The following is a 144,179-nucleotide window of genomic DNA, read 5'->3' as shown; positions in this document are numbered from 1 at the left end:
GGAACGAACCGGCACTGGAATAACTTTTACGAAATCGGGTGCTCCGCTAAATCTTACGTAACATATCTGCGAGCATCCAAACATAACAAAATATTCTTCCAAACCTCACCGCCGCAGAGGCAAAGGTCTATGTTCACGGCATTGCAATCGTAGCACGGGGTTCGAATGCGGAAAATAGCCGACAACATCTTCACACACACTGGCTAAGCAAAGATCAGAGCAATCAATGATACATTAGATGAAATATTCGATGTTTCCGTGCGCTGATGGCAATGAGCGAACACTGACCAAAAAATCTAAACCCAAAACGCACGGCGGGTTGAACGCAGCATATTCCGAAGCTGTTCAACTATTATGAAAAACAAATGATTAGCCAATCGAACTGCCACACTTACTACCACAGCATAAGCATCTATGCATAAGCTTCTAGAAACACAGAGACAGTGAGATGACCAATCCTTCAGACACCCATATCCAAGCACCGGACATACCGTACGTATGCCATAGACTGCTAGAAACACAGAGACAGTGAGATGACCAATCCTTCAGACACCCATATCCAAGCACCGGACATACCGTATGTATGCCACAGACTGCTAGGAACACCGGCCGCTAAGCCCGAAAGGCCCCGCTGACCCGCACCGGGCACGAGGCTGGAAACCACGGTACCAAGGACATCAATGCTATCATTCAAGCTGCCACATTCCAACCCTGGTTACAGTGCTGTGCTGAGGGCTGTCTGCAACACAAACGGATAAGTTCGAGTGTGGGGCTGCAAACTAACTTACCGACGGCTGGCTGGCATTAGGGCTTTCCGACGCGTCGGCTGCGCAGTCATCTCGTGCCTTTCGCTTTCTAAAGGACATCGGGCGTTCAAATTACCAACAGCAAGTTTGCTCCGCGCTTATGTTGTCGTGCAGGCTGCTAGAATCACGACCAAGACGACGTTGGAAGTATTAAGCCCCGGACTAAGACTGAGAACCTACCATGACCTCGGAACATATCATCCGGCGGAGGGAGGGGGGGGGGCTCACCGCAGGTCATGCACCATGTACGTTCGGAACCTTTCGGCTTAGCCGTCTGCCATGAACACCGCTGGAAGCACTAGTACTTATAGATCACGCGATGATTGCTTGATATCTCGTCTTGAAAATGCCTTCTGGTGTCCTGAAGGTCGGCTATTTCCACCATACAAATTACGTTATATTTTAAGCCAGGGGTTGATAACGCCAGACGGCGTTGATCAAGCCAAAACCATGCGATAGCATAGGTAATGACCAATGTACCACAGGAAAGATGCCCGTGGTCACGGTGTGCGTCAGGGAAACAAGACGTACGGGGTTCGATTTCTCGTGGTGCCTGCCCTTCCTGCCAGGCTGAGAAACAGGCCACGCCATGCCTCAGTTGCTGGTTGCGTCGTTAAGACGATTATGATATTTGGGCTTTCGGCCACTTCTACTAGCGGTAATTTTATGGCCCCTTAAGTGTCACATATTCTCTATGTACTCGGTGCTTACGAGTGTTACGCGCGAAGCGTGCTGTTCACCCGCTTCTCGAGTTAGATAAGAGCTCGCGTCGTACTCTGAACGGCTGAGTACATGAAGTAAGTCCGGCTATTTTATAAGATCTAGGACTACTTAAAGCAAGTAAAGAACTCCGTAAGGCCAAGTCGTAAAGCCCTCCCCCCCCCCCCCCCGCCCAACAACGCAAATACCACGCGACTACAAAAGCGACATGTTTACCCTGTTTACATGGGCAGCTGTGATTCGAATTAAGCCGGGACCCGTCCTCGATCCGAATTATCCGGCCCATGTATACAACTCACGCGCCGTTCCGCTGATTCGAATCGTGCGCCGGAGGAAATCCCTTCCCGTGAGAGATCATCCGTTCAGGAAGGGATTTCGTCCGAATTATCGGCCGTCAGCTGTCTAAACAAAAAAAAGAAAAATGCCTGGCGCACGCAGTTCTGTTCATAGCCATTTCAGCTTTGTGCGGTGTTGCCGCTTTTCCATCCACGGGTTTTTAGCTATTGCTCGAGACGGTTCAAGTCCAAGATGGTAGGGGAAAAGAGAGGAAGGTGAAGTTGACATCATGCTGCTAAAACTACTCTTATTATTGAGGGCCTTGAGTGGCTAGCAGCACAGAAATGCTCACGTAATTTAGCCTTGCTAGGCGCTTGATCTATGCAGACAGCAGGCGTCGACGGTGTTTGGTGCTATCTTTCCGCCTAAAGGTTAGATTAGTTTACATCTGGGGCAGGCTCCATGCGTCCAAAAGCCAGATGGAGGTAATATGGTTATTATATAGCTTTGACTTGTTCTCATTTTAATTTTTGGATTGCTCAAAATTCTTGCAGAGAATGCCTCCAAGTTTTGTTCATTAAGTTAATACCTTAAGTCCCCAGGAGTTTTGTGCAGATGTTCCTTAAATTAGGATGCTGGTTGCTTGTCGGTTTAATTTGTGTGAGAAAGGTAGCTTAAAAATTGCTGCATGATATGACGGATGAACAAATATAGATCATTGCAGTCAGCTCGGAAGGAACTTTTTTAATGGTAGGACCGAAATTGCCCAATGATGGGGTCAAAACAGCAAGAAAGCAAATGTGAACACTGGATGAAAATGGTTGTCATCATTACTCTGCTAAATCCAAGTTTGTGCGTTCCATGTGCAGGAAAACAGTGCATAAACTAACACCTAACACGATGGCACATGCTGCATGGAGAACACGTCTGTGTTGCATATCATCACCTGTTTTTGTGCTGGTGATTAAATATGTCACCTTGGTGCTTTTTTGTGATGGGTGTCTTTGCAGGCCACTAGGTAGGTAATTCAACTGTTCAACAATTCTTGCAGGGAGTACCAATAGTTTCTTTCATTAGGTGAATACATAAATGCCCCAGGATTGATTTTGCAGACATTCCTCCTGTGACTTGAACATTTGGTTGACCACCTATTGGCAGGAGGGATGTGCTGGATATTGGTGACTGGCTTGTCAAGGAAATATGAAGTTGCGTCACACTGGTAGACCAACTGGCAAGGAAGCGGGGGCTGGAATATTTGTTTTTGATGCAATTAGGCTGTTTGTTGCTTGGTTTAATGTGTGTGAGATAGGTAACTCAATAATTTGTGCATGATGCAAAGGATCAACAAATATAGGCAATAGATCATTGCAGTCAGTGCAGAATGTGAACTATTTTTAATGATGGGACCAAAATTGCCCAGTGATGGTTCCAAAATGTCAAGAAGCAAACGTGAGCACTGGATGAAATTAGCTGTCATCAGTACTCTGTCAAATCCAGGGTTGTGCATTTCATGTGGAAGAAAACAGTGCATAAACTAAGTAAACCTAACCTAATGCCACATGATGTGCAGAGAACATCTGCAGTGCACATCATTACCTGTTTTTGTACTGGTGAGTAATATGTTGCCTCGGTGCTTTTTTGTGACACGTATCTTTGCAAACCATGAGGTGGGTAATTGAGCTGTTGCTATAATTAATCATTTGTTATGAATTTTGAGCCCAGATTGCTTTTGTCATGACAGCTTTGGGGCTGGTTCACGTTATGATCTTTGGACTGTGCGAACACGGCTGTTTGTGCCACCTAGCCATCAGTCCATATCAGCCAATGCTGTTGACTGCAAGGATATCAAAGCAGTATTTCAACCCTAGTATGTCAAGAAAGCAATAGCTGCATTCTGACTTGCCAGTCCATGCCAAGTCCTAAATGGCAATGCTGCCCTCAGGTACGGATGATGCATTGGATGGGGAAAGACAACATAGTTCACACAATTTTGCCACTATGTAGCATTCACAGTCATTTCTGGTAGCTTAGCTCACTGTTGCAGGCTGCTCATAAATGCATTGGTGGCGGGATTTAGGTAAGTTGTTCTTGGGCTGCGCAAAGTAGATGACGTGATGCTGGGTGGCATACTGATGAGTGTGGTAAGTTTGTGAGTGTCATTGGCCAATACAAGAAAATACTGATGTTCGTGCTAGCCATTTTCCTGCTAGTAAAAATTTGCATATAACACTGCTTATGTGACAGATTTGGCAGGGCTGACTGCGCAACTCCTGTGTTTTCAAGTGCTATGGCTGTGTGCTGTAGCTACAAAGCCTATGAGTCCCGCACAGATCATTTTTCCAACGGAGTCCCATCTTCCTCCTCGCCCTCAAAGCTGTCTCGCGCCCACCAGGGCTCGTGACATTCGCCATCCATACGCAGAGTCCCCGGGCTTTTTCTTCCTGTTTGGTTCAGTTCGGCCTCAAAGCGCAGTTGTCGCCCATAACCCGTTCTTGTTCGAACTAAGCGGGATCGAACTATCGACCGTTATCCGACGTAAAGCCGTTTCGCCCATGTAAACGCCCTCGGCCGAGAGGGTTAGTTATCTTGACGGGGCAAAAGCGTCCACCCCTTTGTGTAGAACGGGTTCGCCAATTGTCCTGCAGCGGCGGTCGCTGCCTGAGCTTTCGTCTTGGCGCCTGACGCCTTATCAATCGGCCGCCTAACGTGCTAACCTCGCACCTGCGTCAAATCCAAGCACAATGATCCTTCACGCTTGGCTCACAGTCCGCACAACGCATGCCACGCGCCGCATGGCCTTAACGCGTGGCAGCGCGGTCAAGAATACCGTTGCTTGATTGCGGGCCTTGCCGGCGTTAGCTTAAAGCCGTTTCCCCTGGAAGGATTGGGCGGCGGGCTTGTTGAAAAACGGTTACGGTAATGGGACGCACCGGATTGACACAATATCGTCGGATCACAATTTCCTAGTTTCTTTGCGCGGTAAGGCTGTTGGTTGGGTGGTGAACTTTCTTGCCCGCTTGGGTACGCTGTTGCTATGAGGCCACCTGGCTGTAGCCAGCCTATCGTATGGTATGGCGGCGGGTCTGTTGCCGACCTATCCTTTATGGTATGGCGGCTGGCAGCTGACCCATCCTCGCGTATGGTATGGCGGCCTACTGTGGACCGGTCGTGCGCACTGGTGGCCGAGGTAAGCACGTCCGTCTCCGTATGGAGACATGGGTTTCGCGCCGCCATCAGCCACCTTTCGCACGCCGGGCTTCGGCCAGGGTCTGGCAACCGGCGTCCACCAACGACTTCAGTGTGCCCCTCATGACGTGGCTGAGACCGCGTTCCGCGTGACATGCCCATTCGAGACGCGGGAAAACTGGTCCACGTAGCCATGTTTACACAACGATTACTATGCAATCGCTGTGTACGCGTCGACCGCCACGCCATCATCTCGGGCGGCCAAACAAATGTTGTGAACATGACACACTGTCTGCTCTTTTCTTCTTAACTATAGTTGGAACCGGCATCACCGCGCTTAAGATCTATTTTGGTATCATAGAAATGCCAATGTCAGGACAGTTTGGTGCCCGTTATCTGAACTCATTACCTGTGTTAGCAAAAGAGCAGGTGTCCCACCTTTTGCGGCATGCTTCAAAAACATACATTGGTGAAAACCTAAGGACTCATTACGTGTAATAAACACACTGGGTAGTGTCCCCGCAGCACCATCAATATGTAATGGGGACATTGAAAGAGGCGAACGGAAAGCCCTGCCCTTCTGAATCCCTAGGCCTTTCAGCCGAAGAGTCATTCAACTTCTATCATTCATGAGCCGAGGCGGCGACCAAGGCCGAGGCAAATACAATTGTCCAGTCATTCATATCTGGCGTTCGAGAGCACGACTTCCAGATATAATGGCCAACACTTGGCTGTCGGTCAATAGTGTGCACGGTATGACGACGTAAAACAATGACGCACTGAAGAGCATATTTACTCAAAATAGAAATTGTCGTCTGGAGCAGCCCTTTTCATTAATAAGTTTACCGATAGTGAGCTTATATCATATAAAATAATTGCTTCAATACATCAAGTGTGGAACACTCCAGTTAAGGAACGCCGCTTATTTTTGTTTTGTCTTTTCGAAGGTGGCGGCTACAAACGCCACTTCATCACGCCCGGACTGTATTCAGTCCATTTGGTAGCCCCAAGCGCCGCCTCATTCTGCGGACAATCGCAGTTGTCGTGCCTGCCGTCGTCATGACGACGATATCTGACGAGGGGCCGTTGCAGGTCATAAGTACTGGGGGAACCGCTGAGCTATTTAACTCGCACGTTGCGAGCCTGCGGACTTTAAGTGGGGTCCAGACAGTCTAATGGAAAACGTCGGATGAAAAAGTCGAACAGCATAAGTCGGCTGCAGAAGTCGAATCAGAAAAAGCTGAGATAAAAGACGAATCGTAAAACGTCGAAAGATAAAGCCAAAATTGATAAAGTGAACAGGGATACCAACTAAACACTTCAAAGTCGATCGCAAAAGTCGAATCGAAAAAGGCCAAGGGACAACATAAGGACAGAGATAAAAGTCGAATCGTCAATAAAATCGAATACAAAAACTCGGGACTACAAGTCGACAGGGAGATGAAATAAGTGTAAAGCTAACTTAAGAACACACACGTTGGAAAAAGTCAGGCAAATGAAAAACAATCACTTCCTTAGTGGTGAGCGGGCCGTGCAATGAGATCCCCCCTTTAAGAACTGACAAAATAACATTACGGTCGTAAAGGTTGTGCCTCTAGTACCAAGATATTGTCGATTTCAGCAAACCAGGTTTACAAACAGCACGCGAATTACAAAGCCAAGCTTACAGTACCTTGGAGCACATGAGACCTCCGCCGCCTCCAACCGCGCTAGGTTATTTGACCTATATTTTAAACAGATGTGCTGGTAGTCGTCAGGTTTCAGAGCTCTTCAAACGGCACAAACACACTCCGAAGCCTGAGGTACAATCCGGACCTTAGCACAAAGCGGCTATGCGAGAATACCACCCATGCCCAGTCCCTTTCCTAGGCATGCCAGTGCCACAGGCAAAAGGAATATGGCGGTTGGTCTTCCGAGAACATTTCCAGCTCCGTGGTTTCTAAAACGAGAAACACTGTGGCGTTCCAGCAATATATACACACAGGTACTCGTTACAAACGGGCCAACTAAAAACAAAACTTCCAGCACCATGACAGCAATGTTTCCCCTTCCCATCGCAAAACCGAAAATGCGTGCTCCCTTTCCCGATTGGTGTGCGACATCACACGAAAAGACAAGTAAGCCAGAAAAAAAATCCAGCGACGCAATAATATCCTAATCGCGATTTAAACTCTGGCCCTTCCAAAGCTTCGGTGAAATGCCTGTTCGCCAGCTCAAGACCCAGAAATCCAGTCGTCGCAGAACCGGTGTGGCACACAACACCCGGAACTGACGCGCCCTCAACACTGGGAATCGCTTGCATGACTGGTACCGCTTTCACAATGGTCCGGTCTGCAGTTTTCCCACGGTCGGACATCTATTCGCGGGAAAAGGCGTCAAATTAAGCTCTGGCCAAAAAAAAGGCCGCGCCTGCCCCCCCCCCCTCCCCCCCCCCCCATCGGTAACCGGACCGGCGGGGGGCCGGACACGGCGGCGTCCACTGCGGGCCCCCCGACCGGCCGCACCACAACCGTTTTCCAGCGTTCTCATTAATCAGGGCCGTGTATCTAGTCGCGTGAGGGTCCCAGAGCTGTCCCAGTCGTCGCGGGCTGCTGTCCAGGTGCCGCATTCCTCACCCACGGCTATGTTAATTGGCCAGGCATGGATGCGGCGTCCCCTGATCTCATGAGTGGATGCGCGACATCGCCAGGACTCCGTAGCTCCCAGAGCAGTGGTCCGTGACGAAGTAGGGTCTTACTCTGCAAATATCTGCCGTTCAGAGGCCAAAAAGCATCGCATAAAGCAAAGCAAGCATAAAATACCGCCTTCGGCCATGCGCCTTCGGACGGCGAATATAGCTGGGGTGATTTTGCATCCATGACAGCATGAATTCGCGAGGTTAAAGGGAGAGTCCCGAAACGGAGGAAGCTTTCTTTGGCAGAGAGGATGACTGATTTCGAAACCTCGGGAACGAGGGCTGTAAACCTGGACCACCTATGCCACCATCGCGACGTAGGCGATACCGCGAGTCTCAAGAGGATATTCATCACGACACACACGCCAGTACTCCAACTGGCATTACTTCTGCGCTTCTCATGTGGGACCTACCCGCTTACTCTGATCCGAGCAGCGAGCTGAAAACGAAGATGGGGTCGCCTTCTCCCCGCTGCATAACGTTACAAGTACACAACAAGTACGGGTACGTTATAAGTACGCAGACCAGTCCAAAACAAAGCACCTATGATGATGAGCCTTCCCAGTCAATTTATACGTGGAAATGTAAAACAAGTCCGACGTCACTTTCTGCCCGCCGTGATTAAGGACGGAAGCTTCCGAGTCCATAAATTAGTTCAAACCGCAACTGCGCTGAAGACCAAGTATGGCGTCCGGGACAATCAAGTAACTGATACACGAGTATGGCGTCCGGACAATCTGGTAACTGATACACGAGTATGGCGTCCGGGACAATCTGGTAACTGATACACGAGTATGGCGTCCGGGACAATCAAGTTAGCTGATACGAGTACGGCGTCCGCGAATATCAGGCTGATACGAGTATGGTGGTCCGGGGCAATCAGGCTAACTGATACGAGTACGGTGTCCGCGACAATCAGGTTGATACGAGTGTGGCGTCCGGGGCAATCGGGCCATCTGATACGTGTGTAGCGTCCGGGGCAATCAGGTTGATACGAGTGTGGCGTCCGGTACGATCAGGCCATCTCATACGTGTATAGCGTCCGGGGCAATCATGCTAACTGATACGAGTATGGTGTCTGGGACAGTCAGGTCAGCTGAAACGAGTATGGCGTCCGGGGCAACCAGGCAATCTGATACGTGTGTAGCGTCCGGGGCAATCGGGGCCATCTGATACGTGTGCAGCGTCCGGGGCGATCATGTTGATACGAGTATGCCGTCCGGGACAGTCAGGTCAGCTGATACGTGTATGGCGTCCGGGGCAATCAAGTTGATACGGGTATGGCTTCCGGGACAGTCAGGTCAACTGATACGAGTATGGCAGTATGGCGTCCGGGACAGTCAGATCAACTGATACGCTTGGGACAGTCTGAAATGACGATGACAACGAAGAACTGTAGGCGGATGCCATCTCCAGCTCGGACCCGACTGGACCCGACTGGACATATGTACCGATGTGTACCCGCGGCCTGCGACACCACGGTAAACCACAGCGGGCCCGAGCCCCCTCTCCCTCCAGCTCCGCGCGGGAAAGCCACGGCGCGACACGCAACGGAAGGAAGTAACGCAAGGTGGAAGTACTTTGAACAATGCACCCCTTTAGATAAGCACAATTACAAGATGGCCATGACTGCATTATTCCTCGCAACATGAAACAGTAAAGGAAGCATTCAGAGCCATGCATCATTCGCTCATCCATTACAGCCATCGTTCATTCATTCGATAACTGCTTTTGAAAAAATCACTTAAATGGACTTTGGCACACCTTTCAAAACGACCACGTCATTTTACCACAAAGTTTATCACAACTTATCACAGCGTACGGCATGACCTTCACAGGCACTCGTAAAATTGGTGTTATTTGGGCCCTCAAACGAGTGAGGTAATGGCAGTTTTGAACAAAACTACTCTGTACTAGCTCTGATGGTCAACGATTTTCGGTATCTCCTTAGAGGGCCTTGGCCACTTTCCCGACGTCATTCTAGGCCCCTTTGCTGCAACGTCCAAATCAACCCCAAAGTCCGCAAAGGACGATGGAAGATGGCAATAAATAGCTTATGCTGGAAAAATATCACGAAGCATTTGCTCTTTCCCCTTCCCCCGTTTTGCTCTCGGGCGGCCCTCGCATTCAACATCCAGTCAGTTTACTCTGGCATACATATCGCCGCTTCCTACTTTCCTCGTTCATATGGCCAAATGCTTCGTGTGAAAAGGGAAAAAAACAGAAGTGAGGATACCGGAAGATACCGAGGATGAGACATCGCACTGTGCGTCAAAATATGCAAATAGGAGCGCTCGAGATCCTTCGGCGCGCTCGGGGTGAGGCACGCGGTGGCACTCCCGCTTGACGATTCCCTGGCCAAACGTGACTCGCTTGTCTTCGGGCGGCCGGTTTTCCCAAACGGCGGCACCACTAGCTCTGACATATCTACTTAACGATGGCACAACGCCTAGAAAAGGCTGCGGTCAGGGTGGCGACCGCATTAGATTGTATCATCGCCGGGCCTCCCACACAAGCTAACCTTCCCCAACCCAGTTTACAGAGTTCCGCGATGACACGGCAGCTGTCCGTGGAACCGCTCAACAGACGCTACGTTTATCTAATCATCTCGCCGCTTCTTTAGCTCTAGTTCTGCTTACAATCGGCTTACTTTCGCCAGTAGTGCATGTTATGGGTAGCCCCATGTGTTCCGCTTACGTTTGTGTCCGTTACTGAACCACTTCCATTACAGGAGCGGCGGCATTGCACTTTCAGTTCCAACCCCGGGAACTTTGCTTGAAAACGCGAAGTCATATGATCAGGGGCGCGGTCAGTCTTGGTGAAGGGGCCGCAGCCGGGGGAGGGAGGGGAGGCGTACAGGGTTGACAAAAGGCCCTGCTGGTGAAAGACATTCTCGATCCGCCTTCGCCCCCACCCCCCACCCCCCGCCACGAACACAAGAACACTGGATAACGCACTGGATTTCAAGAGGGCATGACTCGATTTTTTAAAACTAATTTTCGCTCACTGAAACAGAAGCAAAAGGACGCCGGAAGATGTTAATCTTTTTCAGTTTGCAATCATTAACTGACGGAACCAGGCCGACAGCAACCCGGAGGTGCTTTTCACTTCACAACGGTTCGGCCGACTCATCTCAGCAGGGGACATGTCACTCAGGGGCTTCGACGGCACTTTTCTGGAACATGCAGCGATATTTGTGTTGTTTATTGGCGTATTCCCGCGCTCCGACCGCCGGGGTCATTTGGCGCCCAATACAGCGGTATTGAGAAAGCCGTAAAGGCACCGAATGTAGATGGAGTTGTAGTCACACATTTTTATTAACATGGCCTATTCATTATCGTCCAGGAATGATCAACCTGCCTTCAGAATGGGTAGGGAAAAATTGTGCAATATAGGTCTGACGACGCGCGCTCGTATACATGAGCAAAACCTTGACGTCCCGTGCTGCAGCCATCGGCCGCGCAGCGTCGGCCCGGCCACTATCATCAAGTAAAGGCGGAGTCTCTATTTTCGTGCTGCTGAAACTGTCGATCTGTTGAGAGGAAAACCCCAAAATCGTATAGGGTGAAATACACGTCCTAGCCTTATCTTTGGATGATAATGATGATTCGGGCTTTGAGGCGCGCTGACTGCAATGATCGAAATGGCGCCCAGCTTATCCAGCTTATCTTTGAATGGTGGCGAATTGATGCTTAACGACTTTCGGAATCATTATTCCACGACGGGCCGTCCTCGCGCGCTCGGCGCCAACCGCAGTCCAATGCAGCGGCCAACGCCGCTCGGTTTGTTGGAAACCACAGCCCCGGTCACCGGTGTCCTTAACCCCCCCCCCCCCCCCTCTGATTGCGAGTGCGCTGGCACAAAACGTGATTTGTTTCTCATCTTGATTCTGAAAAAAGGCTAGACGTACCCCTGCAATATGAGTTGACCCTTTTCATTTGACCTCATTTTGATCTCACTGAACACTATGGAAACCCCATACATTTTGCGGGCAAGCGGCGCCCTGAAAAGCACTAGGGAACACATAAGCTTTCGCAGCCAGGGGCTGAAGGACCGTTCTGTCCCCACGCAGGACGCTAACTGGCTGCCATGCTGGCGATGCGGGGTCACCTGGTCGATCTAGAAGCCCTTAGAGGAATCAGCCGCGCATCGGGCAACTCCCTGGCTCGGGAGGCCCTCTGATCCGAGCCACTGGCTCCGGATGAACGTAAGGGTTTTCTTGAGGCAAAAATATTATTTGTTCGAAGCTGTGCAGTCCAGTGATAAGCAAAAAGACTCCAGTTCGGCTTTCCGAGCCGCTGGCTGAGATTGGATGAAGAGTACTGCACTTCGGTACTGGAGACCTTGATACCAGGCAATTCCATCGTCTCATTGTGGACTCTCGCTGTACGTTCTTTAAGTCCTCTCGCATTGTCCGAGGGTGCCGACCAACGCGACAGGCCCTCTAGCATTTGGGGTCCCGTCCCCGACCCTGTTCAGCAAATATTCCCCTGGCCGACTCGGGGCCGCTGTTAGGAACTGTGAACACCAACCGAAACGGGGCCCGTTCAGTGCCCGTTCGAAACAGGGCCCTCAGGCTCGGACCGATACGGAGCCGACTGTTCGGTGCTAGAGATACGTTACCGTTAAAGCAGCCCTCTTCGACTCAAAGGGCCCCGGATCGGCGCAAAGAGCCTTCTCATTGACATTTGAAAGCCCCGCTCAGCTAAAAAAAAAAACCGGAACACGGCTCCTGCGTGGCCCTTGGTCTCCCGGGCCCCGGGCTCTCAAATCGGGCACTTCCTCGCTGGTCGCGAGCGGCCTTTCGGGCACCTCAGGATCTAAGGAATTAGGGGGGGGGGGGGGCTCCTGTGCCCATGCCTACTCCACTGCCTGTGATGCCCAGAAATCACCCTGTTTCGAAACAAGAAACCCCAACATCCTGCCATTCGAAGCAAACTGTCCGTCGAGGGCGTAGAAAGAGGAATCCAAAATTTGACACGGACGGATGCCGCCACCTGGCAACATCGCAGAGCGCGTCACTAGATGGCAGCACACGCACGTCCAGCCCCATGCGGCAGCACACAGCACGCCGCATGTTCATATGGAAAGACCGTGCATACGTAAAATGCAATTGTTGGCACGCGAATGTTTTAAATAGTTCGTTACGTGTCGAAACAGACGCAAAATCTCATCCTAAACGTTGTACGGGCAAATGTTCGCATCGGTTTACGGAGCGCATGGAGAAGTCGTTTAAGCAAAGGGTTTTAAAAATTATATTGACACCCACGGCTGAATTCACAATGAACGTAACTTCGTGAGCAAATCTTTGCACATGATATTTGGTACATACGTGAAAGGAACCGTATTCGCCAAAAATCCTTTGAGAGTCAAATTCGGGCGCATGGCCCGATTCGCAAACGACCACGGATGAACAGCCACAGGAGGAAGATCGCAGCCAGAGGAAGGTCGCACGCCCCTCCCCCCCCCCATACCCCCGCCCTCCGGTATCGCGGGCCCGCAGTGACACTTCATCCGAGGCCCCATGCAAAGGACGATCTATATGCGAACTTACATTGTGCATCTGCATACAACTTTTGCGCACGTACATGCTTTTATCACACATTACCTCTGCCGAGCATTTGTGCGAGAACTTAGGGTACTTGTTATTATATCGGCCAACAAACCTTTTCGTACGGGCTCCCGTCATACGAAACTTTTGTGACTTTCCCCATTTAGAACTTTTGCGCACGCACACATTTTCATTATTGAGTATTTCCCGACGAACATTTCACCATGCCGCCTTCAACCCATGCATCCTTTACCTTAGTAATTAAGACCTTCGTTCATTCAACCCGACGAACTTGAGACATGCTAAATCTATACCACAAACTCATACCAACATGGTCTACATAGTTTTGTCAGGAACCCCGCCGCCCGTGAGACCACATGACCCGCCATATTGGTGCAGCACTGGCGGCCATATAGGTGGCAGCACTTACTATTCCACCTGGGAGCCGAACTCCTGGATGGGTACACAGACGTGCAGCACGCCGGCGGGGTCCTTCACATAGAGCACGCATATCGGGCCTGGGAAGGCGGGCTCCACCGTATAGGACTCGTGCCGCACGTGCACAGCCACCAAGCCGTTGTCTGAAAGGGACGAATCAAGGTCACAGGCACGCCGGCCACAATAAGGGGTAGTGTAATGAACGTTCGTTGCTTCGGCGACTCGATTGGAAAATGTATTGCCTGCAAGAGGCACTGCGTGTACTGCGAAAGGTCGGAAGGTGCGTGGACGGAATCGGGCCGAGGCGAAATGGTCTATTGTGGAAACGTTATCTACGAGCATACACCGATTCCAAGAAACGTCAAAAGCCAACCACTATTCGTTCCACCGCAGAAACATTTCAGCATCACCACAGCAAGTGCAAAAGCTATACTTCATGTTTTTGAAGCATAAGACTAGACACCAGTGTTGAAGGAAAACCCACGACGCACAGTAGAGACAAAATAGCAAACGCTTTTTAAGCGGCGTGTAATTGATCGGCCCAATATTGTCATCGTTGTTACGCACAAAGAAAGCTTGATTATCACAATTGACGTTCGTTTGCTAGTAGTTAGGTGACATCATGGCTGGTCCAAAGATGGTCACCTACTTAAAGCAACCACACCACCTTGGACAGGTAGCACATCACCCTTGGGCAGCACCCTCCATTTACCAAGATCGTGGCGAACTGAGCACGTGTTGACGTGCTGTCCTTCGGAGAACATATGCATGTTATTTAGGTGCGAGTACACCTGCCGCACATATCAGGCACAACAGGTTTGGCTGCTCTCTGACCCTGTACTCTGATCCTCGCCAACACCAACGTCAACAGAGCACGGCACTGAGACAATGCCACCGCCAGCGTCTTCCTCAAATTTAACATAAGTTGCCCTGGCGGTGCTGCCTTCGCATGCTGCGTTTCAAGGGCTTGTCCAGGTCGAAACGAAAGGCGGTCATTACTTTTACGCTCGCTTCTCTATCTCGCTTCCCAATCAATTTTAATTTACCTATGTCTGTACGTCAGGAGGCCGAGCGAGTGAAAGTCCCAGTTAGAATTTAAGCAGAAGCAATGAATAGCTCTGATTATAAACAGAACCAAAATTAATTTGACAACCAGGACGGTCAATTCCATTACACACCCTGATCACACCCTGATCATCAACTGAAGAAGCCAGCCGGAAAGGGCAGTTCATCACCAAAAGGCTGAGTCGTCACCATTGGTGCCAGTTAAAATCTGCTATAGTAAACCGACCAGACATGGGGGGCTACAACCACCGATACGGGCGGAAGGGCAATGACAAGGACAAGGACAAGGGCACGGACAAGGGGTGCAAGGGCAAGGGCAACGGCAACGGCAAGGGTAAGGGCAGTGGCGAGGGCAACGGCAACGGCAACGGCAACGGAGCAACGGCAACGGCAAGGGCAATGGCGAGGGCAAAGGCAGGGACATGGGCAAGGCAACAATCACCACAATTGACTAAATTCAGAGGCCCTGAAGGGGCAGCCCCCGTCCGGTCGTAAAGTTCATGACTGGCCAGACCCTTCTTTTGTCTCATTGTGGACCATTTCACCGAGAACATTTCCATTCCATGCCAGGCAACGAGGAACTCGACCAACGCAAATGGCTATCTCACTTCCCCGTTCCCGTCCTGTTCTTTTTCAGTAAATGTGTCTCTGGTCGACTAGGAGCCCCTTGCCGACACAGGCTCCCCTGTAAATCACTTTGAGCCTTGATACAGCGAGTCACCTTGTTCCAGGGGTCCCGGTCAACGCAGGAGGCCTTCAGTAACAAATGCGGACACTGGCCACGTCACTGCTCCGTAAATGGAACTCCAGTGTTCAAGCCGACTAAGAGCCAACCGCTCAGCATCGGTGGTCTCGGATTTAGAAGACACCTTTGTCGTTAGGGGGACCCTCTCACATGCGCGACGAGTCCCTTTGGCTGACCTTTGAGGGCACGGCCTCCGCCCCGGGTCGTTCCTCGGCCAGCCCTCAAGGTCCTCCAATCGGGCCCGTGATAATCCCGAAGGTCGCTCAAGGCCTAGCGGAAGATGTGCCCTGCGCCCCCCCCCCCCCCCGCCCCGCCCCCGACCCACCAGCTGGTTACGCCCCTGGATGTGTAGGTAAGTACGAAACTCAATGCTAGTCAGCGAGTCGCTCTTACATCGCAACTCCAAGGTGAATAATGACGTCTGTGTCCCAAACCATTCCTAATGTGATGCCTGTTTGGTTTAACATGCGGTTGTTTTTTAACTGGTGGGCTGAATTTCCTATACTCTGGTGCAAATTCTTGATTTCCCACTATATCTTGGTGGTTTGCTTCACCCATTTGGTGGAGGCTCAGCCACTCTGGTGAGCTTTTCTTTCTAGGCATTTCCTTGGTGTATTTGGTGACGTAAGTAGGTATTGTAGTGAGCGACTTCGTAAAATCGGTGGTGAGAACCACTGTATTGACTAATCCGATCGGTGATGAAGTGTTTATTTTGCTTGTGATTCATCAAATCTGGTAGAAGTGGCCATTTTGGTCACTTCCACATCTCCAGGGCGGGGGTACACAGGATGGCGTGTACCGGGCGTAGTAGTATCGGGGTTTTCGGGGGTGTCGAATGCGGCGGTCACTTAATATCCACACCTTTGTCTCCGAAATTCATTCAATCCATCTTCCCCCATCATGTAACATTCCGGAGCTGACATCGTCTCCACGCCAACTCCAGCGCAGCTCTCCTCCAGACCACATTTCGTGTCACGGCGCAGCACCGCGGCCGGCAGGCATCGGGTTCCCACGCGGAGTCGACAGCCGCCGCCCGTCCTCGCCAACTGAGAGCCCAATAGCCATACGAGAGGACCGCTTACAGGACAGCGTCATGTTCCGCCGGCGTGACCCGACGCCGAACGCTCGCTCCAGACAGACCTCCCTACCCCCACCCCACCCCCGCCGAATGGGAGCATTCGCTTACAACTGGCTTGTCTGCCGTAAACCCAACGAAGTGGGCTGAACCAGCCGTTCTAGTCGCGCAACAGGTCAGAAAACAGGCCAGGTTTCACGCCGCGTGTCGTCGGACTGTATCCCACTCGGACCGCATCGCTTTGCATGTCGCAATGGGAACGAAGTGACGGGCGACAGCGCCGATCGCAATTCGCGGCGCCCGTTCCACGCGCGGTCGGGTCCCGGCTGGCACCGCCCCTGCTCTAGAGTGGGGTCGTCCGCGCGTCTGATCGCCGCCCGGCGCCTCACGGCCACCGGCCGCTTGGTGCTGGGATACAGCCACGTGGCACGTCCCGGACCGGACCGGGCCGAGCCGGGCCGCAGACCATCTGCGCAGCACCTGGGCCTGGCAGAGGCGGCAGACGGGGCGGCGCCACGAGCCGCCGCCGGCCACCGGTCACCGGTCAGCTCGCTGCCGGTCAGCACGCCGCTGCCGGCCGCGGCCACCTCCTGAGCGCTACAAGGCCCATCCCGCCCCGAGGCTGGCTCCCAAGTTAAGCCGAATCACAACCGCCCATGTAAAGAAAGCAAATATCACGGCACATTACGATATGCGACCTGGTTTCCGCCCACAACGCAGCTGCGCAGCAACGCACAACGCAGCAACGCAGCTCTGCAGCGGCCGATCACTGTCACCCGACTGAGGACTCCAGTCCGCAGGCTGCCTACCGTGCGAGCTGTGGCAGTGTACGCCTCAGGATAGACCGTGATCTGTTGACTGACGAGCCTATTCGACTATCCAATGGGTATATAAGGTAAGGTAGGTATATAAGGTAACGACAAAATTCGCCGTTGCTCGAAACGGTACGTTCCCAGGGGGCAGGAATTTATTGTGCAGTGTTTGATTACGTTAGCAAGTCGTAATGTGCCGTGATATTTGCTTTCTTTACAACGGCGATTGAGACTCGGCTAACTTGGGAAGCAGCCTCGGGGCAAGGTGCCCGACCCCGGGGCGGTGTCGGCACCGGACTCTCCCCCGGACAGTCTCGGCGTCGACAAGATCGGGCTGAGACCAGCCGCAGGATCCGAGCGGCTCCGCCCGCCGCCTGCCGCTCACGCGCTCGAATCACACAGGCGGTGCCGACTTCTGAGGGCGTGTTCTGTTTCCAGGCGCCCGCAGAGGCGCGTGGAAGCCCCAAAAACTCGTCCCGCCCTACGAACGCTGGAACCAGGTATGGGATAAAGAGGATCATTTCAGTACGTGGATGGGAGTTGTGTGGTCTACGATTTTTTACTCGACTCACCCTCACCGGTGTTCGCCTGAGCGAGGCCGGGTCCCAGCTGGCCCCGGGCGCGCTGCCCTGACCGCGCGAACCCCTGGAGTTCTGCTCTCATATTCGGCCGACAAAGCATTCCGGAGCCTGATACCGCTACGCCGCAAGGAGCTGACCGTTGTTGATTGATATTGTTGATTGGGATTTCAGGGCGAGCCGACTACTTAGCTCATTTTACGCCCATGACAGCTAAATCACTACATAAGTGCGTAAGCACAAGACTGGTAGCTATGCTCGACGCGCGTTGGCAAGCTCCTCGATATATATGGCTTGTGTGCGCCCTAGTCATCGCAGGGGCACCGATTCCCATACTAGGAACTTGATTGCAGGCTCTGGGAATTCAATTAACACCAGAAATCAACCGCTAGCGATCAGCGCTTGATTCAAGGAGCAATCGTTACAACATGAGCCTCATAACCATCAGGGCCTCTGATCCTGTTATCCAACGCTGGCTGGACGTGCGTTACAGTCCCTGACACCGCCTGTTACAAATGGCGCAGCTGAAACATGGGGGAGGGTGTAAAGTTTCCCGGTCATCCGCTCACAGCGTTCCTTTCCACTCTTAAACACTGCAGGACCCACCCCACTGAGGGACCCCGACCAGGCGTCCAGTACTCGGCCGCGGCGACACGGCAGGAATGGCGGGACATTAGGGGAGACCAGGCGCGCCCGGCCGGCCAGGGCGTCCCCTTCGCGCGCAATTAGTCGCCGATAATTTATGGCCTGCGCCGTCCTCCGGGGTGCCCGACACGAGAGCGCACTGTCAACACGAGCCGAAGGCAGACGGCCGTCCGGTCCGCCACGGTTACCATGCACCGGGCGCTGCCACACCGGCCTCGGGAGGCGAGGGTGCTCCTGTTAGCGAGCGGCCCGCCTCGATTACCGTGCACCGGGCGCTGCCACACCGGCTTCGGGAGGCGAGGGCGCTCCTGTTAGCGAGCGGCCCGCCTCGATTACCGTGCACCGGGCGCTGCCACAACCGGCTTCGGGAGGCGAGGGCGCTCCTGTTAGCAAGCGGCCCGCCTCGATTACCGTGCACCGGGCGCTGCCACAACCGGCCTCGGGAGGCGAGGGCGCTCCTGTTAGCCAGCGGACAGCGCGGGGCGGCAGCCAGCCGGCCGCCACAGGGGTCGGCGGCCCCTGGCGAAAACAACTATTTTCGATGAACAAACGGGTGCAATGTGGACTGGCGGGTACAGGAAGCATCCAGTGAGGGATAACAGACCACAGATATATAAACGCGCGTCCGGGTGGATGGGAGGGTCAATTTGACCCTACGAAGGTTATCCGGAATGGTTTACGAACGGCGCAGCGTAACCGCGCCAAATTTGTCATGGCCATGGACATCTGGATAGCGGATCGTTTGGTGTCCAAAATTTGGAAGCATCTTGTCAGGTCGCTGACCTATGGCAGGTCAGTCAGGCCATGGATTCAGCAAAGACAATTTCTAGGGAATCGTTCCATCTGATGCAACAACAGAATGTTAGACGAAGCCGCACATCTCTGAGATCGCTTCTAAGGCAATACAACAATTGAACGGAGAAATCCCAGTGACCAGCGTCCGGGTATGAAGGTCAGACCAAGGTTAAAACCAACCTGCTTTGCTACCATAGGGTTTAGCCATGCGGCGTAGTTTTTTATACTCATTTTGAATTTATCAACAGGAACCGAACAATGAATTTTTCATGAACTTCTGAAACGTCGTAATAGGCCACTGACTTAAAATGACCCGGAGCAGCCTTTTGTTTTTAAGGAACATGCTGTCCAGCGTAATCCTGAACGCCTATTCAACGCAAGAATCAGAACACTCTTGCATGATTTTGATCATTACCTGAAAAGGCCAAACAAGGTCACCGACCTCAAATGAGCGCGTGGCCTTTTGCTCAGAACAGGTGACTAGGTTCTGGGGGACCTTTGGACACCAACCTGAAGATGGGCCATGCTTGACCTGATTTAACCAGAATGTCATGATCTAGAGACCTCGAATTCTGACAAAAGTGAGTTTGCATACAGGTCAACACACCCAGTGAATTTGGTGTCTCCAGCTCTCTTATTTTCTGAAATCTCAGGAGAGGGTCAAATTGACTTCCGCCCACCCGAGCGGCGGGTATTTAACTGGTCACCCGAGCGCGTGGCAAATTACCCCGAATGTGCAGTCCTCATACGGCCCCCTTCTCGGCGTATACGTACAACATAGCGGCGTACCTGCAACCTGCTACCCTCGTCACCGCCCAATTATCCTCACTCTTCCTTCATTCTGAACCCTCGCGACACTCCCGTTAATCCGACCAGGCTCCGCAACGAGCGAGCTGGTCCACTGAGGCGTGCACCAGTTACGAGTGGGCGTAAGTGCCCGCCATGGTGAGAGCCCCGTTCGAGCGCCCAGCACATATTCTGCACAGGGGTCCCTGTGAAGGCTTACGTTTGGCGGAGGGGACCCTAGGTGCATATAGCTTTGCCCCAACGGCATCCACTATCCTTCACCCCATATCCCTGAAATGGCTATGGCTGGCCGAAGGGGGCCCTAATCCTAACAGCCTACTACCCTCGTACATCTGTTCCAACTGCCCTTGCCAAAGATGGGGCGGCACGCCTGAGGCGAACAGCACCCTGACAAGACGATTGCGTATAGGGCGACGCAGTTACGACCGGAAGACGTAGCGGAGAAACGGGGGCGATGCTGAGGACTGGGACAACCCGCGCCGCACCACCGGAGACATGGTGCATCCTGCACCGCGAACCCCCGCTCGCTTAGGGTGGAACAGCCTCCACGTCACGACCCCCGAGACGCGACAACGACACTGAACATGACGCGCTGGTGACACGGACACGACCCCGAAGACGCAGCACGACACTGAAAAAATGACGCGCTGTGTGACACGACCACCCCGGAGGAGCGCAGCACGATACTGAAAATGACGCGCCTGGTGACACTGACAACGACCCCCCGAGACGCAGCACGACACTGGAACAGTACGCGCTGGTGACACGACCCCCGAGACGCAGCACGACACTGACATGACGCGCTGGTGACACGACCCACCGAGACGCAACACTATACTGGGAAAATGACGCCGCTGGTGACGACGAACCCCCGAGACGCAGCACGACACCTGAAAATGACGCGCTGGTGACAGTGCCAGGTTCCACGGTGCCGACAAATGGATCTTGTTGCCTGAATTCGACCGGTTGGCAGCGGCCTGACGAACGGAAAGCATTGCCTATGAAACGCCAATGGAATGCTCTAATACACCATACCCCAGCGGGCTCAGCGAAAACAAACTACGCTTTGCTGACGAGCTGTTATGCTGGGTACTAGGGCTCGTCAACCCTCGTTCAGGCGTCTAGTTATGCCAAATAGGTTAAGGTGGGGCTGAGAAACGAAAAATGGCGACAACTACCTTCAAGACATGCGACAAACGTGTTCAAGCCCACATTTGACGTAACTTTCCTCTTAAACTCGGGGACTGGACCTTCTCCCCCCCCCCCTCACCCTCATCCAAACAACTGAATCGGTAGCTACATCTCTGCCCTTGCGATTTGTGTCATTGAAGTTTCACGACGCACACAGCTGCTGGGGCTATATGGCGTCGCCCGCCTCTCACACTGGCAGAAACGGTGGGCACCACGGGGAGGCGCCTCGCCATTTTCACCGCGTCCAACGGAACGGCAAGGGATCCCACCCGTATCTTCCCCAACTCGTGTTTGATGACCTGACCTGAAGCGCTTGACTCCCCGCCCGCGACAACCCAGGAGCAAGCGTGTGAGCCGATTAACTGTCTTCCTTCTATGCAAGCGCAGACTGCATAAGCGCAAGAGCACCGTCCATGCGCGAGTGCCTGCTGGACTATCTGGACCGACCAAAGCGGGTCCCCTCGATCGCAGGGCGAGGGGAGCGAAACTACGCCGGCCGCTGACAGACACCACACACAGAGTGAGCGGCAACCCGTGCGTAGAACCGGAGACAAACGCTAGTATCAACCACTGGGACCAGTGTCCGGCCCGAGGGCGGCCTGGAGCTCCGGCACCGGCCGTCACGCTACGCTCCGTCGCGTCGTTGCTAGCGGGCCCCGGGGAGAGGGCAGGCTGACGGTGGGCGATGGCAGAGGGGCTCCGGAGGCCACACGAGCCGCGACCGGCCTCTCGTTCGGCGGTGACACCGGAGCGCGCCGTTGTGCCGTATCAGCGGCCGCCCGTCGTGAATCACGGCCGCCTGTCAGAGCGGCGCTAGCGACGCCCCGGGGCCCGGCCGGCTCGTTGACGAGCGTGCGTGCCGGTGGTACCGCCACGCCACTCCCAAGCCTCCGCTGGCACGCTCAAGCTCCATAACATCGGTATCCCCCCCGTCTCAATTTCTCAAAGAAACAGAAAGAAACAAATGGCAAGAACTTCGCACGCATTTATTTCTTTGAGTCGTTAAGGAGCGGACACCTTCAACTGTTGTCATAATGAATACTTTGTTATGGGTTTTGAGCTAAGATTGCTTTCGTCATGACACAGCTCTCGGGCTGGTTCACATATTATTATCTTTGGACTGTGCAAGCACAGCTGTTTGTGTGACCTACCATCAGTCCATGTCAGCCCAATGCTGTTGACTGCAAGGATATCAAAGCACCATTTCAACCCTGGTATGTCAAAAAGGCAAATAGCTGCATTGTTGTTCATTGGTTTTCGGTTGCGTCGACTGTGGTGGTCATTTTGCGCCCATAACTATAAGTAGCTGCATTCTGACTTGCCAGTCCATGCCAAGTTTGAATGGCAATGCGGCCCTCAGGTATGCCCTGCTTTGCCACTAACTGTGTAGCATTCATGAGTTATTTCCGTAGCTTAGCTCACTGTTGCAAGCTGCTCATAAATGGATTAGTGTGGAGGGGGAGTAGGCAATATGTTTCTTGGGCTGCACAAAGTAGATGACATGATGCTGGGTGGCCCACCTGATCAGGCTGTGGCTAGTTTGTGAGTGCAACTGGCCAATACAAGACAATGCTGATTTCCTGCTAGCCATTGCATGGCAGCAAATATTTCGGTGTCACAGGCTCCAGGTGTATCTTAAATGTCATCCTGAATAATGTTCGACAGAACAGCAAGCCATGGTGCACATTGCAGAATGGGAAGCAGTAGCCTTGCTAGCACTTTTTGCAGCTACTGTCATGAATGGATGGCCTAACATATGTTAATTGAACATCATCTCTGTCCTTGCCATGAAGCAGCTTATAGTTTCATTTACCAGTTCAATTTCTTGTCATTCTTGATTGAATACCTGTGATCAAAGAAACCGTCTCTAGCAGAAATATACACTGGAATATGTGTTTATCAGTTTTCCTGTTTTGTGCAAATTTCGGTGATCGTGCTCCTTGCAATGCAAAATGTTAACATGTCTCATGTCCCCTAGTAACATTTTCATATAGCACTAACTACGGGACATATTTGGCAGTGCTGAACACGCAACTCTTGTGTTTTAAGTGGTGACTTGTGCTGTAGCTATAAAGCCTGAGACCCGCACAGACCGTTTTTCCAGAAGAGTCCATCTTCCCCATCGCCCTCAAAGCCGTCTCCCGCCCACCATGGCTCTTGTCATTCGCCATCCATACGCAGAGTACCGGCTTTTTTATTCAGTTTGCCTCAAAAGCACAGTTTTCGCCCATTCGCCAAACACATTCACCAAACATCCGTGAAACGAACTAAGCGAGATCGAAATATCGACCGTTAATTAGACGTAAATCCGGTCTCGCCCATGTAAACGCACCCCGGCGACAGGTCTAACGTCGCATGATCCGTTCCGATCTTAATTCGAATTACCCTCGGCTACCCATGTCAGCAGGGTACATACTTCAAGAATATGACAGAATAACACGTTACCAACTGACACACTACAACGTAAACGGCTTTCCTTCGACTCACAGACGTACTTTCCGATTTAGTTAGAGCAATGTTAGACTTTTTAGTTAGAGCAATCATGAGCAATGCATTCATATCTGCCAGAGCACAAATCTTGCACCTACCAGACTAAGATGCCCAATAGCAAGCAGCCCGTGTTGCCACCTACGTATACGATAAATAATGTATGGAAATGCGAAAAACTCGAACAAACTTAACCTTCCATTGACGACGAACCGCATTAATTGCCAAGGATGCAACGAACGGTCATAGAAAACCACACAACGAAGCACCTACCACAAACGGCCGCTTACTCACGCGCCACCACTGAGTCGTGGCAATGCAAATAAGAGAACCATTCGCACTTCGGCGTCGGAAACGTATCAACTATTCAGCGGTTTGCGCTCCGCCTCCCACCTCAGCTTGGAGGTTGAACATGGCAAAACTCTCCAATTGGTTTTAATGATTCCGCCTCCCCGTGACCTCCTCGTGACGTGACTGAAATTCGCCTCATCGCCTCCTCGTGCCTGTCGTCAATTTTGATGTTGTGAAGAGCATATTCTGCTCGCGCTCATGCCCTTCAACAGATTTGTTAACAGTTGGAGGAAGCTGTATAGAGATGGGCATCACGATCATCACGAAGGGCTTATTAGAATTCATGCAGAACCGTCCTGTGGTTGGATTTTGGCCAGCTTCCTGGTATTCGGAGTACACAAAATCTAATGTCAGCTGGGGATTTAAGTCAAGTTAAATTTGTCACTTTCAGGATGTCAATTAAACGCCGGTATTTCAGGCTTTAAAAAATATACTTTTAAGTCGAAAACCGTTGCTGTAAATGGTCAAAAAAACGTTCGGAGACAGCCATCTCACTCCATCAAAAACACCAGGACACCAGAATGACATGCATCCATATCTTTGGCCCGGCAAATTAAGAAGGGTTTATTAGGACAGAACCATCAATGAATTGCAACATAGATTATCATATTTCGCAGTGATATGGGTTGCAGCACATCAAAATCCATGAATACATTGTTTTATTCGCCGGGTCAGTGGAGTGACTGACTCCGATCCCTTTTGGTCGACCTGGACGGGTCTGTCAGGCGTTGCACTAGCCCTGGCTCGGTAAATCGGTTAAGAGTGCTTGCTGCCTGTTTTCTATTATTCGGCTGTGACGTGCTGGCCTCATGTGTTAGGAAGGTGGAGGACATGAATGTTTAGCCGCTTTTAAAACCAGTTAGCTGGTGGAGCGTGAGTAGCGTGACCGTGGTGGAGCGTGAGTAGCGTGATCGTGGTTGAGTGTAAGTAGATGGCCGTCTGGGGCACGTTCAGTCGCATTTTTTGTGTACCATTGCTCTCTGGCTGTGCGTATCGTAGTCACCCTCCATGTTGAAGGGTGTTGAAGCCCGGTGTGTAACCACCCACCGTTTTAGAGGGCGGTTACCACACACAGCCTGTCATAAATTGCAAACCCATATATATTATATTATATATATATATATATATATATATATATATATATATATATATATATATATGCACCTGTGTTTCCTAGTACAGAGCATGAGACCATGTTGTTTCAGTGTACCATGTTTAGCACTGATGTTTCCTTTCATCTTAAGTGCTTTTACATGAATTGCTGTATATGAAAAGCTGTGCTTTTGGTGAGCACCACCCATTGTAGTGCTATTTCTCAAATATAATATAAATAAAATTGTAATGACCGACGGCAATCGGATATTTTTGTACTCCACTTCAGAAAATTTGCACTCTGCTACCAGTTTTTTTTTATTGTTTTTTGATTTCCAACACTATTACCGAGCCTATGACCAGCCAGACCGATTTTCGCGCTCGCTGGCAGACGGTCGGCGAAGAGTCTACACATAACGCTCATTCTGTGCCGAAGGCGCAGACCATTTAACGTGTTTAGTCACTCCCACAATTGTAACGGGACGTTTAAAACGCTGGCAGACATACATGCGCCTGGAGTCCCAAACCATTCGTCCAATACTTTTACGTGCCACCCAGATCATTCCTCCGACAGGAATTAAAATCAACGTTATTTCGCATTGGTTAAATGTACTCGTAACACAGCGGGTTCGTTCCACCACCTCACCGCAGAACGCAACAGCGATTAACAGGACCCCTCTCTCTTTCTCCATCCCGTACTCGGTACTCACCAAGAGAGAGGGCCTCGGTCCAGGGCTGCACCGTGCCGTATGCGTGCACCTCAGCCAACTTGCGCGGGTCGGCCACGTGGACCCGGCCCAGTCGAGGCTTGACCCAGGTCACCGGCTCCGGGGTCAGTGGCGGCGTCAACAGATACCACGGCGGCGAAGGTGACGCCGGCAGCGGCAGCAGCGGCAGCGTCTGCTGCTGCGGGCGGCGGCACAGACGGCAGCGACGTCTGCGGCGGCGGGTGCGCCAGCAGCAACGGCATCGACGTCGGCAGCAGCGGCGCGGACGGCAGCATCGGCGGCAGCAGCGGGCGCTGGCGGTGGGGCGCCGTCCGGGTACACGCTGCGCGGTGGCGCCAAATCAGCATGCCGAACGCCTCGGCACCAGTCACCGCCATCCGACAAGTCCAAATGCCTGGTTGCTTTTCCAGATTTTGTGATGCTGGGAGACTTTCTCTAAAAGTCAACCCGACAGCACGGATAGTTTTGCTCTCAAACGTACTCCACCGCAAGTTCTGATGAACTTCACCGTTTGTTTGAGGTCATTACCAGCGAGCAGTAACAGCTGAACCCATCCATTCACAGCTACTGGACGCCAGCGTGACATCGCGCCCACGCTGAATCGAATCTACGCACATCAAGAAGTGTCATGTGAGCTGTGCGCACGTGGAAGATGCTGGCGTATATCATCTCGTCGCATTGAGTTGGTGCCCAGGTATTTTCTGGGGATGCGTTGATGATGATGATGCTGCTGATGATGATAATGCTAACGATGATGATGATTTGGGTTTTGGGGCGCACAGACTACGTTGGTCATATGGCGCCTCTGGGAATACGTTGAGTTGAGGTCGTTTACGTAATAAATTTGAGTGTTTTAAAGCAGCATGCATATTTTGTAATTTAACGTATCTATTGAAAGCTTCTCTGGAAATGCACGCATACGCAGACATGCACCTCCTATACGTCTGGTGAATTGGTGAATAATCCTACACCCTGTTCTAGCAGTCTGCGGTCCAGGAACTAAAGCTCTGACCTTGAGACGTAGCCATGCGGCCCCGCCATGTACACGGTGCTGTAGTACTGCGGCAGACGGACGTGTCCATGTGAGATCGAGACCATGCCCGGTCCTACGGTGACAACGAAAGCGGCGTTCGTCATCTGAAAGAGCGCGCCGTCAGAGGCGCGAGCCAGTACAGGACGCGGGCCGGACACCGCCCGCAGCATCGGTACCACGGGCGAGGACCGACGTTACCTACAGTTTAACACAGACATAGCAAGACAGACGAATGCGACGGCGCTCAGTCAATATAAAGGGATGCGTCACAAATCACAATCAAATCACAATTAAAGACGGCCGAAGCTGACGCCAGGTCTCCGACGGTTCCCTCAACTAGCGTCAGCACGCACATCAACACGTTAGAGCGGGGATCAGGCGATCCATATCTCGGTCTTGAGTCGCGGGGAGCAGGCATCCGGTGCCGTGAACACCGGCCCCGGACTGAGCCGCTACACAGGCGCTGTATGGCCGCGCTGGCCACGGCGGCCGGAACACCAATTACAACTGCTGTAACACAGACGCAGCCGGCACCAGTCCGCGGTTACTGCAACGATCCGACTCAGAAGTGACTACTAGCCCCCGTCAAGCTGCCAAGCCTTAGAACTCTTAACATATCAAGTGGCTACCCTGTAACCCTTGAGAATTCACTCGCCCTCGCCCGTCTCCGCCTCCAAAAGTCGGTGAACGAACAGCGAATGGTTGCCAAGCCAAGTGGCGGAAGCGAGGAAAGCCCACGTGGCGCGCTCGCGCAACAATGCCTGAATGACTTGTCTTCCTTGCCTGTCCTCCGTTTACGGCGATGCCGTAGGCGTGCAAATCACGCAATCTACTCAACGAGCCCGGGGAAGCCATCGGCTTGTGCAGCTCGTCACGCTATTCACATACTCATTTAACACATTTTCAATTTTTTCAATGATGTAACTAGCACGAGGTTTTCAGAGTGGCTTACCTTAAATTACGAGCATGATCTCACAATACCCCGAGCAGAGCTGTCAATAACTTGGCATATCAGGCACAAGAACACGTGGTCACAGCTCACGCTGCCAGCGTTGGGCCCTTTCCCGAGCCAACGTCGATCGCAAATTCAGATGCCATTTGCGGTTCAGGTGGCCAGCCCACGCCCAAAGTGGCGGCCTAATCCCTCCCCTCCTCTCCCTATGGCCGTGTGTACGCACACTACAAAACGGACGGCGGTTACGCCACTCCATTTTGGGGAGGGGCTACGCACTGAGCTTCCAAAATGAGGCTGGAAACGTAGAAGACCAACACACCCTCGAAAAATTAAAAATCCTGGATATCCTATAGGCCCCGACTCATTAGCGATGAAGCCAGGTCTCCAAATGGTCTTCTGTGATCGCCAGAACGCCGCCAGTGATGCCCACCCAGCCACGCAGAGCAAGCGTCTAGTTTCGCCGTTGCGGTGCCTTACTGCGCGTCTTCCTTGCCTGTCCTCTTGCTTGCCTGTGCCTTTGTGCCTTGCCTTGCTCACGGACAACACGAAGACAGACAACACGATCGAAACATTGGCAGGGCATATGCTGCAATCTACGATGCGTTCCGTCTGATCAGATTCGCTGGCCATAATAAAAAAAATGATCGCCAAGCTTTAGATGAAATATGTAAGCATCAATTATCTCAAAGTTTTTCTAATTTTTCGGGAAAATATTTTGGCTGAAATCCTTGGTGTCCTACGAACCACGATGTTAGAAAGCCAACTGCGCACGGCAGTGCAATTCACAAGTGTATTTGTTTAATGTGCTTTCTGTCGTGTGGTGGATTCGACCTTGCAGATGTCGGCTCCGGGTGGTGCGCTGGTGAGCCCGAGTTTCAGATCTAAGCCCAGAGATGGCGCTGCTGTCTGTGTTTAGTCTCGGCAGCGCGGGCGCCGATGCCCGGGGAGCTCGAGTGCCAGGCTCGCGGGGCTCACGGGAGCGGGGGCGGAGATGCTCACTGACCGGTCGGCCGCTACCGTGCTATTGACTATGAGTGCTCCACTGTCTCTGTGGGCCCGCCTCTCCTCCTCCTCCCCCCCCCCCCCCCACGTCCTGGAGAGGCGGCCGTGCCTGCCGTCGGACATCGCTCTGAGCCACCTCTCCTCCCCTTGTCCTCCCCCCCCCCCTACGTCCTGGAGACAATCGGGCGTCGTTTTGATCCGTGCTCGTCTGTCGTCCAGGCGGCGCTGGAGCACCTGAAGCTGTGGCCGCTCACCATCCACAAGGGCGGTCTTGAGTCGGTGACGGCCGGCCTCCACTTCCGGGCGCGGCCACACCACTTCCAGTGCGGCACCATGAAGCTCAAGTGCACGGCACAGATCGACCTGGCGCAGCCGCCGTACTGGCAGAGTCGCGAGGCCAGCGCCGTCGGCGACCGGCCGCCAGAGGTGTCGCATGTGCTCGACAGCACCACCAACAACCGGAAAAGTAAGACTTCCGGCCGCCTCCACGCCCACCGCCGCCGGTGTTCTGTGGCGCCCGGCGCCTTCCGCTGTTTGTGGCCGGCAGGCAAAATTGGATCCTGCTGGTGATCCCAGACATTGATGATCAATGAAGTGCGGTAATGGTAGTCCCTCGTCGAGACTGTTACCATGCCCGTGCAGTCCGGTTTGTCCAATAGCGTCACACCAGCCCCACCAAACAGTCGCACGCCGCAAAAACCGTGCTGTGCCCCATCCACGCCAGGGGTGCCTCCTCGCTGACGGCAGGCATGGGTCAGGGGAAGGACCTTGTCGTCGGCAGGTGGCCGGCAACGCTCGGTGTACCGCACAGGCTCCACGGCGTCTCCCCCGCTCCGAGCATCTGGTCACCGGGACGTCTCCCTCCCGCCCATCTCCCGCCAGATCGACAGCCAGGGGCCGCGGCGAAACCGCTGAATTATGAGTTATCCTCACAATTCGGCTTTAATGGCTTCTCAGAGGAGGTCGTTTTTCTCACGGCACGGCTGCGTATCGCCAATGAAGCGGCCGTCCCATTCGAAGGTTGACACAAGGTCGTGTGCCGCCTGTCAACAGCTGTGCCCCTCGCCGACGAGACGTGGCCGGCGCTTTTGCCGCCGTGAAAACAGCGACAAAAACAATAGTCCACAGAGGGCGCCGGCGACGCACGCCAGGCGCTCGTAGCCGCCACACATTTCAATCTGCCGGAGTCACCGCCCGGCGCTCTGTATTCATACTCGCTGATGGTGTTGCGGAGGCAGTGCGTCGAGGACGGCTCATCCAGCGCTGACCGAAAAACTGTCTCAAGAGACGCGGTGCACTGCGTGGAACCGTGTACCGGGCGCCCGGCTCGGCCGCCGTCATTGTGGCGCGAGCAGGGCTTCAGCGTCGAAAATGGCCGCAGCGGGTCGCGAGCCGGCTTAGGCAGACGAGCGTTCCACTTATGTGCAGAGGAGCTGGGGATGCTTCGGTGGTCACAGACACGGCGTGCCGTCTTTGTCGAGCGCGCTACTCGCACCAGCCGGCGTAGGCGGGCATCGGCCACAGCGTACAGGTTATACTTCACAGGTCACCGTCGCACGTGAATGAATGAGCCTAATGCGTGTGTATGACGCTGAGGAGGGTTTTGCTTGCCTCAGTTGTAGCCAGGACGCTGAATTGATCCTCCGCGCGTGCGGGTCAGCTTCGGTTGGCCCGGATCTGCAGCGGCTGATGGCAGCTGGCGATGTCGTGGTCGCATGACTGCCAAGGTTTCGCCCTGGTTTTCGGCGGACGTCGACAGATACAGAACCATTGCACTCTGTCCACGATATGTGTTCTGCAGACTGACTATGTTGGGAGGCATCCAGGATGAATATCACTTGCCCGCATGACAGGAAATCAGGCATCGGTCCGCGTTTCTTCGCCTAGCGAGCTTGCATAATTCTAGTGCTCGCATTTATTTGTCTAAGATTCTTAATTACAGCAAACGCACCACGCCAACCGTTCAGCGAAATATTTTCACGTGTGGTTCGAACTGTTGCATTATAGCGAAGGCCGTTTGTGGAGTGATTTTGTCGGCGTCTCTTCTTTCTCTTCGATCGTGCGGCTCACACCACTGTCGGATGTGTGCGAACGGCTCGTGTCACCATATTAGCGCCAGATAATCGCCATCATCTGTCGGCATTGTCGGCGCATATTGCCATCGTTCGTGCCACGCGCCCTGTCGTCGGCGCTATTGCCGCCAGTAAGCGCGTGCTCCGTCGCCGCTAGACCCGTGTGCCCCCGGAAGGAGCCGCCGCCGGCCGGCCTGCCCGCTGCCACCTGCCACTGCATGCGGCGCGCCCTTCATAGCTGCGTTGATTGCCGGAACTCTGAGCGAATTTTCGGCGTGGTTTTTAGATGGCGAGACGCAAACGCTTCTCGGTTCAATTTCGGCTTAGCTGGGCCGCATTTTGCTGGGAACGGCGTCTCTAGGGGGACATTTAGCTGAAGTGCGTGTCGCTGCCGGGTATCACCTGTCACTTGTCTTCGAGTCCCAGTGCGCATTGGTGTCATTAGACACATCGAGGGCGTTCGAGCTGATGTGGTCTGAGAAATTGTGTTGCAGAAAGCCATCGGAACAGCCAAAGCTCGGGTCTATGGGGAATAGTGCGTGCTGGGTCATTGAGATACTATACCATTGATTTCGATGCACGTTGGTGAAGCGGTGTGATTGTTACGAGCTATGTTGTGATCACAAACGTAACAGCAATGACGCCCAGCACCTTCGGCATTTGGATGTTATCATCACAACAATGAAAACATGTTTTATGTTAATTCTGTCCCCCGAACGTCCTGGGCGTGCTGGACGCCACCCGTCACGGCTGCCGGGCCGATCACGGCCTCCCCGTCACAGGCTCGGACTGCCCGCTTTGCCACAAGATCGCCAACTGGGTGATCCTGGTGGTGAGCGTGATCCTGTCCCGATGAGGCGCCGCTGCCAATGCAGTCCGACGGACGGGCGACGGGCAGCGCGCCGCCGCCGCCGAACGCGGACGTGGGCGAGCCGGGCAGGAGCCAGGCGGGACGGGCCGACCGCAGTCACGCCGCCCCACGTCCGAAGCAGTCGCCGCGCCCCGTCCACTGTCCGCAGACGCTGGTTGATGTTCGAGCCTGTGCTGAAGCCTCGGCGCCGGCTGGCTCGTTGTTGGTGGCCCGTGCGGCGCTGGCGCTGGTGGAGATGCTGCTGCAGCTGGTTGGCACGCGTCCGGTGTCCCGAGGCCACGCACATCGGCGCCGCAGAGAGGCCGTGTCCCTCCCCCGTATCAATGTGATAAGACTAGTCTATGGTCAGAGAGCAAAGGCAGCCGTCGGCCAGGCCGGAACGATGGCTGATATAGCTGTTTGATAACTCTGTCATTTATTTGGTAGGCACTGTTTCTGGATGCTGCGCATGAGAATGTTGAGCGTAGCCAGCTTAATCCAACATCGCATTTTGTTTATCATTCAGGAGGTCTGTATGAGTTAGCACAAGTTGGCTGAGAACATTTTCTCGCCGGAAAGTTCACTTGTTTTTTTCAGAATCACGCTGTTTGTGTGCTTCAGATGCAGAGCTCGTTCGGAGTGGCGCTTCACGCATCCCGTACTCGTGTAGAAGGTCTACATGGCACTGGCTTAATCGGCACAATGAGTTAACGTGTTCATCTTTTATTTCGCAAGATGTTGAATGCAGCTCAGTCACTCTGTGGTTCGATCCGTATGCTCCTCGAATGGCTCACTTTGTTCCTTTGCGTGCGCCAAATGCCTTCCTGCACAAAACTCCAAGTTCAAGAACAAGATGTGAAAATTTCCAGGCGCCACCGTGCTTCGTTAGCATCCCCACATCTGTGCGACCGGACTAACTCGCGCAGATCACCATAGTCGAGAGTCGGTTAGAGCACACCGACAGCGCGCGCAGTCGGTGTGCTCTAACCGAGAGAGAAACACCGCCAGCAAACTCGTGCCGCTCCGTTCGTGTTGTTGCAGTGTGTCTTGCACTGCCTGCTGGATCACGCCAATCAGTCAGAAATACATTCCTGAATTCCAAGCAACGCGTTCTCAGAAGACGACGCCTTCTTCAAAAATACAATGTAGGTCTGTGTAGAAACATGCTATTACAAAACTGATCGGGTGTGGGCGGCCGACGGGCCGGGGAGCGGGGGCAGGGCGGCCGGCGCCGGCGCTGGCGCGGGCGTCCGCTCGCAGCCGGACGCGCGGCGCCCGACCACACGGGCCGCACGAGCGGCCCCCGGCACGCAGGGCCTGGCGGCGCCGCCACCGTCGCCGTGACGCCAGCCGCCGACACGTCACGAGGAGACGAACACCATGTGCAAATAAAATCCCTTCGAACCGTCTCGCCGACAAAATGCAGCGCACAGATAATCTAAAACGCAGAAGAAAGATCAGGACCGTGCTCCGGCTGTCGACTCGGCAGCGGAGCCCGGGACGCGGTTAGCGAACATGCATCAGGCGGGCGTCACTGGTATGTGCAGCGTGCACGCCGCCACAACATCCTACACATGTTTGGCGCACCGCACCGCGGCGCGGCACGTTACCTCTCGTTATGCCAACGGGCGTATGTACAGCGGCCTTGTGTACAGCACCTTGTGCGCATGGCTGAGCCCGGCCGCCCGCCGTATCACGTCACGTATGGCGGTCGCGGGCAGGGGAAATGTGGGCCTTGGCGGCGGTGCTGCTGCAGTCGGCCGCGCCGCCCTGATATGTCGGCACCGTCGCAGGCGCCCGGCCGGCAGGCTCGCTCGCTCAATCGTCGCGGCGGCCCACGCTCGACGTGGTCGAGCGCGATGAGGTACTCGGACACCGCTCGGTACGCGAACGCCGTCGGTACATGCTGGTCCTGCGGGGCGGGGCCAGTTCAGTGCTGATCCTGCGGGGCGGGGACCAGTCCAGTGCTGATCCTGCGGGGCGGGACCAGTCCAGTGCTCATCCTGCGAAGCGGGACCAGTCCAGTGCTGATCCTGCGGGGCGGGGCGCGCCGTTGCACCTGCTATGGAACCACACGACGGGCAACAAGTGACAATGCGTCCAAGTGACAGCGCGTCCACGCATGTGATTCACCGAGAAGTTAGAACTCCTCTCAGCCGCCAAGGCCCAGTCCGTTCTCCGGACGCACCGAGGGACCGGTATCCACGGCTCCAGCGTGCTGATTGCGGTTTAGCTTCAGGTGCAGTAGAAAGAGCATACGTCTGTTGCCTCTCTGTTCTACCGCCACGGTCAGCGCGTTTTATGTTCACTGTTTTGCCCGGCTCAGGTGTATCGGGTCATTCTGCTATGGACCTACTGGTGCATCTATATATACTTATACTCGCACTATTGTGATGACGTGATAAACACGGCTTTAGGGAACCAGGTGTGATCAGCACCGGAACCAGTGTCAAAGACACGCTCAGAAATATACGGACGCAAGGCACGGGGCGCTCACTGCGCGTGACGTATGAAAGCAAGTTTGGAGCCGGTACCATGCCTGACCGGAGCCAGGACGGCCCGGCCGGCCGGAGACGGAGCCGCCGCCGCTCGGCGCGCGCCGCACGCACCTGGAACTCGAGCTCCATGCCGGTGATGTTGTCGCCGGGTCCGGTCGGCGGAAGCAGCTGCGATGTGAAGGCCTGCGGGTTGCGTGCCGGTACCCTCCGTGTTGCCGGCCACCAGCGACTCCAGCAGCGCGTCGTGGATGAAAATGTACTGGCGGCAGGGCCGTGGCTGACGTCAGCGGGGGGCCGGCCGAGCCGGCGCCCAGCACAGCACGTGACAGCCTGCACCAGCATCAGCATCAGGACAGACCTGGGTTGGCGAGCAGACCAGCCGGGGAAGATGCTGGTGACGCAGTTCGAACGGAACTTTCACTGGGCAGCCAACCGCTGGCATGACCCACCACCACATCGGAACACGGCCAACACATTCCAGACGAAGAGTTCCGCGTTAACCTAGGAGTTCTGCCACACCCGCAGTGTCCGTCTCAGAGCGCCGCGCTCTGAGACGGAGCGCGGCCGTGTCCTCAGCCGGCGCGCACCTGGTCCTCGGTCTGCACCATGTAGTTGCGCTGGGCTCGCAGGCAAGTCACGTGACCGTAGACGTCAACCGTGGCCTCGGAGCGGATGCGCTCCAGCATGCTGTCGATGGCGATGAAGCACCTGCCGTCCGGAGGCGGCCGTCAGCGCCGTGACTCCTGCGTGGACGCGCGCGTCGCCGCACACCTGCCGCCCGACAAGCGGCGGCGGCGCGTCACTGAACCCCAGACTTGCGAGCGCCGCCACTCCCCGCCAACGACTTGTGAATAAGATGTCACGGCTAACATAAGGACAGCCCTACAAGCAACACGGCCCGCAACGCGACCCGAGCCTCTGCCGGAGCGATGAGGCCCACCGTGGCCGGCTTGGCGCCGTCGCGGGGCTGCCGGTGGCTCAGCGGGCCGCCCACTGACCCGGTGCGGCCCACACCGGCCGAGCAGTGCGTCACCATCGGCCCGGCGTCGGCCGGGTTCAGCGCCTTGACGTGGTGCAGGAACAGCAGGAACGGCGTCGGGTGGTCGGGCACGCCGTGGTCGGGCCATACCGTGAACTGGAACTGGCGCACCTCGCGCCGCTCCAGCGAGTCGGCCTGCCGATCACGCCAGTTACACGCGGGCTCACGCGGCGCCAGTCACACGCGGGTTACACCAGCAGCAGGGACAGCGTAAACAGGGTCCGCGTGACGGGCCTGGATGCGGCACACGGTCCATGCCACTTCACACGATGACTGGCCACCCACACAAGCAACCAAGCCACACGCCTTTTGCGGTGCGGAACGAGCGAGGTGACAAAGAGACATGATTGCTATCACGACGGGGGGATACCAAGACCAGCAGAGTCCAGGGGCGGGTCGCGAGGACTGGGGAGGAGCGGGACGGGACGGCACGTACCCGCTGCAGCTGAAAGGTGCGGACCACGTAGCTGGCCAGCTCCTGACTGTCTGTGAGCGTCACGTGGATGGGCCAGTACGACTTCGTGCCCTTGGTGGGCCAGTACTGATCGCACTTGATGCGCGCCCCGCTCCTCCAGGCGCGTTATCATGACGATAGTGAAGCTGCGCTGCTCCCACACCATGCGCCAGAAGTCGGAGAACGTTTCGGGCAGCGGGCCCTGCGGCACCGGCCGTGGTGCGGTCAAACACCGCGGGGTTCATACACAACCAGGTCAAACACGGCAGGGCTCATACATGGCGGGGTTCAAACATGGTGGGGTTCAGACACAGAGGGGTCAGACACGGTGGGGTGTAGACACGACCGGGTTCAGGTACGGCGGGGTTCAAACAAAGCAGCCCTCAGCCACTGGTGGTCTCGAAAGCACCCAGATCCCAGCCCAGCAGTGGCTGACGGCGCCAGTACATAAAAGCCTCATCTCAAAAACACACAGACCCCAGCCCAGCAGCGGCTGACGGCGACAGGACGTACAAGCCTCACCTAGAAAACATCCAGACCCCATCCCAGCAGTGGCTGACGGCAACAGTGCATACCAGCCTCACAAGGGACGACACAAATGCGTTTGAACGACTCAGCACTCACTACAGTTCCCATCATGGGTCCCATCATGTTCCCTACAGTTCCATACAGTACATCTACAGTTCCCATCATAAACAGAACGCCCAGAGCGGTGAAATGCTGCCATACAACCTCGCTGAAGCCGATGTCCCCTCTCCTCCGGCGGCCGAGACGCACCTGGGTGGCGATGTAGGCGTTTGTGCTTGAGGTAGCCGTCGGAGAAGTTGGCATTGATGTAGTCGCTGCCCGCCAGCCCCTCCTCCGACTGCAGCACCACGCGCGAGTGGTCGTACGCTAAGATGTGGGCATATCGGTTCTTGGGCTGATCCACGTCCAGGTTGGAGTTGAACCAGGTGAACTGCTGGCCCGGCTCGATCGACTGCCGACAGAGCGATGGGAGTGGCGCAGTCAGTGGGACTCCGGACAGAATGCGACGTTCGCCCACGCGGCGGGAGGCGACGTGTCAAAGGTCGGTGACGTTCGCCCACGCGGCGGGAGGCGGCGTGTCACAGGTCGGTGACGTTCGGACGGGCAGCTAGACTGTCCGTCGCTGAGCGGCAGCGACATCTGCAGGTGACCTGGGGACGCACTCTCGGACGGAGTCCAGGAGCTGCGCCGGCGGAGGGACCACATACCGCACTTCTGTCAGACAACAGCGTGCCGCCCTCAGCATGACCCCCATACCGACATGAGCCGCTCAGATCACCCCAACGCGTCCACCCGCCCCAACTCCCTCGCCGTGCGAGCCGTGCAAACCGTGCAACCCGAGTCCCCCGGGGGTGCACCTCGTACTCCTGCGAGAACTTGCTGTTGTCGTTGGCCTTGAGCGCTTCCCACGTGGTCGGCCAGCTGGCTAACGTGTACGGGTGGGTGCGATATCATGCCGGCGTCTGGAGGTTCTGGCGCCGGACCTCGGCCGGGTCGGTCTGCGCGTGGCTGGCCGGCGCCGCCATGTCGCACATCGGCGGCTTCATCACGGTGGCTGGCTCTGGCGACCTCTGCAACTGGCGCCGCCTGCCGCACCTGGCGCGGAAGGGGACGTCAGACCACGCCAGCTCAGGCACGGTCAGTCAGAGCGGGCGTGGTCAAGTGGGCTGAGACTACGTCAGTCCCGCGCTCGGTGCCAGATGCAGCTGATCTTGGCCGCGCAGGCCGGTCTGACCCGAAGCAGAGGCCGGAACGGCCACGGTGCGATCTGGTCCGGTGAAGAGAACGTCAGAGAGCTCATCAATGGACAGGTCACCATCTGGTCCGGTGAAGAGAACGTCAGAGAGCTCATCAATGGACAGGTCACCCATCTGGTCCGGTGGAGAGATCGTCAGAGAGCTCGTCATTGGACAGGTCACCATTCTGGTCCGGTGAAGAGAACGTTAGAGAGCTCGACATTGGACAGGTCACGATCATGTTAACCAGACAACCAGGGCAGACCTAAGCCAAGGCTGAGCACAGCTGCTGTGCTCTGGTCATACCGGGAAGCACGACCAGAGGCCAGTACAAAACGTAGGTCACTGAATGGTCAAGGCTACTTCCGTTGCCCCTGCTTCAGGTTAGTATGATCTATATCTAGTCGCAGATCGCCAATACCGCTGGCAGCAGGCCGTGCCACCAACTCAAGCCGCTCATCACGACCCCGCCTGCGCCTCAGCCTGCAGTCGTCACGCCGCGCCCCCTTGGGCTCCGGGGCGTCCGGCCTTCCCGTCCCACCGAATCACGCGCGGCAGCGGAGCGGCGACGCTCGGCCCGCTCACCTCCCAGCGGCGATGACGATGTACGGCACCAGGATGATGAGCAGCAACAGACCGACGGCCGTCGGACCCACCACCCAGACCAGGCTGGACGAGGAGTACGACGCGCCCGCCCGCGGCCGCTTCATGTCCAGACTGAGCAGTTCTGAGTACGGACTGGACGTGAACAGGTCCTGCACGAGGTGACGGCTCCGGTCAGGTCACGTGAAGTGTGGACAGGGCAGTACGGACTGGACGTGAACAGCTCCTGCACGAGGCGACGGCTCCGGTCAGGTCACATGGAGTGTGGACAGGGCAGTTCTGAGTACGGACTGGACGCGGACGGCTACCAAAGGCCGGAGGAAGTCACGTCAGATTGACAACAGCACAGTGGGCAGGATGAGATGCCCGGCCGCTACAGAGGCCGACAGACGGAACCCAGCCGCACAGTCCCCCACAGACCTGACACAGACGGCACCGCTGCATATGCCGGCTCAACAGCCGTGTAAAACCGGCGCTCAAGACCACGCAACAAACCGTCGGTTACCTCTTCCGGCCAAAGCCAGAGACGTATCCGAGCCGGACAGTGTCTTGGCCACGGCGCCGTAGTCGCCAATGAGGAGTGGCACCCGCCGCCGCCTGCTTCAGCTGCCTCAGCCACGCGAGCCGCCCCCCCCCCCCCCCCCCACTGACCTGCGCCGGCATGTCCACGACGGCATGCACGAAGATGCGGTACTTCTTGCCCTTCTCCAGCGGCTTGTTGACGAAGCCGTCGTACTTGCGACCGTCCCCGAGCGCGAAGGTGTACGGGATGTTGCGCTGGTGGAACATGGCGGTGATGTACGGCCGGTAGTTGGGCATCAGCTCGGAGCGCTTCCCCTCCACCATCTGGCGGCAGGGAGAGGCCGAGTGACCGACCGGCGTCGACGGCAGGGTGCCGACCGCGCGGCGCCTGCCACATGCGCGCTTCCGGTCGGCCGCTGCGCTCGGCCTGTGGCTGCTAGCGAGAGCAGCGCGAGGGCGGACGTCGGCCCGGTTCGACCCTTCAGCCGCGAGCTGGGCCTGCTCGAGCCGCGCTGCCGGCTGTGAGCTCTGCGCGGCGGGCGCTGCAGCGAGGCAGCGCCCGCCGCGCCGCCGCCGCTCACCTTCTTGTGCTGTGCGAGTCCGGATGCTCCCTGACGTCGTGTTCGGGCACCACCACGACAAAGTAGTGCGAGATGGGGCCGTACTCTTCCGAGACGCACGGCAGGGTCACCGTCACCTTCTGGTTGCGCACGCCCAACGGGTCGGGCTTCGCCATCGGCTGCGGCGCTGCAGAGACGCGCAGACGGCACTCAGGCCGGCCGTACAACAGACCAATCACGGCAAGGACAGCGGAAGGCGTGCGCGTCAGACACAGTCCACGCTGACAGCGATACAGTCGTCTGGCTGTGCAGGGAGGCCGGTCACCGAACGGCGGTCACATGTGCAGGTCACGTCCCTCTGACCATCGGGCTGACCTAGCGACGTACCGATTCCACGTGAGCACGATTGAGCGGTTGTTGGTCGTCTATCGCCAACGACAGTGACATGAACAAGCCTCCCGATCACGCCAGCGCCACAACACAGTCAGAAAAGGCTAGTGAAAATAGCTGACTAGGCTTCCCATCTCACAATGAGGGCCATAACGTACAAGCGCCTCAGCCCCGGACGATCTGTCACCTGGGGCCGATTCTCGCGCTCTAGAACACCTCCCGTCCGTCCGTCTGCCGCGCAGAGTCCCCTCACTCCTCCCACTCAGTCAGACGCGCAGCGTCGCCGCCGCCGCCGCTGCTGGCGCCTGACCTACCGGCCATCTGAGTTGTGACGCGGATCTTGGCCGGCGCGCGGTAGCCGTTGTCGTCGGGCACGGCCGTCACGTTCACCGTGTACGTGGTGAACGGCTCCAGGTCCTCGATCTGCTTGCGGCAGATGCTCCTCTTTTCGCACCACTTGGCGTCCAGGATCAGCGAGCGCGGCTCGATGCGATGCGACTGTGTTACGCCCTCGGCGTCGAGGAACTCCTTGACAGCGTCGTAGCGGATGCGGTAGTTGCGCGGGTCAAGGTGCGCCGGCCGGCGCCACGTCAGCGATATGCCGTGCGCGTGCACGCTGAGCGCGTGCAGGTTCAGCGGTACGTCGATTGGCTTCACGCGCACGCGGATCAGGTCCGAGAGACGGCCCAGACCCTGGCGGCAGACACCGCGGGTCAGGTCCGAGAGACGGCCCAGACCCTGGGGGCAGACGCCGCGGACCAGGTCCAAGACGAGTGAGGTCCAAGGACCGGGTCAGGTCTGAGTCGCTAGCCAGGTCTAGGAGCGGGTCATGTCCAGGGAGAGGGTCAGGTTCGAGGAACAGCCAAGGCTTTTTATTTCAAAAGTGGTGTAATTTTCAATACAGTCCAACAGCAATCGTGTCGACACGGCCACATCAGACATTGGTGAGACTGCTGCTCACGGACATTCTGGCGCGCATGTAATATTCGGTTTCGTACAAACGGAACGAAGACAGCATGCCTTCCTGGCAAAACACGCCCCACACACTATGGGTTCTGTGTTAACACCCGAAACAAAATGAAGTGGCACCACATAGACCACCAGCGCATCCCTGACCGGAACACGGAGCCGGTGGCCGGCCAGAGCTACCTGGCCGGCAGCCCCGGACGCCTCCAAGTCGCGCCCGACCCGTCGCTTACCGACTTGCTGCGCGCGGCCACCCCGATGGCGTACTGGGCGTGCTTGTCCAGGTTCTTCAGCTCAGCAGACGTGGTGATCGGCACCTTCTTGAACGACCAGGCGTCTAGGTCCGTCCCGGGCGCCATGGCGTAGAACACCTGGCGGCCGCCCGGCTGTGTCACGGTCCACAGGGCGACCACGGCGGCCGACCGCCGCCGCCCGAGGACCCGACCGCCCCCGCCCGAGGACCCGACCGGCCCCCGGCCCGAGGACCCGACCGCCGCCGCCCGAGGACCCGACCGCCCCGCCCGAGGACCCGACCGCCCGGCCGCCCGAGGACCCGACCGCCGCCCGCCCGAGGACCCGACGCCGCCGCCCGACCGACCGAGGACCCGACCCGCCCCGCCCGAGGACCCGACCGCCCCGCCCGAGGACCCGACCGCCCCGCCGGACCGACGCCGCCGCCGAGGACCCGACCGCCCCCACCGAGGACCCGAAACGCCCCCGCCCGAGGACCCGACCGCCCCCGCCCGAGGACCCGACCGCACTGCAGCATTCTGAGGCGCCGGCTAGTGTAACAACGGGCGTGCCTCCTCACCGACATACAGATGCGGATGCTTAGAGGGATTGTTCCACTTCTGTATGGAGTTTTGAAAACGAAATACTTGGAGAGCATTCGGTGTAGTTCACAGCCCTGTTCTTCTCACGACATAAACCCCGCCAGTTTCTGATCTACACGCCCGCCCGCGAAAATGTACATTACGGTGCGTTATCGAGGAGTGAGTCTCTTGGAACCAACTGGAACAAGAGTTTTTCCTTGACACACGAGATTAATGATACGCTTCAGCTCTGTTGCACCGCACCAATGTTAATATCTGTGATGCGAGAGCAGTTTTTCTTTGATAGGCCAAGAAAGTCGTATTCGATACTAGCGCCACCTGTTTTACGCACTGGGATCTTGCTCCAACAAGCCTGAAACTTGCTACCTTCTACACGACTAGTACCTATTGGATTAAGCATGAAACAAATATCATGAAGAGCACCAGCAAAGAATTGCCAAACATCTTAAGCTGACTTTTCATTAAAGAACATTAATTTTCGGTGAAACCAAAAATTCATCGCCAGCAGACCGAGGTATGTTCCAGTTTGCGGTTGCTAACGCATCACTGTGATGTTGATTTGCAATTCATTTGCTTGTTGTGTGTGCGATATGAGTTCATTCGTTTAGTTTTGCCGGTACAGAAACATTTTTTTTCCAACAATTACTTGCGTAAACATGCCGAAGGCTGCATGGTCGAGCACAAAACATCTTGTGGTAGGCCACCCGGCTCCTCTGTCCCACCACCAGCTGCCGGCTACGGTAAAGCCTTGAGCTACACCAGGTGACTGGGAGAATCGAAGGGGAATCTCACTAATACCATCTTCAAGACCGCGACGGTAGAAAGCAGGTAACTGTGGACCAACGAAGCGATCACTGTTCATGATCTAAAATACGTGACAAAATTGATCGAGAGCGATTGATATCAACGCAACAGAGCTACCAGCAAGAAATCAACGAAAGAAAGAGAGTGACACAGCAACGCCGCCACCGCGAAATTCAACAAGCTTCTTGATGTCGCAAAATGCAAGTGCAGGCCGACGTGCAGCTTTCCATGCCCAGTTGCCTGCACAGTGTATCAGGAGGAGGTTGCCATGGAGGACCAGTGCAGGTACCGGAAGCTTACCCTGGAGTCATATGACCGGGATACGATTGTGACTAGGGAGGCTTGCGAGGCGCGGAGGATGGCCAGACAACTCCAGGGGCGTTGTGGCTCGGCCGCCATTGAGGCAGTGTCTGCTGCTGAACCTGAGTCGCCTTCCCCGTCGACTGCTGAGCCCATGCCGCCCGCTGACCTAAGCGCTGGCTGCTAGTGCTGACCCCAAGCCTGCTACGGGACCAAGTGGTCTCAGCGCTGGCGTGTCAGCTGAGAGCACGGATTCTTACACGGTTCCGTACATGGTAGGAGGTGGCGACGACACCGATTGTTCGTTCCTGTTGAGACCGCTGCCACTGTAGATAATGACGTTAACGATCTAACACCGCTCTGGCGGTTGACAGCTATGGTGGCTCGCAACGGGTCGTCGCTGCTATCATCGCCTTTCAACGAGACAGCAGAGACGGACTGGGTACTTGAAATATAATATCGTAGATCGTAAGATCTGCTGCGCAAGATGCAGGGCGAGATAGGAGACGGCTCGTTAAAATGCCTGCCTGAGCCTGGCAGCCGCTGCTACACTCATTTTACGTCCGAGTTCGGCCGCACCCTGCACCTGCTCAACGAGCTACGCTCCGTGAGCCCGCAGCGCGACGGTCACATCAATGTGCTCAGCTGCGAAGGCACGGTTGTCAACACCGAGACGATAGGCATCGTGTTCCGGTTGCTTGAGATGACCACCGAGTCACCCGTAAACCGGTTCATCTGCCAGCTACACGGCAACGAGCTGAACCTCCTCCACCCACTGCTGACCTAGACGGCACGACCGCGGGATCGATTCTTTTCTGAACCCATCGGCAAGACCTGTGCCGGAGAGGTCTGGGAGAGGGACGTTGTGGCATTCAAGCCTATGCCGGGCACGTGCCAAACCTGCCGGTCGACCTGATCCAGCAGCTCCGGCACCAACTAGCAGCTGCTGTACCTTCTAGCCTCCTGCGTTCAAAACGGCTCTGTCCGAAGCGTGGCAGCCCAGCGGCGAATCGGACCATGGAACCACGTCAGGTAAATATGAAAAAGCATTATCCCCGAATTAGGAGCACGAACTGCCGAAGACGTCCGCCGGCCGGAGCTGGAGCTTCAGCAATATGTGGGGCCCAACTGCAAAGGTATTTCTGCTACCGCGCGATCTCTGCCAACAGGCGTTTTGGGTTTCCAATCTGTGAGCAGTTGCTGTTTGGGCCGGTGCATCGAACAGGCAGGCTCGGCCGCGAGCAAGCTGTGCATGGGGGCACCCTACCCCTCCCCCTCTCTACGCACGTGGTACAAGCTGCTATATGCATTAAGTTGTGCACCAGACAATTTATTCTGAGTCATATGCTATGCATGGTATTGTTTGCATCACGGGAGTCGTTTCAGAGAAGTGAAAATCTAAAGCAGCACTAACCAAGATACCCGTGCGAGCTCATTCTCAACAGCACGTAGAGGTTCCGCCATACGTGAACCAATCAGCCAATGTCGGATCCGCATATTAGACCTTAGACCGGGACAATCTCGTACGACGGCCTAAGGAGCGCTCGGTAGCATCGTTTCCATACGCAATGGTATTTTGTATCGCTTGCCGCCACGGCTTAGTGTTACCTGCGGTGACGAACGCCGCCCAGCACTGGTGAATGCAACGCCAGGCATCGGTTACGGCGATATCTTTATCGTCTCGCGCGTCACGAAATTAAGTTTTTGGGAATAACTTTTGCTACGTCGTGTACTTTTGGACCCCTGCGCGAAAACTTCTTTGTCTCACTTGGTTTCGTTACTGATGACACCACCCCAATGTACATACTACTTCGTGCCAACTATTTCAAGATTGCCAAGCCATCCTTCGCGGCACAATGCCATTCAAATCCTGCCATTCAACTGGCCACGCGGCGTTCAAGGTCAAGCAAATATAATTGTCAAGCCATTCACATGTAACGCTCGTGAGTGCGCTTGCCAGAAAAAACGGCCGTCAACTGGCTCTCACTGATGTTGTGTAAGGGAGAGCCAGGTCGAGGACCCTGCAGGGACCACTCGGCCAACACGCGACTGATGTATGCCACCCTGCCCCGGACAAGCGGGGCATTGCGAGCATTCAAGATGACGCCAAGAAATACGATAAGACGATAAAATGGTCGGTCGGATATTCTTCACGAATCACGTTTTGTGCTGAGAAATACAAGAAGTCATGCATCCTGCCTATTTAGCGCGGAAAAAAGGCCTGTAATCGACAAACATGAGAAAAGCGCTATAGCCGAGAGGTCAATAAAGTACACAGCTTAGAATCACGGAAAACAATATGCCAGAACACCAGCAAGGGCCAAACACGAGCACGCTATTTGTCATGTCGCGAGTCCCGTCGTAACGATATTTGGTTCAGCACACAGCCATCATCACCACCCGGGAGGCTAACTGCCGGGGGATTGAAGAACTAGTGAGTGCCGTCACACAAGCGTTTCATGACGTAATCAAAAGGTGATCTATTGATGAGCATATTTACAAAAAAAGAAGCTTTTGTTGCCTAGAGCAATCTTTTCCAATTAAAAACATAACGAGAGTAATACATGAGCTTATTTCATCAAATCTGATGCTTGATTCCATATCTTCCAATGTGGAATATTCCCTTTACGGACAGAAAACAGGAGATGGACAGAACGTACGGCATCGGGGACGAAGCCAACGCTTGCGATGAGCCGCGGCCCCACCCCACCAACAGACATACCCGCCCGCCACATGACGTTCGCGCAGGTTGGCGGCCGCGGCGTGGCGCCGTCTCGGCCCCGGGTCTCGCCCACTGACCTGGTATCCGACGATCTGTGTGGCGGTGTGCACGTGCTCCCACCACACCTCGACGCTTGAGAAGCTGGTGGCCATGGCGCGCAGGTTGATGGGCGGCCGCACCAGGTCACTCTCGGTGCTGACCAGAGAAGGGCGCACTCCACGGCCCGGCGCCCACCGACGTGTTGGCGCGCGCCCGGAACACGTACGCCGTGCTCTCCTCCAGCTTGGTGAACACCACCTGCACGGCACACGGCGGCCTGACGGGCAGCACGACTGGCGCGCCGAGGAGAGCGCGCCGCCATCGCTCGCAACGCTACCGTACGTCACGGTACACCGAACACCTGACGATTAAAACAAAGGCGTTCTTTGATCACCCGCGGCCGCCAACGAGGCCCCCGCACGAAAAGGGTCCATACTTATCTGACAGTGTGAGAGCAGTGCTGGACTAGCTCTCAAGCACTGAAGTTCAGTTTGTTATACCAGCCGGAGTCGGCCTAATGCGTCGGCCTCTGCCAGCTATGTCAGGACAGGGAAGAGATGGGAGGCACGTGCGGGACCGGATGTCGCAAACCTTGGTGTCGTTGGGGTGCATCCGCTCCACGTGGTCAAGGTTGCCCTCCTTGTGGAGCTGCACACTGTAGCCGGTGATCTTGCCGTTTCGCTGGTCTGATCGTGGCGGATCCCAGGTGAACGCCACCCGATCGGTCGCCTGGAATCTGGCGACACACCGCCGGGGGGCGCGGTCAGTCCGACATCACCCGCCGGAGGGCACAGTCAGTCCGACATCGCGCGTCGGAGGGCCCGACATCACCCGTCGGAAAGCACAGTCAGTCCGACATCGCCCGTCGGAGGGCACAGCCAGTCCGACATCGCCCGTCGGAGGGCCCGACATCACCCGTCGGAGGGCACGGTCAGTCCGACATCGCCCGCCGGAGGGCCCGACATCATCCGTCGGAGGGCACGGTCAGTCCGACACCACCCGCCGGAGGGCACAGCCAGTCCGACATCACCCGCCGGAGGGCACAGTCAGTCCGACATCGCCCGTCGGAGGGCCCGACATCACCCGCCGGAGGGCACATCACCCGCCGGAGGGCCCGACATCGCCCGCCCAAGGGCCCGACATCATCCGCCGGAGGGCACATCGCCCGTCGGAGGGCACGGTCAGTTCGACATCACCCGCCGGAGGGCCCGATATCACCCGCCGGAGGGCCCGATATCACCCGCCGGAGGGCACGGTCAGTCCGACATCGCCCGCCGGAGGGCACGACATCACCCGCAGGAGGGCACGGTCAGTCCGACATCACCCGCCGAAAAACTAGCACCAGCAGCACCTGTGGCAAACGCGTCGTTATCCGCAAACCCGTGTCCCGGTTTTACTTATGGCCGACAGCCGCGTGCTCCCCCGTGCGTGACAACGGATCAGGCACGTCGAGAGGTCCGAGTGGAGGCCGCCAGGATAAGCTTTTAATTACGTGGACACGTCACAGCAAAGCCCGCTCCCATTCTAGCCGCAATACCTGCAGCGATCTGTTCGCCCAATGCAAATGTGGCCTAAACCTGTTTTGTCTGTTTGTAAACCTGTGAACCTGTGAGCCTGCTTTACCCTTTTATGTGATGTTTTATTATGCTTTTATCTCATTTTTTCATTTGATCGGAGCATTTAGGTGGCATGGGTTTCCGGTGTCGGTAAGTTCACGCTAAACAGCCCATGTTCTGTGAACCTCAATCCCACCAGGCGATCGTACAGTTTCAGATTCAAAGGCAGAATTCTGTGCGGAAGTTTGGCGTGTCGTAATCCTCGGCACAGTCCACTGCGCCCTATAGCCTCATGTGACCTTGGGCGGCCCGCTACCCACCGACCGCAAGTCATCCCAGCCAAGGGTCAATAGCGAGAGCGGAAGCGACTCGAGTATATCATTACTGCGCGGAAGATCACACGAGACAAGATACCAAGATCGCACTACATTCCTCACGAAGCGCAAAATCCGCTGGCGCCAACAACGCTGGTACGCTGGCAAATTAGGCGCGTTTTGAAGTCAAAAGCACACAATCGTCCGAAATGCCCCCAAACCGAGTAATGCCGCGGAATAAAAAAATGATTTATGTAGGAATGGATTGTATCATCTCTGAACAATTATCGCTGACATCCTGTAGTTTTGTAGCAAAAGCATGCAATACATGGCTAAAAAGGCATCCAGAATGTTAAGGAGTACGATTCTTCGCAAAGGCCCGAGAAAACAATCGTAAGACATTAATAGGTTGATTGATTACAATATATCAAATGTATGAAACGAGAGAAAATTACAGGGTGCTACTGTTGTGTCTTGGTGTTTTAGGGCGCGCCGACTGCAATGGTCATTTTGTGCCCATTTCAGAAATGTATTGGTCATTTGGTCAAATTTGGTCATTTAAAAGGGCAAATTTGTTTATTTCCTGCCCTTCCTCCCCCACAGCCCACATACCATGTTTCCTGGCGGCTAAGCTGGCCAGGTCCTGAGTCGCCACTGCTGGCGCGTCGGCAGCGGCGCCCCGCCCGGCCGCCACCCACCTGAACGTGACGTTGGTGACGGGGCCGGACGGCGCGCCCTCGCTCGCGTTGTACGTGATGATCTGCTCCTGGCCGTGGCCGACGTCGTTCCGGCCGCTCACGCGAAACTCGTACTCGACGCCACGTTCTGCCGGCCGGCCGCGACGGCTCAGCCCGGGCCAGCCAGCCGACTCAGGTCTGACTCACGGCAGGAATTACGGCCGGACTCATGACAGGACTCACTGCAGGAGCCACGGCGGTGTTTACGGCGGGACTCATGACAGGACTCACTGTAAGAGCCACGACGGTGCTTACGGCGGGATTCATGACAGGACTCACTACAGGAACCACGACAGTACTTACGGCGGGACTCATGACAGGACTCACTACAGGAACCACGACAGTACTTACGGCGGGATTCATGACAGGACTCACTACAGGAACCACGACAGTACTTACGGCGGGACTCAGGACTCGGCGGGCACGTGTCCGGTACACGGGGGTGGGAGTGGGGCGCACGACAGCGCGTTGCCAGCCACGCCACCGGAAGCGCGCGCGTGCACGCGTGTGTGCGTGCGTACGCGGACACACGCACCCACCAACACCCACACCAACACTCACACTCACACTCACACTCACACCCACACTCACACACCCACCCACGAGGGGATTGGCGGGTCGGGGCGGAGAGGAGACACGCGAATTGGCCTCTCGGGGGCCGACTAACCCAGGTCGCTGAGCCGTTTGTACTGGGTCGTGTTTCCGGCGATGGTGACCTCCCTGAGCCTGGCGGCGTCGCCCGTCCGGCCGTAGCGCAGCCGGTAGCCGAGTAACACACCGTGCGTCTCGGTCGGGCGAGACCACTCCACGTCCAGCGTCACCCGCTCCTCCTCCTTGATCACTCTGCCGGACACGTGCGCATCGGTCAGTCCCTGATGAGCTGGCGCCCACTGTCGGTCCACACTCTTCCCGCTTTCAGCATTTCCCTGAAGCACCACGACCACAGTAATCATCAACACAGTGCTCATTACAGTACTCATCAACACAGCACTAATTACAGTACTCACCAACACAGTACTCATTACAGTACTCACCAACACAGTACTCAATACAGTACTCACCAACACAGTGCTCATTACAGTACTCACCAACACATCATTCATTACAGTTCTCATCAACACAGTACTCATTACAGTACTCATCACCACAGTACTCATTGCAGTACTCACCAACACAGTACTCATTACAATACCCATCAAGACAGCACTCATTGCAGTACTCATCAACCTTGGTCAGGCGCACGATTTCAGCCAGGGACGTCTCGCCGCCGCCAAGAGCCGGTCCAGTGCAGCGCACACTGCGGGCGCCGCTCGCACCGCAGCCACTCACTTGATGAGCACGTCGGGCCGGCTGGGCACGCTGCCCTGTGTGGTGGCGCGCGCCGCGCCGCTGCGCGAGCCGTCCCCCTTGCGAGTGAGTGCCGACACCTGGCGGCGGCGCATCGACACAGCTCAGGCTCGCCGACACGGCCGCAGGCGTCAGACGACGGTCGGCCGCGCCCAAGGAGAGCACCGCACGGAGCGACCAGAGCACGCCACAGGCACCGGTCGGCCATCACCCCAACTGGTGGCCAGCTTACAGAGTAGACTGCGACGACCCAGGCAGCGCATGTAGCTTGCTTTCGTTGCAAGGCCAGCAGCACTGTCTGCGCACCACGTCGACACCGACACCGACAACCCCGCGTGCGCTCGCATGACACCGCACGACCACGCCACCCCACCCAACAGCCCACCCAACACCACGCCCACCCAACAGCCGCCGGAGCATCCACCCCTTCTCCCGGCGATATCTCATGTCTCTCGCCGCTACCTCTCCCACCAGCCGACCAAGGCCCGGGGCGAACAGAGGCGTGGGACAGAGCCCAGCGGCCGGCGCGTCCACCCACCCGGAACAGGTAGGAGGTGCTGGGCTGCAGGTCGGCCGCCGTGTAGTCGGCCGCCTCGCCGTCGCGGATCTCGTAGCGTCGCGGCCGGGACGAGCGGCCGTTGCCCTGCCGAGCGGCGCGGCACAGGCGTCAGGCGGGCGCCAGGCGGACGGCCGCCCAGCAGGACCAGGCTGGCACACGGTGACGTGATCGGTGACGTCATCCCTGCCACATCCTCAGATCACGCAAACGCTCCGAATTCTTTTTCATTCCATAAGTTCTTCAGTGCATCACAGAGGATCATTAGCCACATAGACAATACAGCAGCATTAGCCTTGCTCTTCCGAAAAAAGCAGGAAAAACGTTGGTTAAAAATCAAAACTGGGCGTGCGCATAGCTTGGAAAAAACGACAACCAGCTTAAAAAGTCTGCGGTGAAACCTTCCATCTCGAAACCAAAGTGGCCGGGTGGCAACAGATATCATTTAGGCAGTTCTGGGTTCCGAGGGGTATTGCACGCAAAAAACGTGGTTTACGAAATCAAGTGTGCACTTTGTGAAAAAAAACATGGGAGGGACATACTGTATGCCGGGGAGTCCATGCGCCCTATTCGTTTAAGATATAATGAACACCTGCGAGGCGCTAAAAACAAAACAGGGAATACCCGTTTCGATGACTACTTTCTGGCAAAACACGCTTAGGCTGAAATCGAGGGAAGTATGGATCCTATCCCTCTTCTAAAGCTCAAAGTCATCCACAGAACACAGGACCACCCATACATGAAAATAAGTGAATTTATTCTTATAAAAAGTCGGCGACCAAATCTTAGCATACAGGGCCCACCATGGCCGATTATGCGAGTGTGATACGTGCCTTTATGTGTGATGTGTGCTAGCTTAAAATCGTTTACATGTGTAAGTGATGCCTGTCGCGCGATGCGCGCTGCCTGTTCAATTGAAATCGTTCGCACGCATAACTGTTGCGCGATGTTTGATACCTGTTTGCTTCAACTTGCTTATATGTTCGAATGAAACGTGATGCGTGATGTCTATTTGCTTGAAGTCGCTTGCATGTACACGTATGTTCGGGCTTTCTAATTCTCAGGTAGGCACGGTATCTTGGTAATAGCTGCCAATCCCTCTTTGTTTAATCCTCTGAATGTTGGTGTCAAGTAAAAACTGCGGCTTGCTCTTTCAAAAAAAAACCCTGAAAAATCGCGTAGGAGCATCGGCAGGCAATTCTAAATTAATGTCTGGTATTGTTTCAATAAAGACATGTTGCCGAAATATCAGCCTAACTATATCTCTGTTCTCCTGTTTTTTTCCGAGGAATAAGGCTAATGCTAGTCTAATTTTTCATTCCTGTGTATGTGTAACTAGTTCTGGCAAAGTGTTGTTTTACGTGACACGCAGAGAGAAAAACCCATGTCTAGGATATGTAATTTTTAAGGCGAGCTTGCCGATGTTCACTCGCTCTCCGGGCACATTTCTTGAGTCGTGAAGGTGTTTGCTGCTGGAGATAACACCGCGCCCATCTTCGTTCAATGTCGTTGACCACGTATTTGTTAGTCTGGTGTCTTTGTTCTGAACCTCTAATTTTGTCACAGTATATAACTTGAACTACCATATAAACGTGCGCATTTTACAGAGTGAAGCGCGTGAAGCATAATCTTAAGTCCAATATCCAAGCACTCGGCCGCACTTGGGTGCGGCCCCACTTCCGCCGCTGGCCCGGGCCTGGGCCCTAGCCGGCCGGTGACTGGCGCCGGTGCTAGACCGGGCCGGCTGCACGAGGCCGGCGTCGGTCGGATCGCCTCACCTCCGCGCCTAGCTCTTGCACGAGGACCTGGTACCCGAGGATCAGGCCGTTGCGCTCGCGGTCCGTGGGTAGTGACCAGGTGAGCCGGACGGCCGTCGAGTTCAGCACGCGGGCGGTCAGGTTGCGCGGCTTGCCCGGCACTGTAGGAGCGGCGCTCAGCTCAGTCCGGCCGCCAGCCCCGCACACACACAGCACGCCCAACACCGGCCACGCGGCCACTGCCGCTAACCAAGCGCTGCCACAGCGCCGCCGCACACGGCGCCTGCCTAATCACTCACAAGCAGAGGAGATGGGAGCCGACGTTACGTTAGCAAGGGACAGTGTCTGTACAGCGCGGCTCACTGGCCGAGGACTAGCCCGCCTGGGTTATGAGAAGAACGCCATGGCAAACGCGAACACGACACCCAGCTATCTATATGGCGACAGACGCGCTCGAGTCATTGTTTGAACAGAGACAAATAGAGAGACATAGAGCATGCCAAGTGGGTATTGAGAATTGACAGCCGGCGCGGCGACCTGTTGACGTGGGCTAACCGCGACTCCGCTGACTTGTGTGCTCGCCCCATTCTCCACCGCTCCTCCCCCAGGCCCCGACCCCTCCCCGGAGGCGGTAGAGGGAAACTACGTCCGTCAAGTTGGCACCACATTCACATTCAGATTCAGGTCCATATTCGCGATTCAGCTGACTCTTCAAATTACCCTGAAACTTTGCACACAGATGCAGTTTAACCTCCTGAACACAATGAGCACAAAATCTCGGACCGGTACGCCCTGTTACCGGAGATATATCAATATCAAAGATTGAGTCAAGGATGAAGAGAATGGGATCCATGTCTCATATACGTCATACCTAGGCAGCTTCGGCATTTGAAAAGCTATAACTTTTTTGATACAGCGTACCGGTCCCAAATTTTGTGTTTATCGTAATCAGAGGGCTAATATGTATCCACACACGGATTTCGGAAAGGATTGAAGGGTCCGCATTTTTTATTGTGATCTTTCATATTGTGATATCTCCGGTAATAGGGCGTTCCGGTCCGAGATTTTGTGCTCATTGTGTTCAGGAGATCCAACTGCATCTGTGTGCAAAGTTTCAGGCCAATTTAAGGAGCCCGCTGAAGTTCGAATATGAAACTGAGTTAAGCATGATAAAGTGCAATACGTGCCACATTCACGACCTTGACATCATAACAGCTATAACTTTTTTGATACAGCGTACCGGTCCAAGATTTTGTATTTATCGTAATCAGTAGGTCAATATCTAGTAGCACGCGGAGTTTAGAAAGAATTGAAGGGGTCCGCCTTTTTATCGTGATCTTTGATATTGATATATCTCCGGTAATAGGGCGTAGCGGTCCGATATTTTGTGCTCATTGTGTTCAGGAGATCCAACTGCATCTGTGTGCAAAGTTTCGGGGCAATTTGAGGAGTCCGCTGAATCCAGAATATGGACCTGAATCTGAATGTGAACGTGGTGCCAACTTGACGAACGTAGGGAAACTGTTACCAGCGCCAAGGGTCTGCTTCACGGCATCCATGGACACCGCATCGAATCACTACCACCTACGCAAGGTAATGAGGGAAAACGTCCAGGGCCGAACCCGGCCATGCAAACGGCTAACGACAACGGTTGGCGGCCGAATCTGGCGGCATTCATGTCCGGACTGGCCGAGCTGGCGGCCACAGAGTCTTCAGTACTCACTGCCGGCCTTTCAGAGATGGAGGACCACGCACAGTCACGGGAGGAGGGGAGAGAGAAACAGAGAAAGAGAGGCCAGATATCAAATCACCGCACACCATGTTGACCAAAAACAAACGACAAGCAAAAGTTACCCGGCCCTCGATGCGCGCACAATGGGTCGGGGGGCGCATCGGTGCCCTAAAATAGTGGCGGGATGTCAAAATTGGTGACGACTGAGAGCTACAGACCAGAAGGCCCTGTGAAAGAAGACCATGCACAAGGAGTGTCAAGTGATGCCTACGACAGGCCTACTGAAGAAACAGAGCAAACCCCTCCAGATACGTCAACCAGAGCGCAAGCGCGCTGCTGATGCACAGATCAATTGATGTCGTTAGAACGGCCGTTTCGGCCCCTATCGCATGCTTCATGAGGCTTCCTTCACGTCTCTATGATCTAAGTGACCCCCGCCTGAACATTCTACACCTTTGCTACGGCCCATAACCCTTCTTGAAGACGGCTAATGCTTGGTAACACTTCTGACAGCGCCCAGATCACACACCGCACACCTTTGGGCACTGTCTCAATTCCGGGGCTCTTCTGCGTGACGAGGCATGGGAGGCGTCCGCCACACAGAACGCACAGCCAGTTATCCCGGCCGCCTCGTGTTCAGCAGGCCCCCAAGCACCATGGCACGGCCCATGGCTAATTTTTCTCGGCAAACAGCAGCGGTAGCAAACCCTGTCTGCCATGGCTTGGACTGGCCACAGCGCCCGACGGCGCCGCGTCAGAAATGATAGTTGGCAGCACGGAAGTTGGCATTCTAGCCGGTCGGGTCGACCAAGCGCAGACGGCCACGGCCGCCTGGAATCAAGCGGTGGTGATTCTGGGGTGTGAACACATCCGCATCGGCCAGCCCAAAGCAATGTATCGCTAGGTGACAAGCCGAGTGTTCCCGGCACACACACCATGAAGTGTTATGAATGAGGAATCTCTAGCCCCCGCAAAACGGGTGCCACGTTTTCATCTCAGTTTTTAAGGGGGTCTGCTGTTTCGAGCAGTACCTTTTGATTCACCTTCACCTGACCGGAGCCGGCTTTTTTGGCGTGTCTGAAGCTAAAAAACGACCCCGACCGTCCTTATGAGTTAATTTGACGTCTTGCCCAGTGCGCGTGCTCTAACCCCTCCCAGCCCACTCCTCGGCTGGAAAGGGCACCTATTTACGATTGCGTGCTGGAAATGTGCAATACAACTGTGCGCTAGGTCACAATGAATTGCTAGTGACAGATAAAGAGACAAAACACCAAAAAGAGCGAGAAAGAAAGGCATCTCAGTCCGCACTCGGATTCGTGATGCTACATAGAAAGGTTCATGACGACATACTGTCTTAAACGCAGTTTGACCAAATGCCAGCGGTTCATTCCCAACACAGTACATATCATATTTCCTTTAAAGCCGCCTGGATATATATTAGAGCTCCAGACCTTCCCCTGCGTAGCACTGGGTGAGTTTGGTGCTTTTAGCCATGGGCAACGTTTCCTGGCACAATAACCGAAGGAACGATCCGCTCGTAGTCCAATGACTCGGGACGATGGCCGCCAGTGGTGCCCGTCCTCTGGCCACGCCGGCCACGGGGGCCTGATCACACATTACTGGCCCATTGCTCTACTACAGGGGGCTGATGCAATACGAATTGTCAAGTCTGCGTCGGAGCGTTTTAGAATGAAACGAAGCCTGATATGCTGAGACCGGCGGGGCTATCGCGGGCACCTGCAAGGCCTTAAGCAGTTCGGTTCGACAACTAACCAATTTCGTCATTCGCTCGCAGAATTATGCTCCTGGCCTTTGCCTGGATATTTATCATGGTAACGTCCAATAGCGTCCGATTCTGGTTGAAACGGAAATCAATAAACTCTGTATTTTAACTGTCCCACGAAGAGTAAAAAGTTTATCTCTTCAAAAGTAGAACGCCTGAAATACTGCAACTTATGCACTTTGCCTTCAACAGTGCAGCTATAACCGAAAATGTTGTCGCAATGAAATCATTATTGTGTGTTATTCCCCACCATGGGTGCACGCCAACAACACAAATTTGCCGAAAAGTAGCGTAAAGACAACTCACGAACAAGAAAAAGTTCAAGATACATTTGGTGTTCAAGATCCCAAGATGAACCAAAACAGTATTCCGCAGCTTTCTAAGTGTTGAACCAAAGCACGTTTTCCAAGAAGCGCAGCCTCTTTCGCAGCAAATGCATATGTTCCATCTGAGGTTGAAACACAGCGACAATCGTTTAACAACCCATCAGTATGGCTATTGGTTACACAATACATGTATCGAAGGCCATAAAAACTCGACAATACACGCCGATAATGTCACCTATACTCAACCCTGTTAAAGATCCAGCTTCTTGAAACACCTTTCGCATGGGAAAACCAGTGCCTAGGCTGCAAACCGATCACTCTCCCTTGATCCCCGCAGAGTCCTCGCCTCTAGGGAACACAGCCCGAGCCATAGCCAACCAACTCTCCTCAGAACTCCGACGACACAACGGCTGCTCATCACCGGGCGCCTAACAGTCCCTACACAGCCGGCCCCGGCCGAAGCACCCCCCACGCAGCTCGGCGTCCCCCTCCAGCAAGCCCCCGCCGTCTAGCCGCCCCCTCCGGCTGGCCCCCACCCCCTCCCCTCCCCCGGCTGCGCGTCACTCCCACGTACCGTCGTCTTCGGTGCGTGCAAGGACCATCAGGACCGGGTGGCTCTGCGGCCCGTCACCCACCAGCGTGCCGGCCAGCACACTGATGGAATACTCGGTGTACTTGCGCCGCTCGTCCACCGTGAAGTTGCGATGCGACGGGTCTTTCAGCTTGATCTCGACCGCGTCCGAGTCGTCCTGGCCAGAGCGCTTCAAGAAGATCTTGTAGTAGCGGATGGCACCGTTCCGCAGGTCCGCCGACGGCGGCAGCCAGGAGACCAGCAGCGAGCGCGAGTCCAGCGCGCGCACGCGCACCGCCCGCGGCGCCCCGCCCGGCACTGCGGCACCACAGCACAATGCGCATGCGCACCAGCCATCGCCCGCCGGCGACTCCGAGCGGCGCGTCCAGCTCAACAACCAAAAGGCAGCGAACTCGCGTGTGTCGAAATCAAACGGCACGCCATGTTGAACGGAACGGCAGACGGAGCAGTCGGGCGGCCGCGCGGCGCTGGTTCGGCCATCGTCCGAGAGATGGCACCAGCGCGGCGGCATGAGCTGAGCCAACAAGCAGCACCTACGAAACTCTACCAGAATTCTACGGACGGGCAAAGTGTCGCCTTACTTGCGCAAATTTCTGTTTGGGAATTTCTAGTCCCCGCATCTCTGTCCACCGCCTGTCGGGGACGAACATGTTCTGATTCTCTCGCCGCCTCGGGCGATGGTGGGTCTCCTGGCCGACGAGCGACGCGGGGTGACCAGGCACAATGACAGGAAAAGCGGGATCGCTTAGCGCTCTTTTAAAAACTGAAAGGCCAGCCAATGGTGCTGGGACGGTGCTCACAGACGCCAAGACCGAAGACGGTGGTCAGTGAGCGTGGCGTCTGACAGTGGGGGGACCGGTACGGACAGGGACGCAGACATCCTTTTCGCAACATCCTGAGGTACGGCTGCACGTTTCCCGAAATGCTCCAAAGCGCCCGCAAAAACAGGAATGTCATCCTAGTGGCTAGTGTTAGTAGCTAGTTCTAGTGGTTTCAGACGGTTTTCAGTGGTTGCCCCCCCCCCCCCCCACACGAAACCGGGCTCCAAAAGCGCAAGATACTTTGGCCCAACGAAGCTTTAGTTCAGGAAATTTCTTAAGATGGGATATAAATAAAGGAACGAAGCGATGCCGGGCGATATCAAGACGCTTTCGGAAAATCTCCCCGATCAATTTTGAGTCGACGCCACGACCACCCGACCAGCTCCCAGCTCATCAATGAAGCGGATGTGATTCAGGCTGCAGCGGCCTGCGCCCCCCCCCCCCCCCCCCCCCCCCCCCACCCGAACCCCGTACCAGCCGGCCCGGCCGGCGGAGACCGCGAGCCGGCGCAGCCGGAGCACGCCAGCCAAACATCCGTACGGAAAGCAGCCAGAACTGTACGTGAGACGGCGATCGGACGCCCGTCAGTGCCAGGCACGATGTGAGGTCCGATGTATATATATATAAAAGTGGAGTATAAAGTGAGAGTACTGTGCACGCAAAACAACAACATGGTGTGAGTGCACGGTGCTGATCATTCCGCGGAGCTCGAATACAAAGCCAAAGTACCGGCCCAGACAATTACCATACTCCTCGGTGCGGAACGGGACGACCGGCGTGGCAGCACCCTCGCCTCTGCCAGAGACGGCCGCCACCCACACGTAGTACAGCGTGTTCGGGTGCAGGTCCTTCATCTCATAGCGCTCGTGCAGTGGCACCACCATGCGCCGCTCCACCTGCGGAGGTCGGGTCAAACGAGGTGAGGCTCGGTGGCCGGCCGCCGGCCGTCGCGGCCGGGCGGCGCCACCAGACCCCATGCGGCTGCCACCACTGGTAGCGCGAGTGGCTGCGCCGAGCCCAGCCAGCCGCGAGCGGAGGGTGGCGCCGCGTCACCCCGGTCCTCTCCCTGGCGCCGCCGGCTACCGGCCCGGCCGCCGCCGCCGCCGCCGTAGCCGCGGGGCTTCGCGGGGTTCGGGCTAATTACGGGCGCCATTGCGCCAACAGCGCCAATCGGCTCAGGAATGCGGCCGGGCGTCGGCGGCAGTTTGCCTGCAGGGACCCCCAGGCGGCGGTCCGGCACCGTGTCGATCGCGAGCAGTACGGAGCCAGGCTTTGATCGGTGCAGAGCGGCGGGCACGGCGGCGTCCAAAGCCCGAACACTGAGTCACCCGCGCCACGCGCACAAGACGCGCCGCCGTCGGGACCCGCCGCCAGTCAGCTGTTTAGCGTCGGGACCCGCCGCCAGTCAGTCAGCTGATGATGTGGGGATCGCTCGCTGCCAGAGCCAGTCCGCTTAGAATCCACACCCGACTCATTTGTCGTCTGGGAAAAGCCGCCGTGACCGAGCGTCTACAGGAGCTACTCAGTGATGCGCACAAACCACATACGCACGCACACAAACAAGCCTGTCGCAAAGACGGACCGCTAGCATCGCCATTCGGACTGAAACAGAGAGGTGCGCTATAGCCTCAGCAGGCTGCACGCTTCAGCCCCCCGGCGACCATGGCCGTAGCGGGGAGCTTGTGGCCGCCCGGATAACCCTCGACGCTACCCTCCAGTCCCAGAGCAGGAGCTCCAGTCCGCATCAAAACTGGTCACAGAGAACGATACTGTGCAATATCTCAACATAAAACAAAGACAATAAAACAATGACCCTAACTTATGTCAATCGATCGCCTCCGCTGAATGACGACGAATGACGAGAAACCACGCGTGAAGTTGCCCAGCAACTGATGCGGAGCTACAGCTACAGCATCAGCTCACTGACGTGAGCTGATGCGGACATAGCACCGGCTCCAGCTGAGCACTGCTGGTAATGTGAGCTGATGCGAACATAGCACCGGCTCCAGCTGAGCACTGCTGGTAATGTGAACTGATGCGGACATAGCACCGGCTCCAGCTGATCACTGCTGGCGTCCGGCGGCCTAGGATTTAAATGTGACGACACCATATGGCGGTGACGTGATTCAAATAAACACACAGATCTGTGCAGCTCACAGGTGCTGCCCTGTCCGGGCAGCAGCAGCACGGAGGGACCGATTACACGCCCTGATGTCGCTCACGGCGAATCTAGTGGAAGGGACGACCGCAAGATCGCAGCAACTCCCTCCCAGTTTGGCTTCCGGGAAAATCGGAAACCGGAGCTACGTCCGCCTCGATACATGTGATGAGGCGGGTCTGGGCTCCCCGTCCACCTGGGCTATCCCGCCTGGCCGTGCTGTCACATCCCTCGCCAGTCATCTCCAGCTCCCGCTGTGTCAGCCGGCACTGGGCTCGGCCCAGCCCACCAGAGCAATGGACACAAGTGCAACAACGCGCAGCACGGCTGCATTGATGCGCAATGCGCGCCAAAGAAACGGGAGAGAATCCCCCCCCCCCCCCCCTAACGGCTGATCGCAAGACTTCCATGACAAATAAATTGGCGTTTGTGATATTTTCGCTGCCTTCATATGTGAGCTTAGAGTGAATACACACGATGACGTCACGAATAAGCTTTGCCGCAACTTATTTGATTTAGAATGAACTGACCTATGCTCACCAAAAGACTGGCGTATGTGATTTCTTCTCCTGCCTTCATATGTGATGTTCACCAATCGTTTGAGAAACATTTCGCATCTCTGACCAGAGCATGTTCGGAACTTTCCACAGATCTTGTCGTGTACAAATGAAGGACGTATGGACGCGACGGCCGTGCGGCACCCAGCTCCGCGCTATCACCGGAGCGTGCCATCATCGGAGCGTACCATCACAGGAGCATGCCATCATCGGAGCTACCATCACAGGAGCATGCCATCACCGGAGCGTACCATCACAGGAGCGCGCCATCACCGGAGTTACCATCACGGCAGCATGCCATCACCGGAGCGTGCCATCACAGGAGTATGCCATCACCGAAGCGTACCATCACCGGAGCGTACTATCACTGGAGCGTACCATCACAGGAGCATGACATCACCAAAACGTACCATCGCAGGAGCGTGCCACCATCGGAGCTACCATCACAGGAGCGTTCCATCATCGGAGAGTACCATCACCGGAGCATGCCATCATCGGAGCGCGCCATCACAGGAGCGTGCCATCACTGGAGTGTACCATCACAGCAGCATGCCATCATCGGAACTTACCATCACAGGAGCGTGCCATCATCGGAGCGTACCATCACAGGAGCGTGCCATCACCGGAGCGTACCATCACAGGAGCATGCCATCACCAGAGCGTGCCAGCGACGACGGCGTCGAGCGACAGCTGCCCGGCCGGGCCGGCGACGGGCGGCGGTGGCCGTCGCCGGCGCGCCGGCGCGTGCGTCACTGCCGCCCGTCCTGCCGTCCGTGTCACCGCCTCTCGAGAGCCGTCCTGTCGCGCCCAGCTGACCCAGAGGGTGCTCGTCCTCGCCGGCGTGTCGTCGTCGCCGCACTCCACCGCTAGGCGGCCGGTCGACAGCGCCAAGTGCCCGGGACCACGCCCGGGAGAAAACGTGGCGCGCGCCATCCAGCACCGCGCTTCCAACACACGGCGAGCAGAGCGTGCGATGAGGACGTTACGATGCCAGCCGAAAGCCTGCACAACTCCAAGCTCCGCGGAGGCGCCGAAAGGACGGGCCGAAGAGCTCGGTCCACCGCGCCTCCGATCACAGAGTGACAGCATTCGCCAAAAAGCGCACATGCGCTGGGTCTGTGCATCTCAGCGTTCCACGATGGAAAAATAACTCGCCAAGTACGTAACACAACGCTAAAATTTCAAATATGCTTGAAAGAAGCTTTTGAACGCATGGCCACCGGTGGAGTGAAGGCATTCCATGCCATTTCCAGAAATAACAAAAAAACTGTTCCAGATGGGTCCACCAACTTTTCAACGCACGCCAAACATCAGCTGGATACGCTTCAGCAGAATGTTGATGCTGCTGCTATGTCGGGCCAGTGAGACATGACAAAAGCGAAGGTTTACATGGCTGGCTGCGCTTCTACAAGCAGCCAAGCAGCTAATTTATCCCACACAACTAACGGATCATGCGCTAATGCTCCAATGCGCACCTCCAGACGGTCGTGGGTTATCATCTATCCCCAGACAGTACCTGAATATCTCTTACGCGGGTCACACACGGGTTTCGTCGTATGATAGAGCGGAGGCGGGCAAACACCTCCGTGGCTTTTGACAAACACGCCACGTCTCTGGCATCACGAGGAAAAACCGCCTTAAAACAGGTTGATTCTTTCCCAACTGTTTCCTCGTGCTAGATCCCCTAAAGTATTTCTGGTCACATGTTGACGCCTGCAATGGAATGTTTATGAGGCAAAACGGATTAATCAGAATTTGTGCTATCAGCGGCATGGAAGAGTGAGGAGTGGCTATGACTGATTGTCAGGCCGTTGTCGGCCGACCCCGTCAACAAATGAGCAGCTGCCTCCGCCGGACTTCTGCCAAAGTTGGTCGGCCGAGCGGCGGGCCCAGTGGCCAAGAACGCGAGTCGTCGAGCCCAGTTGCTCAGCTGAGGGAGCAGCCTGCCTCCGGCGCTCCCGGCGTCGCTCCGCCCCTCCCGGCAGTTTCCGGCGCTCCGGAAAACACTGCCGTCAGGCCGAACTCGACCGCCTCTTCAACCGGCCCACCCGGGCGGTCGGCTCCCGTCGGCACCGGCGCGACGCAGCCGGAGGCAAAACACGCCTATCGCCTTCAATCAGACCGATCACGGCACGCCATCGGCCGCAAACCTAGGACCCGGACAGCCGAGCCGCGCTCGCAAAACTGACACAGGAACGCCGACCAACTGGCACCAACTCAAACGGCGTCCGTGCGCGGCGCCGGTGGACCGACGGCGGTCCGGCGAGGCGGCGGCGGCTCAAAGAAGGCCCCGCCGCATTACCGGATGAGCGTCGTCACCGTAAACTAAAGCGGCGGCGAGAGGAGACGCCGCTGATGCGCCGGAGCCGAGCCGTCTGAGCCGGAGGGCGCCGCAGGCGGGCCGCACCACGCCGCCGCGGCCCGCTTGCCGCCAATACACGGCCGACCCGTGACGGACGGCGCCGGGCCACGAGCGCGGCCGAGCGGCAGCAGCCACTCCGCGGCAGAGGTGGGCGACGGCCGACCGGGCGGCGGCGTCGGGACACAAGTACACAGCGGCACGGACACAGGCGAGACAGCAGTATGGACAGAGAAGTTGATGTCTCGCTCGCCAGCCAGCCAGCCAGCCAGCCACATAAACACACGCTGCAGAGATAGATACGGGACAGCATCATTAACACAGAAGAGTATGACACCGGCACAGACGAGACAGCAGCATTTGATACAGAAGGTACGGAAGCACTGACACATACACCAAAACCGACACAGACACAGACGGGACCGAGATACCGGCACCCATCACACAGCAGCACCGACACACCGGCCTCGGCCGAACAGCGACAAAGACACAGACGGGACCGATATACCGGCACCCATTACACAGCAGCACCGACACACCGGTCTCGGCCGAACAGCGACACAGACACACACGGGACCGAGATACCGGTATACGTATGCACGCACACACACACGCACGCACGCGCGCGCGCCACACACACGCACACACACACACACACATACACACACCAACTTATTCACGTCATTCTGTTTTGTTGGGACATGTGTGCTGGACCTTGTTTGTGGGTACACCACCAAAACGGGCCTATAATTAGTACAGTTTAACCCTGAAACGCCCCATTAGAACTGATTAAGGCCTAATTCGGGCTTAGCCCCACAAATATACCACAATCTAAACAGCGTGTATTGACACAACAGAGATTTAGAGATGGTGTGAAAAATTTGGCCTATGGGTACATTACTCATGCCCATATTTGGCACGTCCCCACATACCATGCCATTTACATTGTGTGTGTACACCAGTGAGACAGCCGTCCATAAGGGAAGATCGGGGAATCGAAATCACCGTAAAGCAGCTGTCGTGTGGCAGCAGAAGCCAATGACAAACAGATCCCACAGCACTGACTGATAAGCGAATGAACTTCCGGAAGCCCGAACAACAAAAACTGAACGTCAATGTTCGTCTGGCAGCAGACACAGCGTTTGAGAGCGTTTTCCTCACCAATTATATGCTTATCTGAGAACATGCAACACGTCGCAACATGATAACATGTTGCCGGCAGGCGGGCGAGCCGACACAGCCGACCTGCCGATACAGCCGGCCTGGTCACGCTACAGCACGGCCCGGCTGCTCCAGTGAGCAGAGCCGCCTGTCCACTGGTGCACCGACAGCCACGCTCTGGACGGGCTCCTCTCTGGGACGTCACGGGATGACCGTAAAGTGGCCCACAGATCGCTGGCCCGTCTGTCATTCGATCGCAGTCGCTGTCGGGAGCCGCTGTCGCCGACGCCGGGCACTGCCTGGCCGCCCTCTGCGGAGGCCTTGGGGCGCGCCGAGCGGGCGGAGCGCGCCGGTCAAGAGCGCGCGTCCGCAGGTCCGGTCGCTCACCTTCTCGTACGTGTCGTTGTAGCTACACGACGTAGTTGATGATGCCCCTCCCCTGGAGTGCACGGGCCGCTCCCAGCTGAGGACGGCCGTTGTGGCGCCCTTCTCCACCACGTCCAGGCCGTTCGGCTGGCTGGGCACTGCGGCGGTGAGCGCGTCCGGTCAGCCGCGCCGCACACGCCGCCCACGCCCGACCCCGCGGCCGACACAGCGGCCAGCACTGGGCCAGGTGGTCGCCATGGTCACCCACACAGCGGACCAGCCCGTCCACGGTGGCCCACTCGGAAGCAGCGTCAGCCCCACAGACGTGTGGCATGTCAGACAACTCACAACTGCCCATTGTCTGAAGTCGCACCGGCCGACGCCCGCCCTCTCCGTCTGGCAGCGGGCCACAGGTTCGCCAGGTGACGAGGTGCCATGTCAGCGCTCCACCCGGCCGGTGTCACGGCCCCCTCCCGGGGCGGCAGACGCCAGCCATTACACCCGTACACACGCCATTGTCGCGGCCGTAACCAGCAACAAGGGCCTGATCCCCGGCGACTCTGGCGGCGCGGCCGCCGCCGCCGCCGGCGGCGGACCCAGGTGTGGAAGTAGCCGGCAGTCGGACCGGCCCTCGCAGCCAGTGGAGACCCGGAGCTAAGCTTAACACGCATTGCCAAATGAGGCTATTAAGTGACGAAGAGGTTTCTGTCAACTTTAATTGACACAGTTCCGGAAGATCCAAGAGGTACTCAATCTCATATTTCATGTAATCAAATATGGCTCCTTCTGGAGCACTGGTTCCGCTCAGACAGCCGACCGAGTTTCAGGTTTTGTTAGCTCGCTGAATGTCATCAGCGACTCCAAAAAATGGACGCCGAAGATCCAGACTTTGAAATACCCTGCGGGCCTTTCCGACAGATTTGGACAATCGTAAAAGCATGCAGAACTGTAAAAGGCTCGGGGCAAAAGGGCATCGCCGTAATTTGACACATGCGCGTTTTCCACGGGTCCAATGTTTCTCGCTGTGCCATCTTCCCTCGTCGATACAACGCACAACCTGACACAATGCCGACAACACGCACCACACATCTGAGCTCAATATCGCGGACTGGTGATCTGCTGCCACACATGAAGCACCGGCCACGAGTCCACAGCACCCGGCCAGCCCTGTCCTGCCCTCGTGATTGGTGATCTGCTGCCACACATGAAGCACCGGCCACGAGTCCACAGCACCCGGCCAGCCCTGTCCTGCCCCTCGTGATTGATGATCTGTTGTCACACACGGAGCACCGGCCACGAGTCCACAGCACCCGGCCAGCCCTACCGTGCCCTCGTAATTGGTGATCTGTTGTCACACACGAAGCACCGGCCACGAGTCCACAGCACCCGGCCAGCCCTGTCCTGCCCTCGTAATTGGTGATCTGTTGTCGCACACGGAGCACCGGCCACGAGTCCACAGCACCCGGCCAGCCCTGTCCTGCCCTCGTAATTGGTGATCTGTTGTCACACACGGAGCACCGGCCACGAGTCCACAGCACCCGGCCAGCCCTGTCCTGCCCTCGTAATTGATGATCTGTTGTCACACACGGAGCACCGGCCACGAGTCCACAGCACCCGGCCAGCCCTACCGTGCCCTCGTAATTGGTGATCTGTTGTCACACACGGAGCACCGGCCACGAGTCCACAGCACCCGGCCAGCCCTGTCCTGTCCGCACGCAGGCCCGCACGCAGGCCTGCACGACAGGCTGGAGGGAGAGAGCCCACAGACGGCCTTGGAGCCGACAGCGGCCGGTGCATCACTTACCGCCCTGTTGCGTCTTGGCGCGTACCGGCACCGAAATGGGCCCGGGCCCGGCCAGCGTCTCGGCCTGTACACGGAGCGTGTAGATCTCGTGCGGGACCAGGCCGGAGAGGGTGATGAGTGTGCCGCCGCCGGCGTACACCACCTCCGACTCCCACTGCTTCAGCGGCAGGTCGGGCGTCATCGTGAAGTAGACCTTGTAGCTGGTGATCTGCACGGCAGTTGGCAGCGTCATGACACCGCACCCATGATGATGCAGGAGCAGTAGCGACCACGGAGATCGCTATCCCAAATTCGAACAACACATCACGATAACAGCGCTGACACGGGTCAGCTGACAACGCTCCCGGCTCACTCGCTGGGAACGGCGGCTTGCAGGCAGAGAGGAGCAAGGCCAGGGAAGGCCTACGTCTGACCAGAGCACGGGACTCGCCCTTTTCGTCTCCGCCGTCCCGGAAGCCTCGGTATCTTGGAGAGCCGAGAGGCACTGGGGACAGGGACAGCGCACGGCATAGAGCACCCGGAACGGCACACTGTAAGCGGCTCAGCCGGCAGCCGGTGGCCAGCCGGCGACCAGCCGGTGACCAGCTGGTAGCCAGCCGGTGACCAACCGGTGACCAGCCGGTAGCCAGCCGGTGGCCAGCCGGTGGCCAGCCGGTGACCAGCCGGTGACCAGCCGGTGGCCAGCCGGTGACCAGTCGGTGGCGCCTGCGCGGCCGCGACCGCCGGCCTTTCACCTGGACGATAGGCTGGTCGGGGCTGTCCCACATGGCAACCAGCGTGCTGGAGCCCAGCGGCCGCACGTGCACGTTCTTGGGCGCCGAGCCGGGCTCTACAACAGGCGGACAGACGCGACCGTCACACACCGAGCCTAAGCGGACGACGACGACCCAGCGGCGGATCACGCGCGTCACAGCTGACGGCAGCTCGCCGAGCCGAGCCAGACTGCCGCTGGGACTCCTAGTCTGCCGCGCACGCAGGCAGGCACAGTCACCGAGCGGCGCCAAGGCCGGCCGGCGGGCCCGTCTTGACCGCCGCCAGGTGCGCCCGTCACGCCGGCCAGTCGGCCGCCGCCGCCATTTCAAGCACGCCGTCCGGAAACCGGATAGCAGCGGCGCACACGTGTCTTTTCAGGCGGGCGCGTGCCCGGCCTGCCGTCCGCTGGCCGCCTCACGGGACGGCGGCTCCGGTCACCGGCCAAGTAGCCGGCCACGGCACCGAGAGCCGCAGCTGGCCACGGCACCGAGGGCCGCAGCTGGCCACGGCACCGAGGGCCGCAGCTGGCCACGGCACCGAGGGCCGCAGCTGGCCACGGCACCGAGAGCCGCAGCTGGCCACGGCACCGAGAGCCGCAGCTGGCCACGGCACCGAGAGCTGCAGCTGGCCACGGCACCGAGAGCCGCAGCTGGCCACGGCACCGGGGGCCGCAGCTGGCCACGGCGCAGGCTCGGATTACACGCGCCTCACGAGGGTTCGAGGCTGCAGTATGATACTGCCCATCGCCTAAACACCCGCCGTTAAAACAGCACAGCGGGTTCAGTTTCAACGGCGCAACAGGTCCGCTTCGTGGTGCGCCCTGAGAAACCGCTATCACACGGCGCTGTTCGCTTCCAAGTCACGGCAGCAACGGAAGCTAAAACAAACAAACGCGCGCTATCCAAAATCACAGCTACGCTCCTACAGGTGTGCGATAATGTTGCACGCTTCCAACACAGACAAACGCCGGCAACTACGCTCTTTCGTCCGTTTAAAATTCATGCAATCCATAGATACCAGGAAAGCAGCGTGAATAGGAGCGGCTGACAAACAGTACAGCTGTGAAGCGCGTAGCAACACAAGTGCGGACATTACACGCGATCGACACAGAAACGATACCTCGAAATGTGGGCAACGCATTTCAGTGAAAAACCCAACCGGCACTCAATAATTCGTCGGCAGCGCCGAGTGGACACAGACAGCAAAGAAAACAGAAACCGAAGACCTGAGAAAACACAAATCAACTTACGGAAGCCTCTGGAGGTTATCGGTGTGACGCGGGAGAGAAGACAATAACATTAGAGCCTGATCGGCGGCCGGTGCCGATCAAAGCCAGACGCGTTTGCGTGGCGCGCATGGGTAACACATCAGGTGGCGGGCGGCGGCGGGTCACAGGTACACTGCTCTCGCTCTCTCGCTCTCTCGCTCTCGGGGGACAGTAGGGAGGGAACACGCTCCCGGCCGCGCCGCCGCCAGCCCGCCGACCGCAAATAAGGCGACGCGCCGCGGCTCGCGCTGACAGTGGCCGCCTGCTGATGCCACGCGCCGGTGGCCGTAATCGGCCCCCGACTAAGCCACGCCTGGCGGCCGGCCGGGTCGGCGGTGTCGTCTCCAGCCGGGCGCGCTCCGGCCGCCCAGCCGCCATCCAGACGCGACACCTCGCCGGTTGCACACATGCGTCCATAAACAACCCGACACATTACAGCGTTTTCAAACACCGCTGAGCCTCTGTCACAAATCCGCCACCCTGAAACCTAGGGCTACGAGTCATGATTCCGAGGAACAGGTTAATGGACGCCCTGACGAGACGACGGCGGTCCAGCCTGTCCATAATGAAGTCACGGAAACGGGTCCACCAAGGTACCACCGGCACCCATTAACACGCGTTTCCGAGCAGCTCGTCGACTCTGTGGCCGCTCCAACAGGTGTGTGGGCCAGCCCAGGTGCCCCTTCCCTTCCCCCTCCCTCGCTTCCAACACCCGACGGACGGGCGGCACGTGCAGTGTTAGCTGTTCCTGACTCGAATGTCGTAAACCAGGCGGCCGTCGTCGGTGTCGAGACTCTCCCCGCCCACCGGCGTGAGCGGTCCGGAGGCGCGTCAAGCCAGCCATCCCACACGCGCTCTCAGGGCTACACGTCCCACCTGCCTCCTTCCCCTCCCTCCCTCCGGCAGGCCGCAGGGAGCGGCGGACGTTCCCAGCAGCGCAGCGCCGGCCGGCGCCGACCGTCCACCGCCGGGGTTGACGGCGCGCGTGCGCCGTACTTGGCCGGCCGACGGAGCCCGCCCGAGGCTCACCTGTCAGGTGCGTGGTGACCTGGACGGGCGCGCTAGGCCGGCCGCGGCCCAAGTTGTTGACAGCGATCACGCGGAACTCGTACTCGGTGAACGGCGCCAGGTTGGGCACCGCGTAGTGGAGCGATATCACGCCGTTGATCTCCTGCGGCCGAGACACCGGCGTCATCAACGGAAGCGGCGCGCGGGCGCCACACACCGGCGCCATGTCGCCATGGCGCAGTATGGGCGCAGACACTCTGGACGTCACCACCGGCGCCATGTCGAGCGTGTTGAGCGCACACAAATACTGACATTACCAAGCTGGGAACTGTCAGTCGCGTCAAAGGAGTCAAACCCACTCATGTCAGTGCTCGGGAATTTTGCAAACGCTCTTTAACGAATAGCTGCAAGCAGATATTGCCACTTTATGAACTGTTTACCGTGGGGAACGCACCACTCCGACAAGCACCTTGCATCTAAGTGCCAGCCCATGTGCGGAGAAAATAAAACGCTCTTGTATGATAAATGCACGCTTAATACACTGGATAACGTCACTGGCAGCCGGTGGCTTACGAACGCCAAACGCGATGCCTGTGCCAGTCGGCATGAACAACACGCTGGCCGCCCGCCGACCGACTGAACGTGCGGCACAGCCCGGCCTCAGGCCCCGCCCGTCCGCACGCCGGCCTCACCTGCTGCCGATTGGACAAGCGCCACAGCCGCCCCCGCCCCGTCCGCGCGCCGGCCTCACCTGCTGCCGACTGGACAAGCGCCACGGCCGCCCCGCCCCCGTCCGCGCGCCGGCCTCACCTGCTGCCGACTGGACGAGCGCCACAGCCGCTCCGCCCCGTCCGGGCGCCGGCCTCACCTGCTGCACACCATATTTTTGGCTGTACTGGATGACGTAGTACTTGATGGCCTCCTGGTCGAGGTCGTGCGACCACGAGAGGCGGACCGCCTCTGAGGTCACGTCCAACACGCGCAGGTTTGTCGGCGGCCGCGGCAGCCCTGCGGGCCACATTCAGGCGACGTCACCGACACTGGCCACAGCGGGGACGTCTGGTCCGCGCTCACACATCGCCTCGGCGTAGCGCTCGCCGCCGGCCAGCGCGGCGCGGCACCCGCGGCCCCTCCTATCTCCGCCTGCCTGCAGCGCGCCACGCGTCGCACGCCTGCGAGACCGCGCCCGAGCTTGAGGCGATTTCTGGGTCTCAGTGAGCGGCGGTCTCTCTGGTTCGTACCTCACGTCCCGCCATGAGGAGATCATGGAACGTCAAATGAAGGGTGCTGCGGCGACCCTCTCCTGAATTCCTTGTCACACTCCAGCGGCTCCTCAGCGCCCCTCGCGGCTCCTGGTGTACCCATCTCCTAGCTCATGCGATACGCTCCTTAGCTCCAATGGTGTCCTCCGGTTTCTACGGCACCCATCTCCCAGTTTCTCCGGTATCCGCCCTCCACCTGCAGCTGCTGCGCCCTTCTCTCGGTTCCTGTGATACCCATCCCCGGCTCGTGCCGTGCCCGTGCTCCTGCGACGCCCCTCCCCCTGCCAGGCTCCTGGGCCCGTCAGCGAGTCGGCCTGACCCGGCCCGGGGGCAGGTGTCAGCGCCGGCCGTCGGCGAGGTCTTGCCGTGCTGTCTGCGGGGCTCTGGGGGGCGTCTCGGCGGATTTACGCCCGATGAGTTCACTGCCGCCAGCCGGCGCGCAGCGGCCAGGGAATCCTGTCAGCCCAGCCCGGCAGCGTGCCGCTGCCGGGCTGGGCTGCGTGACCGCTCAGGTCCAGCGCGGCGGACACGACAGCGAACGTGCACAGTGCGGGACCGTTGACCAGCAAAAGCAAGGCGACCGAAAGCCAGCACAGCAGCCGGCAACCAGCGCAAACGTCACAGCGTGGATGGAGCGGCCCCGTTACACACAAAAGCATCCCATTACGGGACCCCATTACAGAAGTGGAGAAGTCTATTTGGGGCTGCCGGGCGTCCAGCGCGGTAAAACAGCCACGGCCGGCCTCATATAGCCGCACGAAGGTCGTGAGCACAGTCGCACCTGTCCGTCGGGAGCTAAAGCCCCGGGGCGTGAGCGGCTATCCAGATACTCCGACATACACGCCGTAGCTTGGACAACTGCGCTGCGAACAATGGTCGGAAAATTAAGGGCAATAAATACCACATCTACCCTAGACAGTTATGGTGGAAGACTGTCGCAGGCCATTGCACAGTTATTTCCCTACCGAGGCACGAACATTAACGTGCTCGGTTGTATAGCTTTACACGAGGGCAATACTATGGGTCTCATTCGTAATCGAATGGCTAGATGAAAAAGAAACGTGTATTGATACACAGCATTAATGTTATACACACGTGATATTGATACTGTTATCACTACACCTCCTTTAGGCATAATTCAACGAGGAAGAAGACCCAAAAAAACTATTTCATGCATGAGCAATGCTGCTCGCAGCTGCACTGAGCAACCAAATATCTTATACACAAGTATGTTTCATTGTCATGTACTTTTGCTGATTCTTGTATGCTTGCTGAAATTTTGATGACTTACAACGGTCTGGAATTTCATATTTACGACAGGTGTTGTTCTTCTATCTAATATGGGATGTTTTATCATCTCTTCTGTCGGCTGCTGCGGTAAAACCGTTACAAATAGGCCGCACAAGAATGCCTCCGTATATTTGATCATGAGCGAGATGGTCAAGCCACTACCCTACCCAGCCGTTATTCCAACCGGCCACTACCAGGAAATGTGCCGCATCTGGACAGGAGTCGCGCGACCAAATGTGACGTTCGCGTCGTGCGGCAGCAGCACCGACAGCGCGCTACTTAGACCGTAGGGAGCGGGGCGGGCAGGCGACGGGCGCCGGTGCAGCGACCTCTCCGGCGAGGTGAGAGTGGCGCGCGCCGCCGGCAGCGGACGTCACGCCCCCTCCTCAGCCGGTGCGGAGAGTCGGCCGGCGCTCGTCTCGGGCGGGCGTGACAGGATGCCGGCAGAGCGGCGGCGCCGGCAGCCGGACCGGGGGCCGAGCCGGCGCCGTCGCATCTCCGCGTCCGTGTCGACTGAGGCCGCGACACCGACCGCAGCTGGGTCATACAGCCGCCGCCCGGGCACCGGGCGGCCGCGGTGTCAGCCGGCCGGTCTGTAGACGAATTAGTCTGTACTGTAGTCAGCCGGCCGGAGCGGCCACGTGCGACGGCATGCTCCCGCGGACCAGTGACGTTCGAGGCCCCGCACCGGGCGCGCGGCACTCGCCACCCACCAACGCTAAGGCGAATTATTCACTTGGGGTGCGGGACAATGCAAAGTTAGTTGCCGCCGACGCACCTGGTGTCCGGTCCGCCCAGTCGGCGAGCGCTCCAAGACGACAGTTTGTACCCCCGATTTGAACTCCGCCGCCCTCAGACTACCATAGCGGCCAGCGGCGAAAAGAGCCGCGTATCGTAGGACTACGTCACCAGTGGACACTCTGGGCACCCCGCGTCCGGTCGCAGCGGTGCTCAAGTCCGTTCTCGGAATCGGACGGGCCCTGCCGGGCACCCGTTTGGCCCGTCTGATGGCACATGCATGGTGTCGGGCTAGGTTATGGTCAGCTATTGGTCCGGCCGGCGCGATGACGTCGCAGCACTCTGCATGCCACGGCGCTCTACGGCAGAACGACCGACTGCCACGCAGCTCGTGTCACGGACACGCTGCAACGCCATGTGCACGTCTGCATGCCAATTATACCCTGCCCACATGCACCCGGCACCATGGAGCTCAAAATTACTGATGGAGGTGGGCACGGACGGGCACGCACCACGCTTGACGACAGACGCTTAGACTAGTTACCGTTTGAGCCTCTGTCAAGCGCGCTCCGACTAAAAATACGACGAGCACTGTCGGCGCGGACGGCATGGAGGGGCTTCAGCTCGCCTGCCACCGGCCCATCGGCCAGCGCGTACACGACACGGCCGTGGCACGAGGTGCGCGCGCGCGCGGGACCACGCCGGCCGGCCGGGCCGTGTCGTGTTTGGACCCGGTGCGTTAGGCGACCAGGCGTGCGCGCAGGTGCAGGGGCGTGCAGGGGCGTGCGGGGGCGTGAGAGGGGCGGGGCGGTGGTCACAGCGGCGGCGCGCCATCGACGAACGCCATGGCAACGTCACCGTCATTGGCCGCCGACGCCGGTCCATGCCTGCCACGGGGGCGTGACGCCGCGACATTTGCACCGGACACGGGTCGATGGCACTGGCAGAGGTCACACCGGCACCAAAACACGCGCCCACCGTCCCACCCACGCGGCTTGTCCACCCCCAGGGGGGGGGGGGGGGGCGCGTCATCGCTCGGCGGTCGGTGGCGCCGCCCCGCGTGCGTCCGCGCGGCGCCTCACCAGCATGGCCGCCTGACCGACGGAGGAGCACGCGGCTAGCGGCGGAGCTCGGACGTCGCCGGCACTGGGCTGCGGCCCCGGCGGCGCTGGTGGCAGCTGCCGTACGTCCGACGGTTGTCGTACTGCTCGGGCCCGCGCTTGCCACCGCCACTGGCAGCGGGCGCCCGAGGGCGCACCTGGCAGCGGACGGGAAGGGGGGGAGGGGAGGTGTTCCCCTAACGGTCTTCAGGGCTTTCGGCCCAGCACGCCTGTCACCCCGGCACCATTAATACTACATTGGCACAGACGGGGATCGCATTGTCCTGCCGCCATTTGTATTAATTATGGCGACTCTCTAAGCAGATTAATCGGCTAGTTCGTTATCGTTACGTTTGCAGGCACCAGCATGCGCCGGATCTGGCCGTCTCTTGCGCTGCCGATACGTATCGGATGTGGGAAGCGAGACATCGGCCTCGGGGATGGTGACTCAAATCGTGAGCGTGACAACAAAGACAGCCAGGCCGACACCAGACACAGCTAAGCCGGCACCAGACACAAAAGAACAGCCGACCGACCCCATCAGCAATCGCCATCTCACATGGACATCGAGGCAGCGCCTGGTCAGAGTTTCAATGCCGACGTAGAACAATACGGCTCACATGGGGGCAGTCGTCTGCCAATGTAAAGCAGCTGAAATTTATCTGCAATTAGACCTGACACAACGGACAATTGTTCCTGGACACCTAACATGTCGGTAAGCAGCATGAGCAGCGACACGGTCACTGCGTGTGTAACGAAATGAAAATATAGCGCCTACCCGAGATCTTCATGCGGGAGCCGACGTCAGCGCTCGGCAAGAGCAGGGAGGCACTCTGTGCAGCCGCGTTGCCGAGGCAACTGGCAGGGCCGGCCAATCAGCGGGCGTCACCAGCCGCTAATCAGTCACGTGATAGGCAGGACGCCTTGCATTGCCATGCCTTCCAGCGCCGCCTCTCTCCACGCAGAACATCAGCAGCGCACTGTGCTGACCTGCCAGCACTTACCGCGCCTGGCGAGATGGCGGGCAGGCCAGCTATTATCACATATCTCAGAGGCTTCCCCACGTCGTTAGATCTGCAGAAACGTCCTCACCCGATTCCGCATGGTCTGAGCACGGAATGAATCATGGCCGTCACCGGCTCTGGTCGTTCCCTCAACAACTTGCGTCAGCAGCGCGCTAAGCCTTTCATCTCGTTGCATTTGACACTTCGCGCGGTTCGTCCGGCTTCCATGAAAAGAGAAAGAGCGCGGCACACATCGCCAGAACGATAGCGAGACCACCCGACAGCGGTGACCCGCGCCAGTACTCGGCACTCTGTTCCGCGGAACTCTGTGCCACAGGTCAGGTCAAGTCACGTCGGAGAGCCCTCGGAGAGTGACCGAGGTGTCTGGTGAGGTGCCGCAACGGGCCAGCCACGACGCCCTCCTCCGGCGCTGCCGCTGACAAAAGCGTCGTCAGCGCCGGCTGGCGGACGCCGCGGAGTCGCGCCAAACGAAACCGAGCTTGCCCCGCGCCGCCCACCCGTCAACAGTGCTAGAATTCAGTGGCCGACCATTTTTGCCGGGGAGAAATGGCTGGAGCATTTTAGCGGCGCTGTGCCCCAGCGGCACTGCCAGCGGGTGTGACACAGTCGACGAAGACTGAGTGTGACAGACAGCGCGGCCGAGCCCGCGGAGCCGGCCGAAAAGCGGCACCACACTGCCCACTGTCGCTTGTTGGAGTACGCAGCCGACACTATCCCTTTGGACTCTGGCGGGATGGGCGTGCTCTGCCATGGAGGCGAAGCCAAGGCCAGCATTATGCCGCCCAGGTTGTCGCGACACCGCCGAGCGCTCACCACGCATGAACTGTAGCGACGGAGTGAATGTGCAAGGTGTCGGAAGTGCTGCAACGCACGAGGCACAGCTTCCTTGACTGGAGACGCGGCTCGTAACAAGTCACACTTGGCGGCGGTCACTTGGTACATCTCTTCGAATCCGTCCATAGAAATGGTCGCAGCTGAACACGGCACCCGGCTCAGCAGCCCTGACCAGCTCGTTTCAGTACAAACAGAAAAAGGCGCTCACAGGCAGGACTAACAATGGGGCCCCGCACAACTGACCAGCTTGTCAAAGTACGGCCGAGCCGGCCTGTCCGCAAACGGCTGTCCCGTGGCGTGACTGCCCTGGTAAACAGCGCCGACGAACGCCAATAAAATACGACCGTGGAGCCGGACCGGCCAAATATAATGACCCGCCACGGATGTCGGAGCAATTTTCCAAAAAAAAAAAAAAACACGCTGCGGATGGTTTCTAGCGGCCGCCGGCACTCGAAGGCCGCGTCCGGCCCGCTGAGCACGGGACCGAGCTGGCGGCCGTGTTGGCCGCAGGATGGCTGCGAGCGCGCGCTCGGCCAGGTAGTTCAGCTCAAGGCAGAAGTCAAATGCGCCAGACATTGAAGCCCTGCCCGCAGCCCAGGAGGCAGCGAGTGCTGGGCGTCAGCGAGCGAGGCCGGCCCCGTTGAGCAGGCGTACAGCTATCCGAGCGCGCACCTACGGTGCTACCCGGCACCACTCCCAGTCTGAGGCTGGTTGGGGGAGACGTCCAGACGTCAGCCTGCGTGAGTCGGACGTCAGTGCCCAGGGCGCGAGCCGGGCGGCACAGACGTGGCAGCCTGCCGCCTGTCAGGGTCCGACTGCTGCCGTATGTCCAGAGCTCCGACTGGTCCGTCAGCCAGCATGCCGGCCGACCGGCACCGACACAGTCGCGTGGTCACTGACAATCAATATACGCTGTCGTACCACCGTCGCCACTTTTTACAGGCCCCGGCGTGCTTCCGCTCGCGACTTATTTATAATTAGCCCACTTCTGCGAGAGGTGGTGCGACTCTGATGCGTGTCGGCGGCAGCGGGTTGGCCTGTGAAAAGCGCAGAGCGGGCCACGGGCCGGGCCCATCCGTCTCCCACCCGTTTTCCGCCTGTTAGCGGGCGAGAAGCGGCCGGCCCAGACGGCCGCCCATGTCACCAGTCAGGGCGTCACAGGACACCCGCCAAACAGCGGAGATCTGCTGATGAGACGAACTGCTTCCGTCCGCCCCCGGCCCCTACCAGCTTCCGCTGGTAGGGGGGCGGGGCTCCCGCTGGGAGAGAGGCCCAAGGAGTCAGCTCCCGCCACGGCATCACGAGAGGACGGAGTTCCACTGCTGAGGTTGGCCGTCCTCCCCCCCCCCCCCCCCTCCACCACCCACCCTTGGCCTCCTCCCACCGGTGGGAACGTAGGCTCCCGGCTCGGGAACTACCGCCGACCACTGCTGCTCAGCCGTGATGTGGGGTTCCTCCAGCCTGCTAGATCCGACCCCGCACCCACGACATGCGGACGATCCCAGTCATCCTGCTACTCTTGCCGAGCGTCTGCTGTCTGTCCGCTGACGAGCACCCCGTGCATGGTAGTCTTCTGATGAGGCCCACTCTTCTGGACGGCTCTTGGCATGCCGACGGAGGGGCTTACGTTGGCTAGCTTGTTTACAAAAACTGAGATGGTCAGCGGGCAAACACACCATGGCCGGAACTCCCGGAAGCAGAGCGAGGCGTCTGAATGGTCAGACATCAATGAGAAGCAAACGAAAGCAACAACAGGAAATACAAACGGGATGCAGCTCAGGCATGGAACGGGAACCAGTCGGACAGTGCGGCGCAAGATAGGCACCGCGACTAGGAAGGAACAGCAACAGCATGACTTGAACTGCATACATCATCCATCACATTCCAACCACATATTTCACCCTGTTCCCCTGGGCGTGGCAGACTGGTTGGCAATCTACCCGAGCCCTCCCCCTGCCTCTTCCGCCCCTTCATCCCACTAGTATTACCTGACGCAGTCTTGACCTCTGCGGCCACCTAGTGCAAACACTGGCACTGTCGCTGGCGGCGCGACCTCGCAAAAATACCCTTCCAGCACCGGGCGCGGGTGGACAGCCCACTGGCTCGGTGACGTCATCGCTCGGCCGGGCGCGGCGCCGCCGGCCGGCCACTGACGCTCACCTTGCACGTTGACCTGCGTCATGCTGGCCACCGAGCCGAGCTCGTTAGTGGCCACGCACGTGTAGTTGTTGGACTGACGCACGTTGCTGAGCACGAGGACCGAGCGGCCGATCGGGGCCGGCTCCTGCGGCCTCAGCTCGATGCCCGGCTCCTGGTGCAGCGGACATCCCCACGTCAGCGACGGCAGGGCGGCGCGGCCAGCGCCGCGCGGCGCACCCAGTATAGTGTGATGCATAACAGCGGCCAGCGAACAGTGCCAGGCCACCGCAGCCCGTCGCTGGCTGCTTCCACCCTACGCTGCATCGGTGGCGGCCCCCCGGGCCAGTTCGATGGTCTCAGTCTGCCCCGCCCCGGCCCACCCGCCTGATCCGGCCGACGCGATCGTCGCCAGCCGCCCTCTGGTGCGTCGGCGTCGGCCAGTCTCCGGGCGGTGCCGGTGGCCAGAAGCCCGGCCCGCGTCCGCACTGCCCGGACCCGGCGGGAGGGGGCGAACGATCGGTCGGCACTTACCTTGTGCCACCGGATGTGGGGCACGAGGCGAGCCGACGGCCACGCAGGTAAGGTTCAGGTCCTCGCCGGGCAGCACTTTGTACACCGCGTCCGGCAGTATGGTGAACGTCGGCTCCGCGCGGCGCACTGGCGGCGCGGAAACACAGGGTCAGCGGAGGACAACGGGGCACAACCGAAGGCAGCTGTGCGGACACACCGGTCACAGCGACATGGCAGGCCAGGCAGGACCGTGCCCCACGGACGGAGAGCGGTCACAGGGACACGGCAGGGGCAAAGGAAAACGGAAATGAGCGTCGGGGGAGAGCCGGCGAATAGCTGGCGACTTATCCATGTGCCCCACATTGGTGACGGCTAGCTGTGCCCGAGAAATATTTGTAATCAAACCATCAAGTGGCAAGTTGGCGCGTCGCAAAACAAAAACGCGCCCAGCACGACGCGTCGACACCAGCTCAGCGCGTGTACTGCGCGAACGGAAATCCCACTTGACACCCGATCACCACGGCCGCGACCCACACCAGGCCGCTCGCCGGCCTTCCATCAGTGGGCCCGGTGACCGAGCAGCCTTCCATCAGCGGGCCCGGTGACCGAGCCGGCCTTCCATCAGCGGGCCCGGTGACCGAGTCGGCCTTCCATAGTGGGCCCGGTGACCGAGCCGGCCTTCCATCAGTGGGCCCGGTGACCGAGCCGGCCTTCCATCAGTGGGCCCGGTGACCGAGCCGGCCTTCCATCAGTGGGCCCGGTGACCGAGCCGGCCTTCATCAGCGGGCCCGGTGACCGAGCCGGCCTTCCATCAGCGGGCCCGGTGACCGAGTCGGCCTTCCATCAAGCGGGCCCGGTGACCGAGCCGGCCTTCCATCAGCGGGCCCGGTGACCGAGTCGGCACTCGGCCGCTGCGGCCGTGACAAATACGCCCCGAAAGGTAGGCACCACACCTGGCCGGGGTGGCTCACCGAGCCCGGCATGCGCTCGCTAAACTTGCAGGCGCATTATCCCGCCCGGCGGCGGCGCGCGGCCAGTTGACGCGCCACCCTTGGCCATTTATGTTCCAGTGGATCCGGAGCGAGCGGAGCAGCGAGGTGCCTAGCCACCGGCCTGAGGAGGTGCGCGCCGACGGGCGGGGACTCACAGCGCGCCGAAGCCGTCCGGTTCGGAGACGCGACGCGCCGTCCCACGGTGTGCCCCACACACCGCCCACCCGCACACGGTGCAACGGTATGCGCTGCCACGGTGCATGCGCTGCCATTGCTGCGGTGGTGGCGCCACATTCCGAACATGTCCTCATAAGACGTTATGAGATGGCCGCGGCCGGCCAGACGACTAAAGAGGGCCGGTGCTGCGCGGCCGGACAGCAGCCCCTTCCCCTCGCTTCCCCCTACCCCCACCCCTCCCCTCCCTTCCTCAGGCGTCCAGACAACCGGATGTGGGGTCATGCCCCAGATGTCCGGGAAGTACCCACAGGGCAAATGACATCCAGAACTGTAGGACGACCCTCCCTCGATAATAAGAAGAAGGTCAACTGTAAGACGACCCTATATAATAAGGAGAAGGTCATCCCGAGACAGATAATAAGGAGAAGGTCACCCCGAGATAGATAATAAGGAGGTCATCCCGAGATATATAAGGAGAAGGTCATCCCGAGATAGATAATAAGGAGAAGGTCATCCCGAGATAAATAAGGAGAACGTCATCTCGAGATAGATAATAGGGAGAAGATCACCCCGAGTTAGATAATGAGGAGGTCATCACGAGATAGATAATAAGGGGGTCATCCCGAGATAGATAAGGAGAAGGTCATCCCGAGATAGATAATAAGGAGAAGATCACCCCGAGATAGATAATGAGGAGGTCATCCCGAGATAGATAATAAGGGGTTCATCCCGAGATAGATAAGGAGAAGGTCATCCCGAGATAGATAATATGGAAAAGGTCATCCCGAGGTAGGATAATATGGAAAAGGTCATCCCGAGATAGATAATATAGAGAAGGTCATCCCGAGATAGACAATAATGAGAGGTATATCCCGAGAGACAGACAGACGTGCCAAACTGATTATCTCAGCCCGGCTGTGGGACACGGCCGAGAAACGCATACACGCACAAGACGCGCACACGGTGGGTCATCAGTGACGCACATCCGTCATACATCCGTGTAAGAGCGACACTCATGCGTCGCTGCACATCCGTGTTCACCACTGATGTAGACGATGGCGTCGTTCGAGTAGACGGTGCCCTCGCCGTTCTCGGCGGCGCAGCGGTACTTGCCCTCGTCAGACGTCACCGAGTCCTTGATGACCATGTCGCCTGGAAGAGGCGGCGCACATGAGCAGGGCCAATCGCTGCCCTCTGGCGCCGAGCCGGCACACCCTGCTTGAAGAAGAGGGGGACGGGTTGGCGTGCGGAGTTGCAACAGTGCCGCAACACAACATTTCAAAGTAGATAACATTGTTGTTGTATGACCAAAAGTTGTACAAAAGGTAGATGTCAAAAAGCACAAGTACTTATTTTGATACAAAACCAGAACAACTATCCAACGGCTAACCAAAGACCCTGCTTAGCTTAACACCCCCACCGTGATTTGGTAGCGACCCTCTGTAGATTGGTAGAAAGAATTGCATACTTTAATCTAATGACCCTTTCGCGCGTTTTCATGCCGCATTCAGCTCGGGTTTCTTGGTGGAAAATACGCCTTCTCTCCAAAGCTACCGGAGACTTGCGGAGCCGTGGATTTCCGCGTGCCCAGGGGAGTGTTTAGGATGGTGTTTGATGTCAGTGTTATACCCATTGTACAATCTTCATCGTCATAGTTTCAAATGGAAATTTAACGAATGTAACGTTAAAAAGGAAATAGAGCTTATTTTCTGCCACCAATATTTGATCAATTTACGTTATATGGATCTGTGTATGTAAGTATGTACATCATGCATTTTCATTTAATTTTTCTTGTGTTCCAACAATTTTGGCGTGCCATTCAAAAACCTTAAATCGTAACGCATACGAGATGCTCTCTGTTCTCTCCGCTCCCCTCGGCTATCCGCCCCGTCAGGCGAGGCTATTGCTTGTTGATTGTTGTGTGTCAGAACACGGGAGTGTCGTTGGTGGGCGGTAGGTGGGTTAAACGTGTGCTGGTAAGCGGCAACGGACCTGGGCACTGAGTGCATTGAAAGCCAACGTCGTGTGCGGTGTGATGAAATATCCAGCTGAAACTCGCGAGCAGTGTAGCTCGGCTACTTACGGCGCGTGCGGCACGCGACTCTGTCGAAGTTTCGGGAGCGGCTCTTTTCCATTTCACGTTGCAAATACGGGCCAGGCCTCCGGCTGGTCGGCCGCCCCGCCGGAGGCCTGCTGCGCCTGGAGCTGGCCGGCCGCCGGGCTCTACAAACACCGGCTGGCTGGCTGTGCTCCTGTTGCGAGTCCCTTACAAAGGACGACTGCCCGACCGCGCCTAGTGTCCGACCGCCGGACTCAGTGGGACTGGACTGCTGATACCGTTTGCGACTGACGCGCACCCGACCGTATCACGTGTGGCGCGTGGTGCGCATGGACTCGCCTGTTGCCTCACATGCCACTCGTTTCTGTTCTCTGGGGTCTCGGGTTTTTTTCAGAAAAATCAAAAGCCTGTTGGTATTTGACCGATTTAACACCAGATGATCATGATAAAACGGCGCTGCTCCATTTAGCCCAATACCACAAGCACGCCAACATGTCAGCATACGATGACGGAGGCTCCGTCAGGGTCATCAGCATGATGCTGGAATAATTAGAAGCATTTTTACTGCGGATTTCAATCTATTGCGTGGGCTGGAACAATTTATGCCACGTTGGCAGGCACCAAGCACGACATCAACAAACAAAATAGACAAATTACTACGAAAACAGCCAGCTATTTTGCCCGTTCCCGTAGCCTTTATCATCAGCAATGCGGCCAGGACACCAATTACTCCGCCAAACCATAAAGTCAGGTTTAGCTGCAATAAAATGATAGTTCAATTACGATTATGAAATGTGGCCGGGATAATGGCGCCTCGATGACGTCATGCACTGCGCAAGTCGTTGGAGCTGGGCTCAATACCAAATGCCGATTGGTATGCTACATGCAACTGTTTCCAACGAATGCGCGCTGCAAAAGCGCACTACTTAATGTACGGGACTCCAAGAAAATTATTTCTTGCTGTTTCATCGGCAGATGCCATTATGCAACTCCTAATGACATATTTGAGGTGAGTGAAAACACCAAAATATGCAAACGGTTAGGGAGCTTTTTCGGTGTCATTACGCATATCAATGGTAGCGCATTGGGAAAACATAATAAGCGACAAATTTTTATGTACGCAATCACAGGCGCAGTACTAAGAAAAACGACATATGCAAAAGCATAGCTCTCGCTCTGCACTGCTGCTAGATGGGTTGCCTTTGGCAAAACGAATCCCGTTAACACGCGCTCGGGTGGGGATGGGGGTCAAATTGACCCTCTCCCCCGAAGGTTTTTTCCAGAATGGTTTCCAAACGGCGCGGCGTAGCCGCGCCAAATATTGCAGAGCTGTAAAAAATTGAATAGCGAATCGTTTGCCATCAAAAATTTAGATGTACAACTTGCTTACAATAATAAACTTGGGCAACACAACGGTTGAATGAGCAGATTACACTGACCCCAGGTCAGGTATGAAGGTCACACCAAGGTCAAAACCAACCTGTTTTGTTACCCTAGGGCTTGCTGTATGAGATAGTTTCTGGTGCTCTTTTCGAATATATTGATAGCAGGAACCGCATTATACATCTCCCATGGACTTCTTAGAGGTCAGAATAGGTCACTGACCTAACATGACACGGGTCAACATTTTGTTTTAGGAACATACTGCCTAGCGTAATATTTGTCGCTTAGTCAAATGCAAAACTCAAAACAATCTGGTATTATTTTGTTACCCTGACCTTCAAAAGATCAAACAAGGTCACTGACCTTGAATGAGTATGTGGCCTTTTGCAGAGAAACGGTTATCTAGACTCTGGGGCACTTTGGAGACCAACCTGGAACTTGATCTTGTTTGACCATTTGGACCCGAAGATCATGACCTAGGAACCTGAAACCTCGACCTAAGTGAGCTCACGTATAGGTCAATACACCCTATAAATTTGGTGTTCCTAGCTTTCTTTGTTTCCGAGCTCTCAGGGGGGGGGGGGGTCAAATTGACCTCCCCACCCGCGCGAAGGGTATCTAGCCGGCCACCCGGGCGCGTGTTAACCGACGGCTCATCTAAACATTGAATCTGACACGCTTTCTGCATACGCAGAATAGAAAAAAGCAAAAGGTTCTTTTGGAACTACGACACCAGACCAAAAATATTTGACCCAGCATCCGCAATGAAGCTATCCAGCTCTCCGCCGGAACGAGGAAGACATAACGGCCTGAAACATCCGCAGTGAAGCCACCCAGCTCTCCGCCGAAACAAAGATAGACGTAACGGCCTGAAACATCCGCAGTGAGGCTACCCAGCTCTCCGCCGGAACAAAGGTAGACGTAACGGCCTGAAACATCCGCAGTGAGGGCTACCCAGCTCTCGGCCGAGACAAAGGTAGACATAACGGCCTGAAACATCCGCAGTGAGGCTACCCAACTCTCAGCCGGAACAAAGGTAGACATAACGGCCTGAAACATCCGCAGTGAGGCTACCCAGCTCTCAGCCGGAACAAAGGTAGACATAACGGCCTGAAACATCCGCAGTGAGGCTACCCAGCTCTCAGCCGGAACAAAGGTAGACAGTAACGGCCTGAAACATCCTCAGTGAGGCTACCCAGCTCTCAGCCGGAACAAAGGTAGACATAACGGCCTGGTGCTAACCTTTTACTGCCAGCTCGCATGCCAAAGTTGGGAAGCTCAAGCCAAGGTATCCACGAACTTAACGTCCCATGCAACCCAATCAGCATTCAAAAGAGCCTGTCAGGGGACGATGCCATACATTTCGGGCTGGAACACTGGCACGAGTTACGGCGGCTCGCTTGAATGGCCATATTGATGGCACCACTTAACCACAACGACAAGAGGATAGCCACCTGTTCGACTCGTAATTGTATGTGGTTGGTGAGTAATATTGACGGTCCGAATCTGCTTTTTATTCGCCGAAACGACACCGGCTTTCAGGCTTTCTGAGCTGGTGACAGGCGAACGACAGTGCCAATCTTCCTCAGCAGAGGATCTGATCTCACTTCGGAGCGGCCAGACCTGTTGTCTGGCCAACTGCTTCCGTCTTGCCAATGTGCCGCGTCCGGCCCTCTCGGAGGGGCACGCCGTCTCTCGGCGACGACAGCCAGGGGCTGACAGGGCGGCGCCCCTCCCCCCCCCCCCCCCCCTCCCCCGGTGCCCGCACCTGGCAGCCGCCGCCCATAGTTCGTATACGTTATGACGGCGAGTCGCCGACAAGTATAAGGCGCGCGGCCTATTGATCCCGCCGGCCACACTGGTGCAGCCGGCTGGGACCGCGTCACCGCCGGCCGGAGGCGCCTGCCCCCCCCCCCCCCCCCCCCCAGCCCGTCACGGCAGCGGCCGAGGTGCCTGCGACCGCGCAGCACGTGTGACACCGGTTCACAGTCACCCCCTCCGCCCTCGCCGCTGAGGCAGGCCGTAGCGAACACAAGTTGAGTGGGCCGCGTGGCCGTCGGCCCGGCGTCGCCGCCGCCAGCACAGTCCGCGTGCTGTCTGTCCCCGCGCTCTGGGGTATGTGTGTGTGTGTGTGTGTGTGTGTGTGTGTGGTGTGTGTGTGTGTGTGTGTGTGTGTGTGTGTGTGTGTGTGTGTGTGTGTGTGTGTGTGTGTGCGTGCGTGCGTGCGTGCGTGCGCGCGTGCGTGCGTGCGTGCGTGCGTGCGTGCGTGCGTGCGTGCGTGCGTGCGTGCGTGCGTGTGTGTCTGTACACGTATGTACATCGGACGTATGGTGTGAACGCTGCCCGCATGCGGCCCGACAGGGCGTGCGCGGCCCAAACACGCACGTTGCGCGTGGAGGGGCCACTCACCAAATCATTACAGCCATTAACAGAATAACTGTCACAGCATTAATACGGGAAGCATGGATTCGCATTATTGCAGCCAACCATGCAACCAAAACCTGCCACGGCCATTCACAAACTGGCGAGTTGTCCCGTTACGGAGAGAAGTTAGTTGACGGCAGCACTACACCAAAGCAGGGATTAAGGCCTCCACAACCTACATCCCCACGCCTATAAATGTTCGGAAATAGTGGACCGCGTATCAAGCGGTACCCGGCGCGAGTGCCGTGGATGGCGTCATGGCACGGCCAGACGTGCATTCCGGGAAGCCGATCGACTGCCTGCAGCCAGGCTCGGTACGCGACATTCCGCTGTTGGGTTGGTAGAGACAGTCAGGCTCAGTCCCCCGGCCGCCGGCGGCAGCCAACTCACCTCTGTTGGGCCGGTCGCGGAGCACGAAGCGGCCGCTGGACGTGTTGATAGGCACATTGTTCATAAACCAGCGCACGGTCGGCTCCGGGTCGCCGGTGGCCCTGCAGTTGACGACAAAGTCGTGACCCTTCTCCACCAGCTGCGGCGTCGGATGCTGGATGATGCGCGGAAAGCCGGGCGGACGATGCGCGGCTGGAGGAGCGGGGCCGCGCGGTCAGACGCGCCGCCGCTGCGAGTGTCACGCGGCCGGCCGGGGCGTCGGCGTTGGCACCGACGCGGACACCGATCCTGGTGCCGACACTCGTGCCGACACCGACAATGGTGTTGAGACTAACGTCCCGACAACGACACCGACGATGACATCGGCGCTGTCACCCACCGCCGACACCGATGCTGACCTCTGCGTTGACACGACATGGCCGGACACCGCTGCGGGCCGGGCTTCGCCTCGCAACGCCAGCTTCAGCACGTTAAAAAAAACACCCACCCACACCCACGCACGCGCGCACGCACGCACGCACGCACGCACGCACGCACGCAACGAACACATACACACACGCACACACACACATACACACACACGCACACGCACACACACACGCACGCACGCACGCACGCACGCACGCACGCACGCACGCACACACACACACACACACACACACACACACATATACACACAGGTCAAGAGACACGTGCAAACGTGTGCTCACGAACGGGCACTCAAGGGATGTAAACGGGCATTCGCCACCAACGTGCCTCCATGTCAGAGCCACACCTCAACAAGTTTTGCGCCGAACCGCTGCACGGCTTGATGCGTCAACCACCCAAATAGTTAGCAAACAAGTAAGACCTGTCGGCCTTTGGCCGCATTCGCATTCAACCCCAACTATCAGTTCCCCTACACGCGTCACCGCCTGACCCGCCGGCACGAAACCCGTGATTGCACGCCGTCTGTCGCCACTGCTTTTCTTTCTAATGATCCATCCTATAGCTGCGGTGCGGCTCCTCCTGTCCCTCTTCCCGCGCCGTCCTCCATCTGCGGGGCGACCCCCACACAGCATCCTCTTTCGACCTTTCCGCCCGCACCGCAAGAACCAACTGAAAATGAGCGAAATATCGCTGACGGTCGGCCATTGCAACACTACGATTTCCAGTCCTCCGCCCGCGCCAAGTGAATGAACGGCAGACGAATGCGTTCGTGTGTTTACCTGCGTTTTACTTGAATTCCTCGGCGGCGGCGACTGGGTGATCAATCGGTGGCGTTTCCACGTCGCAAAAAACATATTGTAGTATTTTAGGTAAAGTTGATATTTAAGCGAAAACGTGCATATTGTGGTTTCAAAATGGGTGGTAATTAGAGTCAAAGAATCAGTGTGTGCGGTGATGTAAATTCCGCCGGGATCGTGGCGACGATTTCGACGACGACGTGCTGTATTTGGACCGTTTTTACAAATCCCGACATTTCAGGCTTGCACGACGAATTCCGGTGCAACGGTGCGTCGCACAATTTCGTGTCGACCACCTGAAATGTAGCCGGTACGCGGGTCAATGCCTTGAAACTGGGTTCGCGTCCCCACCGGCTCTGGTTGCCGAGCGGTGGTGTAAAAACGTGAAAAACGTTCAAAAACGGGAAATTCCGTTTTTACAGCCACCGTGCACGTGACACATGGCACGTGCAGTGTCACACGTCACGTCAAGCAAGTCCCTGTGGAACGCTCCGTCCAAGGGTAGTGATTACGCGTCGCTCCGACCGGCAGTTGCCGAGATGCGGCGATGGTTTCGAACGGCCGTTGCCGGTTTCTAGCAGGGTCGCTTTTTCGCGCCGCCCACGCTAAACCAATTGACCAGAAATGCCCCTTGCAACATGTGCCACGCGCGATCCGTCCACCCCACCGTTACGAAACTCGTCTCAACACGTCGTCACGTGCGCCCGTGCATCGTGTCAATATTTCACCTATAAGCTACCCGCCGTTTGACTTCCACCCTCGTCAACGTAAAAAGACGACCCACAAACAGACATACAGAGACAGACAGACGCACCCTACACAAACAGTATCATAGACAAGCAAGACCTGTCGTCCTTTGGCCAGCGGCCCGAGACATCCTTTGGCCCTAACAGCTTCCCAACGCGCGCCACACGCCGATCTCGCCGGCACGAAACCCGTGATGGCACGCCGTCTCTCGCCACTGCTGCTCTTTCTCCTGATCAATCCTCTAGCTGCGGTGTGGCTCCTCCTCCTGCCCTCTTTCTGCGCCGTCCTCCATCTGCGGAGCGACCCCTACTCAGATCCTCTTCCGACCCTCCCGCCCCCACCGAAGCCATGAACGGAGAATGAATGGAATACCGCAGACTTTCGGCCATCACGGCGCGGAATTTCAATTACTCCGCCCGCGCCAAGTGAGTGAACGGCAGACGAATACGCACATGCGTTTTCCAGCGTTTTACTCGAATTACTCGGCGGCGGAGACCGGACGATCGATCGGCGGCATTTCGACGTCGCGTAAAAGGCGATATTGTGGCTCTTTAGGTAAAGTGGATGTTTAAGCGAAAAAGTGCACATGGCGATTAAAAAATGGGTGGTGATTGGAGCCAATACCTTCGTGCGTGCGGTGCGGTAAATTTCGCCGCGATCGTGGTGCCGGATTCGACGCCAGCGTGTTGCATTTGGCCTCGTTTTTCCGAATCCCGACATGTCCGGCTTGCACGCCGACTACCGGCGCAACGGTGCGTCGCACATTCTCGTATTGGGCACGCGAAATGTAGCCGATACACGGGTGGACGCTTTGAAACCGGATTCACGCCTCCAGCGTCTTCCGTCACCGAGCGGTGGCGTAAAACGTGAAACACAATCGAAAACGGGGAAAATCTGTCTTCCCCGCCGTTGCGCACGTGGCACGTGCAATGCCAAGCGTGACATCACGCGATTCCCCGTTGAACGCATTGTCGAAGGGTGTTGATTTCGCGTTGCTCCGACCGGCAGTTACCGAGATGCGGCCGCGGCTTCGAAAGGCCGCGCGCCGATTTTTGTTGAGGCCGCTTTTTCGCTCCGCCCGTGCTAAGCCAATGGGCCAAAAAACGCGCATTCAAACACGCGCCACGCGCCACCCGTCGACCCCATGGGCGCGAAACTCGCCTCAACACATCGCCACGTGCGCACGTGCATCGTGTCAAAATGTCCACGCAGAAGCGACCCACCGTTTGACCTGCACCCGTGTCAATGCCGACGACCCACAGACAGACAGACAGACAGACAGACAGACAGACAGACAGACAGACAGACAGACAGACAGACAGACAGACAGACAGACAGACAGACAGACAGACAGACACACTCTACGCAAGTAGTATTATAGATTTTGGAACACGGGAATGCTCGTCTCATGGGAATGGAGGTCTTCTTTTGGCCATGATCATGAAAAACGGCCCACCCGGCGACTTCAGCGACTATGGCGATACATTACCCAAACGTCGGTCGGTTAATGTATCAAATTGCATCGTTATCATCGCAAGTAGTGTCGTAGCATCATTTCGAAAACTGAACGTGCTGCACAACGCTTTCACTCAGCCGCCAGGAAGTGGCAGGGCACGAGCATCAGCACATGGGATGCCTTGACTGTGCGTCGTTCACTGTGTACACGTTCATGATTGATGGCTGACGCAATAGCTGAGTGTTCTCCCCTCCCCCTTCTCCTGCGCGCCTGGCTTTGCCAACCTACTTCAGCTGACCGGGTGGCGCCGACCATCGCGGCCGCCTGACACCGACACGGCACGCCGAGCGCGGCCAGGTGCCGGTCCGGACCGACGGAGATGTTGCGTGCGGCCGGATTAAGACGGTAGTCTAAGGACATAGTCACTGGAACACCCGCCCGACGGCTCCGTCCCTGGCTCGCATTTCGCGGAGTTATGACCCTGGTGGTGACCCCGTGAAACGGCGGTTTACACGACGCAGAACAGAAGTCTACACGAAAAGACGGCTAAGAAATCTTCAGACGGAATCCCAATTCTGAGGCCCCACTTCTCCATCTCGAGGCCCGCGGCGCCTGTGCCACGCCCACCCATCCACCCTCTGGCGAGGCCCCACCCCGCCCTCTGGCCTTTACCGGCCAGCTGGCCGGCCGGCCGTTGCTCGTCTGTTGTGACGCGGCAGGTCAGGCGACCAGCCGATCAGCACCAGTCAACCCAACTTTCCGCTACTTAATTTCGGCAAGTAGCTGTTTGGGTGGTGAATGCGCCGCGTGCCACGGCGGCCGCGGCCGGCGCCGCTCCCGGGGCGGCCATTCCACACCGAGCCGCCAAAGGAAGTCGCTACACTCGCCAGTATCATTCAGCTACAAGCCATCATAAAGTGGCGCACCAGTACCAGTAACAGTACCATTAAAAACGTAAGCTTGTCGCTAAAACTCCTAGAAATATATACCGTGGCCATTTTTCCCTCGCTCATTCAGTCTGACGGACGTGTAAGCACGAGGCCTGGGACAGAAGATTAACAGCTGGACCAATATGAGAGTGCTGCAGAATGGACCATCAAAACACGCTGATTGGTAACGAGCCACATATATCACGAAAACAGACACGCTCCTAGAACGACAAAGCGATCCTGAGGGTCAAAACACCGAACAGCATCTGCATGTCCTAAAATTCACACGGTCAGCATTCCAGCGAGCAATGCAATGAAAGATTCTGCCTTCAAACAGAACCGCAACATACCTGTGCGATGAACCAGGTAAACAGCAAAACTTCAATTCACCACGTTTACAAATTATGCAATGTCTGCGAGTTGAGCATCAAGACATCATAAGGATGTCAATTTCAGTCACTTTCGAATCAAAATTACACTGCCAACGCTTTGTAGAAGTACAACACTTCTGTCAAGCTGTAGCGACCACCCACAGCATGACAAGCACCGTGCGCACCTCTACTTGCGCGCATAAAAGAACGTTTCTGATTGGCCCAGCGGGCAAGGGTCGGTTACCGAGAAACGCATTGGACGAAATATGAACCAGAGCGTCGCATGCATCATTAGATACTCCCAGTCTTAAGCCGAAGTGCGCCTCAAAAGAGCCACTGTGGTAAACGCCATAGGCGAGATATCAAAACCATAGCATAACGTTTCGTTGAATTCGCGAGATAACAACTTTATATCGCATAACCTCTTGTCTAAACAGAGTGTTTCAAGTTTTCGTAGCATTTATTTTACCAACGGTTTGACACGTAAGTGTGTTGTAAACATTACAGAAAACACACGTTGGAAAAAGCAAAGGAAATAAAATGCATTACTTTCATAGTGGTGAGCAGGGAATCAAACGAGATTTCTGCAGCAAGGTCGGGTACTTTGAATCAAAATTCTAAGCATATCGGAAAGACTTCGAGAAAACTGGTGCTACTGATCAAAGCGCACGTGTTTGATGTAACAATAAGTGAAAAGTACAAAAAGGTGGGATATTCTATTCAATGAGGGCGTGTCCCCTTGAAGGTCAGAATTGTAAAGTACCTGCACGTGGCTCAATGGACAAGGCATGTCCCATTCAAGTTGCAAGGCTAGTTTTTCCATTGTATCATAAGCCACCCACATTCTTTTCATTTGCAATACATTGGTAAGTCATCCTTTCCTCGTGTCCCTTGCTTATCGGTATAAAAAGACATATGTGTGATGGTATTTCCATCACTTGTCTCCACTTCCGAGCGCAATATTTATTTCGGCGAATCGTGACCAAATAGGCATGAGATGCCATAACGGGTAGAAGTATCATGAGAACCTTTGACAGTTCATTTGGAGAGCAGTGTGCTTCTCATTTCATAATCATCCATCCCGTTCTCCATTGGCTTAGGTTTCATTTCGCGCATGCTGTAAACTCAAGCTAAGTCGGCGACGCCACAGCATGGCCTTAAATCATCGCATCGGATTTGCTAAGACCTTTGAAAAACCTATTCAGCGATTACCCACAAGCCAGGTCGTTTATGCTGGAAGCCATACTTCAACTAGAATAGCCGTGTTTGCAGTTATGACGGGCTTTCAATGCCGTTGATATTTTGTTGGCTGCATTCACTCACTATTGTGTGCGCCACAAACGCACGATTTCCTGGAATAACAGGGGCAAGCAGTCTCACACAATGGTTGCAGACGGCTTTCGTAATGGTCTCTTAAGGTGGCACCCATGGAAAACCGTCTCGTTCACAGCCACACAGGTTCTTTTCCGTGACCTCCGTATGAAATGTATGAACTCTTACCGAAAGGCGTCTTAGACGGACCGACCCATCAATAGTTTGATTACTCACGTTCTAGCACACACAGGAACCTGCAGAAAATAAATTATCACGCGTAACTTGCATTGCGTTGTTGACTTAACTCCAAAGCAAATTACAAAAGCCATCAGAACACGAGGCGAAGAGCTATTACCGTGATGATGACAAGGTCCTGCAAGCATCGTCTTCTTAGAAAAGCTTCTGAAGTGTTGACACCCGGTCCTATTTGGCCAACGTTCACCAGAACGACGCTTACCATGTGGACGGTGTCGCGCTGGGAGGTTAACAAAAACACATGACTTCACCGCATCGCGCTGGTTATCACTGCGCATGACAATGATACGCACATCAAGCTCACTAACAAATAAAGCAACGAAATACTTTGGTAGCCTTACAGGCCCAAAACGCCGGCCGCATTGGCAAGCAACACTACCCCACCTCAAGCACCGACTTCGACATCAGTGCGATGACTGGTAGCCAATCAACGAGGAGATGTTTCGAAGACCCATCCAATCCAGTGCAACGTGTTGCGGTTGCCCTGGGACGTCCATGACGTCACTGCAATTTACGCCATCTGTGCAGGCCTTGGTCTGCCGGAGATCTGTTACATTGTGTTGGTCCAAATAATGCACTTTAAATGAGTCCAAATAGGCTCCGACACGATCGCAAAATATTTGCTAAGAGAGCAACGTGATCGAAAGGCCACAAATGTTTACCTACAGGCTGGTAAACCCTCGTCGAACAAACATTGTTCGGTGCGAACCAAACACTGATTGGAACAGCCCCCTTGAAACCCGCCATGTCAACAGGAAAACCCCGAGCGTTTGACGATAACACGTGCAAAACCTGGATTTGCAGCACAAACCGGATGCGTTCCTTCTGGGTGCACCAGTAAACAGCTCTATTCAAACCTAACAGGCGGCACTCTACCGTTAATCTCCCCGCCTCCACATCATCCTAAAATGGCCTGCCCGTCGCGCCCAAGCTCACGGCATTAACCTCCGATATAACAGCATTCAGCTGTCAGGAGTCAGTGACCGGCCAGCAGATGCCTTCCGTTCCCGGACACGCCGGGTGCGATATGTTTCAAACCTGACCCCGAAGCCTGATTTTAGATCTCGCGCTCACCAGATGCACCCGGAATTCCGAGCATTCTAACTTGGATTCCGTGATTTACTGGCCATCAGGCCGCTCCCATTGTGGCCGTCCATCCAAACACGTCACGGAGGCTTACTCGACCCGGGAGGTAGCAGCCGTCGGCTCATAGTCCAATATCAGAGCTTCATGCTGGCGGAGCACGAGGCCCGGCCGCCAGGATCTGCCTGCTGTCTGCCCCCTCAGCCCCCCCCCTCCCCCCTCCCCCGGTAGGGAAGAGCATCAAATGGCGTCGTGTACCGCTGACAGCCAGCGCACCGGCAGAAGCCAATCAGCATCGCGAAACAACGCCTGCAAGTGGGCTTGAGCCCTGGAGCCTCATTCAGTGTCGCGCCGCATCTCCATTTCACACCAGTGGAGGCCACTCCCCAGCCGGGCGACTCGCTATGGAGCTAATCAGCAGGCATTGACGTGCCACCTGACATATTTGAACAGAGACGTTGCTGTTCAGCTCAATTCCCCACAAACTTAAGGATGGATCTCTTCCAACATTTGGTTAACCTGGCACAATCATTTCCGGACCAATCTCACATTTCCAGCTGTTGGTACCAGCTGTTGTGTCTCTTCCCCTCCCCCCCCCCCCCCCCCCCTCCTCTCCCCTTCCACGCTTCCACGCTAAGTTATTTTCCCTTTTCCGGGCCAACTATCTCTTTGCTACCCTCGTGGAGCATGACGCTTGCATGCAAACGACGCCCCCCTGTGAGCGACAACAGTCACACTACCGCCCAGCCGCGGACAAACAGCCGTCGTACCCACCTCGATTCGTTCAGTCCAGCCCCAGCAGGTCAGCCGGCACACTCACCTCCAATCACGGCCGGTCAGCCGGCACACTCACCTCCAATCGCGGTCGGCGTGGCCTTGGCGCGCACCGGATCGCCGACGCCGTTCTCGGCCACGCACTCGTAGTCGCCCTCGTCGGTGATGGTGCGTACAGGCTCCACCCAGAAGCCGTTGCCCTGCGGAAACTCCACCAGCAAGTAGGGCAGCAGCGGCTCGCCGTTGTGCCACCACTTGATGAGCGGCAGAGGATCGCCGCGCGCCCGGCAAAAGAAAGCCGCCGCCTCGCTGTACGGCACCTTCTGGTCGCGCGGACGCTCGATGAACTCGGGCGGATCTGCCGAGAGGAGGGGCGGTCACTATACGGCGCGGCTGGCCACGGTCCTTATACGGCCGGCGGCGCGTCCAGGCTGCTGAGAGCGGCACGCTCAACGACGACGAACGCGCAGCCTCACTCGACGGCCGATTGGGGCGGGGCCGTATATCACGGGCGGCCGAGTCTTCCTCTCCGCAAAGGCAAGGAACCGCCCGAGGCGCGACCGCATCCCCAAAGAATGCGCCTTGAAAGAATGAAGCGGCCCCATTCCCATCCGACCAAGGAAGTCGTGGACGACTCGCAGCAGCCGTGCCTCCGTTCACCGCTGCCTCCGTTCAACAAGACGAACCGCTCGGCGTCTGTCCGTCCACATATTGCGACGCTGTAAGGAACATCGCCACACAGCGGCCACGGGTGACGGGCTAATGCGACGGCTCGATACCGACGGAGCCTGGTGACTCCGTTGGCCCATCTGGCGCAGCCGTGTCCGCAAACAGAGTCCCCGGCAGCGGCCAAACGGAGGAGCGCCGAGGGCGCAGCCGTGTTCGCAAACAGAACCCCGGCAGCGACCAAACGGAGGAGCGCCGAGCGCGCAGCTGTGTCCGCAGACAGAACCCCCGGCAGCAACCAGAGCGCCGAGGTCCGCCCGTACAGGTGAAAACGACGCGGCGCCGCGGCGCTGGCGATCCTCAGGTCGGTCGATCGCCCAACCTGACAAGGATAACGGCGGCCGGCGACGCCCCGACAGCCACCACCGCCGCGGCGCCGACCCCGGCACCACTCACGTGTCAAATACCGGATGTGAAGTCCAGTAATGTTTGAACCTGCAACCGGATGGCATCGCCAAATTCAGCGGCTGCGTCTAGCGGGCGCGGCGGCACGCGTGCCTGCTTCACCCGTCACCTGTGCTGTGCTTTGACGGGGGGTAGGGGCAGCGACTGCATCAGCGAGATCCGAAGCTGGTCGCTAAGGAAGCCGATCATAGGCATTGGCACGGCATGTTTTATCCTAGCTACTAACAGCCAACGTTGTTACAGAAAGATTTTCACTTAGTTGGCAGCAGGAGGAAGAGGTCGTTGAAAAAAGCACAAATACTTGAGCATCATCATCATTGTTCGACGCAAAACAACCATGATTATAAAGCCCAACAAGGTATGCTTGTCCAACCCCATATCTTCAGAACCCCAATATGCAATGCACACTCCAATGTTACACTTTCGTCGACACGCTTACATGTTACCCCGCTGTATTCTGGTTTTACATTCGCAAACATCTCAATTTTGTTTGCTCATGTCATCTCTTTGTTTGCAACTCATCAAGTTTGCCGCGCGCCGCTACAAGTCTGCCGGCGCGCCCCGTCTGCGCGGGTGGCGCCTGTCCGGCCGGGTCGTGACCCACAGGTGCGCCGCCTTGTCCCGGCTGCGGGGGTGGCGCCTGTCCGGCCGGGTGGTGGCCCACAGGTGCGCCGCCTTGTCCCGGCTGCGGGGGTGGCGCCTATCCAGCCGGGTGGTGGCCCACAGGTGCGCCACCTTGACCCGGCTGCGGGGGTGGCGCCTGTCCGGCCGGGTCGTGGCCCACAGGTGTACCGCGTTGTCCCGCAGCACAGCGCGGCACCACACAATATCGCAGTGTACTACGCCGCACCGAACGCAGCGCGGCACAACGCCGCACCGCCACCGCATTATGCCACAATACGAGCCAGTACACCAGCCGTTATCAGGTTCAAACTTCGCAAATAAGCAAATAAATCCGCCGACACAAAAACATGAAGCAATATCAAATCTGGCGTTGTTAGGACGCTGGCTCAGCCAGATGTGAGACCAACCGCCGCCGTCAGAATGGCAAACAAGAGCAGCCATGTCTTGATAGGCGGCACGCGACGGGCCGGGGCAATTCTGCGCACCATCGGGCCGGTGGCGGGTCACGAGGGCCATCACTGCTCATTCCCAGCATGAAAGAAACACGCTCGCACCAACGGCCAGCGCCCGTCCCGTCCTGGAAGCCGCGCTCGCCGCTCGCGACGCGGGCTGCAAGCAGTGGCATTACGGGAACCCAGAGACAAAAACACAGGGACAGGCAGCTACTTACCGACGGCGGCGGCGAACGGCAGGGCGTGGACCAGAAACACGTAAGCCGCCAAGGCCATCCTCTCCCTACGGACAACAGGCGCCACGGTCAGTCACGGCGACCGAGCCGAGCGCACCGCACGGCTAGGAGTGGGAGCCGGAGCGGGCGGGGAAGCGGGTTACTCCACCGCATGGCCGCACAGCGGGTCGCAGCAGTAGCGCGCGCGCGGGCGGGCGCGGCCGGCGCCGGCTTCAGGAGCGTCGCCGTCGCCGAACGGGCTGTTGCAGCGGCCGGCCGGGCAGCGAGCGCGGCGGGGCCCCTGCCGCCCCGCCGTCCATGCGGACGCGCGCCGCCGGTAACGTCCACTTCAATCCCAGCATGGCCTTAAATAATTGGATTGAATTTGCTAAGGCCTTTGAAAAACCTATTCAGCGATTACGCACAAGCCACGTCGTTTGTGCTGGAGGCCATACTTCAACTAGAATAGCCGTGTTTGCAGTTATGACGGGCTTTCATACTGTTGATATTTTATTAGCTGCATTCACGCACTATTGCGTGCGCCACAAACGCACGATTTGGTGGAATAACAGGGGCAAGCAGTCTCGCACAACGTTGCAGACGGCTTTCGTGATGGTCTCTTAAGGTGGCACCCATGGAAAACCGTCTTGTTCACAATCACACAGGATCTTTTCCTTGAACTCCGTATTAAATGTGTGAACTCTAACCGAAAGACGTCTTAGACGGACCGACCCACCAATAGTTTGATTACTCACGTTCTAGCACACACAGGAGACTGCAGAAAATAATTGTCACGCATAACTTGCATTGCGTTGTTGGCCGAACTGCAAAACCAACCACAAAGGCCACCAGAACACGAGGCGAAGAGCTATTACCGCGATGATGACAAGGTCCTGCAAGCATCGTCTTCTTAGAAAAGCTTCTGAAGTGTTGACACCCGGTCTTATTTGGCCAACGTTCACCAGAACGACGCTTACCAGGTGGACGGTGTCGCGCTGGGAGGTTAACAAAAACACATGACTTCACCGCGTCGCACTGGTCATCAAGTTTTGTGCTTCTCATGGCCTCACGTGACGTCACTGGCGTTAACAATACCCACCCGCCTGCGAGCGAAACACGGTGTGCATGCGGCTAAATGTGTATATCATGAGAGGTACGTTTGCCTGAAGAATGAAGTCCAATGTTCACATATGACACGCGGAAAAGCAGCATACATCCCAACGAGCGCAACAGAGAAGCAGAGTTGACAGCAGGGCCGGTGACAGGTATGGGCGGATCCTTTACGTTTCGGCCGCCAATATCATTTGTCCATTTGAAACGTGTTAATGTGGTTTCTATCGGAGTAACGACTGGTGGACATCATTCTAAAGCTGTTCAAACAGCATCTGAAATATTCTAGCCCCGGTTAGCCTGTCACGGGCAGTAACCCGGCCTCCAGGGCACATAACCAGAGCGTGCGCTAAGGCCCACGCAATACCCACACGAGCCTTCGAGCGTGAGACACGGTATGGATGTGGCTAAGTGTATACACCATCAAAGGTATGTTCACCTGAAAATTCAAGTCCAACAATCGCATATGACACGTGGAAAAGCGATACTTATCACAACAAGCACACAAAAGAAAAAGAGTTACCAACAGGGCCGGTGATAGGCTTAAAATACAGCTCTTTACGTTTTGGCCGACAGCATGGCCTGTCCTTATCAAACACTTTCTTAAAATGGTGCTGTTGATAGCTGCATCGATTGAAAGTAATTTGGCACGTTTGAAATAGGTGTATAACGCTGACGGCCGAAAGGTAATAATTACGATTATGCGCATCAACGGACATATTATTGACTCGAAGTAGATTCACCTAAAATGCATTTTGTTCAGGAATAATTTCAAACACCCTGCAGTCGTTTCCAAACGCAGCACAGCAACGTCACGCATTGAAATTAGACAGCAGACGGCTGGAAGGTAAGTTGAAGAGTTGGGCGGCAAATGTAACGTGATGTCTGGCCCTGGCACCCAAAACGTAGACGGAGGAACCTCTCAGAAAGTAAGGGAGCTCATAGTCATATTGTAGTCGATTCTTCCCATCCATTGTCATAACGTTAATGCTCTACATACACTCCCAGAAAGTGTCTAATGGTTAGGGTGCCATAACAATTACGGAACCCGCGTTTCAAGTCTAGAAGCCATTGCCCTTTAAATCGTGGGAAAATGGCGTCCGCCAACGGTTGCACCGATGGACACTATTTTGGAATGTTTGTTAGAGACAGAAAATGCCGGTAGCCGAAAACGTTGAGTCAGTTCACGCCATCTCCGGCCCCACTGGCAACTTAGTGTGGACATGTCTAAATGCGGTTTGTTCATGGATCACTTGGACCTTCTTGCAGTAGTTTCTTGAGGAAGCCTGCTGCGAAAGGTGGTTTTCCGCCATTATCAGGTTCCCCAGTGATGCGAAACGAAGACCGTAACTCGTGTCACGTGAAGTCATGAGCAGCAGGTAAAACGCAGCTCATTTTTTAACTTCATTTTTTCAAATGGCATCACCATGAGAATGTAAACCACGAGTACGTAGGTACATGCACGTACACGGTACGTAGGCACGTAGGTACGTACACCGTAACAGTCTCCCGGAACGTCGTGAGCAGCGGCAAAACACAGCCCGAAACACGTGTCCCACTGAAACTTTTTCAACTGATGACCGATTCCTTCGTCCAGTGACGTCATCAGTGGGATGCAGGACACGTGTTATTACGAGAACCTGCTTGGTTTTCAATATTGGCACCATAAGTGGCTTGTAAATCCTTGTGATATTGTGAGAAGTAGAAGAAATCCATGTTTCACATTTCTACCCGTGACGTCATGAGGAGCACAAAACTTGTCACTGGGATGATTTACCCAGCCTGGCAGCGACGTTTCGTCGGCTGATTGGCCGGTCCTCATTACAGACCTAAGCCGACGCTCTTCCCTCCGCAAACATTGTCGTCGGGAAGGTAAGGAACTCCGCCCAGTGCCACTATTGCATGCAGGCATGCTCGCAACCCACAAACAAAACAAAACCAAACTACTCAAGCTTCACCAGCAGCAGCAACTGATAAACAACACTAGGTTTACCTAGGTTAGTCAGATTTCTTTGAAATAATGCAATACTCAATCCTGATTTGACATGAATTGTATCTGTAAGCTGATCACAAAGTTTCTCATGGGAGTTCACACCACTGTTTTCCTTTTCTCCTCTCAATAATGCTGCTCCAAAAATGGCCTGAAGTGTCCGAAACAAGAGGGAGAGCTCTCTTATTGTGGTAAAGAATAAAACTATGCGGATAACAGCAGGGTTAATGGCTACTCTAGGCACATGTTTTGTACTCTTTTAAATGAAACATAAATTATAGAGTGAGATCTAAAGCAAGGTTAAGAAGAAAAAACATTCCTTCACCGAAATTATAACTAATGATGCACACAACCCAAGCATCATCCATTCCCTGCAAACGTACTCTGCTATCCTTGACCATCAATCAGTGGCACCACCCATGTATATGCACAATCACGCTAAAAGGGGACGAATCACCGAACACGGGCAGAACAGGACTGGTATGCCCGTATTGATAGGTCTTGAAATTATTTTTGCTTTGCGATGCCGCATTGCCCATCAAAATAACATGCAGCACCTTCAATCGAACTCACCGTTGTTCTTGGAGGATATTTCTAAATCAATCCGAGGAATGTGACCGGACAACGAACATAGCACGCTCGTCAACCCCGCAGAGCCCCGCGCAACGGCACAAAGCGAATGTGAACAGGCGGCATATTGTTTTGCGCATGCGTTGCCTAGCAACCGCTGTCTGCGGTGTTTGTAATATTGTTGACCGAAATAACCTAGCTATTGATATTCTGGCAAAAATCTTTCATGGAATAAAATATCAGGAATGATGAGAAATAGATGGATAATATAATTTTGTATATACATGTATAGTTTCTGTAGCTCTCCAACTACCTTTCAAGAACAAAGAAACAATGCTTTGGAGCAGCAAAGCTCAGGCCACTAAAACATACATCTTCGTGCAGATATTGCATGAAAGTGATGGAAATGAAGCGAAACGTCCACAAACATTTTGCGGTTCCTTCTCTCTGTTGTTTCTATGCATTTTCTGTAAGTAGCTTGGTCGTCAACAGAGCCATCCAATGGTCATAAAATCGCTCAAGGCCCAGGGCCTCAAGATTGCATTTCGTTGAGGGTCTCGATTTCTCGGAGCGCGGACAAACCGCAGCTGAGCCCACAAGCTTACGACCCCCCCCCCCCCCCTTCTCCTTCTCCCATTTCCGTCTTACTCTGCTGTAAAGACATGGATCCCTACAAGATAGCACGTCAGGCTTATGCAAATCCCGCGGAATGCAGGCCTCCTTGAAGGATCATGGAAGATGCAATATCTTGAAATTCATTCCCAATTTTTAATTCCCTTTTGCCACACAGTCCTCAGGTATTAAAGGAAACTAAATGTACCCTTGTAAATGTATTTATGCTACCCACATGAGGAGAGAATAGACATGTAATGTAGCAATGTAAATATACCCACATGAGGCGTCCGGGGAGTTGGCCAGACAGGCCCGCCGGTGCCCGGACAGCCAGCCAGACAGGCCCGCCTGCGCCCGGACAGCCAGCCAGATAGTTACAGACAGGGCCAGAAGTGTGGCACACTGCAGGTGGCGGACAGCGCCAGGCCAGTTCGGGCCTCACTGGACCTGGTCTGCATTGGGGGCACCATGAAGTGATGACTGACTGGTGCCATAGACAATGTGCCCTGTCGGAGTGGCAGGAGGGAGAAGTAACGAAATTTTCCAAAAATGAGGTGAGTAACATTTTTGCGCCAGTTCTTTCTACGCAACATCGTGGCCAAGATGTGTTCATCTTTTGGCACGTTGTCATGTTTAGGCTCCCGTTTTAGGCAAGTCCTGGGTTTCAGCGCAGGACAAAACCCACAATGAGTGAAAGAACACCACGTAAGCGTTTTACCTTGCTATAGTAACCTGCAGTACATTTCATAATCGAAACCTGCCACCCCGATATCAGTCACAAGTCCGACTGACGCACCCCCAGTCGTTCGGCATGAAGAATATGCGACTGCTTCCCACCACAACAAGCGTGCTTCCACCGTCATTCCAGCAGCTGTTCGCCACCGGCGCTGGTTGACACTCGAAAGTCCCTGCCCCTCATGATTCCTTACGATGGCGTGCGGACAACCACCGCCATAGGTGAACACGCTGCTCGTGACTGCGTGTCACGACATGCAAACACGCCACAGCGCAGCGGCGCCAGTACCTTGCTGTTGCGCGCCAGCTGATGGATGTAGTAGAGGTCCAGGTCCTGGATCACCTCGAGCTTGGGCGGCGACGTGTGGCTGCTGGCGTGACGCTCCCTGTGGTCTCCCACCATGGCCGACGGGGACGGGAAGCACGCGGTCATAGTGCCCCTGCAGAGTGGGCCGGTGGCCGGGGGTCACGTGTGACCGAGCGACCGCGGCGCACAGGGTCCCAGTCGGCCACGTGACGCGCACGCCTCAGCGTCGGTCGGCCACAGGCACGCCCCGCGTCCGCCCGCCGTCGTCCTCCGTCTCCATCTCCGGCGGCGGCGGTGGCGGCGGCAGCGGCGGCGACTCGGCCATTCAGGCGGCGTGACGTCACGGCCGGGGGGCGGGGCGTATGTTGGTGATGGCCGGCGCGGCCGGGCGATGGCGGATGCACCTGGGCGGGTTGCTGCTGCCGTCGCTGCCCAGTTGGCCAGCACACTGCCCAAGATCCCCTGAGGCTGCGCCAGCCCCGGCCAATCGGGTGGGTCGCCGGCGCGCCGCCTCGCGCGCGCACGTGACGCGTGGAACACGACACGAGACGTACGCAACTTGCGCCACGCGCACGGGTGCACGCAAACACGCGCGGAGCACGGGTGCACACAAACACTCGCAGAGCACGGGGTCCTGACAGACAGCACGTGTGGCGCACGTCATGTCCCATGGATACGTGCTTGGTGCTAGCACGTGTTGCAAACACGTGCCACAGAACGCCAAACCAGCGCATCAGACCTGTCTGCTGACACGGACCACAACGCCAGTCCCCGTATGGAAGGCGCAGCTGTGGAGCAACCACGAGGGAGCTCCCCAGAGGCAGATACTGCCGACTTCTTGACCAGCGGGGGCCGCTGCCCCGGTGGACGCGCCTCCGCCGGATGGGCGGGGCTCTCGCTCGTTGGCGGCGCAGTTGGCGCCGCGCCGGCGGAGACGGATAGACGAGACGTAGAAACGGCCGTCGGCCGCGGCGGCGCCCCGCACATCAGATCCCGCGTCAGTGTCTTATTCACGGCCGGACGCCCTGTAATTGCGCCGGGCCTGCAGTCCTGTTTTCACGACTGCAGATACGCCTTGAGCAGCGGCATTTGTTCGCGAATATCCAGCTATCGTCCGGCAGCACGTCCGCGTCTGTACCGGCGGGCGAGCCCGGGCCAGCAGACCGCCGTGACGTCACAATTAGCCGAGTCTGGCGACGAGCCTTCGAGGCGGAGGTGTGTGCCGGACGGCTTCAGCAATCCGAGGAGTGGAGCACTTGGCCTGAGTGGTGGACACGGCCGGCTGTCTGCGAGTCCGGCGTGGCACCTCGACCAGACCCAGACGGCCACCCCAGACGGCCACCCCAGACGGCCACCCCAGACGGTCGCCAGATGGGACGGGCAATGACGCGCCGCGGTTACGAGCGCGCGCGCCTCACTCCGCTGTGAGTCCGCCGGAGGGGGGGGGGGGGGGCGAGCGCAACCGGAGCCGCAGACGCACGCGCCGCACGTGTGTGGCCCGACGCCCTCCTCCCGAGTCGCTGATGCGTCCCACGCATGATCGGGAGCGGCGCACTATCGAACCCACCAGCGGCGGCGAGCGGCGGCCGGCACACGCTGCCGATAATGACGTGCATCGGCCGCTGGACGCTCCCACGGCCGCGGGGCCGTCAGCCGCCGCGGCCCGGACGCGGCGGCGGCCGCGGGCCGAGGAGCGCCGCCGTCGGCAGCCGGCGCTCTAGTCCCCGAGCGGCGGGGTCGACCGTGTGTAAGCTCTCGGCCGCGGCCAGCGCTCAGCCCCGCAAGATGGTCTCTGGTCGCTCCGGGGAAATGTAACAGGATGGCCGGAAGAGGCGCGATGCTGACTGGTAGGCAGGGCACCTGTCGGCGCGAGCTTTTGAGACTGGTCGGTGGGCGGCGCCGAAATGAACCCTTTCATCGCGGACCGCCCCGCAAGGCTGCCAGCACCAAGAGGACGGCGTTTATTTTGATCAGGTTTGACATGCGAGGCCAGCTGTGACCTGCTTTAGAGCAGAAGATACTCTTCAGTTTTAAACCGCGCCGACACTTGGTGATATCATCGGAGCATGAGTCACCAGCTCAGGGCGTCTGCCAGTCGGTGACACAGCCGTGCCCCGATCACCGCCACTGTGCCAGCGCTCTGTGCCAGCGCACGATCGTCGTTTGAGCAAGCCACCAAGCCCCTCGCATGACCTCCACAGATTATCCGAGGTCCCTTTCCTCCGGAGCCGAGCTATGTGAACGCTACACTGAGGCCGCACCAGGCCGGCCCGCGCTGACGTCATCAGTCTGGGCCGATCGGTTGGTGACGTCACGTGGTGTCCCCGAATGACTGCTGCTAACTGGCCGGCACCGTACTGACCGACGAGGCCCGCAACGAGACGAGGTCGCCCTGGGGGGCAGGCCGATTCACAGCACAGCTGACCTTCGGCCCACACGACAGATGGCTGGAGACCACTAACGGGGAACGCGGTTCGGTTCTGCCACTATCGCCAACGAGTGGAGATTAGTGCTAGACATACGAGTTGATGCCGCATGATGACGCCTGTTTCATGTCATGTGGCACATGGCGGATGACAGATAACTTCTGATGACACATGACATCCGCCGATGATGTCGTCGCTTGACGTCTGCTAGATGGTGCATGACTGAATTGCGACTACGGATGACAGACGGCCAGCGGATGACGGATGAATGCCGGCGAGACAGACTGGGACAGACGGGATCGGCCGAGCCAGCCGACGCCGGAGGTCGCTCTCAGAGACCGCGGATGTCTCGCTGCCAGAACAAGGCAGGCCCCTGCGCTCCGCCGGCCGCAGAACTGGGGACACTCCGCCTTCGAGCCGTGCCATGCCCGTCCTCGGAGCAGAAGATAGAAGAGCGACGGCGGCGTCCTCCACCCATGGGCGAGCGCCTGGGAGCGGCCGCCTGCCGGCCCCAGGTGCCGCCGAGCCGGCTGGGCGCGTGACGTCACCACGATACAGCAGCCCGGAAGGAGCGCCACCGGACACTGCGCGCGCTGTGCGCACGACCCGCGCCGGCCGCCGGCACCGCTGCATCCTGGCGCGGGGGAGGGGAGGGGTCGACGGGCCGCCCGGGGCGCACGCCTCAGGAGGTGCGGGGGTGGCGGCATCGGACCGCCTGTGGCAGGAGCACCCCGCCGGCACCGGCACGCTCCTCGTACGCCGGCTGTGGGGCGGTCACGCCGCTGCCACCGTGTCTCCGGCCGCCGCACGTCAGCCGTGCTTGCAGCACAGGCCGCGGCCAGACGGGCGGAGGCTGGCGACCGGCTGGCTGCGGCCGTCCGCTGTCAGCTGCCGGCGGCACGCGATCGAAACACTGCGTCCGCGCACAGCACGTGCCACGCTGGTAGTGTGGCCACGGTTAGCTCAAGCAGCCCGGCGCTGCCCGGTCGGCTTTTTACGAAGTGGAGTGTTTACTTCGCCCGATGACCACGGAACGGTATCCTCCACGCAGCAGCATCGGAACAGCGTAGACACACTCAAAATAACCCGAACGGATTTACGCCGGCAATGTCTGAGTTTGACGAGCGAACAAATGCTGCCAGATGAGTCAGCATTCTATCCTCTTTTGGTGGCTCTTTAAATGTAGTTGGTTGAGCCGGGTCTGCGGCCGGCTTTGTCAGGTCGAGAAAAGTTTGGGCAATATCTTTGCCGAAATATTGGTTTCAGTCACAACAATTCTGAAAACGGGCTAGTTCCTGTGATCGTTACCAATGAAGTCAATGATGGAATGAACCCTGCAGTGTTCTCTGTTATTGTTACTAACAATTTGCGGCTTGCCCAACTTAAAAACCATTTGCACTCACTTCCATGTGGAAAACCCCTAAAACAGCCTCCAGTGCTGTTCGGTCTGATCAATTGAAGACAACGACAGTTGGCCCCCCAGCGGACAGCCGCAGCCGACTTTCAGCGACTGGATATGCATTCGGCGCCATTACCCGCATGATTCACGCCCAGTTCGGATATTTCCAGTGCCGCCAACAGTGACCACCCGCGCAAAGCAATCACCGATGATAAATCGTTAACCTACCGGCGTTAAAAGCCATTGTCAAGAAGACCTGCTTCGGGTTGGCTGAGCGCCAATCACCTTCCCAACACCGGTGACAGGCGCCCGACCGCGCTGAGCCGAGAGGGCTGCAGAGCGCGTGCTGCCTGCCTGTGCTGAGGGCGACGGCTCCAACTCCGCGAGCGATTCAAATCGCAGCCGCTACCGACCGCCGACTCAAATCTCCGACGGCCGTCATGAGCGGGCCGGCAGGATCTCGGGGCTCCGGGGCGGGGGCGGGGCGCAAGCCGGGGGGCGCCACCCGATCACGCGTAACCCTGCCACTCACTCTCTCTGGTCTCTGGTTCGACTCCCGGGACCGCCGACCCCGCCACACCGCCCTATCCGGGCGCCAACTGACGTGCGCCGCCGGAAGCCGCGCCGCCCACCGCCGCGAACGAACGGACACGTCCGTCAATTTAGCACCAGAGTGATATCCAGCGGCTAGTTGGATATTCCGGGCGGCACGATCGCCTCAAAATTTGGTGTGCATGACCCGTTCCACGCAATGATTCGGAAAATCACTGTCTTTGGGGCGGGATTTTGCGTAACTTTGAAGATACAAGGCGCGTAACATCGCCAGATCGACGTTGCGAGGCGTCTCGATTGCCTCCAAATTTGGCGTACAGGGCCTTCCCAACACGCTGATTCCAAAAATCACTGTCTTTGGGGTGGAATTTTGTGTCATTTCCGAGTTATACGACGCCTAACACCCGAGTTGGATATTGCGGGGCATCTCGATTGCCTCTAAGTTTGGTGTGCAGGGCCTTCTTAACACACTGATTCCGAAAATCATTGTCATTGGGTTGGAATTTTGCGTAGTGTCCCAGTTCAAGGTGTGCAGTGCGCCAGTTTCATATTGCAACCTCAATGGCAGTGAAACCTGCCGGATATCGATTTTCCCAAAGTCTGTGATTATCCTTGCTTGCTCACGATCATTCTGCTTTGCTTCCAAAGTTTGGTTAGGATGAGGAAGTGCAGTCACGTGAGTAGTGAGAATCTGTAGCTATTACTGTAATGAGCAGTTGTGTTTTATACATGAACTTTTTGGGACAATCTGATTTTTGGACACTTTTGGACGGACAGTGGATCCGTCCATGTGCTTTCCATTGGACTTTGGACAATCCTTCCCGGAAGACCGTCTGGCCTGCAGATACCACCCTACTTTTACACCAATGTAAAGTGATCGTTCTCGCTGCCGCTGCTTTGGATTCTTATGACAGTACTAGAGCCCATTCGTGAGTCCGTAAAAAGCCGAATAATTTGGGATTTCAATCAAGTTCGGCAATCACCAATCACCCGCTTTCTTTGCACTAATCATTCTTGTTATTCTTGTGATCACACACGCCACGCTCCCGTCAACATTTGCTTCACTGCAGCACGCTAATCCTGCCACACATCTTCCGCCGCCAGCCAGCCAGCCATCTCGAACGACGGCCATCACAGGAGTACGACCAGGAGTACGTAAACAGCTCTATTCAAACCTAACAGGCAGCACTCTACCGTTAAGTTCTCCGCCTCCACATCATCCCAAAATGGCCTGCCCGTCGCGCCCAAGCTCACGGCATTAACCTCCGATATAACAGCATTCAACTGTCAGGAGTCAGTGACCGGCCAGCAGATGCCTTCCGTTCCCGGACACGCCGGGTGCGATATGTTTCAAACCTGACCCCGGAGCCTGATTTTAGATCTCGCGCTCACCAGATGCACCCGGAATTCCGAGCATTCTTATTTTGATTCCGTGATTTACTGGCCATCAGGCCGCTCCCACTGTGGCCGTCCATCCAAAGACGTCACGGAGGCTTACTCGACCCGGGAGGTAGCAGCCGCCGGCTCATAGTCCAATATCAGAGCTTCATGCTGCCGGAGCACGAGGCCCGGCCGCCAGGATCTGCCTGCTGTCTGTCCCCCCTGTCCCCCGCCTCACCAGTGAACTGGAGAGGCGGTTTTTTCACCTTCACCTCAGTTCACCCCAGCCGGTTTTACTCGCTATGGAGCTCATCAGCAGGCATTGACGTGTCACCTGATATATTTGAACAGATACGTCGCTGTTCAGCTCAATTCCTCACAAACATAAGGATGGATCTCTTCCAATATTTGGTTAACCTGGCACAATTATTTCCGGACCAATCTCACATTTCCAGCTGTTGGTACAAGCCGTCGTGTCTCTTCCCCTCCCCCTCTCCCCTCCCCCACCTCTCCTCTCCTCTCCTCTCCTCTCCTCTCCTCTCCTCTCCTCTCCTCTCCTCTCCTCTCCTCTCTCTCTCTCTCCTCTCCTCTCCTCTCCTCTCCTCTCCTCCCCTCTCCTCTTCCACGCTCCCACGCTAAGTTGTTTTCTCTTTTCCGGGCCAACTTTCTCTTTGCTCCCCTGGTGGAACACGACGTTTTCATGTAAACAACGCCCCCCTGTGAGTGACAACGGTCACACTACCGCCTAGCCGCGGACAAACAGCCGCCGTACCCACCTCGATTCGTTCAGTCCAGCCCCAGCAGGTCAGCCGGCTCACTCGCCTACAGTCACGGCCGGGCAGCCGGAACACTCACCCCCAATCGCGGCCGGTCAACCGGCACACTCACCTCCAATCACGGCCGGTCAGCCGGCACACTCACCTCCAATCACGGCCGGTCAGCCGGCACACTCACCTCCAATCACGGCCGGTCAGCCGGCACACTCACCTCCAATCACGGCCGGTCAGCCGGCACACTCACCTCAAATCACGGCCGGTCAGCCGGCACACTCACCTCCAATCACGGCGGTCAGCCGGCACACTCACCTCCAATCACGGCGGTCAGCCGGCACACTCACCTCCAATGACCGTCAGCGTGGCCTTGGCGCGCACCGGATTGCCGACGCCGTTCTCGGCCACGCACTCGTAGTCGCCCTCGTCGGCGATGGTGCGTACAGGCTCCACCCAGAAGCCGTTGCCCTGCGGAAACTCCACCAGCAAGTAGGGCAGCAGCGGCTCGCCGTTGCGCCACCACTTGATGAGCGGCGGAGGATCGCCGCGCGCCCGGCAGAAGAAGGTCGCCGCCTCGCTGTACGGCACCTTCCGGTCGCGCGGACGCTCGATGAACTCGGGCGGATCTGCCGAGAGGAGGGCGGTCACTATGCGACGCGGCTGGCCACGGCCCTCATACGGCCGGCGGCGCGTCCGGGCCGCTGAGACTGGCACGCTCAACGACGACGAACGCGCAGCCTCACTCGACGGCCGATTGGGGCGGGGCCGTATATCCCGGGCGGCCGAGTCTTCCTCTCCACAAAGGCAAGGAACCGCCCGAGGCGCGACCGTATCCCCCAGAATGCGCCTTGGAAGAATGAAGCGGCCCCATTCCCAACCGACCAAGGAAGTCGTGGACGACTCGCAGCAGCCGTGCAACCGTTCACCGCTGCCTCCGTTCAACAAGACGAACCGCTCGGCGTCTGTCCGTCCACATATTGCGACGCTGTAAGGAACATCGCCACACAGCGGCCACGGTGACGGGCTAATGCGGCGGCTCGATGCCGACGGAGCCTGGTAACCCCACTGGCCCATCTGGCGCAGCCGTGTCCGCAAACAGAGTCCCCGGCAGCGGCCAAACGGAGGAGCGCCGAGGGCGCACCCGTGTCCGCAGACAGAACCCCCGGCAGCAACCAAACAGAGGAGCGCCGAGGGCGCAGCCGTGTCCGCAGACAGAACCCCCGGCAGCAACCAGAGCGCCGAGGTCCGCCCGCACAGGTGAAAACGACGCGGCGTCGCGGCGCTGGCGATCCTCAGGTCGGTCGATCGCCCAACCTGACAAGGATAACGGCGACCTGGCGACGCCCCGACAGCCACCACCGCCGCGGCGCCAACCCCGGCACCACTCATGTGTCAAATACCGGATGTGAAGTCCAGTAATGTTTGAACCTGCAACCGGATGGCATCGCCAAATTCAGCGGCTGCGTCTAGCGGGCGCGGCGGCACGCGTGCCTGCTTCACCCGTCACCTGTGCTGTGCTTTGACAGGGGGTAGGGGCAGCGACTGCATCAGCGAGGTTCCGAAGCTGGTCGCTAAGGAAGCCGATCATAGGCATTGGCCCGGTATGTTTTATTCTAGCTACTAACAGCCAACGTTGTTACAGAAAGATTTTCACTTAGTTGGCAGTAGGAGGAAGAGGTCGCTGCAAAAAAAGGCGCAAATACTTGCGCAGCATCAACATTGTTCGACGCAAAAGAGCCATGATTATAAAGCTCAGCAAGGTATGATGGTCCAACCCCATATCTTCAGAACCTCCAATATGCAAAGCACACTCCAATGTTACACTTTCGTCGACACGCTCACATGTTACCCCGCTGTATTCTAGTTTTACATTCGCAAATAGCTCAACTGGTACAATCTGCGTTTACCATTCAAACAAGTAATCGACGTGTACACGTCACACCACCGTCGCGAGCCATTACCCGACGAGCGGGAAGTGTACACGTCACACCACCGTCGCGAGCCATTACCCGACGAGTAGGGAGTGTACACGTCACACCACCGTCGCGAGCCATTACCCGACGAGCGGAAACAGCCCGGCTAAGTGAAGGCGTTGGCCATCTCAGCGACACTTATAAGCCGCCTGCTCTGGTCAGAGCGACGCGGCGCGGAAGCCACTCGCCGTGCACTCTATCGGGGCACAGCGCCTTTCGCGACTGGCAGGACATTCATCGCCTGAACAGCTTCGAACTGACGAGGCGCCGAGAGAGCATTACCAGACCTGGCGTCGAATCATACCACACCGCGCGTGTTTTTGCCGCCCGCCTTCCAACAAACACGCCATAAATCACGCTGCTAACTAATGGGCGAAGATGATGGCGCAAGTAATAAGACCAAACGGTGAGAGAGGCCCGCCAAAGACAGCTCTATCAGGGCATTGTTGACGACATCGCGGACAGAGCGGCTCGGATGGATGAAAAATTCAGACGCCGCCACGAGCCGACTGTATTTGCGCTCAGCACACACCCAAGCCAGACACGCACAGCTCGCCTGGCTCCTCTCAATAACAAAGCTTAAGCCGGTCGGTGGCATGCGCAGGCGTTGGCAAGAGATCGGTATCACCAGCATTCGAGTAGACATGACCCAGCGTTCATTCCAGTGTCATTGCCACGTTGTCTCGAAGCTGGAGGTGCTGCTGACATTCGCCTCTGTATCAGTCGCCAGCGCACCAGCTGTCAGCGCTCGGCTGACGCCCGCGCAGATGTCGCGCTGCTCGCCCTCATAGAAAGCAGAGATACCGGTTACGTGTCTGGAGCACGGTGAGCACTGCGCAGCTGTTTTGTGCTTTGACATTACCGTATGCATAGACGACATCGTATTCTCCCATGGTCTTCCACAAATGGATATCTTCGATAGCAGCGCTGGCAGCGTCAACTAATCCAAATTAGTCCAATAATCTTAACTTGCCAAAACTTACTTGGGCTTGGCAACTTCATAGAACATATAAATGAATAACTGACCCGGGCATGCAAATGTATTGTGCCATCAAGATGCCAGCCTCCCGCTCCCATTCTGCATGCACCCTGAGAACGGCAGTGAGCCTTCAGCCACGCCCCCTGGCTATGCGGCCACCTATCCCCGTATGTGCTGTGTGCTGCACGCATACACGACATGGCTGGATCCTGGCCATGTTACAGACTAGTACCGCCGAGGGCACAATATCTCCGCGTACCATGTGCAAAACTCCGCACGTCTCGCCACAGGACGCTACACACCCTGTGTTCAGTGACGTCGGCAAAGAACAATGGGTCAGGCGTCGAAACAATGTGTTAAAAATATCACTACTTTTGCTTCATGTAAAATATAATGGCATTTGCTTCATGTAAAAACAGAGAACGTACGTCTCTGCGTACGGTAACGGAGACTCATAGCACGCCTCTGAATGTATAGTTCACAGTCCACCGCAACTTCCGCTTCACCCGCTGGGTGGAAGGAGCACCGCGTCCCAGCACGACACGCTCACGCCCATTCGGATCCAGGGCATGCGTTTATTTACGCTGCCATTGGTTCAGTCTTTACTTTTACCACAAGACTACGTTAAGGTTTCACAGCTCCAGGATATCGATGATGTCCAGGACCGCTTCAGTTCTCTCTCGAGCCCATACCGACTGCCGTCCCAACTTATGTGTACCTGACCTCCATATTGTCGGGCAAGAAGATGCCTCTGAAAGCAAGCTTGGCCGAAGACGCGTCGCACGGAGGTATGCGGCCAGCGGCGCAGACATGGCACCACAGCGTGCCACGAGGGGCAGCGCGTGGCGGCCGACCTATCGGCGACCAACCGCCAGCGATGCGGGTCAGCCTGCCACTCAGGCAGCGTGCGGTGGCTGTACCCACCGGCGACAAACCAACGGCGAGCATTGCGGGTTAGCATACCACTGCAGACCTGCATCACGCGTGCCATATAGGAGTGGAAATCTAAACATCTGGAGGCCATGTCACACAGTCGGTGGGCAGCTAAGAAAGCTCGACAATGGTCAACGAAATTCGAGGAATAAGCAAAACCAAACCCATGTCTAACCCAATCGGAACCAGGCTGCAGAAAACCCGAACAAGGTGACATCTGAGAATCCAAGCTAGGAGAACACTTCAACGCGCACTGGGACGAGGCGACACCAGCTATTTTTAACGTCGCTGACGCTTCCCCAGATGCACGTCGGCACGGTCGGCGTCAACGCCTCTCCGCACTGCGGGTCGTCTGTTTCAACAAAAAGACACGTCACGACGTTTCGTACAATTGGGTGCGATTTGCAAGCGTGCCGGTGCGGCCCGCCGTCAGCCCCCCCCCCCCCCCTCCCCCGGCGTAGGGTGGACACATTCGGCGAACAGCCCGCCCCGTTCCTCACATTCAATCAATAGAGCGGCGGCCGTCTGTTTCCGATGATGGTCACAAAGCCGCGTTAACGCAACGTCGGGAGCGACACAACTACTCACACCGGGGAAGTCCGCCGGCTCACCAAAAACGCGCTTACCGGCGCGGGCGTCGATAATCGGCCAACCCGGACCACGGGTGGGCCAGGTGTCGCCGAGCGGTGCGGGCCTGATGTCGCCCAGGTCGGGGGCGTTATCACAGAGCCCACGCGCGTCACGACCGCAGCACTTGACGTCACAGACTCGGCCAAAATGGCCGCTGAGGCGAGCATCTCGTGCATCTTGGCCTGACCCTGTGCAATAGGGCCAGGATTGATGGACTCCTGGGACCAAGACCGACTTTGCTAGTGGCATTGACAGGCCCGGCACCAAGCGTTTTGCAAGCGCTGTGTCTTCATCCAGCGGACCAGAAACCGCATACAAATGAGATCAAACCAGCTGGACATACCGCACATCCCAGCTGGCTCCCTCAGTGTGTGTCCTGTTTGTTTTCGTCAGTGACTCTCACCCCCTCGTGCGCCCAGGGCACAGCTGTTGACAGGCGGCACACGACCTTGTGTCAACCGTCGAATGGGGCGGCCGCTTTATTGGCAATACGCAGCGGTGCCGTGAGAAAAACGACCTCCTTTGAAAAGCCATGAAAGCCGAATTGTGAGGATAACTCATAATTCAGCGGTTTCGCCGCGGCCCCTGGCTGTCGATCTGGCGGGAGGTGGGCGGGAGTGACACGTCCCGGTGACCAGATGCTCGGAGCGGGGGAGACGCCGTGGAGCCTGTGCGGTACACCGAGCGTTGCCGGCCACCTGCCGACGACAAGGTCCTTCCCCTGACCCATGCCTGCCGTCAGCGAGGAGGCACCCCTGGCGTGGATGGGGCACAGCACAGTTTTTGCGGCGTGCGACTGTTTGGTGGGGCTAGTGTGACGCTATTGGACAAACCGGACTGCACGGGCATGGTAACAGTCTCGACGAGGGACTACCATTACCGCACTTCATTGATCATCAATGTCTGGGATCACCAGCAGGATCCAATTTTGCCTGCCGGCCACAAACAGCGGAAGGCGCCGGGCGTCACAGAACACCGGCGGCGGTGGGCGTGGAGGCGGCCGGAAGTCTTACTTTTCCGGTTGTTGGTGGTGCTGTCGAGCACATGCGACACCTCTGGCGGCCGGTCGCCGACGGCGCTGGCCTCGCGACTCTGCCAGTACGGCGGCTGCGCCAGGTCGATCTGTGCCGTGCACTTGAGCTTCATGGTGCCGCACTGGAAGTGGTGTGGCCGCACCCGGAAGTGGAGGCCGGCCGTCACCGACTCAAGACCGCCCTTGTGGATGGTGAGCGGCCACAGCTTCAGGTGCTCCAGCGCCGCCTGGACGACAGACGAGCACGGATCAAAACGACGCCCGACTGTCTCCAGGACGTAGGGGGGGGGGGGGACAAGGGGAGGAGAGGTGGCTCAGAGCGATGTCCGACGGCAGGCACGGCCGCCTCTTCAGGACGTGAGGGGGGGGGAGGAGGAGGAGAGGCGGGCCCACAGAGACAGCGGAGCACTCATAGTCAATAGCACGGTAGCGGCCGACCGGTCAGTGACAGCTCAGCGGAGCACGCGTGGCCCAGCACGTCAGACTAGGGGACCACGGCTCCACACATCAGGGGGATAAGTACTTCAAATATGACCGGGCAATCGCTCATTTTGAAGGAAATTTAAGTCATAAGCTAGCCTGATTGTGATGCGTGCAATCTTGAAAACAACACACCTTAGATGGTACAAAAAGACAACACATAAACCAACTTGTGCACTTCTTTTCTTTGCCTTTGTAAGCTTTCATTTGCCGCTGGGAAGCAGTCACTTGTCATTTTATATCAGACGTGTAGGATGCGGAGATAGTCCCCGCCAGCAAGCGTCGCTGTCTGTCACAACACTGTCCGCACGTGCCGCGTGGAGCATCTTTGCGACGGAGACAACGGAGCAGTGCGACGGGCGCCGCTCCCGCGGGATGACTGGTGGCGCGTCACACACGATAGGAGGCGCAGATCCTGTCGCGCGCAACAGCTGGCCCACACCACTCGCCGACCAAGTTCTCGGTCGCATTTTCAGAACGGGAGGCTACGCGCCTCGGAATCTTTGCCAGTGTTCTTGTGAGAAGCTTCGAAAAAGGAGGCACGTCAGCGCGCTGCACCTCGTGTAGCTAATTGAATAGAATGCCAACAAGTTGCCAGTACGCCGCTGGATCTAGACGCTGCTGTATGCGCAATGCATGCGTCGAGAAAGTACCCAGCACAAGGTACCCAGAGTACCCAGTTGAGCATACATCCGCTGGCAGAGTACCCCAGCGTCTCACCATTCGCTGCCAATGACAGGAGCAGCTGACGCTCGCGCTGGAGCGCGTGTTTATGGGCCGTCCTGACGGCGGCCCAGTGTCAAAAGCCGACTAAGCTACGGCGGAGCGGTAGTCAACACCCATCGGCCGTGAGATCCCCCCCCCCCTCCCCCCTCCCCCCCGAAGGCCATAAGCAGTGTACCCAAAACCACTGGATCCTTCTCTCACATGTCTCTGTCTCCCTCGATTACAACCCCGTCTTCCTATCGATCTTGCACGACGAAGAGCGTTGTAGTCACCAGCGGAATGTACGAATAGCCCGGCTGTCACATCCACACACACACGGATGAGGCAAGCCGGCAGGGACATCTGGCCCCGGCGCCGGCTGTCGGCTGCCGCTCACCTCCTCGCTGTTGATGAACCAGGTCAGATTGGCGGCAGGAATGCTTCTGTGTGAGGTGCAGTTGACCTTGACCCGGTCGCCCACCTGGTAGCGGGTCTTGCCGCCGGTGATGGCCGGGCCGGCGGCCGGGAACACTGCGCGCGGGGCGGCCCGGTCAGCGCCAATGACCGCCACACGGCGTCGGTCAGACCGCCACACAACGCCGGTTAGACCGCCACACAACGCCGGTTAGACCGCCACACAACGCCGGTTAGACCGCCACACGGCGTCGGTTATACCGCCACACAACGCCGGTTAGACCGCCACACAACGCCGGTTAGACCGCCGCACAACGCCGGTTAGACCGCCACACAACGCCGGTTAGACCGCCACACAACTCCGGTTAGACCGCCACACAACACCGGTCAGACCACCACACAACGCCGGCCCGCTCCCAGCGGCCAGCTGGCGCACGGCGGCCCTCTGCGGCTCGGCACTTCAGCCAGCCCGGCTTGAGCGGCGTAGGCAGGATCCACGTCAGAGATCATGATATGTATGCTGTTATCATGCCAATGCAGGCCAAATGAAGTCGAAATTTAGCAATTTATCGTGGACCATGCTGAAACCAACAACAAAGGGTTAGACAAACGGACCACGGAAGATTCAGCCGCGCTGACTGGACGGACATACGCCACGATGAACCAGCGGAAGCCTTGCACGACAGGCATGCACTGAGAACGGCGCGGATCGCGCGCTTCGGCACATTACCTTAGATGTGGCGTCTTCCACGCCTTTCATGATGTTCTTCTGACACGCAACACCCGCCATGCTTTGGTCGAGCGGTCCCAATTGGCTGGCTACATATCATGACGAATTCACTTATGCTGCCGACATAATCCTCACTGCACATGGAACTCATCCCGTCCGGCTGTTTCAGCGGGCGTTATCTTCGTCGAACACGCTCCATTACGTATGTACATCGGTGTCTGTGGCTGTATGTTAATGGTGTCATATTCCGCCCACCGAGGTTACATTAACTCGGCGCGTGTCGGACTGCGGACAACGCACCGCACAGGGAGACCGTTGACACCGCCGACAAACCAGCGACCCTAGGCGTCACGGACAGCTCTCCCGGCTGAACAGAAGCCCGCACAGAAGGCGGCAGACATCTCATGGCCGGCATCCGAACGACTTGCCAACTCACTTAAATCAGGCGTAGGTGCAAGGCGAATCTCTGAAAAATGTTGTCATCAGCACCGGAGCTAACACCCGGCCCGTGCTGCAGCCAATCCTACGCCACCCAGCCCACGGGGGGGGGGGGGGGGGACGGCGAAACACTGACACCCGACCAGGTCACCGCCACGGCTAGTGTTCTCGATGCTTGCTTCCCGGTGTGTGCAGCCTATGCAGCCACGCCGACACAGATCGCCCTCGGCCGCCCCGTCACCGGGACGGGGGATCCGGGAAACGCAGGACGATAGCGACGCTACGTACGTCATCGGTCCGCTCAGCGCAACCTCCAGGTGACCTAGTTGTGACCTATGTGACCTAGTTGCTGGAGCGGGGGGCGGGATGAGTCACCGTAGCCACGAGCTGCGGCGGGTGCCACGGCTGTTCATCTCAGTATTTTGTTCACTCTGCTCTCACTCTCACTCTCACTCTCACTCTCAGTTCACTCTGCAGTATTTTGCTGACTGAGCTTCCATTTCGGGAAAAAACATAAAACTAGCATGATCTTCGATTACAGGAAACAGTCTTGTTAAAACTCGCCAATAATCCGCATCAAGCAACACAAAATAAAAGCGAGAATGAGTTATAGTAAGGCAAATCACCGGCTTTCAGCACGCCGACTAAATGAGACGCCAGGCTTTCAGCACGCCGACTAAATCAGATACCAGGCTTCAACAAACCGGTGGAGTGAATATGGCAAGGGATCGTTAGGACATGTTAGAGATATGCTCGGTGTTTTTGGACGGTGACCACGGCAACGGCTGAACAGCGCAACGTAAGACATTCAGTTCAAGAACCTGCGGCTCTTAAAAGACAGCAGGCGTTTTGAGTATGCGCAGACTTTGCCAACAAAAATACACTAGAACATTCAATCATTCAGGTTCTCACATCCTATCACCATCCACCCCGCGCTGCATCAGGCGTTCGCAAAGTGCCTGTCATCGCATGTCGATACACATCTTGTCGACATGTTAGCATGCGTGTTTCGGCTCACATGATATAGCAATACGGGATATTCCTGGTTTGCACAATTTGCTTGTTCCAAACCTTATCATCAATCTAGTCGAGAATAATTAAGGGAGTTCCAAAGCTAGCTCCACTACACCCGCGGGCTGATGGCCAGCAGCGACTCATCGCTTTGCGTGTAAGCCTGTAAGACCGGCGCGCGCGGCAAGAGCACGCCAGATAAACGGCCCGAACGCAGGCGGGCCTGGCGCCGCGCGCTCTCCTCGACTCTGGCAGGCCGGTCCAGTGCGGAGCAGACGGCCTGCTGATCCGCTGAAGACGGATGGCGCCCAACTAATCTGATTACGATAAATGTGAAACAAATCTGAAGCTGCTGGTGTTGGCGCGTCCCCAGCTCAGTCCAATCAGGAGTGCGTACGTGACGTCGGAGGGAGCCGCCGGCGGCCGCAGCGACGCGGCCGGACACCGCCCGTCCGACCCCCGGCCGAGATAGGTTAAGAAGCCCCCATGCGGAGTCACGCTGCCGCCCCTCCCCCCCCCCCCACCCCGCAGAGTCGCGCTGCCGCTACCCCCCCCCCCCGCACAGTCACCCTGCCGCCCCTCCCCCCACCCCGCAGAGTCGCGCTGCCGCTCCCCCCCCCCGCAGAGTCACGCTGCCGCTCCCCCGCAGGGTCACGCTGCCACCCCTCCCCCCGCAGAATCACGCTAACCGCCCCTCCCCCCCGCAGTCGCGCTGCCGCCCCCCCCCCCCGCAGAGTCATGCTGCCGCCCCCCCCCCCGCAGAGTCACGCTGCCACCCCTCCCCCCCACAGAGTCGCGCTGCCGCCCCCCCCCCCGCAGAGTCACGCTGCCGCCCCCCCCGCAGAGTCACGCTGCCACCCCTCCCCCCGCAGAGTCACGCTGCCGCCCTCCCCCCCCCCCCCCCGGGGAGTCGCGCTGCCGTGGCCGGAGTCGGCCCACACCAGACACGGCTGGGCCGGCGACACCCGGCAGCAGTAATGCTGCGCTGGCAAATGCTGGTGGACAGGCTCCGGATCTGTTCCCCGAACCGTCCGTCGCCCGTGGTGGGTCCAGGGAAGTTTGGAACACCCGGCTCGTCTCCGGTCCACTGTACTCGGCAACAAAGGCGCCTGTTATCCCAGCCCTACTGAAGCGTTCGGCGCGACACAGAGCACTGCCAACCCGCACTGGATGTATTTCCTCGCTTTCCTCCTGGCCCCACATTCTTGTAAGGCGCAAACTACGCGTTTCTTTCGTCCTGTTTTTTTTAACATGCAAGACATGCAATAATGCATGGCCCCAGTGTTAACGGAAAAGTTATTGCATGACGAGGCGGTGACCATGCACGCGCTGATGTCATGTAAGTGACGTCAATGTTTTAGTGAGCTGCACTACATTGCAAGCGACGGCAGGCGCTGTTTTCACCCCCCCCCCCCCCTTACGCCGACCCCTGCGTGGTCCCCGTTACCCACACGCCCCTACCCACTCCCACACACTTGGAATCTCACCTACGACGTGCACCCGTCCGTTGCCCTGCTCGGAGGCGAAGTCGGGCGCCTCGGCGGAGATTTCTCACATGTAGTGGCCCGAGTAGCGCAGAGTCGTCTGCTGCAGCCGCACGTGCGTCTCGTTCGAGGCGGCCAGCTGCGGCGAACGACAGTCGCGGCGTGAACGACCGCCACCCCGGCATGCGACACCCACCGCGGCCGCCGGGCTCGGCCACCGAAATACAACCCTGGCAGCGATCCTGAAGATTTCGTAGCCCTTGCGCGCTGGCGTTTTGAGACGCAGACCTTCTATGGTACAAGATAATGCGCAAACAGCAGAATAAACAAGAGCAAAGTACATGAAGTGGCGTTAGGTTTGGCGAACTGGCCAAAAGGGCAAAACTTTTTGCGTAAGCATTCATTGTTCGCCATCATAAGTGTGCCTATCACCCACTTTACGGTAGCGAATTTAGGCCGCTGAGGAAAAGTCAATAAGCATTGCGCACATGAAATGACGAATAAGTACACGAGGACAAACTAAAAACGTTCCTGGAGGAAAACTTGCCGGCTATTTCAATGACGCGTTTTGCTTCTGCTTATGGCTTCCGATGGCTTCCATGGATTGCACATTTTACACCAAATTGGCTTCCTATCTAACCATTCTAACGTAAAGAAAGAGTTGTGAAGGCAGAGTCAATTCACGTGAGACAGACAGCGCAGAGTGGTGTTATGTTTGGGATCACGGGCCGCGCGGCTGACAGCCCCGGCATCATTAGCATGCGTCGAGCCGAGTTTGTGACAGGTTCGATGACGTCTGGATGACATATCGGCGAAGGTGTCAACACGACGGCTGTCACCGGCCGAGGATCTGTCAGCCGGGCGCAGCTGTTGACGGATCAATATGAACCACTTCTCTCGCAACGTGATGGCCGCAAATCAAGGACGTGTGTGGTAAGGCGCGACATCTCATGATTCACGTTCTCTGCTTTCTGACGAACGAACGATCTCCATGTTGGTACCGTCTTGGAAAGCTTACGATAGATCCAACATCTTTAAAAGCTCGGAACAGCTGTTTTTGTTTCGTACTGGCCGTCGTCCAGATTTCGGCTCTCAAGGATATTACTCTGACGCTGATCTGTTCTTGTCCGACCTTTTCCAATATTCATCCTATAGGTGTCCAGCAAGGCACGACAACCGGTCTGCGTCAGGCCCAACGGCAAGCACACTTTTAGCAATTTTCACTCGATTGAAAACTGCCGTGCCCAATGTCATACGGATTACGCCTAATGGCTGTCTACAGTTCCTGCCTTCGACAAATGAAAGCCTTTGAAGGATGGCATATCATGGCAGCTACATCTCAGAGAAGCCCAGCTGACAGCCAGTTACTCACATTGACCTTGATGCCCGGCTGCGGGAAGCTCTTCTTGGGCCGTCCCGTGGCTGGCTCATATCTATAAAACTCCTTTCCGTCCTTGTACCACTTGATGGCGTAGAGGTCCTTGCCCTCCAGGTCGTACAGGCAGGCCAGGTTCACGTCTTCGCCGTGCTTGACGTGGGTCGGGATGCGCACCTTATACAGCTGTAGGCCGTCAGCAGCTGCAACAACGGGAGAGAGCCCTTCACGACACCGGCACAAAACGCTCTCCTGTGCTAGCACATCTGTGTCCCTGCTCAGAGGCCTCCCCAACCACAGCCCTGGCTGCGCGCCTGCTCCTGCGCAACTCCGTACAACTGCGATGAGCGCCATAAAGAACAACTATGAATTTACCGTCATACGTCCTTCAGTCGTCACGTAAAATTTCGGACCACGGCGATGTGTGATCGAGGATCTGCATCAAAGCTGTAGGAGCATTGCTCTGGCCGGGGATCCGCGTTCATGCTGTAGTAACATTGCACACCCTCCTCTGAACGGACACCTGATACGGAACGAATATCGAACACGTAGCCAACAGTGTCCCCATGGTAAGCCTGTCCCCAGCAGCCACTGGATACTGGCGGACAGGACACTGGTGACGGTGTGGTGCTGTCGGGCAGCGGGACTGCCCTGCCCTGTCCGGCGGCGAGTGATACTGGAGCTGTTCCGCCCGACAGCGGGAACAGCTCCAGTAACTGCCCCGTCCTGTTCCGTCCAGAGACGCAACGGGACGCAGCGCACCGCTGCGTCCCGTTGCGTTCAGCCGGCCGGCCGCCCCCCCCCCCCCCCCCCGCTTCTCCCGGCAACACCAGGACTATACGAATCCTTGCAATCACAAACTGGTCGCGACACAATGCCCCTGATTACTGGTCAAACTGTGAGTCAGTTGCGGCTGTTCACCGCTCCCTTCGGGGAGCTGTGGTAGATTGGCTCCGTAGCGAGTCTGACATCGCCGTAAAACCCGGCAGATTCGTCTGTCGTCGTGATGGAGTGGCCGGCGGAGGCGTCGTGTACTGATGAGGCCGCCGATCCCAACTGACCGCCGCGCCGTACGCCACACGTGGTCCCCTCCCCCCCCCCCCCCGTCCGTTTGCAGCCATGCGGCACCTCAGGCGCCGGGCCGTTGGCTGGGCCCAGCCGCCACGGACGGTGTCCATCGGAGCGCGGCGGACATCGAAGTCCGGCTGGGTGGCGCCAAAGTCCGGCTGGAACACGCCGAAGTCCGGCTCAACCACGCCCGGTCAGCCTCCGCAGCCGTGACAATAACACCGCAATTACGTAAGTGAGGCCATTTTCAGTTGAGTCATGACAGTCATGTCATATCATGTCATGTCAGTCAAGACAGTCATGACATACAGACCCAAGTCGCAATGAATCACACGCGGGTTGGCGGGGAAAGGACCCCTCCGTTTGCGGTTGTCACAGCAAATCAGCGCCTGCTGATACCCGCGTCAGCTCAGGTTTCAATTGCCTACCCGGACGGCGCGAAAACGCGCCAACTCAGTCGCGATTGCACAGCGGTGGCGCAGCATACGTTCGGTCTCAACAGAGGTTACTACAAAAACCATACGATCCACGCTGATTCCCCAGCTAGTGCCAACAGATTGTTTGCTGATGCAAATATATCAAAGGAGAAAATGACACCAAAGCTGCATATTTGCACAACAAAACAGCTTCTGTACCCACTTTATAGCCGATTAGTGGGTGATGTCACGGGTTGAGAATTACGCCGGCAGAGAGCGGCGAATAGCAGCTGTGCAAGCCAACAACCACCTGAAGCACTGGCGCCTTTGCAGAATATAAGTCCGAACAATGCCAGGAACACATCCTGACAGCATCGCTCACAGGGATCTAGAAGTGCTGGCAACATTCCAACGTTCTCAGCCCGGAGAGCCAGTGAAGAGTCTGACTGGCCGTTGGCCGGGGTGGTTAGCCCTGGTACTGAGCGGCCGTGCAGGGGGAGTGGTTAGCCTCGGTTTTGAGCGGCCGTGCAGGGGGAGTGGTTAGCCTCGGTACGGAGGGGCCGTGCGGTAGCCTCGGTGCTGGGCGACCGTGCAGGGGAGCGGTTAGACTCGGTACTAGGCGGCCGTGCAGGAGGAATGGTTAGCCTCGGTACTGAACGTCCGTGCAGGAGGGTTAGCCTCGGTACTAAGTGACCATGCAGGAGGGTTAGCCTCGGTACTGAACGGCCGTGTATGGGGAGTGGTTAGACTCGGCACTAGACGGCCGTGCAGGAGGGTTAGCCTCGGCACTAAGCGGCCGTGCGGGAGGAGTGGTTAGCCTCGGCACTAAGCGGCCGTGCGGGAGGAGTGGTTAGCCTCGGTACTAAGCAGCCGTGCGGGAGGAGTGGTTAGCCTCGGTACTAAGCGGCCATGCAAGGGGAGTGGTTAGCCTCGGTACTAAGCGGCCGTGCAAGGGGAGTGGTTAGCCTCGGTACTAAGCGGCCGTGCAAGGGGAGTGGTTAGCCTCGGTACTAAACGGCCGTGCAAGGGGAGTGGTTAGCCTCGGTACTAAGCGGCCGTGCAAGGGGAGTGGTTAGCCTCGGTACTAAGCGGCCGTGCGGGAGGAGGGTTAGCCTCGATGCTGACCAAGAAAGCTGTAATTGTCCAGTCGTTCAAATCTGGTGTTCGTGAGCACGATTTCCAGATATAACGGCGGTCAATTGGCCCTCAATCAAAGTTGTGGAAGGTACAAAATAATAACGATGATGTAACCAAACAATGATTACTGGGAGCACGTTTACTAAACAGAGCAGTTGTGCTTTTGTGCAATTGTGTTTATAACTGAACCTATTTCATCACATCTGATGCTTGCTTCAATATTTTCAAGTGTGAAGCATTCCCTTTTAAGAAGCCAGACCAACTGGACAATTGGTTTGGGTGCTGCTTTCCGGGCCGGTCCGTTGGTGTATCGGTGCGGCAGACCGGCAATCTGTCCCGGTGGGAGACTTGCCATCCCGGCTGGCAAGATTGATGAAAAATCCATGCAACATGAACATACATGATCGTCTTATGAGACATTAATAACACGACTTTGCTCTCGGAAAAATTACGAAAGATGACTTTGACAGGGAACTGATGTAAGTGCGCCAAGGCGTATGCGATCCCCATTGCGGCAGCAGCACGCCGGTAACGATGGCATCCGTTGATCGACAGCTTGACCCCTTTGGCTTGTTTGGCATTGCACGACAAGGTGGCGTGTGGCCACCGGAGGCTGCGTCTCAGCAGTCCCCCTTTCAAGGTAAAGCCCGAGGTTCCGCACACTTGGTGGGGCCAGCACTGATAACACAAACCAGCTTTGACAAACAGACTAGCTTTAAGGAACTGACCATGCCAAGATTCGTGCACAGGCCACGTAATTACAGTTACATGAACAACCATGGCCACGATCAAGGAAAATACCGTATCCGTTGAATGGCTACAAGAAAGTCGGCACGTTCGTACTTCAATGGGTTGCAAGATCGTAGTAGCACAGGCAGGGGGGGGGGGGCGCAAGGGGCACGTGCCTTGGGTTCCCAGGGCACCGTACCGTAGGTCCCAAGAGACCCCTCGGGACTTACTATTAAGGGCGCGTTTGGAGGGCCTGAAGGGCCCGAAAGGCCGGCCGGAGGTCGTATTCAGGGGCTCCCACCCACAGGGCCGGCACCCCAGCGCCAGCTCCCTGTCATTGGCTGCAGGTCACATAAAGCATCGCGGCACGTAGGATGGTGACCTTGAATGTCAGCCATGAGGCCTCCTGCACCATTTGAGGACCCCCTAAACTAATACAGGCGTCTAAGCCGACTGGAGACCACCAACACCAAACACTTGGCTGCCAGTGTGAACCCTGAGGCCTGTTTCCCTTGTATCGGTCAGGGGCCTTCAGTGCCTAGCAGGGTATTCTGTGTTAACAAGGCGCCTCCAGTCGACCAGGGGAGAATTTGCTGAACAAGAACGGGGACGGGCCTTGAATGCCAGAGGGCCTCTTGCGTCGGTCGGGCCCTCTGACAGTGAAAGGAACATAATAACTTACGATGCGTGTTCACATTGAGACAATGGAGGGGCCCTGTGCCCGTCAGGGCTCCCGTACCGAATGGTGGGTCCTCCAGCTCTCCAACCCAACTCCAGCATGGGCCCGGTCAGCCGAATTAAAGTCTACGTGCCAAATATTTGACCACCCGTGGTGACCAGAACCTTGTTGCGTCATTGAGAGGTCGGGACCGGACCCGGGGCCAACTGCGTGGGTCAGGAGGCGTCTCGCGTCAGGGAGAGGGCCAATATGATGCCGGGGGATCCCACCCAGCGCAGTCCGAATGTCAGCTGGGAGACGCGGTAGGATGGAGTGGCCTTCAGCTCTTGACCGAGGACGATGATGTGCCCCTACTGTTCTACTCAAGGCGGTATATTGCCCGGAAAGAAGTAAGGGGTCTTATTAGTGTTGAAAAGGGTGGGTCGAAATGAGTTGAAAAAATGAACAAGGTCATCCCATTTTTTCCTGAGAACGTTCATTATTTTGCAGAGACAGCTTGTGAAACAAATCGCATCGAAAGGTTTCAGCCTGCGTGCCCGTAATCTCGGGAGCAAGGTTTTCGACGGCCCAAGTTGCAGTTGCAGAAGTTGCAGTTTTTACGAAGTAGTTGATGTTGCAGTTTTGCAGTTTCAAAAAGAGACTCTACCTTGACTCTTCCAGTCCCACCACCAGATTACCCACATATGAAATATTCGCTCGGACTACCTTCTAAATGTACGATGCAATGTCTTGAAGCGTTCAAATGTAGCACTTTCAGAAGCGTCATCAATGTTGCCCACCCGTTGACCACGGCTCAGTGTTAGCCACTGGGCCGTTGCTGTCCGGCCTATGGAGACTGCAGCGCCTGGCGTCGAAGTTTTGAGGCTAAGATTTGCGGGTGCGCATGTTCAGATCTACATCACATAATTTGCATCACTAATGCATCATTTGCATCACACTTGCATCAAAGTGTTCAAAGACAATGCTTTCAGAAGCGTCATCATTTTCGTCCAACCGTGGGCCACGGCTCAGTGTTGGCCGCTGGCCTGACGCCGCGTGAACCATGGAGACTGTGCCGTGCTCTGCTCACCTGGTGTGACGACCGCGACGATAGCTCCAATGTGTATCAGCCACGTCCACATGGTGACACACGGTTGACTGAACGGAAGTTCACCGAGCAACACTAAACAATCAAACCCTACAGTGTTTACGTGCTGAGCTAGGGGACAAGCGAGAAGGCTTCCTCAAGGCGTCTGGCACGCGTGCGCGCGGCCAGCAGCAGTTTCCAGAATCCGAACGCACTGCTCCTTTCTCGCGCACCAGCCCCGCGCACCCAAGGCCATGTAATAAGGTATGATCATCCGGGGATATTTCGGGCACTTTTCGTTCACCATTACAGTGACGTCACAAAGTCGCAACCTGGCATCACAGCGCCGGCTGCATTACCTCCGCCTCTGCTACACCGGTGCACCTTCTAACAAATGCATCTGGTGATCACCACAGGGCACTTCAAGAAGTACTATGAGGAAATATGAAAGGGATCTTTGTCACGCCTGTTGTAGAACAGCGAACATAGGCCTAGGAACCACGAACCCATCTGCCATGGCACTCCCATCTGCTGAGGATGCCAAACATTGAGTCTATGGCGATGCACTGAAGTTGGCCAGCCTGCAGCTGCTTAAATGCAGGTTAGCGAACCTGGGCAAGGTGCACCCACTGCCAAAGGAAGAACTGAGCGGCACCAGGATCATCATCCGACCTGTCGCGTTGAGCCTCAGCACTATACATAATAACGCGCTGGGTTGCACTAGTGTGCGATTGAGGCAGTTTGAGATGACGGAAGTGGTACGCTGCCTGGTAGAACACAGGACATTGTGGACGTTGCACATTTCTTCAACTGTGCCACGAAGCCTCCGAAGGTCGTGGCGCGTGGCGTTAATCAAGATCATATCCGTCACGTCATGCAGCCAATTCATCGAACACACGTATGGCTCATAATTCGCCGTATGTTACTAAAACGATTCTTGCGCCCAGCATACATTTCTCTGTGCACACTTGGCGAGGACCCAAAGAAACAGGGTGTGTGGGGGGGAGGGCGGATAATTTTTGCGCCCAGCATACACTTCATTGTGCACACTTGGCAAGGACCCAAAATGAACAGGGCGGAAGGGGGGGGGGGGGCGGAGCTCACATAAGCACAACAATGTGCACTTCGCGCTGTCCACCTGATGTCGCACCTGTTTAGCTGCGCGTCTGGCAGCAGCTCGCTCAGCCTCAGCCTGATTAAGCCATCTGAGGTGCAGGTGGATGCGCGTCTTCACTAGATTCGGAGCAATCCGTTTGTCCAGCGCAAAATTTTCACAGCAGAAGCTTTGTGGGGCGGTCCACGATGTCCATGTCTCGGTCCATGCCTTGGTCCATCACTTGTTGGAACACGATCTCGAAAGCCTCGATAACGCTCAACCAATTTCTCAAGCTGCGTTGATGGCCCCTGCGCGCACCCACCGGCTTTGACGCCCGCGCCGCATTTTTTTGTGGTTCATGCGTATTCTAGCAACTGCTGTCAGCGGTGTTAAAAAAAAGCGCTGATCAAAATGGCCCAGCTATTGATGTTTTAGCGGAAATGTTTTATCTTACGAAGTATCGGGAACCACGAAAAATCGATTCATAATATCATTTTGAATATACATTTATATTTTCTGTAGCTCTACAGCTAGCTTTCAAGAACAACAAGAAACAGTGCTTTGGGGCAGCAAACCTCAGGCCACTAAAACCTTCATTGTCGAGCATATATTGAATGCAAATGATGAAAATGCAGCGAAACTTACCCAAATATATTGTGTTTGCTTCTTTCTTCTGTTTCTATGCAGCACTTTTTGTAAATTGTTTGGGCGTCAACATAGCCCCCCAATGGTCATAAGACCACCACAAGGCCCAGGGGCTTAAGATGGCATTTCGTTGAGGGCCTCGACCTGTCGGGTCGCGAACAAATCGCAGCTGGGCCCACGGGCTTACGCCCCGCCCCCTTCTCCTTTTCCCCCTTCCACCTTAATCTGCCGTAAAGACGTGGATCCCTCAAAATAGCACCTTACGCTAAGAAAAATCCCGCGGAGTGCGGGCCTTCTTGAAGGATCATGAAAGATGCAACATCTTCAAACTCATTCCCAATTCCTGACTCCCTTTTGCCACTCAGTCCTTAGATACCACAGGAAAACATGAGTGTGAAGAACCTAAATGTACTGTTGTAAATGTACGCAAGGTACACACATAACGAGAGATTGAATATGTGATTCAACAATGGAGAAAATGGGCAGTTAGACCTAGATTTAGACTCAACTGCATTCATTTAGTACATTCAAACATCCTGTTTACCGTGCCCTAGGCTGGTCAACCCTGTGCTCACTGTTTCTCTCAATAGGTTTGGCGAAACTGGAGCTCTGATGGGAATATATGACCACTAAAAACTGTTAGCCACTGCACACGTGCCTGTATATTCGTACTGATGGCAACAGGACTTAAACCATTCCAATTATACAAATGCCCATATTTCTAGTGCATTCCATGTCGTAACTTGTATGAAGAACGACGTAACCCCGGAATCCCGGATGATCCGACGAGAACACCCACTGCGCAGGATCCGAAATGGAACAGACGGGCCTCGCGCTACGTCACCTGACACCTATCATTTCTTGGGAGCCCCGTCGGCTGCACTCTTTCAATGACCTAGCCTTTAATGAGATGGTGCGCTGTACCGGACGTCATTGACTTCTTATGGCAATGGTGCGGTGGTGCGCGTACAATAATCCCGGCCAAACACTCCAGGACCAACAAATCACGGACGGTGATATGAATGAGATCATCAGCTTCAACACGCCATGCAAGTGTATTCAGATCGACGGAGCACATCTCAGCAAACACAACGAGACGACGACAGTTTAGACGCGTCCCGTCTAAACCAGACATAACATATTCCGCCCAAACGACTTCTCACAAACACAATAAAACAGTATTCACAAGCTTTACAAGTGATTTAAACGGCCAAAAAGGAGACTGCACCTAGCACAGTATAGTTTCCCGTCCTCAGGCAAACACATCATCAAAACCGTCAAATACACTAGCAAACACCATCATCACACATCATCGCATCAAGCCACCCCCGCTTCTGTAGCCACAAAGAAGACGAAGACTGCGCAATGTTAAATCGGACTCCTTTCCAGCCCTATGCACAGCAGCAGCCTGATCCGGGCCAGCACCCGGTACAGGCATGTAGTGAGCAGCTGGGTGCCCCAAGGCATTGTAGGTTTCTGCGCGCACCACCTCTATTCTCCAATACATTCAAACACCAGATATATTGCACAATGCCCTGATCACATTTCGAGTTAAATGCGTGCCATCACCTCAAACTCTGTGTTTGGAACGCCAAGAAGGACCTCAGACAGCAAAGCGCCACTAAGCCTAAGCCTATAGCTAGAGGAAATTGGTGAAAGGCCCGGATATTTCCACAAGGCATGTGATAAACATGCATTGATCACAGCACTGAAATGAGCGAAGACTATCTGCATAAGAACATTCCTATGGTGCGTTGTCTGTTTAATCACCCAACTTGCCAGCTCCATGACATCCACTTGACATGACATGTTCTGCGACCCAGCGCTCGATTTTGCTTGATGCAGTCCTGCACTGTGCGGCGCTGCGGCACGACGCTGTCCCAGGTTCCGCTGGTACGGGCGGTTGCCCCTTCCGGTCTTCGGAGGACGACCAGCGAGCACGCGCTGCCGTCCACGAAGTGGTCAGGTTTTCCGCTTCTCCGGCCGGGGGACAGGGAGGGTGGCCACGCTTTTCAGGGATGGCGACCAGCGAGACAGGAACAGGGACAGGGATAGTGACCAGCGAGAGCACACGCTGCACGCTTTCCGCAAACCTAGGTGACGCTACGCGTAGAGCTGGGTCTGACATGGAGGGGGGAGGGGGGTTGGCGGAGGACGTGGCGGCTCACCAGTCAGTCATGAACGCCGACAGCGCCTTGTCCCATGTCGAGCCTTGCTCAGGGTGATCGTCCAGATCTTGAAGAATGGACTTCTGCATCCTGCCTAGGAGATCCAACAGGCGGTGGAAGGGGGGGGGGGGGATGCTGCGGACCACCGCGGACGCCGACAGGTCAGACGGCCTGACGTAACGGGGGATCCACAGTCATCACTGCCGTCATCGACTTGGTCCCGTGGGTTCTCAGTGAAATGCTGAAGGGCTGGCCTGGCCACAAAATACGCGGATGCCCCCGATGCCCCAGAGTGATGTAATGTGATGCCGAAGTCGAACCAGGGTTATGAAAATGCGTTTTCGACACGTCGTTTGTGCGCCGGAAATATCGTGAAATATGAAGAACGAACCAGAGTCTGGCAGCACTATTTCTCACGCCGCCTACACGGGTTGCCCGGAAACGCGCGTACGGAAAAATGTATGCGTCCGCGCCGCCACTGGAAGCGCCGTGCTCCCGCCGACGCGCCGTCCGCTGGACAAATTGTGCGCGTGCGTGCGGCAACACCCAGCAGACCACCGGCCGAAGCCCCGGCGGCCGGTGGTACGGCGGGGTGACCACCTGTCGGGGGGGGGGGGGGGGACATGGGCAGCCGCTGAGGACCCCATGAGACGAGGATAATGACGATGTTTTTGCTCCAATACAGTGGGCGGACCTGAATCGGGACTTTTCAGTTAGACGAAATTCACAGAGTAGACGGTGACGGATGATCAATGGGTGTTGATGAGAACGTTCCCGACGCAGCTTAAAAATGAATAAATTGCCACTCCAACCCGTTGAAGTGAAACAGTTCTGCTGAGTTAGCCGAGCATTTCCCACAATTACCGAGGCAGCCAGGGTAGCTGACTTAGAAAAGGACACCAGAATGGTACATTTAAGCCAGCAACACGAGTACATCAATTTCCCGACCAAGATTTCAAACATTTATTAAAATGCAGTGTTTTCCACCTATCGGGTTATGCCTGTAACAGGTGTCCGAAATTCGAATTCGCCACTAGAAACGCGGTGTTGTCCGGCGCTGACAGTACTTCCGTCGTGATCTTGGCCACGCCCCGCGCGCTCCCGCTGCCGCGAGCCCCGCGGGACTCCCACTCAAACTCCCCGGGAATCGGCGCCCGCGCCGCTGAGACCAAACACAGACAGCAGCGCCATCTCTGGGCTCAGATCTGAAACTCGGGCTCACCAGCGCGCCACCTGCAGCCGACATCTGCAAGGCCGAATCCACGACACGACAGAAAACACATTAAACAAATACACTTGCGAATTGCACTGTCGTGCACAGTTGGCTTTCTAACATCGTGGTTCGTAGGACACCAAGGATTTCAGCCAAAAATATTTTCCCGAAAAATTCGAAAAACTTTGAGATAATTGATGCTTACATATTTCATCTAAAGCTTGGCAATCAATTTTTTATTATGGCCAGTGAATCTAATCAGACAAAACCTATCGTAGATTGCGGTGCATGCCCTGCCAATGTTTCGATCGTGTTGCCTGTCTTCGCCGCGCAACGGATGACAGAAGTGCAATGCGTCTTTGTCCTATTTGACATGGGTGTAACACTGCAAAGCTGGGGCCATGTCTGTCCAATTTCCACACGTGGGTTTCTCCCGCCTCCGGTGTTTTCCGTGGGCCACGCGCTTTTAATATTTTTCATTTAAAATGTCATGCTCATGTCAGCGTACCCACCCACAGATTCCAGTTTGACCCCCTCAGTAGACTGAGGCAGCAACGTACCACCAACGAATATTCTGCAACAATGCATGATGACAGCATCATTTCCAAGCCTTTTCTCCCATGGGAACGTGTGGACAGTGACTACGTGCTCTTTCCGGCGCTAGCAAATCACTGCGAAATGTACCGCTGTTTCAAGCAAAACGTTTTGTGGTGTTGCATGCGCTCTACCAGTTATACATGGAGAGAAAATACACCATGAAGGTGCTTGGTCTAAGTGGACACCAGCAAATTACTATGAGGCATCGATGTTGACACTCATACGGGATGAGCACACCCAATGACCATTCTGAAGGATTCACATTGACCGTATTACACCCTTTAAACGCATAAGGGCATCATCTTGACACCCTTAACAGAGTTGGGGGGGGGGGGGCAATGTAAAAATGCCCCACTCGTGTTTCCGGCGGATGCCTGGCCAAATTGCATGCACACGGAAACTCAACGGATGTCGATTTTCACGCACATAACGGTTTTGGGCGGCAATGCAATGCACAGGTATTGTGCGGTGATCTTGGACTGTATTGCACACTTGAGCACACCCTGCAGACATCATTCTGACAACGGTAGCAGAGTTGTTTGGGTGCCGTGTATCGATCACCCCATGTGCAATTTGAGACGGCTCCGGTCAAACCGCACATCTGCACATCACTGTACATCAAGTTCCCGTGTACGCCATCTGCACACCCGTGTCTTGCGAGAGTCCAAAGAGGTGACCTTCGGGCCCTTCGGGACCAAAGATCACGGACCCGATTAAATTCAGTCCCAGCCCAGCCCCCCCCCCCCCCCCCCCCCCACCACCCGTAGTGCCGTGGCCTGAAATGTCAGTCAGAGGGTCTCTATAAGCATTCTCTTATTAGGGATTTCCATCCCTATACCATAAGGCCTCGAAAAGGCGCCAAACAGTCGCCGCCGTGTCCGCCTCAGTGCTTGGGACCCATTTCCGAAGCAGGCAAGAGGTCGGGACTCGCAATTTGCAATGTTCATGGTCCCTTACACAACGAAAGGCTCTTGTGTCGACCAGCGGCCACAGTGCCCAAAAGGGGTCCTGTGGAGAGAGCGAAAGAGGAAAGTGGCCCCGAGTCAGTTAGCAGCCGTGTTTAAGGGAGCCCAAAGAGGGGCCGAAAGGGCTCACGGGGCCAACTATCGAGGGCCCGATCGAAACGCTACAGGGCCCGAAGGTCTGACTGTGGGTCACATAAAGGCCCCCCTATCATAGGGCCGTGATCTCAAATGTCTGTTGGAGGGCCCCGTGCGCTGCTGCGCCCAGACGGCGCTCTCAGGAGAAAAGACGGTGTCGAAGGCTAGAGCTGGGTTAGCCTTTCAAAAACGAAACCTCGCTGCTCCAGCTTGCTCTACGTAGGCTCTTAGCATGTCCGTCAAAAAGAGCCAAAATGCTGCTGTTGAGAATCACAAGCGTCTGGGTGGGTGGTTAGGCACCACCCATAACCACTCACCTGTCAGGCTTTCGTTGCACTTGTTGGTCGCACTGGTTTTGACTCGCAGACAACGCTTTGCAGGACTTACGATCGTCTCCAGAGGAGACACTTGTTGGTTGCACTGTTTTTGATTCGCGTGTTTAGCTCCGTTAAATCCAGTTGGCTTGCAAACATACTTCGATGTCAAGTTAGGCACCACACCTCCGAGCTTCCACAAGTGATCCACTAACATTGGTGTCTAACTTCAGTTAGAGATGCCGGCAGAAAGATCTTCCATAATCCGTGACCTTTTTGTGACCATCTTTTTTATGATCTTCCAGCGTCCAGGAATCAGCATTCATCATTTGGATTCGCGCTCATGCCCAGCGCATCCCAAGGCGTGCCAGGCTCCCTAGCAGTTCGCCTGCCCTTGAGCTTGACTGCCAGCGCAGCCGCACCGTACCGCGGCATCACCGCTGGAGCGCTGGTCGGCCAAGAGCCTTGAGGGGCCCTCGCCGCGGACGCCGGGCCGCAGCATCACCGCTGGAGTGCTGGTCGGCCAAGAGCCTCCAGGGGCCCTCCCCGCGGACGCCGGACCGCAGCATCACCGCTGGAGCGCTGGTCGGCCAAGAGCCTCCAGGGGCCCTCCCCGCGGACGCCGGGCCGCAGCATCACCGCTGGAGCGCTGGTCGGCGAAGAGCCTCCAGGAGCCCTCCCCGCGGACGCCGGGCCGCAGCATCACCGCTGGAGCGCTGGTCGGCCACGCTTCGTGCGCTCGCGCAACCGCGAGCCCAGCGAGACTCCCACTCAAGCTCCCCGGGCATCGGCGCCCGCGCTGCCGAGACTAAACACAGACAGCAGCGCCATCTCTGGGCTCAGATGTGAAACTCGCGCTCACCAGCGCGCCCCCCGCAGCCGACATCTGCAGGACCGAGTCCACGACACGACACCACGCTCCCCTAACCGATCATTTGGCAGGAACGAACAGTTTACACGAATCCCACAACATACTGACAAATGATTGATTTACCGGCACAAAACTCTACTCACATTTCTTCAATCCAGCGCCGCGTCGCCCGCACTTGGCGACGCGGGCCCCGCTTGCACCCGGATCCCGGTCGCTCCGGGCCGCCACCACGCGCCACGTCATCTCCGCCACCGGCCAGCTCCACTGCGCCGCCGGCCGAAGCCTCGGCGGCACGAGCTCCGTCGCTCCGTCGTCCGCAGCCCCTCCAGCGAGTCGCCCGCCAGGCGCCCCGCGCTCTCACCGTCTGAAGCACCGCCAGACGGCATGCGGCCACTTCCAGGACGAGATGCGGTCGTTTCCAACTGCGCTGCGTTGCCCAGCCCGACACCACCAAGGCGGCCCGGGCCGGCGCGTTCGGCTCGCTCCGACGGGGCGTCGCCCGCAGCCGCCAGCGCGCAACCAGAGTCGCGCCCGCGGGGGCACACTTGCTGCTCCGGCGTGGCGGCATCTGCTTCCCCGTCGGCGTCATCATCATCGGCACCCGCCGCCCAGAGTTGATCGATGTGGCGTGACCAGACTGCATGTCCCACGACGACCTCATACGAGACAGGTCCGGGCCGCGCGACCACGTGGCCCCGGATCCACCTCTGTCTTCCACTGTAGGCGCGTGTCCACACCGAGCCGCCGATCCGGAACTCGCGGACTCATCCTCCTGCAGACTGCTGTTGCTGTTCCCGCGCCGCGTGCAAAGTGGCATCAGCACTCGGGATGAGCAGATTGGGCCGGGTCCGCGGGCTTCTGCCGTACGTCATCTACGCTTGAGTGCGCCCGGTCACGCGTGAGCCGACAAGCGATACGCCAGCAGGAACGTCGCCAGCGCTCGCTCAGCAGCGCTGCCCGCCTCCATCGCCGCCTTCAGGCCGTTCTTGAACGTGCCGACCGCTCACTCCGCCAACCCGTTTGAGGCTGGATGGTACGGCGCGACTCTGGTGTGCCGGATGCCGTTGGCTTCCAAGAAGGTGCTGAACTCCTCGCTGGCGAACTGAGGGCCGTTGTCGCTTACCACCTGCAGCGGCAGGCCCAGTCGTGCGAAGACGTCCCGTAGAACAGCCACCGTCCGCCCAGCTATAGTCGACTTCATTGCCACCACCTCCAGTCACTTGGTGTAACTGTCCACCAGCACCAGGTAGCTGCTGCCGTAGATCGGTCCGGTGAAGTCCACATGCACCCGTTGCCAGGGTCCGCCAGCTGGCTCCCAGGGGTGACGGACTGAGTGAGGCGGCTCAGCTCGGTTAGCCGCGCACGCCGCGCAGCTTCTGGCCAGGGCTTCCAGCTCCATGTCCAGGCCCGGCCATTCGCGCAAATTCCGGTTCCGATTCCGGTTCCGGTCCTTTGCTGGCAGCGCGACGTCCCACTAACTCCATGGACCATCAATCACCAGACGCCACGCCAGCACGGGGCCGCCCGGCTCATCTCGCCGCAATGCAGAGTCGAAGCCGGTAGAAACAAGACTGGGCGAAAACACCCCGTGCCCCTAGATCATCAAAACTGGAGGGCCCCAGTGACGATCCGGGCCTCACCCCCCCCCCCCCCCCCACCCCAGCGGGATGTGAGGGGAGAGCGCCCTCCGCAGCTGGACGCGGCGCCAGCCAGAAGTGCCACATCACGTGTGCGGCATGTCCGAAGGGAGACCAACCACCTTCAGCACCCTCCGTTCAGGCCCGCCGGGGCAAGACGAGGAAACCCGTCCGCCGCCACCTCAACAAAGTCGGACCACCGTGACATTCGGCTGATTCCGTGACACTGCAACGGACTCGAGCCGCGCAGAACCGAACGGACCAACGCCCGACAGGTGGGAGACCTCAGGTCATTATCATCAAGGAGGAAACGCTCAGGGTTGCAACACCCAACCCCGCGTACCGGCAACGCCTGCTGCTCTCGTGACTCCGGGGCGGACAACGCGCTCCATCCCGGTCGGCGGGGACTCGGCAGACCCTACACTGGCGCCACCTATAACCCGTTGTGTTTGCCACCATCATGCAAGCAGAAACGTTAACGAAGTGCAACCCTCCGGCGGCATGTACGGAACACGCCAAAAACATGACCTCCAAGAAGACACACACTGGCCATGCAGTGGAAAGCTCTCAAACGTGTATGCTGTGGACATGTGGCGAACTGCTGCCCCTGAAAGTGCTCGTCCGTCAGCGTGCAGCACCTGTCTCGCAGTCATAACACGGCTGCGTTTTGACAGGTTCACTTTGGCGAGTTCCGCCTGAAATAAAATCCAGCGACACCGGCGTAAAGAAAACTCCGAGAAAACGGAACGCTGTCATTAAAAAAATAAATTTCGGCAGATAAAGGTTCTGAGATCAACTTTCATATTCCATTAAGTGAGTTACAGCACATCAGTTAACTGAACGCACCTATTCGCGCGGAACGTCGTGCAGGTTCTGCCAGACCATCAGAGGGCCCAACGGTAAATCACGTTACGGCCGAGGCTCCAATGTCCCATCTTTAAAACCACCTATTTCAGCCACCTTACCTTGTGGGGGCGCATTTTACAGCTGATCAGTAAGACCGGTGCCAGGCGGAGTTAGAAAGAGTTGCATCAGCCTTGACTTCAAGCTGGCTCACATCAAACGACTGGGGAAAAGACTGGCATACTTAAATTTGCTACGATAGCCTTCAGTTACAGTTACAGTTACGTGTTTTCCATAGGTCTGCCGCGGCAGACCTATGGAAAACACGCCCCTGTGCTCTGTAAATTTCTACCACATGGACTACTTTGAAATGATGCTGTCATGAGATCACGCCTCGTGGTGTCGCCTCTCTCGATCCGCTGCTGACAATACCATGTCCCTATTTCAGTACCACGTCCCTGGACCAAAGGCTCCTCCTGGACCTAAGGCTAGGCGATTACATCGCAGAACTTAAAGTGCCGGAATAGGCCGATTGCCTGAGGGCTATCTCCGCAGACATTTTTCTCACGGTAAGTCTTGGTCTCATGTTAAGTTTGTGTTTACAACATGGAGGCAGCCATGAAGCGCAGGTTGTAAAAATCATTGTCATGTCAACTTCGTACTAATGGGCAAAAGATGTTCGTTTCTCATTGCATTTTGTGTCCATTTCTGAAGGGCAGAAGTGCGCTAGGTGTGCATATTTCCCCGTATGCAGGATGATGTGATCTAGGTATGGTGCGCCCATAACGTGATCTAACGCCAAGCAGTCAGGGACGCAAGCACGGTAATCCAAACTACGAATGTAAAGGTCTTCGCCTGCGGAGGTCGTCGAAGGTCATTGACCTGCATTAACGGGTGTCTGGGTGCGAAGTAAAGCTACGACAGTCCATGACTTACCTGATTTACCGGCACCTTTCGCAGTCTGATCTCAACCAGCCGGCTTTCCTGCCCTGGCCTTACCTCACATTTTACATGGCTGCTCCAGCGAGGCCCAAACGGTGTCTAGAGTGCGTCTTCTAGCACGTCAACAGGCTGCCACTCCACGCTTGGGTGAGAGTTCATGTGTGCGAGGTAGGCTCGTGGCAAGGTGTGTGGCCCGCCGGCAGGGACGACCTCATCAACATCAATCTATGCGAGTGCGCCGTGCCAAATGATTGCACTTCCATCACATGTTTAGCAATGGTGTCTCATTCGGTTAGCGACCAGATGATATTGTGCTGAAGTAGCTCAGCGCTCACGGCAGCCAGTTCATGTAGTCGATAAAACACACCATGGTTGGTGTAACGGTCCGACAGTCTTTCGAGCTGTTCGACGCTTTGATGGGAGCCGTAACCAGCGGCCAGCGGCAGTGGTTCCACCTTAGTTGTTTCGGCCGTCGCTGTGGGCGCCATAACGCGCAGTGTCTTAGTTAACACGCGCCCGGGCGCCCAGTTGAATACCCTCCGCTCGCGTGGGAAGGGGTCAATATGACCCCCCTTGATGTATCGAAAACTCAGATAAGCATAACCACTGGGCTGAATATGAGCTCACTCCTGTTAAAATTTGAAGAGCCTAGGTCATGCCCCCGGGATCATGACTTAGACCTCGACCTGAACCATGACCTTGACATCGCTCCTCTGCGCGTCTCAGTCGAAGAAGAAACTGTGCATTACAATCCGTAAGACGTGCGGCGTGTCGAACGTGACGGTAGCTTGGAGCGTCATGCGTCCTGGCCGCTAATAACCGTTGCATCCATAAGACACTTGACCGTGTTGGCGCGGGATGTGAGCTGCCTGGCACATGGACGTCTCGGTCGTAGGTCCGTAATAGCGCTCAGTTTGGCGCCATTTTTATAAGCTTCTGGATGATGTTAGTCAAGCACACACCAATCATAGGCAGATCCAGGGGGGGGGGGGAGCACGGCGCCATGGTCCCCAAAAAAACTTTGAGAATATGTTTTGGCTCCCAAAACATTCCTAGAACATAATAATAGTTTTGTCTACTTACAATAAACCCCATCTAACCAGTTGACTCTCGAAAGTAATATCTTGTGTTACGAGCTTTGCAAACATCGGTATTGTGTACAGAAGGTTCAAAAGCATTTCGGTGCTTGAACTGGTGTCCCTACTAGGTACTCGCGAGAGGCACCATGCACTGGACCTCGGATCCCACACCAGCCAGCTGGCGACGAACGGTTGCCCCCCCTCCCAAAAAACTCCAGGCTAGGTCCGCCCCTGACGTCAACTGACCCTTGTTGACCTTTAGGAGTCTAAGGTGACAAAAAACATGATTGGTTATCACATCTTTTGAACTTTATCAACTAAGAACTACTCTGGTTGGTGCTTTCTCCAAAACCAATTGGCTGGTTGGGCCAGTTTAGGTGAGCGGCGTGCTCTTACCGCCGTTAAGTCAAAACCGATTTTTGTTGGGGTTTACATTGGTTTGACCTTGGTACCACCAAAGCTTCACGGCATTGCTCGTACTCATGAATTAACCTGTCTTATTTGTATTACAAATGTCAAGACACAACTGAGTGGTGATGAGAGGAAGCGAGTGATTTTTTCCAGGGATATGAATAAAATCACGGTGACCAAAACCTACAAACTCATCTTTTTAGTTTGAAGATGGTCGAAGACTACCCTGGGTAGCATTTTTATGAAAAAAACGCGGTTGATCGGGTCATCTTATGTCAGTGACTTATCCTGACCTTTATGAAGTTCAAATGACACATTTCTTGCCCTCTCTGTAACCAAGAAACTGGAAATAAGCGACGCAAAGTAAGCGACAACTCCAGTTGGGCGTAAAGAGCCTTTAAACCAAACTGTGCGCAGTTCCCCCGTTTGATACAGGGGCCTCTGACTGACACAGAAGCCCTTCATTGTCTCTTTGTGAACAGCCATGGTAAGTTCTTATATCTCCTTTTACTCTCGAAGGGCCTCGACCAACACAAAATAACTCTGGCATGCGGGGCTCCGCACCTGTCCCTACTCAGTAAATGTTTCCCTGGCAGACTTGAGACACCTTGTTAGGCATTGTAGGTCCTTACCGACAGAAGGACCATCATTATTTCAGTGGCCCAACCAGTACAAATGGCGGGTTCTGGCCTTCTCCCTGCTTGGGAAAGGGGTCCCCAGCGGTCCGACCAACAGGGGGCCGACTGTTTAATGTTGGCGGTCTCTGACCGCAATAGAAGCCCACATTGTCCCAGGGGATCTCGATCGGGGCAAGGGGCTCTCTGACTGACATTTGAGGTTCCGCCCCTGAGGGCCAGGGCCTTTCGGTTCTCCAACCGGGCCCCTGATTGTCGGTCACCAGAAACCCAGAGCCGACAAACGGCACCGTTGTGGCAGTTGGCCAGTTGAGTACAAATGCCCGCTGTGAAATATAAACGTAATCATTAAGATATAAAGATGGCTTCGGTTTGACCCACTCGTGCGAATCTCGCTCTCCGATGAAAGTAGCCGTGAGCAGCTCTCCACACATACCACACGGCGTGCCGCCCTTGCGTAAATGAACGGGCAACGTTCGCTCACGCCGGTGAACTGACGCTAGCCAATATGGCGTCTGCATGTGATTGTATGTGTTATCGAGGATGCCTATGCTGTCATTCACATTGTTTGCGTGATCACGACGGTTTGTTAGAGCAGAGATGCTCAGATGTTGAAGCGCCCGGCCGGACAGAACGCGGGAAGAGCAGGGTCTTCTTCACTGACGGGAGAACCATGCCGGAGTCGGGCGCGAAGACGACGCTGGAGTCGGTCGTCAAGGCACACGAGGCCGTGTTCACCGACGGACTGGGGAAGATGTCGATGAAGGCCCCATCTCACGCTAAAGCCTGACGCGTGTCCGGTGTACAGGAAAGCCAGGCCTGTGCCGTACGCCTTCATACCTCTAATTGACAAGGAATTAGAGCGCTGGATCACGGAGGGAGTCGCAGAGAAGGTTGACCCAGAACAGACCGTCAGGCTGGGGGGACCTCGCTGGTCCCAGTGCTGAAGCCCAACGGTCAGGTCAGGTTGTGCGCAAACTACAGCCTGACAGTGAATCCACAGCTCCGGGTGGATCCGTACCCACTGCCTGCGCCAGAGGACCTATTCGCGAACATACGAGGTCGAGTGTTCCCAAAGCTGCACATCCGGCGGGCATACGAGCACATGGAGCTGGACGAGACGTCACGGGACCTCACCACGGTGACGACGCACCGCGGCTCGTCCCGGATGATTCGTATGCCGTGTGGCTTTGCCAGCTGCGGCTTCCTGTTCCAGCACGCAATGGACAAGGTGCTGGAGGGACTGCCGGGTTGCGTGTGCTACACTGATGACGTTCTCATCGCAGCGGAAGACGAGGCAGAGCTGGTGACACGGCTGGACCGGGTCCTGACTCGGCTGGAGCATCACGGCCTCCGGCTAGAACGCTCAAAATGTACTCTTGGGGCGAGCGAGGTGTCTTACCTGGGATGGCGGATCACCGCGGACAGCATCAAGCCGGAGGAAGACGGGACAGCCGCGCTGCTGAAGGCGCCAGAAACCACGTGGCGTTCACCAGCTCAGATCTCTGTTGGACTCGGTGAACTACTACAGTTGTCTCCTGCCCGGGCTCGCGACAACGCTAGCCCCACTGCACGCGTTGCTGAAGCGCGGCTGGCCGTGGAACAGGACGCCGAGATGTTCGGCAGCAGTAGATGAAGTTAAGCGGCTGCTGGCGAGCGGCCGTGTGTTGGTGCGGTATGACCCCGTCCTGCCACTCAAACTGGTAACAGACGCCAGCGCCACTGGAGTCGGCGCGGCTCTGATACACCGCATGCCGGACGGCACAGAACGACCGATCATGTTCGCGTCGAGGACGCTGACACCGACAGAAAGATGTTACGCACAGGTCGAGCGGGAAGCCGCCGCTGTGCAGTTTGGGCTCCGGAGGATTAGCAGGTTCCTGTTCGGCCGGAAGTTCACTCTCACCGTGGACAATCGGGCTCTGTCCCGGATCCTGAGCCCCCAGCGTGACCTCCCCGGTCTGACCACGGCACGTCTGCAGCGGATCGCCATGGAACTGGCAGCATACCAGTGCAGCGTAGAGCTACGCAGAACGGCAGACATGGCGCTCGCGGACAGTCTATCGCGGATGGCGCTGCCGTGCAGCGGAAACGAGCGGGCGAAGGCGGACAGAGAGGTGGCGGGAGTCCACTTGTTGTTCATGGACGGCGCGGGAGCGCCGCTGACAGCCCGCGAGATCGAAAACGCCACCCGGCGCGACCCGCTGCTGGCGAAGATGTTTATGTATATAGGACACGGATGGCTGACAGAAACGGAGCCGGAGTCGGCGCCGTTCCAACACCGGGAGGCGGAGCTGTCCACAGACCACGGCGTGGTACTGTGGGGAGGCAGAGCGGTAATACCCCAGAGGCTGCGGTCGCGAGTACTGCAGAAGCTGCACACCGGACAGCGGCAGCGCCAAGATGAAAGGAGTGGCGCGCCGGTACGTGTGGTGGCCGGGAATGGACAAAGGACTGGAGGCACTGGCGCGGGATTGTACCGCATGTGTAGAAAAGCGAGGAGCCCCGCCTCGGAGCGCGCTACACACCTGGGAGCCGGGTGGCGGCCCGTGGGAGCGAATCCATGCGGATTTTGCCGGGCTGTTTCAGGGCTCCAGCTTCATCGTGGTGCATGACAGTTTCAGCAAATGACTGGAGGTGTGTCCGATGAGAGACACGGGCACAGAGAGCACGGTCCGGGAGCTGCGAGCCATATTCGCTCGTTTCGATGTACCAAGGCAGCTTGTCTACGACAACGGTCCTCAGTTCACAGCGTCGCAATTCGCGGAATTCTTGAGTGGGAACGGTGTACGACACGTCAGAGTAGCACCATACCACCCGAGCAGCAGTGGGGCTGCCGAACGAGCGGTCCAGACCGTTAAGAACGGCCTCAAGGCAGCGCTGAGGCACGGGGGGCTCCCTGTCTCGTAGGCCGTGCAGGTTTCTGATGGCGTACCGCGCAGCGCCACACTCGACGACAGGTCGGACGCCGGCGGAAGTGATGTTCGGGCGCCCGATGAGCACCAGGCTCGACCTCGTGCACCCAAGTATCACACGAGATGTACAAATAAATTAGCAAGACCAGAGGGAGGCATCGGGAGGAAGGCCGCGCCAGTTCAGGGTAGGCCAGACCGTGTGGGCGCGGACATATGGCGGCCCCCGATGGTGGCGGCGCGGCGAAATGGTAGGCATCACGGGCCCCGTCTGGTATCAAGTAGACGTCGGCGAGGCCGTCTGGGCCCGCCATGCGGACCAGCTCCCGCTAACAGCAAGACGGGAAGAGCAGCAGCCGAACGAGTCAGCTCCGCTGGAGCCGTCGCAGCAGCATCCGGCCGACTCTGCTCCCGGCTGGCAGCAGCATCAGAACCCGGAGGCTCACAGCTCTCTCGGGGAGAGAGAAGAGGAGGAGGAACAGCGACCGGCGCCGGCCAGGGAAGAGGCAGGTGGTCGCGACCAGACCAACACGGAGCCGGAATCAGCTCAACAGAACCGAGCTCCTGACGGGCCGGACGCCGAGTACCAGCAAACGAGGCAGCCGTGCGCAGTCAGCGCGCCGCCCCTGCGGACGGGACAGGCGCACACGGCCAGCGCGCCGCGTCACGAGACGCAGCCGCGCCGATCAGCGCGCACCATCCGACCTCCGCTGCGTTTCAGGGTGTAGGGAAGCTCCAGTATGGGGGCGGAGGGTGTTGTGTCGTAGCCTCGTAGCCTCGCATCGTAGTCATAGTTCATGCGCACCGCGAGTGGCGCCACTGTCGGGTGTTGCGGGGAGTCAGCCCGGAGCCGCCGTACCGCGCGGCTGCTTGCTCGTACTTTGTAATCTGAACTCACGTTAACATTAATAAACGGCTTAAAGACACTTCCACAAAAGTCGCATACATCTTCGGTAGTTTCCCTTTTCGTCCAGTTTGTCGTTTCAGTTCTGGCAAAGCTGTAAATACGGTTATAATCGAATTGAGCTGCTGGAAAAAGATCGTTCAACCACGCACATGTCTGGTGGTGCTTAATTTTGTCCCAGAGAGACTCCAGCAGGTGCAGCCGGTCACCGAGGTGCAGGAGCGATGGATTTCCATGTAGCTCTCTCCAGATGCGGCCAAAGCCACTGACTGGTCCCGAGCACACGGCCTCACAGTCCGAAGACGCAGAGAGGGCTTGACGCCCATTCTCGTCCATTGTCAGTCCCAAGCCGTTGTTAAGGTAGTCAGTCACGTGAGCGAGCACACCCCGCCCGTTGGTCTCGTTGCATCCAGTGACTGCATCACACTGCCGCGGCGGGAGGGTGGCTGCGTAGATGGGAACGGGGTCAGGATACGGTCTCACCACTGCGGTCGTCCCGTGAACTACCGCAGTGTTGGCGTCGGTGTCAGGGAGTCGCAAGTTCACAGCCCGTAGCGTCACGCCAGCCACTGTGACCTTGTCCATGGACAAGTGCATGTGCCGGGCACGTCCAGTCACAGGGTTTGGCGTCCTGATGTGGTGCTTCAGCTCGTCTTTGAAAACGTCATAAATCACGTCCACAGACTGGGCAGCGGCTAGGTAAGTTTAATGCTGATCACCAATTTTGATCCCCAAAGTATCCAAAAGGTGTTCGCGTGCCATGTCGGCATACGTATGGCCACGGGTAATCATGTACGCGGTGGTTATATTCTTTAAGTGGCTTCACGACGCTCCTCACTTTTCCGCTGCACCAGCCTGGGGGAGGGGGGAGGGGTCTCGTCCTTCGTGTCCGCTCTGCCGTCACGGAACGTCGATGTCGGTTCGAGGCCGCATGCTTTGCCAGCCGTTGGTTTTTTCGGCCCTCCAAGAGTACACCTTGATCAGACCACGACGCCGTGGTGCCTCTGTCGGTGTAGTGGCGCTTGCACCACCGGCAGATGCCATACTCCTTGTCACCGCGTCTGTCAAGGAGTAGCCAGGCGTCTGTGTCGCTGTCTGTTGTCGCCTCAGTGTACGGTTGGTACCTCTGTCGATGTTTGTCAGGGTGGTCGGCACGTCCCGCGTTTCGTCTGTGGCCGTCTGCTTACGTCCTGATGAACAAATAGTCAGACTCTCGAGTTGAGCCAGACGTTTGTCGATCATAGCCTCTCGCCGCCGGTGGAAATTACAGCATGCACATTTCTTCTCTTCAACAAACGCAGCCGGCATTCCCCCAAGCGCATGCACGTCAGTGCCTCCCAACACACCTGCACCTCCAATCTGCCTCGCCCCAACATTCTCTACGGCTCTGCTCTCATCTACCACCTCGCTTCCTACAGCAGTCACTCCTCCCTCGATCTGCACACCACAAGCCAGCGTTACCTCCACATGCGCGCTCTCCACCACCTCGTCTCTTCTAGAAGCCACGCTTTCATCCACATGCACACCACGAGCCTGCTCACCACCACCTCCCGTCCTCCAGAAGCCACGTTTCCGTACACATGCTCAGACGCAACACCGCGCGACATTAACGGATCGTCGGGTCCTTCGCTATCAGACTGTGACAAAAACAAGTCCTTAAACGCACGCTCCTCTGACCTCTTCTGACGGACTGACTTCGCCTCCGCTTTTACACATTTTCTCAAAAAACCTCGAAGCTTTTTCGGGCCGACCTGGTGCTGGGATCTGGCGTGCCTTGGCAGGTTATGCTTTGTCAGCCGCTTGCCACAGGTGCTGCAGGGCACCAGGTCGCCGTCCTTCATCTCTTGGTGAACGCGTCCAATGCCCCCTGGCCGGAAGGATCAGGAGCAAGGATGGCAAAAATGCCAGGAGGTCGCGTGCTACACTGTGTTCTGTCGACAAGCGTTACATCGTATTCCACAGGTCCTCTCACCTAGCGGTAAAAAGTGACGAGCAGGCGGCTGACGAATCTTTGTAGATGGCAGCACTGACTGCCACAACCAACGGTATGCGTAATACGACTGTGGAGGGCACGTAAAAGACCTTAGTGAAACCACACGACACACTATCCTGAAAAAGTGCATTTGGGCCCCATCATTTCTTGCATATGTCCCTCGCATCTGCAGTTGGTTGGTTCACATCCTAAAATTAAATTTCGAATGCCTTCCCAATTTCTGTCAATTCATAAAAGCTTGCCATTGATATATTGTTTGGCGCTTTGCTTTGCAGTTGAGAAATGTTGCAAACTTTAAATACCTACCCTCACCTCCATGAAAGTAGTCTACGCCTAACCTAAAGAAGTCTTTCCTCATCTCACCCTGGCTAAGCATTTGTTTTGCACCACTCACTTGTCATGGGTAT

General features: G+C 56.8%; 1 pseudogene; it reads right to left on the bottom strand.

Moving 5' to 3' along the window:
• Positions 1-33,242: 33,242 nt before the first annotated feature.
• LOC119112352 (tyrosine-protein phosphatase Lar-like) lies at positions 33,243-99,004 on the bottom strand (annotated as a pseudogene).
• Positions 99,005-144,179: the final 45,175 nt, after the last annotated feature.

Source organism: Pollicipes pollicipes, unplaced genomic scaffold, assembly GCF_011947565.3.
Source record: "Pollicipes pollicipes isolate AB1234 unplaced genomic scaffold, Ppol_2.1 Scaffold_7261;HRSCAF=8764_pilon_pilon_pilon, whole genome shotgun sequence".
In the NCBI taxonomy this organism is placed as follows: domain Eukaryota; kingdom Metazoa; phylum Arthropoda; class Thecostraca; order Pollicipedomorpha; family Pollicipedidae; genus Pollicipes; species Pollicipes pollicipes.
Note: the sequence above shows the minus strand (reverse complement) of the source record. Positions and strands in the feature narration are given on the sequence as shown.